The 144,179-nt window shown below is 37.0% G+C and overlaps 3 protein-coding genes and 1 pseudogene across 3 annotated transcripts; 2 read left to right on the top strand and 2 right to left on the bottom strand.

Moving 5' to 3' along the window:
* Nucleotides 1-26,202: 26,202 nt before the first annotated feature.
* Nucleotides 26,203-106,767, bottom strand: LOC120414289 (chondroadherin-like). The gene is made up of 4 exons (XM_039575420.2): nucleotides 105,649-106,767; nucleotides 35,153-35,365; nucleotides 29,744-30,229; nucleotides 26,203-27,264 (listed from the first exon to the last, which is right to left on the bottom strand). The coding sequence occupies exons 2-4, from the start codon at nucleotides 35,270-35,272 to the stop codon at nucleotides 26,578-26,580; spliced, it is 1,293 nt and encodes a 430-aa protein (XP_039431354.1). The 5' UTR covers nucleotides 35,273-35,365; nucleotides 105,649-106,767; the 3' UTR covers nucleotides 26,203-26,577.
* On the top strand, nucleotides 59,285-62,840 carry LOC120414279 (solute carrier family 52, riboflavin transporter, member 3-A-like; annotated as a pseudogene).
* Nucleotides 76,664-82,153, top strand: LOC120414280 (putative odorant receptor 83c). Its single transcript, XM_039575409.2, has 4 exons — nucleotides 76,664-77,445; nucleotides 80,449-80,548; nucleotides 80,604-80,693; nucleotides 80,969-82,153. Exons 1-4 carry the CDS (start codon nucleotides 76,664-76,666, stop codon nucleotides 81,176-81,178), a joined length of 1,182 nt encoding a protein of 393 aa, XP_039431343.1. The 3' UTR covers nucleotides 81,179-82,153.
* A 28,629-nt stretch (nucleotides 106,768-135,396) lies between the features above and the next one.
* Nucleotides 135,397-136,066, bottom strand: LOC120414261 (uncharacterized). The gene is made up of 2 exons (XM_039575371.2): nucleotides 135,931-136,066; nucleotides 135,397-135,849 (listed from the first exon to the last, which is right to left on the bottom strand). Exons 1-2 carry the CDS (start codon nucleotides 135,934-135,936, stop codon nucleotides 135,520-135,522), a joined length of 336 nt encoding a protein of 111 aa, XP_039431305.1. The 5' UTR covers nucleotides 135,937-136,066; the 3' UTR covers nucleotides 135,397-135,519.
* Nucleotides 136,067-144,179: the final 8,113 nt, after the last annotated feature.

Genomic DNA, 144,179 nt, shown 5'->3' with positions numbered 1-144,179 from the left:
TTTATTATTTGCTTTTAATGGACTTTTAGCTCGGGCTCGGTTCTGGACAAGAGAGTTATGGCACAGGAAGTGGTTTTGAAGTGGTGCGATTATCTTAAGGAAATTGATATTGATTGTTAATTACGGCTCACGTTTTGTTTGTCTTTGAAGGTTTTAAGATTTGTTTTTGCATAAAAATGGGCAATTTCGAAATTTTGTTTGAAAATTAATTTTAAATAATTTATTTGTTTCATTCCGAATGTTAAAGATTTGTTATCATAAAATGTAAACTCATGTATCGCTCTCAAACTTCCTTCAACCTGAGTTCTCTGCATAATGTCGAATTCCAAAGTAACGACCCATAAGCCGTTACTTTTCGCAACCCCTGAAAAAGTGCGCAAAAGTTTCCCAAAAGAAGCTCACAATCTGGCCATTTTCCCATCAAACCTTTGACGCACTTGGCTTGGGATTGAGCTTCTTAACGTGCGACACAAACTTTGGCGTGTGCACCCACTTCCAGCGGAGGGGTTCCGAGTTCCTGCGAAGTGGCGAATTTAAAATAATGTTGTGAAAATCCTCCGGTAATGTTGACTAAGGAGTGAAAATTTATTCGCCCCCAGGGGGAGCTTTTCGGGAGAATAAGAAAACATTGTGTGCCTCGTATTGTAAATCTGTGGCAACAACAGCACAGCAGTAGAGCGTCCAATTTCCCGGATTTACAAAATTCCCGGGAAACGGGAAATTTTCAACAAATTTCAAATTTTACCGAAAATTGTCCTGATCTTGGTTCTGATTGATATTCTTTAACAAAATTGTATAAAATAGCAACGTAAATGATCAAAATAAGTGCGAGGGTCAATTAATGCCTTGACAACCTGCATAAAAAAATCAAGAAAATATATAAATATTCTAAATTTATAGGCTGTCTTGCAATTCGTACACACGATTAAAAAATAATCATTAGTATTTTTTGTGCAGTATTATTTTTCTAATCACAGTATTTGGACAGCGAGTAAAATGAATCTATGCTTCAAAACCATAAAATTGCTATTAAATATGGCTCTGTGAACAGTTTGAGAGAATATGATAAAGAATAATATTGAGACGACGTTGAAATGAAAAAAAATCATGAAGAAAATATGGATTTGAAAGCTTTTTTCCAAAAAAATCTTACTTGTTTGAGCTCATGAATAAATAGATAAGCATTGAATTCATATTTAAAATCAGCCTTTTCACTAGAAATATTATTTTTATAAAACCACAACTCAAAGCTCAAAAATATTTGGAGCGATATTTTGAAATATGTTTGCATTTTTTGGACACCTTCTATATAATACGAAGTAGTTTTTTTTACTGATTCAGCTTAATAAATGACTTCGACTAAAAGAATTTTCATAGCAATAAAAGTAGTTTAGACACTATTTCATATTAAAACCTCTTACGCCCTTGTTAGCTCAAGTGCTATATAAATTTTTAACATTAAACTGTAAACACTTTTAAACAAATTAACGAAATTCTTCTTGCACAGCCCTCTTTGAGGATATTTTTTTATCAATTTTCATCCAATTTGGCCATAGTAAACAAAATCGTAAAAAAAATATTTTGACAGAAAGGGGTACCTTATTTTCAAATGATATAACAAAAATTTTTGTTTGAATAATTAACCAGAATTATAACAGTTAATTTTCATTCCAAAATATCTTATTTTTTGTTGCTTAACGAGTAAACAAGATCCCAGTTGTGAAAGCCTCAGAAACTAATACTATTTGAAATATACACTAATATGAATTTTTCATACGAACTGATAAGTTATAAGAACGGTAATTAGAATTGAATAAAATTAAATTGAGTTTTTTCATAATGATTTCTTGTAAATCTTAAAAATGTATACTTCCACTTGAATTTCGGGAATTCCCGGGAATTTTTTTCCCGGGACGGGAAATTGGACGCTCTACACAGCAGCGAATTCCTGGAAGACGGATGAAGCAGCTCTGCAAAAGTGGAAATGTATGTTTTCCAGCAATCCGATTGGGCAAGAGGTATCTGGGAACTTTTATGCAACAGATTAACTGCTGCTGGCAAGTGAATAATTCCTCGAACAGGTGTTTTAACCTTAGCTGATAACCACGTTATGGTTGATGAAGAGAAGAGAATGTGTTGTGATCAGGAATTCATTATTTTCTTTGTTGAAATAAGAACAAAGCTTTCCGATTCTACGAAATTCTTAAAACATGATTCACAATAATTCAAGGTAGACGAATTACATTAATTATACACTCAGATTTTTATATGTTCAAATTAAGTCCTTTGAAACAACGACCATTTAGTACTTTTCGAGAAAAATAATTTCTAAAGTTTGATGTTAAATATATTCAAAACTATGGAGGATGGAGTTAAACTTGAAGTCAAATTTGAAGTAACCGATTCGTGTAGGGGAGAGTGGGGAGACTTGATCCCCTTTTTTTGTATCGCATATAACTCTGTCAATTTCTCACAAAACTATAAATTTTTTGCATGAATTGAAAGCTTAAACATTCATCTATGTTTGGCTAATAAGGGTATTTCATCAGATAAACTCTTCGAATTATGCCAAGCGTTTTAAAAAAAAATATTTTAAACCGGGATTTTCAAAATGTTAGGGGTAACTTGATCCCCCTTTCAACATTTTGAAGAAATCTTAAGCAAAATGTTTCTTATTCATCCAAACTTTTAATTTTCTATAAGTTACAGCAATTTCACATAAAACCTGTACGTTTGTGTTCAAAACATAACAAGTTTAGTATGTAAAATATTTAAAAACTTAAAATATTATTTTTTAGACCAAAATTAAGCATGTTTACAAAAGCTGGAAATTTTTGTTTACAAAACTTTTGAAAAAAGGTTCAAACTGCAGTAAGTTATGTACAACTATACTAAAGGAAACTATGTATGAAAACCCAACCCAATTAATTAATCTTTAGGCTGATTCCAGTGACTGTAAAAATGCAGGGATCAAGTCTCCCTAAACGCACTTTTTTAAACAATTGATTGTAAAAATAGTATGACGGTAAATTTAACATCAAATGCGTAAGGGTTTTGGAGTTGATAAGTTTATCAAACAATTCATGTATAAAAAATATTTTTTTGAATAATTTTTTAGTGTTTTCTATGCATATCAAAAAAAGAAAAAAAGATCTCTTGGAAGTTTTTTGCAGCTCGTTTTAGAAAAATGTGTGTAACTCAATCTAAACATTTTTTAATTTTTTTCTTTGTTTTCTACAATGAGTTTTAGTTAATTTCGCACAACTTTCTAGAACAAAGCTAATTGTGCTAATTGTGCTGACGAGATACAGGCTTGGGATCAAGTGTCCCCGGGGACCAAGTCTCCTCACTCTCCCCTACTATCGCTCAACAAACGCTCCATGTTTCAACTATTTTTGCCTTCCTTAGTAAATTTATCCAACGAATTTCAAGCCAAATGCCCATGTGTTTAGTAAATTCAGCATTCAAATCAAAACAATATTGAAAAGTATCACTTTTCGAAACATGTGCCGAAAAGTTCAACTTTTCAGCACCCATTTCAGTGTTTTAATAATTAAATGGTTATAACTTGAAAATGGTTTTAAACGGAAATAAACCGTATCGACCCCCTCTCCGCACAGTGAAACCAAGATGTTTGCCAAAGAGGTGCAAGTGACGATCGGTTTGCCGGGAAATCAATTTATTCCACCGCGTTCGACCACCCTCTCCAGAAGTGCCGGAAACAGTCGAAGGATGATTGGTAGAGGAGTGTACATTTTTCTTGCATGGTTGGGACCCTTTCCTGGCAAACATCGTGCTCCGTATGACAGTCATCAGTGTAGAAGTTGATACTCTGGACTAAAGTTATCATGGGGATGCAAAATTTACAAAATAAATGGCAAGATTCTTTTTAATTTTTGAACAAGGGTAGAATTTAATTTAAAATTTAGTAACTTTGGTACAGTGATAAATTTTCGAAAGACAAAATAAGACATTCAACCCTTTCCTCAGGGTAGGATGATTGATTCCGGCAGGATGCACCGTGTACCAGGAAGAGTTTGGTTTGGCATTCAGGTCCTGGCCCCGGTCGCGTATTCGTATCCGATGCTCACATCAGAAAAGTGAGTGCGCTCAGCTCTTCAGCAGCTTCATTATGCCATTGCGAGTACTTGACCTCCCGTGGCGATACTTGGCTGATGATGGCACGAGGTTCATTTTGACGAGCTTCCGTCGATGGATTCGAGCGTTTACCGTAGTTGAAACATGATTAAAATTTAATGGCTTCGGCTAAGTGGAACCAATATGAAACATTTGGCGGTAATTAACAGGGAGGCGTCAGGTTAATGCATTTCCGTTTTAAATGGTGAAACAAAGGTCGGGCAAGTGAACGTATGTTGTATTAGGGTGTAGCATCAAAATCGATTTTCCAGCACAGCATTATTTTAGTTACTTTTGGGGTCCTAAACAACTCCACAAAGTTTGAGAACGATTGGTTCAGTCCTCACTTTGCGCAAAGCGATTTAATTTTCCATACAAATTTGTATGGGAAAAATATTTTTTTTAAATTTTGATATTGATTTCCAAGTTTCACGCTATACTCCTGAAAGAAGATACAGCGTCCTCAAAACTCGTCTAAAACGCACATTCCAGAGCATCCGAATATGAATCCGGTTTAGTACAGCGTAAAACGTGGATTTTTTAAATATCATAGCTCAAAAAAATGATTTTTCCCATACAAATTAGTATGGAAAATTGAATCGCTTTGCGCAAAGTGGGGACTTAACCAATCGATACCAAACTTTGGGGAGTTGTTAAAAGGACACTATAAGGAACCAAAAAGTTGCTGTGCTAGCTAAATTTGGACAACTTTATTTTTTTCCATACAACCATATTACACCCTAATGTTGTATAAGTTGTATAAGTTTAAGTAAAACATATGAAAAAAGCCCTTTATAAATTATGATTTCTATCCATAACATAACTTTAAATTCTTTAGAAAATGAATTTGAAAAAGAACTAATCAAAAATTACAAAGTTTTTTGGCAGAATATAGCCAATAGAGGAATCATAATTTCCCCTTATAAGCTTGATCTAATGAAAAGCAACAAACTTTCTGACTTATACCGGAGGATCATAAATAGCAGTCAATAAAACGAGAATAAACTCGAAAGTCCTCACTGGTGTCTCCTCCAGGTTCTCCGAATCTCCTACAGGGTACTGCTTCTTGTACCAGGAAAAAAAAAAGAAAACCCCACGACACGTTCCATAACGGAACGAAAAGTTTCATTTTCCCGTACATGGCAAAAAGGTGATCCAGTGGACAATGAGCGCGGAAAAAATAATTCGTCGTCCGTTCAAGTCCAACGTTGTACTTTTTGGAATCGAATATTGCAAAGTTTAACAGATGTATGGTTTAGGAGAGCTGGGCTAGGCATTGGGAAGTGAATAAGTTAGAGAACGTGAAATGGCTTTGAAACTACAGAACTGTTTCTAATTCTATTTCGTATCCACAGAATCCTCAGGAAAGATATCAAAAAATGTAGACGCTCAAACGTTTTAAGATAATATAGTGTAAAAAGAAAGGATTTGTTTTGAATTTAAGGTTAAATAATTAACTTTGTTTTGCCTCATCGGATCAGCGAAAAAGAACAATATTTTTTTAAATAGTTAAAATGCCTTAACACATAAAACCAAACCAACTTTTACGGTGGGCAATTGGGTACTAAAGCCCTATGTAAATTTTTATGTACAACGGTAAAAAACATGATCAAAAACCATTTCTGATCACTTTTTTTCATTTTAATGCAAAAAAAAAAAATAATGACAAGACAACATTTTTTCGATGGATTAACTATGGTCCCCTTGGAACAAGCTGTCAAGTAGGAACTTTTCTTTCAAGAAGGACCGCGAGGTTAATTTTTCAAAATTAATTTAAAAATCCACTTTAAACTCTTTTTGGTCGTACAAAGGGTCATTTTACTCAGAAAAATCAGCTTTATCGCTGTAAACAATAATATCAGGAATCTAAGCTTCATTTTAGGATCCAATTTTGGCACCTTACCAAAACAAAAAAACAGTATGGAAAGTATTACTATTTGATTCAAGTGCCGAAAAGAAACTTTACCGCTCTCAAATGAGCGCTAGAATGAACTTATCAGCACTGCAGCATTTCTTTTTGTAAACTTTTGATGTTTTGCTTAGAAAACCTTGTTCTGCTTTTTATATGATTAAATCAGCAACATGAACCTATGTTTTGAATGTCAAAAACTTGTTAAAACGTTCATAACTATAATTTAAGTCGGTTCACTGTACCTTATAGTCTCAGTTCTTGCTCTTTTCCCTTCTGGACGCAAAATTTCAACTAATTTCAACGAGCTTCCCCTATCCTGCAACGCCACGCCACACACTTGCAGGATGCAGGCCAAGCCTGCAAGTGCCCTCAGGACCTACACCACGATAACCTTGCCCACTATGACGCTGGTTTGGTCAAAAACTTTTCCAATCTCGGTCAAATTTAATGAATTTTCCCCAGATTCCGGGATGCTTGTGTTTTATCTGCAAGGTTTTTTTTTCTCTTTTTTTTTCCACACATGTCCCACCGAACTGGTGGTGGTGCGGGTGGTGAATGATGAACTACTTGAGACTTCACTGTTTGGGCACACAGACGATCCTAGAGAAGGAAGGACATCCTTGGCTTGGCTTGGAAGTCCATAATTCAGCTTATGGTATAACCTATGCTTTTATGGGGTTCTGATAAGCTGTTCATAGACCTTGGACATATTTTCACTTGTATCTTTGTAACATGATTATTTATTGGTCTTTTTGATGTTTAATTTTTTTTTACAAGGATTTGTTGAAATTGCATATTTTTATTGTATTCTTATTTTTATTGGTAGTTTAAAAAAATCATTATTCATTCATAAAATTGAGATTCATACAAAAAAGTTCCTTTTCTTATCCAAGTGTCACATCTGTTTGTCTGTGCTGGTGGCTAACCATACATTTATGATGGCAAAGATGGTGGTAGCAGCTTGAGACCTCCCTACCACCCCCTCCCCCCTTCGAGTTCCGGTGCAGGAAAAGCTTCTTATGGCATGGCATGTGAAAGAAGCTTCCGGTGGATCTCAGGAATGCGTATCTTCGTGCGCCTGTGTGTGAGCAGGTTATCGGATTTCGAATCACAGAGTCCGCAAGTTCAAAGGAAATGCGACAGCATTTGCATGCGAAATAATGTTGCATTTATTTGATATTAGATTAAAGACAGCAGAATGATGAGCTCTTGCAGGAAGATGAGAAGAGAAAAGTGATCAAATAATGTTGGAGTATGTGTTTTCTTCCGATTTCCGGTGTACAATCAGGTTTTGAGAATGGAGAACCATCTTCGGTAATGTTATTTATGTGCATTTGTGCTCCTTGAAACGCACTTTTTCATGATAGGATTCCTCAGTAGCTTTTATTGGTTTTGCGGAAGCTATGCAATTTAAATGCTCAGAAGGCACAGCAAATAGCTTTTGGAGCAGAATAAATTCATTAAATTTTAAATCTTTTGTAGAGTATAAGCAACCTTTGAATCTAGATTATGTATTTAACTGACTGCCAATGACATATGCAAATCAATCTTTACAAAAATTTTATCACTTTAATTTTTTTTGGTTTTTTTTCTTAAGATTGAGCGAGCTAATTTGATTTGGTTCGTAAACTCTTTTTGAATAGTGAAACAGTTTTTTTCTTCAATTTAAGCTTCAAATTTGTATATTTTTCGCAGAAATGTCCGTAATCCTAATTTAAGTGACCAGAAAAAACAACTTTTGCTCACTGAAACCCATGTTAGTTGAAGATTAGGCGCATCAGTCAATCCCTTGCTTGAATCTATGACATTTCCCCGAAACCCACATTCCCGAAAAGACAATTCCCCGAATGCCACATCTCCGAAAAGACACTTTCCCGAAATGTCATATACCCGAAAATCATTTCCCCGAACAATCCATTTCCCCGAATGGCCACATCCCCGAATGGCGACTTCCCCTAAAAACCATTTTCCCGAATGGCCACTTCCCCTAATTTTCCACATCCCCGAAAATCATTTTCCCGAACGCCACTTCCCCGAACCCGGTCAGGCGGGTATGCCCGTTGCCCAGAACCGCGCGCGCGGTTCTGGACAACGGGCATACCCGCCTGACCGTGTTCGGGGAAGTGGCGATCAATGAAGTATCATGTCCACAATTGAACGTTCAAAAAATTCCGAGCGTTTTATTCCAGCTTCACTTAAATTTTGAATATTTTCCAGGTATGTAGAGTTAAAGGATTCGAATTCCGGATTCTGAGATTTAGTTACTCCAACTGCCTTTCAAAAAGAACTGACTCCGCCGAATCCAACAAAAACTCCGACTATGACAAATGATGTAGAGAAGGAGAACATCTTGAGCCGAGTACATATTTCTAATGAACAAATCTAAATAGCTGCGTGATGCTTAATACATTTGCCTATTTTTCTCATTTCGTCGCAGTCGAGCTAACTTGTCGTACGTCGATTTTGGGCCAAATTGAATTAAGAAAGCCATTTTGTGCAGTTCACAATGCCTCATCTTTTGACCTACATAGATACCCAAAATTCGATTTCAATTCTGAGATATTCAATAAAAACCTAAAAATGTCGTCTCGTGCTAACTTGACACACTCTGAAAATTGCTGTAAGTGCGACAACAGGCCAAAGAGGTTTCAGATCAGAATGCGTTTGACACACGTACATGCCCGACTACCGTGAACGTTCGTAATTATAACTCGGGACCTCAGCAACCAAATTCAAACAAATTTCAGGACAATGCACAGAATGGTCAACCAAATAAAACGTGTTTGTTATTGTTTACATAGCGTGCTCTATTTTTCGTTTATTCAAGGTCAAACACTAACACGCGTTTTTCTCGGAACGTCAAAAAGCGACAAACGACAATATAGCACGACAGCGTCGATTTGATACATTGATCATTTCGCTTTTTTTTGCATTTAGTTGAAAATCGAAATACAGTCCAGACTCGGATATCCAAAGGCCTTGTCAAAAGTTCACTTCGGGTAATACCACTTTAAAGTGATTTAGTAATTTTAAACCCAAAATGGCGGTGATGAAATATTTAAAAAAAAGCATTTTGTAATTCAATAATCAACTATTTAGATTTAACTAAAAAGTTAAACTAAATCTAGAACAAACTGATTCCTGCGCTTCGAGTCGTCGCTTAAAAATATCGTTGCTGTGCAATCCTTACCACGTGGATACCGTTTTGGAAAATTGTGCTTTGTGAAAATTGCTCACACAAAAAAAAATCTTTTTTATTGAACGAGGATGATCTCAAAACCCCGCTTTCTTGAAGTTTCCGCGTGGTTAATGAATAGCCTTCTACGGTTATCTGTTTTTTTTTTCTTATTTAAACACACCTAGGAAAGTTTAATATTACGGTCATACTTTTGTAAAAATATCCCTAAAAAAACAATTTAGTTTATATCTAAGTTAATATCATTCGGGAAAATGGAACTTTCGGGGAAATATCCATTCGGGTATGTGTAAATTCGGGAAAACGACAGTTTGGTAAAATGGCCATTCAGGTAAATGACATTCGGGGATATGGAATTTTCGGGAAAATGATTTTCGGGGATGTGGAAATTTCGGGAAAATGATTTTCGGGGAAATGGCACTTTCGGGGAAATGATTTTCGGGGATATGGGATTCGGGAATAAGGGATGAAACCATTTCTCCTAAATTATACATATTGTTACTGTCCGATTCGACTATCTAGTAAATTTGACAAATAATCTCAGTAATGTGATCGACATCAAATCAGAGAGGGTAACTACAACATGTATATTAGAGTGTAACAAAAAACACTTTTTGGTGGGCATTCAAGGGTTTGTTCTGGTGGGCATACTAAGCCCAAATCCAAAATTTGAGCTTGATTGGACGTAACAGGAGCTGGCGCTTTGCATTTGAATTTTAAATAAGATTTAACCCGTAAAAACTGTTTTTTTTTCACAAATGTCACTTTTTGAGGCATTCTGGCCCCTGAAGCGTTTATTTTCAACTTCATTGGCGTGTAGGCCAGATCCTTGCGCATCTTTTGGTATATGGGTCATTCCATCTCAACTGTGCACGAAAAAGTGCAAATTTGAAAATTACCCTCTCCGATCCTGCTCAAATTTGGCAGGGCTGTTGATACTATCAAAATATGCAAGAATCCCGAATTTCATCCAAATCGGACCACCCCCTCCATTTTTGTACCTCCCCAAAAAATCGACTTTTTGGCGATTTTTGACCAAACCTCCTAGTTTCAAACGACGATAACTCAGGAACCACAAATCTTAGAGGGTCGGTCTTAGACTCAATTTTGAAGGAAATTGGACGTAGAATCCATTTCCGTGATCAAAATTTTGATTAATTTATTTTGTCTACCTGTATTGCGCAATTGAAAACTTTAAACGCCCGTATCTCAAAACACCCCAACTTATTTTTTTTATTTGACCTCACCATCGTGTTCCCCGGCCAATTTTACATAAGAATCACTTATCGACAGAAATGAATATGTTTCGTTCCAGAGATATCGAATTTTAAAGTTTTGTGTTTTCGAGATTACCTACATCAGCTTCATTCGCCGCATCTGCTAGAAGCACACAGGCGGGCTGATCAATAACTGCTACCTGGTGTTCTGGGAGATGATTAATTTAATTTATATTTTTATAATTTTACGCAAATATTTATTCAAATGGCTAATAGGGGAAATTCTGGTATGTTTGACAGGTTACGTCCTCGCTCCTAGTTTCGTCCAATTTGCTCATTTTCACTATTTAAACAACAAATTTTGCAAAACTTTTGATAGAAACTTGCTTGTTCACTTCTTATTGAGCTATTTATCATTCGATTTCAGTTGAAAACGCTTTTAATCAACTGTAATTGAATGCCAAAGCGCTGATATGGCAACATTAGAGGAACGCTGGAATTAGATGCTGTTCCCCTACCTTGATCAATCTATTTTTGTGAAAGGAATATTTATTGGGTTATTTTACGTGTTGCTAACCGTTTTAGAGTACCTCCGAGGCCATGACTAGGGCCTTCATCATGGGCGGTAGCAAAATAGTGCCATTCATCAATAACCCCAAAACCTGCTTTATTATTATTATTATTATAGTTTATTATTGACACTTTACCATCCGATTTATGGTTTAAAAGATTGATCATATTAAATCAATTTTTATATTGTGAGCCAGCTCCACTTGATTAAAAGAATCCAAGAATGATGTAAGAAAAAATACTGTTGTTCGGACGGTGTCGAAATCATCGCAACTAAATTTGGGGAATTAGCTGCTTTGCAGCAGATCAAACTTTGTGATTTTCTTACATTTTTCAGTTTTATACTTTCCAAAAATCCTTTTCCTACTCCTTGTGATCGTCCTTCACTAGAGTACAACGTATCAACAAATTTTATTAATTTTAGTTCATATTTTTTACTCAGTAATGTATCGTGCACTTATTGTTCAGTGTTACTAACAAGATTAATTGAATTTTCCTGCTCGCTCCGTCGGAATCCAATTCTGCCCTTTACTGTGTGTCGTTATTGCTCTGTCCTGTGGGTTAGCACAGAAATTCACTTCATTCATTTTTTTTAAGCAGATAAACATTCGCGATTAAACTCCAGTTTCCTACAGTGTTATACAGTCAATTTTCGCCCAATTTGATAAAGATTATTATTTCAATAAATAGCCAGGTAGCATATATTGATCAGCCCGCCTGTGTGCTTCTAGCAGATGCGGCGAATGAAGCTGATGTAGGTAATCTCGAAACCACAAAACTTTAAAATTCGATATCTCTGGAACGAAACATATTCATTTCTGTCGATAAGTGATTCTTATGTAAAATTGGCCGGGGAACACGATGGTGAGGTCAAATAAAAAAAATAAGTTGGGGTGTTTTGAGATACGGGCGTTTAATGTTTTCAATTGCGCAATACAGGTAGACAAAATAAATTAATCAAAATTTTGATCACGGAAATGGATTCTACGTCCAATTTCCTTCAAAATTGAGTCTAAGACCGACCCTCTAAGATTTGTGGTTCCTGAGTTATCGTCGTTTGAAACTAGGAGGTTTGGTCAAAAATCGCCAAAAAGTCTATTTTTTGGGGAGGTACAAAAATGGAGGGGGTGGTCCGATTTGGATGAAATTCGGGATTCTTGCATGTTTTGATAGTATCAACAGCCCTGCCAAATTTGAGCAGGATTGGAGAGGGTAATTTTCAAATGCTGTTCCGCTTCAGATGGAATGACCCATATATAACATTGAAATTTGGAGCACCCTGGATCTCGGTACAGACCTTCAAAGTTTGTCATTTTTTGGAAAAATTTACCCGAGAAAAATCAAATGGCGTCTAGGGCGTCGCTATGCGCGACGCATATTTTTTTTGTCGGGGCCGATTTTTAGTAAAAATGCCAAACTTTAAAGGTCTGTACCGAGCTCCAGGGTGCTCCAAATTTCAATGTTATTGTTATTAAAAATCTTTTTTTACGGGTTAAATCCCATTTAAAATTCAAATGCAAAGCGCCAGCTCCTCTTACGTCCAATCAAGCTCATATATTGGATTTGGGCTCAATATGCCCACCGGAACAAACCCTTGAATGCCCGCCGAAAAGTCATTTTTGTTACATCCTAATGTATATTTTTCTTTCTTTTGTTTATCCTCGTCCGTAGATCAAAATAGTAAAACATACTTTCAACACATTCTGGAAATGTTGTGTTCCATGAAACAAAAATCTGCATTGTATTTTGAATATTATCGCCAATATTGATTAACAAACATTGCAAAAAATAAAAATTTAACAGTATTTAAATAAGCTTTTAACATATATTGAATATTTTTGCAAGATTTAAAAACATTATTTTGAAAAAAAAATCATATTAATTTTTCACAGCAATTAGCTTAAAGCATCAGGTTAAACAGATTTAATTTCAACATTTCCATCAATCATAAATTCAATTTCATCCCATGTTCTGCGAGCACTCCCTCTTTTCCAAACAAACTCCCTCCAGAACGACCAAATTATCCCGTAAATAACATTATTTAGGTCCCCACCAGTTCCCGAAGGTATCAACTCTCCACCCACGCACACAGGTAAGCTCCGTCGCGAAAAGAGGCTGCTGTCAGCACAAAACTTTGACACTCAATTTTCCCCTTGATTCTCTCTCTCTCTCTCTCTCTCTCTCTCTCTCTCTCTCTCTCTCTCTCTCTCTCTCTCTCTCTCTATTAACCTTTTCATCCAACGACGAGTCGTTCGTATTAACGACCGTGAAAAGCTCCCGGTAATTCTCTAATTTGTCATTTTCCGAAAGTCTGCTCCGGTGACTTTGCCGTCGTTTCGTTCCTCGATGAATTGTCGCCCACAACCCCCCCCTTTTTGAGAGAAGCCCTAAAGTCGAGATAAGCAAGCAAGCCGATATCGTTTTGTTGTTTGGGCGCAACTCTTATACAAAGTTTCGTACAAGTCGCTACTGCTGGAGCAGGTTGGTTTGAGAACCCATACGTGACGTGATAAGATCCGAGATATCGCTATCAGTGATGGGAAATATTGTGAATCTTCACAAAATGTTACACAACCAATTCCCAAAAGTACCACTTTCCATAAAATCACAAAAAAAAAAAAAACAGGAAGAAATCGAGGAGCAGCCAGCACCGCTTTTCGGGCGTTACACGTGTAATGAAATTACCTTCCTAAGTCCGTATTATTATGTTGCGAAAAAGCTAATAGAAATGTCGTACGTGACTAGCATTCGATAGACAGCCAGCCAGCGCAGAGCAATAAGGAAGGCACCCACCACCAGCAGCGTCACTACTGCTACTTGCTTGCCGTGGCTCTGCACAGAATGATGCTGATGCGATATGTCGCAACGGAAAGCTTACTGTCTTTTGCGGGGTGCTGGAGTTAGGGGTGCCATTTTGACTCAAACTCTTTTTCTTTTGGAAACGAATTTAAAATCAATGACTATAGAATATTTTGTATGCAATTATCAAACGCCCTTTACATTTTACACCAATGGTATCTCCATATATGTCGTCATACAAATTTGTGGGCTGCTTAGTGGTCATCAGGGTGTAATATGGTTGTATGAAAAAAAAATAAAGCTGTCCAAATTTAGCTAGCACAGCACAGTTTGAGAACGATTGGTTAAGTCCCCACTTTGCGCAAAGCGATTCAATTTGGGTACAAATTTGTATGGGAAAAATCATTTTTTTTGAATTGTAATATATAAAAAAACTCACGTTTCACGCTATATCAAAATCGGTATATTCCGAAAAAAGTGTGCCATGGCATGACAGCCACATTTGTTTTCTAATGTTGGTGCTACTGCGCGATTTTGACATTTCGGATGTTCGCCATTCGAACGCCATCTTCGCTTAAAAACCTGGATAGAGTAGCACGGGGCCAAAGTGCACACGGGGCAAAGGTAAAACGCTCATACTTGGGGTTTTGACCTGTCTTAGGGTCAATTTTATGTATTCCCAAAAATGAAGTGAAAAAGTTGAAGTTTGTGAAATTTATTGGGTAATTCTCTACCAACTCACACGAAATCGGGAAAAGTTGCCCCGACCCCTTAAAATGACATGTTCCAAAAAATGTTACAGTCGAGTAACGGAAAATGGAAGAGTTTTTAAAACTTTTCTTTTTTTTTTTCGATGAAAAATACGTTTTTTTTTGGAATTCTGAGTACGCCATCAAATCGGGCGTCTAATTTTACATAAAAGTTCTTTTGACACCAAATTTCTGTCTCATCACCATTTTAGGCTGCAAATTGTTGAAAAACATCTCTTTTTTCGCAGGTTCAAAAATCAAAGGGGTCGTACCGCCCCTCCGTCACGAGATATCAAAAATTGGACCTCGGATTCATGATCAGGGACAAAAGTTATTTCTTAGGACAAAGTTTCACGCAAATCGAAGAGGGGTCGGCGCAACTGCTGTGTGAGTTGGCGGAGAATTACCCTATTGGGAAAAGTCACTTTTGTACTATTTTTATCTGATATTTTAATTTTACAAAATAAGGTTTACAAAACTTCAGATTCACGAAATCTTTGAAACCATTTAAGTAGTGTTTAGCCTAGCCAATTTAATTGGTAACCCTTAAAGAATTTTTGAAATTCCTCTTCTTCTTATTTTTTACCATAATTTTTCAAAAAAAGAAATTTGCGGGGCAAAGGTGCACACAAAAATTCCCATGCATTTTGGTATGAATAAAATTCAAACAAATTGGATAACTTTTATTTCTGATGGTATTGATTCGAAATCACAAAAAAAATGCATTTCTGCCAAAATAGGACAAAAAAATATAACTTAAGCGAAAATAGGAAGGTTTTTAACCCTAAAAATTAAACTTTAGTTATGTAAGTACTACATAGTTTAAATAAGTTTAAAATTAAAAATTAAAATACAAATTAAAAAATATAAAAATTGAAATAGCGAGCCATACTCTCAACATTTGACTGCAAAGTGTTTTTTTTGACTGCACAAAGTGTTTTAAAATGCATTTTACACTGATTCAGTTGTTTTGCAATCATTACTTTTCAAAAAATGTAAGATTTGACGAAAACAAACATTTTTGCGAAAAAAGCTTTTTGCGATACATCGAAAATTTCCTAAAATTAAAAAGATTTTTAAATCAACCTTAATATGCTAATAATGATTTTGAACGCAGGGGAATGCATTTTGAAAAAAACTTTTGTCTAAAAGTTGATAAAGTGCACCGACAAGACGTTGGCTCAGACGACATAAACTTTGAAAAATATTTGCAACGGCCTTATCTTGCAATTATATTTTTTTTTATGTTTTAAACTGCCCTTGTTTACATAAATGTCCCATTAGGGTGTAATATGGTTGTATGGAAAAAAATAAAGTTGTTCAAATTTAGTGAGCACAACAACTTTTCAGTTCCTTTTGGGGTCCATACAAATTTATATGGAAAATTGAATCGCTTTGCGCAATGTGAGGACTTAACCAATCTTTCTCAAACTTTGGAGAGTTGTTTAGGACCCCAAAAGGAACTGAAAAAATGCTGTGCTGGAAAATCGATTTTGTTATTACACCCTAATGTCCCATACGCATTGTCATCAATTTTGAATTAATGATGCAGGCAGGATTACTTTAGAAGTCGGATTTCAGTTTAACAACCCCATCATAGTTGAGTTCACTTCAAAATAAAATGTTACACGCAATCAGATCACTCTGGAGCATTCTTTTCATTGACAAAAAAATAAATGAAAATAGAAAATTTGGATTAAATAAAAACGGAATTTGGATGATCGTAATTTTAAAATGGATTGTGTCTAATATTTAATTTATGTTGTTTGTGAGTTGAAAGAAAGCATTACTTATTGCTGCAAGTTATTATTTTTTAAAATTATTTTTCATCTTCAACATTATTTAAAAAAACGGAACGATGTAATTTCATCTACTTGCCATCCCTAAACCTCAAGCCCTTCCCACACTCGAACATCAATGTGACGATGTCAGCTATTCCACGAGATTGTGCTTGTTTTTCCTCTCTTCATTTATCTTCAGTTTTCTCTAAGTGTTATCTTTTTATATCTGTCTCTTCGGTTCAGTTTTCCTTAGTTCTAGATGGGGGGAAGTGGGGGAGGCATTCAGGAAAAACAGTTTAGATTGTATGGCTTTTTCCTTTCGTCCTTATTTCCCACCTCGCCCGACCAGTTTGCAGCCCTTTGGTGTTGGCAACAAGCGAGACTCTGCAAAACAGTGCCGTTTAGCTATATGTCGGTCCTCTTTAATACATAATTGATACTATTATACCAATTCGATATATCTGCAACGGTGTGTGGAGGAAAAACACTCACACTTGGCCCCTTTGGGTAATGACATTTTCCAGCAAGCAAGCAGAGCAGAGCGAGACTTGGCTTAAGGACTTGGCGACGAGCGGCGACTCGGACGAGATCGCTGGGGGCTTATTAGGGCAACGACGAGGTCGGCCGGGGGTCCGCCGAGAACGGTTTGGAATCGGGAATTTGGGGAGGATTGAGGAAGGAAAGGGGTGGGGGGACAATATGCTTTAGTGAAACATTTTATGCTCATGTTTGACAAGGGCTTCGAATGGGTGCTTTCTTATGGGTCGTCTGGCACTCATACTACTGGAGTGTTTCCGGGTGTGCCGTAACATCGTTTGTACAATTCAATCGTAGGACGGAGGAATTCACAGCTGAATGGTTGATGCAATTTCGAGCAATGATGAAATGTCTGTTATTACATTGTTCGTGTGTAAACTTCAACAGCACACACTTTTATGAATTTGATTAATGATTGCAAAACAAGCGGACAGTTTTTTAATTCAAATATTGAAACCCTGGCTTATAATTTTGATTTTTATATTATTTTGCCCCTCCGTCGACTTTGGGCAGAGTCAAGGGACATAAACTTCAAAAAATATTTGCAACGGCCTTATTAATTTCTATTCAATTTCTAATCAAACAGGTACACCAATTTTTAAGTTCATAGATAAAAAGGCCATGAAATTGACTGATAAAATATGTGCATGAATTTGCGAATATTCTGGCAAAAGTATATAACTATAATAATTTGTCGTTATATGTTGTGATACTTTTTGCTTAAATTTTTGGATTTGTACCGCATTCCTCAAAACAAGAACATTAAACTTTTGAAAAATTCCACTGAACTTTTAAAAACTTATTTTAAATTTTAGAACAGAAAATTGTTACAAAAAGTTGTTGTTTCCTGTACGAAATGATTTCATTTCAATATTACATTTATGAAAATTCTATGTAATAGTTGTTATTCCTTTATGACATCCCGGAAAATAACGATAAAAATGCTGTTCTACAATCATGATCATGATAAAAAACTTCAGTTTCGAGAAATAAGAAGGGTGGAATAAAAAAGTTAAAAAAGGTTATTTCTGGAGCAAGAATCATAATATTCTTTTTGCGATTTCAAATCCACTTGACTTGTATGGCTATTTGAATATGAAAACTCACAGCAACATAAAATTATTTTTCCGTAAAGTTTTCACTATCCACCACAAATTTGTCTACTTGATGGTCAATCTTTTCATTTCATAAACCAGCACCAATTTGGTTGGCAATTCGTCAACACACCCTAACCATTATTAAACCATCACACAATCAAAACCTCGCTGTTTGTTCACGTATACTTACACACCCACAGTAGTGACTCGTGCTGATAACACTTTCCCCAGCCGTTTTGGGGAGGGTCGGGAAAATAATAATAATATCAGGTAGCATTTTGCGGTCACCGGGCAGTCACGTCCACGTCCCACCAAAAACGGCACACTTTTCAAGCAGAGGCAAATAGGCCAAACCAATCACGTGGCGGGAAAATTTGCCAGGACCAGATACCGGTAGTGGTGTGATATTGAAATTTAATTAACCACGCAATTGTGTTTACCTGCGATTTTTTTTTATTTTCGTACAAAACTGCGTCATAATTTATTTAACTACAACCACATGGTAAAATTACAATTAAATTAATTTGTAGCCTTTTTTCATCAACACTTTGCCATTGTTTTCCTTTGATACGGTGTGGCTGCGTTCCAGTATTTTTACAATATTTTTTCCTTCTCTTCATCTGAATTTTTAATTGTTTACCTTTTTTGTTATAATACACACCCCGTGTCGTTTTTTTTGTTGTTGCATCATTGATAGTTTTTTGCTCAATTTTTCCTTTCATTCTGTGGCGCATTTCGTTTAATTATACTTTTTGCGCTCTCTCGTTCATTTACTTACCAATGAGCTTTTTGCGAATAATTATGATATTTCCTACGGGAGCTATACAGAGTAAATGGGTTCGGGTCCTGGTTGAGCGTTTTTCGTCATCAGGTCAGGTCATTGTCGACATTTTCTTGATTGAAAAATATGCGTTTGTCAGGAGGAGAAGAGTTCATGAGCAAAAGAGTGGTGAATGACCTATTATAGCTTTTGGTGTTATATAGAAGATTCAAATGGTTTGCAATGGTGAAGCATTATCTTGATTTTGCTGTTGATAAATTGATTATGTTGCTTTATAAAGCAAAATAGGATGATATTCGACATTATTCGAATTTCCACTGTGGTGAAGATCACCAAATTATGGGAAAAATGGATTTTCCCAAAAAAGGTCTGCACCTTTTGGAGCCTTAGGCGAGTTTATGTTCAAGCAGTTCTGATTTTCATTATATTTTTTAAAGTTTGTTTTCTTTTCTATTTTTATAGACACTTTGTCGAAGAAACCAACTTTTTTGAAAATGTTAGTCTTGATTTCAGGAATATTTTTTCGAATGATCCGAAAATTTAAATTTTATTAGTTTCTGAGATTTGAAAATTTAGTACAGTTTTGGTGACACGAAAAAACTTTTATTTTTCTTTCTTTATATGTGGCTGTATCTCAGAATAGAAAAGCATAAAATCAATGGACAAATTTATAGAAATCAATAGACAAATTTATAGAAAATTTTCTCAGCTTTCTGAAAAAAATATTTGTCAGATGGGTATTCATGAGCATTATTTAGAAAATAGATTTTTTTATTGTAAAAAACTACAAACGAAATTAAATGAAATGAAATGTTCCCTATTCAAACCTCCTGCACGTCAATAGTGAATTGTCAACCGGCTAGAGGCTTTCGAGCAATGAACCAGCACAGATAATTAATTATAACCGGAAAGAAAAATATCGCCAACGAGTGCCGTCTAGTGCCTCTGGAGATGGCAGCACATTTGTTTTTTTGCGGGAACATATATTTTTTAAAATTTAATTACGCTCTGTACGCACCATCCGGAAGTGAATTGCTTTTTGTGCTTTTTGTGAGACTTTTGCACTCAACAAGCCCGGTGTTTGTTAATTTTCAATATAACCCAATTCAAGCGTAATTTGCTCTAATTGATTCACCTTCCAACTTTTGCTCATTTGCAACTCCCGAATTGTGCACACTTTCCAAAATCAATGCAGTGGCGTGTACGCAAGGTTTGGTTCAAAGTGGCGGTTTAATGGTGTTCACGAGTTGAATCGTATAGTTTTTCTCAAATCATCTTTTAATCGCTTTTGCAGTGTAACCAAGTTGCAAAATTTAGAATTTAATAAGCCTGACCTAGAGTTATAGTCACTGGTGGGGGAAAATGCGCTAATTTTGTGTCTTTTTCCGAATGCTTTTCTGTATATGTTTGGGAATATTTCTTGGTGTCGGATGTCGGATGAACGTGTGTGCGTCAATTTTCGTGTCTGTCTGTGCGTCGTCTCTTTGGGTATGAATATTTTAATTTGCGTACGAGCGGAATAATTGGTACATAACCTTGTTTGGGATTTATGTTCTATAAATATTATTTACAGCTTTTGCGATTCGCGTTCAGAACTTTTCGGTTTCCGTTTCCTTTCCCCCTTTTCGATACCTGTATATGTGTGCCTCTGTGTTTCTTTGTATGTATACATAGATAATTTTCGAATAAATCACCCGGCGAGCATAATTAATGTGGTCGAAAATAAGTGAAAATGGTTTCATTTTTCCAGCGGGAAAATAAACTTTTCATTCCGTCGATTGCTTCCACGCGGGTCGCATGATGTGTGAGCAAAAATTCGTAAACCAATCAGTACAGAAACAGTTGATTAATTATCGTGTTTTCGGTCGTTCTCGCTCTTTGCGATTTTATTTGCGGGAACTGGTTACATTTTGGCAGTGATTCTTATTGAGTCGTACAGCTTGCTGCACTCTTTCTTACCTTGCATACTACTTGTTTGTTCAGCTTTACGGCAATTTGATTTTGCCGACAGTAATGACGGTTTTATTTTACAGTAATTACATATTCATATATCACACTTATGTTTGTGTAGCAGTCAGTTTCAATAATTGCAGTACCGATCTTTTGTTGTAGCCTTTGTCATTTTATCGGTATGTTTACATAATTTTCTCACTTTAATTGAAACAATATTGCTTCCAACTCGATTTTTTTATTGAGCCAGCATTTCTCTTGGATATGTACATTGGAGTAGTTTTAATTCATATAAAGATATATCTTTTAGCATCGACTATCGATGTTGCGTGTAATTTTAAGTGATTTCCGTTGTAACAGTTTGTGAGCTGACGATGAATCGATATTCAATTTTAAAAACTTAACAATTACTCGAGTTGTGCCTTTTTGAGAGAGTATCTCTATGATATGTCCAATCTGCTATCTTTTAAAGATTTCCTTTTTATACTTTGAATTCTTGTGATTGGAATTCAATGTCATGTTTGTAAACATGATACAATGGATTGTTTAAGTCCAAATAGTAAAGTCGCCTAGTGAGAATCATCCTTGATGCGAGTTTGCTTCCCGTTTCTCCTCACAAGCTGTTGCAACGTACTCCAAACTCAAAATCAACCTTTAATCCCTCATTTTGCTAAGCTTCATTGCGCACAAACGAACCGTACGTTAGTGGGTTTCACCTAAATCTAACTTTAAATTCTGATCCCCGAACCACACACGCGCGGTAAAAGCACATTGCACGCTCACTCACAGTCTGCTGCACTTTCCATGCTCTCGATAGTTGTGTTTATTAGCTAGTTCAACAATCTATCCACGTTCTCAACTCGTATCAACAAAACTCTGAAATATAAAACAGATAAAAAAATAACAAAAAATCAACATTCCACGAGAGCCGACAAAAACATTGCGCAAAAGAGTTCACGTATTGTTTCTTCATCTATTTCCGTCATCCATCACTAATGAACTTTGTTGGAAACAAGCAAACTAACACTTTTTTTCATATATTCAATCCCGACGTCGTACTAAAAAAACATCACATGCAGCAGTAGCAGCAGCAGCAGCAGGGGCGAAGTAGTGGTGAGGGTGAATATCAACTTTTTACTTTCTCTGTCCAGCAAAGTGATAATTGATGTATCACTCATTTGCCTGTCAAATTACGCGATGACAGGTGATAAAGGAATTTTTCACGGGGTTCAGCTTCTGCATTCTGATTGCTATTTTTTTTAAATGCTAATTTACAATTAAAAGTGTCATGATAACAGTGTAGGGTAACAATGTTGAAGATGGGCACAAATCTGAGAATTTTGCAACTGATTCGATTTATTTTCCAAAATCTCAGATGTCTAAAATCGTCTTATTTTATTGTAAATTCAACTTTTGTTGATTTTTTGTCAAGACTGTGAACAAAATCAGAAATGTCGTATTCAAAAATTGTAAATGGTCCATGTCAAGTGAGTACACTTTTTGATTCGAACTTCACCGATTTGGACCAAACTTAAAAAGAGCTTTCATCTATCGGTTTTTAAAAACAAATCCTAACATTGGTGCCGATTGGACCATCCCTTTATTTTTGACGATTTACCAAAAAACTTTAAATTAAATATATTTTTAACACTTTTAGTTTTAAATGTGGTTTGGACCCATTATACATTTTTATTATTTTTTTATTTTATCACCATCGATAAAAACAAATTAAAATGAAAATTAAGCACACCAGTCAAATTTTGCAGGTGTAATTTTGGAAGGATGAATATTTCCTCTTCTATGATGTAATTTTAGTTTCATTACACCAAAAAAGTGGAAAAGTTACACATTTTCATTTTTTTCTGTTTTTTTTGTATTTTTTTAATTCGGCCGAAACTTTTTGGTGCCTTCGGTATGCCCAAATACGCCATTTTGCATCATTAGTTTGTCCATATAATTTTCCATACAAATTTGGCAGCTGTTCATACAAAAATAATATATGAAAATTCAAATATATATCTGTATCTTTTGAAGGAATTTTTTGATCGATTTTGTGTCTTCGGAAATATAAGGACTGTATGTATAAGGACTACACTGAAACAAAATAATACACGGTTAAAAAATCTTGGTGATTTTTAATTTCAATTTTTGGCACTAAAACTTGAACTTTGACCGAGTTTTGAATTTTTGAATCAAAACTGATTTAAAAAAAAAACATTGGTCGCAAAATTTTTGATAAAGAATACCGTTTTTTAGTTATAGCAATTTTTAGGTAACTTTTTTGAAAATAGTCGTCGTTATTCTTTTTTTTTCAATTTAAAACCCACTTTTGAAAACAATATTTTCAAAAAGTTAAGAGAATTCTCTATATTTTGCTTTTCTGAACTTTGTTGATACGACCCTTAGTTGCTGAGATATTACCATGCAAATATTTAAAAACTGGAAAATTGATGTTGTCTAAGTCTCACCCAAAGAACACACCATTTTTTAAAGTCGATATCTCAGCATCTAATCCAGTGGTTCTCAATCTTTTTGGTTGCATCCCCTACTTGGCTTATTAGAAAGACCTTTATTACCTTCTCCCTAATTTTTTACTATTTTTTGGTAAAATTGAATAAATAACATAATTTTGTATTTTTTTAATAATAAAAGTTTGATATTGTAAAATCATGAGTGAACGAATCATACAAAAATTTTAAATTTGTGATTGCGAAATAAACGGAACTACCTTTGTTCTTTTTAATTTGTTTGATTTAACCTCAAATAATTGAAAAAGTTTTGTTAAAAAAAATTTACAGACATAGGGATTAAAAAAAAAAGCTGAACGCAGAAACAGAAATTAATTCTTATATCTTTAGGAATAAAAAAGCCAAAAAAAGTAATGCTAGAAAGAGCTCAACAACAAAAAACATATAATTTTTTTTTAAGCCTGACAGAATTCAATCTTACATAAATTATTGCAAAAATATATTTTTTTTTATTTTCAACTGAAGAACTGTTTGTCAACAAACAAAAATTATTAAATTATTTTATGCTCACCAACATTCTAAAAGAAAATCAAATCAAACAGTCACAATCAATATTTCCAATGTAAAGAGCAGCTGAGATTGAAACGACAGAAAAAACACAAATTAATGAAAATGATCATAATGGACAAATTGCAAAAAAAATCCAGATTTTTAAAAATAAATCTATTTCAAATATTTTTAAAAACTGATCAAAACTTTCTGATTCATATTAAAACAGGAAGGATTACTAAGAAAGTATCAGAAAATGATTTAATTTTTGAAAACACGTTAAGGACATTGAATTTCTTTTGCATCCTCACGGAAAAAAATCAATTCTCGAAATCGTGAATTAAATTCACGAATGCGAGAACCACGAAGGAATATATGCACGTTTATAGTGCAAATCCAGAGTTTTTTTTTTGAAAAGGTCCAATAAACTATTGTGTTTCATATGTTTATGGGACCTATTCAAAAAAAAAAAAACTCTGGAAATGCACCATACTCATGAAAAAATTCCTTCGTGGTTCTCACATTCGTGAACTTAATTCACGATTACGAGAATTATTTTTTTTCTGTGCTCATTCCCCCCAAGAATGCCCAAATTCCTCCCCCCCCTCCCAGGGGGGAATTCCTTACCGGTTGAGAAACACTGATCTAATCGGTTGTAGTTAGACCGGTTCAGTCGATAGGGCGTCGAAAAGCAATGAAGTGTGATTTTTTTTCTGAGTGTTTCCAATGAAATTTTGTTGTTGAAATATTAAGTGTTTTCTGGCTAATTTTATGCCGAAAGGCAAATAAGTTCTGTGACAAAATTGCACGATAGAGATAATTTGCTCACATAGTTAAAGATGTTAATTGAATTCGTTTGTGTTGCCTTTTTGTAGCAAGTTGAGAGAAACTGTAGCTTGTCTGTGAAACTGAATGTTGCAATCTGAAATGATTGCAACAATATTCTTTCGTCGCATGATTGAACTTATTGATGTGGCCAAAGTGTACCAGGCACAAAAAATGCTGACACGAATACACTGTTTATTACAGTTTTTCCAAGTTCCAATTGAACTGTTGGTTTTAGGACTATTGGCTGGTGTGAGTGGTGTGACCATGTCCTTTTGAAGTCGGTCAGGAATGTTGGTGCGTGAGTGTATGTTTGCAAAAATGGAATTCGTGCCACTGGCACGCCGGAATTTATGCGCACAGAAAAAAAAACAGGATTGTACTGTGTATGAATTTAAGTTTCTGTTGGTTTTATCGATACTCCAACAACTCATAACTATGATCAACACAGCTAAAACTGTAGAATTAAAATGGATCAGTTACAGCAAATCGTATAATATGTTATAATGATAATGATTGAACAAATATGAAAAGAGAAAAGAGAAGTGAGAAATGATAAATAATAAATGAGAATTGAGAAATATGAAATGAAAGAGAAAAGATAACAGATTTTATATGAGCGATGAAAATTACAATAAGGCAAATCAACATTAAAGAATGTTTAGGGGTTGAAAAGTGCTACAAATTACATCAACTCAACTTAAAGAGCGGTTTACAACGATTCCCGCAACCAGTTCCAATAACACGTTTGGTCGGCCAGCCGCTTCCCGACTGCTCACTTGCAGCACATTGCTGGCTAGCTCACTTTGCATTGTTAATGCATAGTTTAAATTTAGTTTTTAATTAAAATGGATGCGGATTCAGGGCGGTTTTTGGATATTTTATTATGTGGTGTAGTGGTGCTGCCCTGCAATAGAACGCTGGTATCAGCAGCATCCGGGGTGGAGGAAAAAAAAGCTGAAATTTTCCTGGTCCCGGAGACCGCGGAAGGTTAAGGGAAGAAGGGCGGGGGAACAAACAATGATGGTGGTCCCAATCTGTTGCATAGTTTAATATTTACACTATGCTACAGCTTGGGATTTGCAGCCGTGGCTTTGGCGTCGGAAAACTGTGGAAAAATGGAAGGCGAGAAAAGTGTGGCTTTTGAGGTTTGCAACGAATTAATTAGAGAACGCTGAGCAGGGCACGTGATAGGGCTGGACTTTTTGTGGTTTTGATGTTTTGCTAGGTGGAAAGTCATGAATTTATTTTATTAGTTTGGTATTGATGATAAGCTTTTGTTGCGGATATATGTAGGTTGGCGTTGACACATGATGAGATTAGAAAAAGTTAATCTTCTTAGTCATTTGGAAATTGTTTAAAAGTTGGTTAAGGTCATTCAATTCAATATTGCTTGGTTCATTTTATATATTGTTTTTAAATTCAAGGTAAAAATTTCAAGTTTCAGTTTAATAAAACAAAACCGTCAGATAAATTTCTTCAATTTTCCCATTAATTTAAACAGATTTAGTGTTCCTGGAAACAATTTCCCAGTTATAATTATGCCCACTCAGCCCACAAAAAATCTCCAATTGTACTTCAAATAGTATCGTTTAATTTAGTTATGAAGCAGCTTCATAACAGCGCTCGCAATAGAATCACCTACAAAAGTGTTCATTAAGCTCACCCTTTGTGTAAAATAATTCATTTAGCAAAGTTTTCAGTGTAAAGCTTCCGCATTACAGTTTTCCACTTCTACTGCTACTGCTGTTTTTGCTGCGTCGTCATCATCGCTATAATTACTCGCGCTCACACTTCTATTCGCCACTATTAAATATTTTAAACAGAACTTGTTTGTACATTATTGAAAACAAACTACCCATTTTGTCCAGGTCCCCGCAGGACACACTTTCACGCAAACGCTTCCAACAAACACATTCACACGTACATAATTCTCTAAGCTGCTGTTGCTGTTTGCTGGAGGGGAGGGTTCACACTACAATCACGTGCTACAGGCAAACCCATTAAGTTCAACTGATTTTGAGCCTAAAATATTTAAAATAAGCTAACAGTACCAGTCCGTACGGATGCAGCAGTGCGACTGTGGCTGAATAATTTATCCAGCTGTGGTCACACCACCACGAGCTGGACCCCTGGCACCACCGGAAGTGAACCAGGGACGCGGCAAGGCTGGCCGCACCAGATGCTTCCAAATTTTCCCGGGTCACCTGCTCGTGGCACCTGCCGATGGCGAAGATGTCCAGCTGGGCCATCTGCAGTCCGTTGACCTCTAGCGGCGAAATGCAGTAGTTCTTGGACAGGAAGTCCTCCCCGGAAGCGTAACTACCGTTCGCCAGCGGACTATCGAGCAGGGTGTGAATGTGGCACCCGCAGGGGAAGTAGTTCCCTACGACGTGCAGCACGCCCAGCCCCTCCAGCGTGATGCTGCCCGGTTCCGGCGTCTCCAGCAGGTGGTTCCCCTGCAGCCGCAGCGTCCGGACGTGGTTCACGGCGGTGATGTTCAGCTCGTGGATGGCGTCGATTTTGTTGTTCAGGATGTTGAGCGTGTCGACGTGGTCCAGACCGTCGAACGCGTTGGCACTGATGACGCCCAGGTCGGACTCCTGCAGCGAGAGCAGCTTCACGTTCGTGAGCCCCCGGAAGGTGAACGCGCTTACCTCGGACAGGTCCATGAAGGAGAGCTTCAGGTAGCCGACCTGAGGGGAATGGGGAGAATTTTGGAAATTTGTTTTATTCACTTGGAGAAGCTATGACTATTTGAAACAAATATCTACACTGAAATAAAAAAGAAGTACCAAATTCCGTTGTACTAGGAATTTTGGCTCTTTTCCCAATTTAGTAATATTTTAGGAGTCAAAATTCCTAAAATATAGGAATTTCGTACAATTTTTTTCAGTGTATTATTAATAGTTTAACTTTGTTATTACAACAAAGTTAAACTATTTATACCATCAAATTGTTCAAGAATTGGGTCCACAAATGCAACCATTTTGGAAGAAGACGATAACAGCTTCAGGAGGTTTTTCTCGCTTGGTATTTTAGTGTTATTACGCATTATAAGTGCGACATTATAAATTAATAAAATAAACTTAACAGACATTTTTTCTTAGTTTTGCTTGGTTTGTTCTATAGGTCGTTCCGAGGTACAGGCATTGGAATTTAAGGTCCAAAAACATTTAAAATCTGAAAATTGCTCGTGTTTCACTGTTGCAAATTGATATTTTTAAAAACCCATTTACTTTTTGCATCAGCCTCCAGCATCTCCTGCATCTGTCGTATATTGTCTTATTATGTTTTATATTTAGGTAAATTAAAAGGATTTAAAGTACCATGCATCTCAAAGAAATGTATAATAGTTGTTACTTCAATGTCAATAATTAAATAAATTTAGAATTTTGTAATTGAAATATAAAAAAACAAAAAAAAATGAAAATAATCTCTTTAATGTTGTAATTTTATCTCATTTTAGACTGAAAAAGTGACATTACGTCAGAAAAGTGGTAAAATTACACATTTTCAGGGGTAAAATTACACATTTTTTCTGATATTAAAGATGTACTTTTTCCCAGATGTAATATTACCATTTTTTCATTGTGTTCTTCTGCGATCAGATTGATCGGAAACTTGCCACCATGAATCTTCATCAATTCTTTTCGAATACTTGTTGAACTTGATGTAGATATCAGTAAACATAGTAAACATAGTCACAACTTTCTTCTAATTCAAAGCAATCAAAATAATGAATTAGAATTCAAAACCTTTTTCGATTTAATCAATTAATGTTCCACTAAATTTTGTTAATAGGAACAGTTATTACAAAAAAAACTAATTTGATTTAAAAAATTTTCCCAAAAAATCAGGATGCAAAATTTTACTTAAATTACAGGATGCCTCGATCTGTACTGAGATGGACAAAAACTTTTATTTCGAAAACTGCCTCTGATTTTTATGATTTTTGTATAATGTAAAAGTGTGCAAAAAGTGCAAATGACACGGAATAAAGCGGAAGTGACCGTTATGCTTAACAACATCAAAATCCATGTCTGTTTAAAAAAATAAACAATAGATAAATTCAACTTCATTTTTGCCTTCCTCACCTCACTGAGGAAAGGCTATAAAATCACTCGAAAAATGAAATTCTTAATTTGACCCACCTTCACGTATACATATCGACTCAGATTCGACTCGAATCAAATTCTGAGCAAATGTCTGTGTGTGTGGTGGGATGTTGATAAAAAATTGCACTGGATTATCTCGGCACTGGCTCCACCGATTTTGTCTGTTTTGGTATTATTCGATTTGTCTTGGGGTCCCATAAGTCGCTATTGAAAACTATAAAGTTTAGTTGAGTACTTCAAAAGTTATGCTAAAAAAAGATTTTAACAAAAGTTCGGAAGATTGTAAAAAGGGTGGTTTTTGTAAGAAAACCCGGTATCAAAAGACCTTTCAAACGAGTCCAAAATATTGAAAATCTGACAACCCTATCAAAAGTTATAAGCACTTAAGTGTTATTTATACTATCATGCGACTTAGCGTTGAATATCCCGGATAAAAAATTACCATTTGATTACCATATTGGATCCAACAATGACACTTTGAGAAATGGTAACTATTTGTGAAATCGTTTTTCAATTTCCCTAAATTAAAATTTAACTATATTAAACTATTTGTGAACTGTTTGATTTAAGGTTACTTTTTGCCAAATAGTACTTAAACCATTTATTTACCATACAACAAACAGTTTTTTGACGAAAATAGTACTGAGTTTTTTAAGGTTACCATTGCTAACCACCCTTATGCCAGATGGTTAAACCATTTGTGAGATAGTAAAAATTCATGCCAACCATATCAATACCATTTTTAAAATAGTAGTCAAACATTTTTGGAAATGGTAGTAACAATATAGTTTAAAGTTCAATTACCATATGAAAAAAAGTTTTTATATGGTACTTTTTTATGCGGGATGTAATCAAAAGACCTTACAATAGATTGAAGATCTGACAACCCTATCATAAGTTGTAAGCACATAAGTGCTCTGAATTATGATGTTCTGAAATATGAGGCAGACGTTTTTTTAAATACTTTCAAAATGTTTTATTGTGCATATTTTGTTTAACAAATGTTGTTTCTAAATTGAGAAAATAAAAAAAATAAACAAAGGTTAAATTCACCTACCATATCAAGCGCGAAGAACGCGTCCTGCGAGATGTTCCGGATCCCCGAGGGCAGTATCAACCGGTCCACGGAGCTGAGGCTGGAGAACGCGTTCGTCTCGACCAGCACGGTCGGATTGTCCGCCAGATTGAGCAACCGGATGCCGGCGGAACCGGCGAACGCGTACGCTTCGATGCGAAGAATTTTGTTGTGGCACAGCGAAATCTGCGACACGTTCTGGAGGCCGGCGAAGGCAAACGACGCCACGACGGCCAGCGGGGTGTGCTGGATCGAGAGGTCCCGCAGCCGGGGAAGCCCACGGAACGCAAACGGTTTGATGGTGGTGATGTTGTTCCGATCGAGGGACAGCTTTCGGAGAGCTTTCAGGCCCAGGAAAGCGTCACTCTTGATCACCGGGAAGATGTTCTTCTGCAGGGCTAGAGTTTCTACTGTGAGGGGCATGTTTTTGAGGGGTATTTCTCGCAGTTCACCACTGTTGCACATCACCTGGGGGAGGAGAAGAAATACGATTTGTGTTTTAGCTATTTAAAGATTATTAAAATTTTCTTAATTGACATTTTTAGAAAAATCAGTTGCTTTTAATGTTTTTCACCATTAAAAAGATATAAAAAAAATAAAAAATTAAAACCATATTTTTAAGTTTCAAAACAGTTTAAACTAGGACAATGAAACACAATCACCCTACAAATAAATATTTTTATGATTCAAACAAAGACCTTCCCAAGGCACCCATTGAACTTCAACCAGGACTTGCGCCACTTACCCAAAATGGGCATCCAATTTTCAGGACTAGAATTTCACACAATTTCCAGTACCTTTCCAAAACCAATCCACGAAATGACGATATGCCACTTGCTTCATTACCCCCCGGAGCAGAAGATCATCCGATCAAATGCCACGCGACCGAGCACAACACGTGAAGGGAAGGCGTCGCGACGTCGATGTTAAGCACCCACAGGTGAAAAATCCCCACGAGGAAATGCCAAAAAAGAAGCCCCATCGCAAGTGGGTGGCAGTATCGTTATTTTGCCCTGAATAATAAATGAGCCGGAGCTAAATCGGATAGCCTTTTTATCGCCTTTATGAGGTGAATTTCTTCCTTCCTTCTCCATTCAGGCTGCGGGTGTCCCGGAAAAAGTGTGAGCTGCTGCTGCTGGTGGCTTCTATCCTGAGTTTTAGTACCAGCGTTACTCACTGTGGTCTGGGACGGGAAGAAAGTGGACACGATAAAATTTAACGTATTTTTTTTTGATAAATTACAATTTGGTTGGAAATTGCAATCATTTTCAATTCAGAACAAAAAATTCAGATGTAATTTTTTGCGGACCATGTTTGAAAAGTGCTAAATTTTAGCTTTATATATAAAGTTAAAAAATGCATAAACTTTGGCTTTAACAAACTTTAGGTAATAGTTTTTTGGAAGTTGTTCTTAAAAACATTCTTCTAAATTTATCTTAGCCAACTTTTTTCGTGCGCAACCAACTCAACTTTTCCCACCTTTTTCTCATTCCCCGGTGCCTCTCGACAGTGCGGTGCCTCTCGGTCTCGAGATGGATGAAGGCAAAACACATTTGGTATGCCACTTTGATGGGACTTACTGTGGGACCTTTGCCGGAATGGTTTCCCTGCTCGAGAGGGGGAGGCGCCCCCTAAAAAAGGGTTTAACCGTCTGCCTAATTCCGCTCGACCAGAGTAGGCTCTTTTTTGGGGAGTAAATTTTCCAGAATGGACCTCCCTTATCCCTTCCCTCTCCCATACCTTACTTCCGGTGTCCGTTCATTATGGGGTTTTGGTGGAGGGACCCAAGGTCCGACGCCCGAATCAACATTTCAAATTATGACATCTGTTGTTGTCCGGAGGATCAACAAACTTTGGGGGGAAGTGGGGCGGCCTAGAGTGAACGCCGAAGGGGCTTTGTGTGAAAAGTTTTCCAATTTCAGCAAATCGCTTCTTTTTAGGTTATGTATGAGGGCAAAAGAGGGAAAAAATTGCTGTGAAAAAATCTTCGGAAAAGGGTTGAGCTTGGTTGGACATACGTTATGAGACGACTCTCTTTCGGAAAGTGGAGAAATTGGTCCGGTCTGATGGACTGGAGTTTAGGATTAATCCGGCCCCAAATCTAGGACGGATTGACCTTGAGAGAGGGATTGGGGTAGCTTTTTTGGGACTTACTTAGATTTTATGGAGCTTGAACAGCTTTGCTGGACAGCTCGACGATGCACGGTCGGTGGTGTCCAATAAATGTAAATTTCTTCGCCCTGAAATCGATGCTGATTGGATGTGGCAGAATTAGAATACCGGCCAATCAAGCGTGACCGAAAGAGGTATTGGAATCGACTACCGGTTCGCTGGAAGAAAATGGTGCGATGAAATGGTTTGGGGTGGAATCAATCATGGTAAAATAGAGCCAATTATGAGGGGAAAAGAAGCAAAGCGTTTATTGATATCAATTTTTACTGGTTATAATGATGATATTTAAATTTTCCGGTTCAATAGGTATCACCTCTTTTGTTGAGTATTTTCATTTTACTTTTGTAAAATGCACCGTAACATTAAAATGCTTTTATAGATTTTCTTAACAACTTTGAGATTTGAGAAGCTTTGATTAAGGAACGTTTGTAAGATTTCTTGAATAGAACCTCCTTAAAGACTTTCTACTTTCCATGTTTTTACCCGAAACACTATGACAAAAACGAAGGTTTTTGCCCATCGTCCATCCGTTCGTCCATCAATATTTGATGTGCACAGGATACACTGATGTCCTGTCTTCATATTGGATCATTTTTAAAAGGAAGGTAAAATCTCATTCGGTGCAAGCTTACCGTTACGCAAAAAGAAAATCCCACAACCCTTTTACCGAGTGGAAAAAGTCGTCTCACTTTAGAACAATACACCAACGCAACCAAGAGGCTCTACTCTTTAGGAAAATTGCAAACGTATGATCCTGAAGAAAGTGAGCAAAAAATGTTTGGTTTTGGTCGTGTGTGATAGGGGAGGTTCACCAATATCTGTTGTTGACTCAGGAATTAAATATTCTTTTTTACGGGTAAATTCGATCGGATTTTGGGTCATGTAAATTTTGCTATCCTCACTGATCCTGCATTGAAAATTGAGTTTTTTTTATGAAAAGCAGAGACCCATCTACATGTATACCTGTCGGACTCGGAATTGAAACTGAACAAATTTCTCCGGTTCCGGATCTTACTTATGCATATATATATATATGAGATCCGGAACTTTGATGATCTGGCAACCCTGTCTCAAGTTTTGGCCACTTAAGTGATACTTATGTACTTTTTTGATGCCAAATCTCATAGTCTGAAATTGTAATGATCTATGAGGATCTTTAAGAAGGAGTGAGGAAGACACTAATCACAAAGGAGAATTGAGTTAGTTTTCTTCGTATAAAGTGATTGAAAATCTCTTCTCAAGACTGCACATGATGTATTTTTTTAGCTATCTTATTTCAATACAGTCAATTTAAAATTTTGTGCTTTTTTGAAAATTTACAAGGTTTTTGTTTTCTTGAGCATTTTAAAAATTAACGCTCTCCCCTAACCAGTACGCACACTCTCACATCATTTCCTCTGGTTTGTGCTCGGTGCCACCGGATCTGGTAAGTGGAAACACATCTTTTCCATAAAAACTGGCAGCACCGGGGCCGGGGAAAAAGTGGTCCCCAAAGAGATTCAAGCTCTGCTACAGCGTCACCTCACGTCGGGTTCCGAAGGTGTTCCGAGAGGCCTACCGCAGCGACGTAACCATCATAAGTTGGGAAAGCAGAAAAAAAAACAAAAATCCCAAAACGGCAAAGTCTACTGGGAAAGCGGCCTAAACTGGAGATTTTTGCTTGCATGATCTGCTAAAGGAGATAACTTTTCTTTCGAGAACACTTTGGAAATTGATGATTTTTGGTTCAAAGGATTCAGTTTGCACTGCTAGATGGTTTAACAAAAGCTAACTTTGTTTTTTTTTTTGCAAACCCTACAAAAGACTGAGATTTGTCGGATGATCTCCCTTTTTGCATCTATCCTCTCAATGGAGCAAGGGAAGTAAAAAAAAGGGCGGGAAAAATTGTCCCAGCCGCCGTGGTCATCTGGACCTGGTCAGCGTAGTCGCTAAAAATTGGTTGAGTCTCCACCCTGTCCACCGTAGAGGTGGTGTTTGGTACGTATTATGCCACCATCAGGGACGACGACGTCCGATGACTCAGTTGGGAATAAATGAGAAGGCCACGGTAAGGTGGTTCATGTTTCGGTTTTTGCAGTTACTTCATCGTTTGGACAAATAGACGGGAAAGATTATTTAGGTGACATCGAGCCTTAATCATTTGGGAATTTTGGTGGTGGTTGCATATTTTTGCAATAGTTGTTTGAATGCCACGAATTACAATAGCGATAAGTATATTTTTTGGATTAGTCATGTTTACTGTTTATAATAAAACAATTATACAAACTTGTAATATAATATGGTCGTCGCAAATTTTTGAAGTTTAAGTCCCTCGACTCTCACCGATGAAAAAAGGAATAAACCTTTTGCACAAACATTCAACATATTTTAAACTGGCTCAATCATGCTTAAAACTTCAAATATGTTCTAGCATGATCATGACTTCTTAGCTAAAAAGAGTAACTTGTGACGTTGAAATTTCACAATTCGACGCTATCGTGCTATCTTGTCACACGTCGATTTTTGACCTTCCGATTAAATCGCGTTTTAATGTTTGACCTTGAATAAACAAAAAATATATCGCGCAATGTAAACAATATCAAACACGTTTTGTTTGGCTCACCATTCTGTTAATGTTATGTTGAAATTGGTTGCCGGAGTCCCGAGTTATAATTACAAATGTTTACAGTAGTCGGGCATGTACGTGTGTCAAACGTTCTGACCTGAAATCCTTTAGGTCAGTTGACGCACTTACAGCAATTCTCTGGGTGTGTCAGGATATCACGATTTGATCGAAACTTCTTTCATTTGAATTGTAAAAACAATGCACGGAGTTTTTTTTTCGATTTTTGTGAATTATCTCAGGATTGAAATCTAGTTTTGGGAACTGTTAAGGACAACAGGTGAGGCATTGAAAGCTTCGCAAAATGGCGTCCTTAATTCAATGTGCAACAAGAAAGCACGATCACGACGAATTAAGGGGGGGAAGGGGACTGTCGGCTTAGTTATACGCCCTTTCTGCTACGTGACATTTGAAGGAACTCTTTCTCGAAAGAGGAAAAGTACGATTTTTGCGTCATTCGATACGAAATGAAATCAGCAACTTTGTTTTTAGGCTCAATAGATTCGTTATTGAGACTATAGAGAAAATCATGCTGAAATTCTTACTGTCTTAAATTGTAGTATTTCGACTTATCTCATCGAAAGTCTAATCAATAATAACAACTAAAAAGTTCTTACCTGAGCCGGCGACAGGCACAGACACCCTTTAGGGCAGGCCGCCTCGACGATAAAGTGCCGACAGCCGTAAAATCGCCACAGGACTCCGATGTAGAACAATATCCGCCAGACGACATTCATGGCTGCCCCTTTCGTCCAACCGAGGGAGATGATTCGTCTTTGAAGTTTTTGTACTATTTTTGTAGCATTTACTACGACGACTTGATGATGATACTGAAAGAGAATATCAAGAAAGATAGGAAAGGACGTTGTAAAATTGTCGATTCTGATTCTGCACTGAAAAGGATCTGGTAAGTCAAATTCACCAAAATGCAATCGGTGAAAATTCAAAACGACAGGAAAAAAAGTCTTTGCGAATGCAATGTCACCATTCACTGCACCATTATAATTTTGTCTCGTCAAATTTGAATAATACGCAAACTTTTGCCATTCTGAGTGCTTTCAAAAGCGAGCACAGACCAGATTTGTGCTGAACGAACGTTGTTCAATTGGTTGAGTTTTGCAACACGTTTCTTAGTATTCACAGTTTTGATTGTATTTAATCTGAAGAAAGTATGAATTAAAATTTGAATTCACACTATTTTTCTTCCAACTATTATCAAGTGAGATAAGATATTTTGCATTTTTCTCGAATTCTAATGATAACAAAATTTTAATATAGATAACAACAAAAAAAAACTAAAAAGCACCCACGAAACAAACCGGAAATAGTAGTTTATGCAACAAGTTGCAAAAATAGGATTTTTTCAGCACGAGTCGTATATTTATCCAACGAGGTTCACCGAGTTGGATAAATACGACGAGTGCTGAAAAAATCAAGTTTTGCAACGAGTACCATACAACATTTTTTGCAATTCCGAGAAACATCCATTGAGTGAAATTTTAAGTCAAATTTTCATGTATTTTGTCAATAAATCGTTTGAATCAAAAAAGTGTTGAAAAGTGTTACTTTTCGAAACAAGTACTGAAAAGTTCAACTTTTCAGCACCCATTTCAGTGCTGAAAAGTAGAACTTTTCAGCATTTATTTTGAAAAGTGTTGCTATTCGATTCTGTTATTTTTTGTACAGAAAAGTAGGCTATTTCGTCGCTCAAGAATGGCAGGAAAAGTAAGTAGTTTCACGACGGAATTGCAAAAAGGGTTTTTTGCAATTCCGTCGTGAAACTACTTACTTTTCCTGTCATTCTTGAACGACGAAATAGCCTACTTTTCTGTACCAAAAATAACAGAATCGAATAGCAACACTTTTCAAAACAAATGCTGAAAAGTTCTACTTTTCAGCACTGAAATGGGTGCTGAAAAGTTCAACTTTTCAGCACTTGTTTCGAAAAGTAACACTTTTCAACATTTTTTTTTTATTTAAACGATTTATTGACAAAATACATGAAAATTTGACCTCAAATTTCACTCAATGGGTGTTTTTTCGGAATTGCAAAAAATGTTGTATGGAACTCGTTGCAAAACTTGATTTTTTCAGCACTCTTCGTATTTATCCAACTCGGTGAACCTCGTTGGATAAATGTACGACTCGTGCTGAAAAAATCCTTTTTTTGCAACTTGTTGCATAAACTACTATGTCATAATTTCCGGTAGCATGTTCGAGCACTATATTTGTGGGCAGCGATCGTCTCGTTCCAGTTCTCGTTATGCCACTTTTACTCGAATTCAGTCTCTTGAGTCAGCAGAAAAAATAAGGAAAATTCGCATTCTCTCAATTTTTCCTTGTAGTAGGTACGTCGTCGTCGCGGGCCAGACACTGATGAAAATGTTGACAGAGTTCCAATTTAATTTAAACTTTTTCACTCCTTTCGGTTGGCGTACGTTTTAAGATCTGGAACCGTGCAGACGAAGGTGAAGGGGCGCGCTCGTCACTAACGAGGAACATGGCCCAGAATGAGCCCACGGAACCACGGAGACCCGCGGGGTGAATTTGAATAATTTGTGTCGCACGACGGGCTAGGAAACAGGGATGGTACTAAAAACGTTCATAAGTAAATTGAAAACGAAAAAAAAATCAATATCTTTTTAAAAGTATATTAGTATAATGAGCAATAAAATTGGAAAATGATCTTTCTTAACTATAGCGATTTTTTTTAAACTCAGCGAGGTGAATTACGATGCAAAATGTATTTTCTGAATTCTAAGAATTTCATAAATTCCCCAGTTATGTGCCCTAGCACTAGGCCAAAATATGTTTATATCACATTACATACTGTAAGCCTTATCGTATCGTAGAAATAAATATTGCTAAAGAAAAAAATCAGTCCTTTTTGATTCTCACACTGTGATTTATCAGTGAAACTCTTATGATGAAGATTTTCCAATCGCTGACAAATAGCAATCATCAAATTTATTAATAAAAACATTAACAGTTAAAGTTCAAAAATATTGAAGTTGAAATAAATGCAGAAATCAAGGAAATTGTGCAATGATGGATAAAAAACTTAATTAAAAAAAGCAAAAAAAAAATAAAATTGTTCACATCCCTGGCCAGAGAACTCACCAAAACAAAGTTAAGGGGTTAGGGGTGTTCCGGCTGGATTGCCAGCCGAGAGAAGTGTTGAAAATGGCCAAGAAAAGGAAGATCGGTGACACAAAGATGACGAGAAGCGACAACGAGTTGACAAGAGTTCGCCCCGTTGCGCTGGGTTCGGGAGGTGAAATTTTGATGCCCTCTCATGGCTCTGGAAAATCTGGACCCGGGTACCTTTGACTGCAAAGCTACGACGAAGGTACGACTTCTGAGTGGCTTTTCTTTGAATTAAGTCAGTGGAATGGCGGAAATGTTAATTTTGATGGAGCTTTGTTGTTTTTTGAATGGCGTTGACTTCTTTGAAAATGTTGCAGGTCTTTTTTTGTTCTCGCCAAGGTTTTACATTTACTTTTAATTTAGATGTAACATTTTCTGAAAACAGATTTCTAAAATCACAAAAAACGGGTTTCAAATCGATTTAATTTCTCTATTTTCTATATCTAGAATGATTCCATCAAATAGGAGTTTCCCTTTTTTCGTCGTTTAACCATCTGGTTGTAATTTCCGACCCGGTACTACTAAGAATCAATTTGCGGTGATTATGTTAAAGTGGAAAATTGCCCAGATTAAATTCACAACTTTCTTGGAAACCTTCACTGATCCAATTTCAGGTAAACTCACCATACCAAGCGTTAAATCCTTTGATTTAACGCTCTTCGTGCAAGTCCTGTAGAACACTACCACCCACACTCATATCAACCTTTCACTCCCTTTGACGGGTTCGTTTTCCTTGGAGAACATTCAATTACCGCTGGAAACGCCGACCTTCTCGTAGCAGCTACAACTTTGTTGACACAAACGGACTCAAATTGAAAGGAGTTGGACTTGTCACAGTCAGCAGCATTTTACCTCTGAAATCAATCTCGCTACTCTAATCCCACTCAAACTCGTATTTATTTTGGCACTGTTAAAAAAACTGCAGTATTTTTAATATAATATTTTATCAATAATATTCAGATTCGTTACTATGTTTGATTAAACATGTCGTTACAAGTGAATGGAAAACAATATTGGATTTTCAAATGTGTGTTTTCGAAATAAGGTCACTGTCGAATCATGTGAAAGTAATTTTACTTAGACAGCTTCAAACGACTGCGAGTGAGTGTGCTTGTTCGTCAATTGTATGTTCGTATGTTTGTATACGTGGGTGACTGTTTGTGTGCAAACAGCATTTGTAGCGGTAGTCCTAAAGCCAAAGAGTTCACCTTTTGCAATCTACCAAATTCTCTGTATAGACGGACCGAAAGGTTCATTTTTTTGCCTTAAGCAAACACAATTCCATCACAAAACCTGACTGAGGTGACTCGGCTATGGTTGTTACACACAAACTTGCACACACACACATATGCTTCCATTACACAATTCTTGATTCGAAGAGCTCTACCATATTGACAACAAGAGACGAGATGCAAACGAAAAGCCATAAGGATTTCGCAATGGTACCCCTTAATCCCAATTTGATTTGGCTAAAAGAAAAGCTTACAGAGTACACAAATTCACATCAAATGCAGCAAGTAGTACTGACGTTGTGTAAACAAGATTGTATGCAAAAAAGAACGAAGGGTGAGAAGCTGGCTGGGGGTCCAGATCAAGGAGGACTAACCGAAATGGATTGTTGACTGTTGGGAGTTTGGATTAAGTTACTTCTTTTTTATGAGATTTTGTATTCTGTAAAGTAAACCTCAGATGAGGTTACCATTTGTACCACATTATTTCAGTTTTCGTGACTATTATTATTACACCCAAACACACGGGCAGCTTGGTGCAAAATCTGTTATGAAAGGTAACATTTTTTAAAGCAAATCCACTATGACATATTTTGATACATTTTTACCTGTGGGTGTACGTATCATTTTTTCTCAATTCAATCAGCAGTTTGGAGTTCAACACTTTAACCCAACCCCATATTTCTTCTTTCCTCATAGATAAACGAGAGAGCGCATAGTTGCTTAAAATGATTCCATACAAAATACACCTGAATTTACAATTTAAAATATTTGCAAGGATTTCACTTCAATTCAATTCAGTCGATTGGAGTGTTTCCAGGGAGCTCAAATCTATCGTACGTTGATGAAAAATGCTGGCATCAAATAAAAAAAAATAGTTTTGTAATTTATTCGAAACAATAGATTACCAGTAAATTAACTATTTAAAAAAATATTTCCATCAACTTTATTTTTAATTTTGGTAATATTAGGAAAACTAATAAATGCTGATTATCATAAAGGGGTTTTTAAAAGATTTTTTTTCAAGATTTATAAATTGTTGGACAAACACACCACTAATCCTTCATCAATGCAGGAACCACCCGAGGACGACGTCGTCAATCCGGTTCCGCAATTCATCTTTCTCGCCCAAATAACTTTTCGTGTACTTGCTCTTTCTCTCTCTCTCAAGAACTGGGACTCACCAGAGTGCATTCGGAGCGTGTATTTGTTCATGATTGTGCCACCCAGAGCTTTCTTTTATTAAATTTTCCCCATTTTCCTGTTTGCAGTAGCATCTTCTCGTCTTCTTCCTCCACTTACAGTTTTCACAATACGTACTTTTGCTGCTTGTGTGTACGGGTAAGTACAACGCAGCATATTTTTCCGTTGTGAATTTGAGTGAGTGTGTATTTGTGTGTAGAAGTGCATTCATAGCATATTCCTGCTACTCCGCCTGCATTTAGTCTGCAGTGATGGCAGATACTTCGACCAAGGTTGGTGAACAAGTGATCTCGAGGTTGAAAAGTAAAGCATTCTCCTGCACTGGCCAAATCTCAAGACGACATCCGTTCGGTCCCCAGAACTTTCGTCAATATGCAAAGATACACAAGTACAAGTTCGTTTGAAGCTTTTCTGCAAAGTCAAACTTGGGTAAGCCAACTACTGCTGGAGATAATCCGAGAATCGAGCGAACATTATTTGGCCCGCTTTATTGCATTCGATACATACACACACATACACAATCGAAGGGGAAAAGTTTCTCCTGTTTCTCTTCGAATAGAGACGGCAGCACTGTTCTCCGAACCTCACCCCCATCATGAAATTGAATTCCTTTCTGAGAGGAACTTTTAATTTCCCAGCTGTCTCTATCGATTCCGGGTGAAAAATAATCATTAGAAAAGTTTTGCCGAGTGCACGGAACAGTTCTGCTAGGAAACGTAATTCGAAATCGTTGCTCTAAAGTCAAGAAACATTTCTTAAACTCTTCACTACTCACAACTCATCTGTCTGATTGTGGTAGAGTGATGATCACCGCACACACCATCATTGTAATTTTTTTTCACACTTGTGGAAAGGAAAGGTACGGAGTTTTCTTTTTCCTGACGATTATTCCCCAACAAAACCGAGCTATAAATATTAAACAAACGTTTCCCATTGGAGAATATTCTCCGAACAGCAGATGATGGGAGAAGCTGCTGCAAAAGTTTTCCGACGGACTATACCTTGGTGCGCAAGGGTAATTACTATTTGAACTTGTTAATGTATACTAAAATCATATTCATAAAGTTTAGCAACAATTTAAAATGTATTGTTCTTAAGCAACTGTGCACTTGGCATATTTTGAGTTATTCGAAATTAGAATGCATATTACTTCCTAGGGAAAATAAACATAACGCATCTGAATTTTGTCTATTTTGTTGATCAAATTTGTAAATTTCTATTTGGTTGATTGCCCACAATGCTTAGTGGGCAATCCTAGTTTAATTTTTTTTTTGCAATTCCGTCGTTAAACTACTTACTTTTCCTGTCATTCTTGAACGACGAAATAGCCTACTTTTCTGTACCAAAAATAACAGAATCGAATAGCAACACTTTTCAAAATAAATGCTGAAAAGTTCTACTTTTCAGCACTGAAATGGGTTGCTGAAAAGTTGAACTTTTCAGCACTTGTTTCGAAAAGTAACACATTTCAACATTGTTTTGATTTAAACGATTTATTGACAAAATACATGAAAATTTGACTTAAAATTTCACTCAATGGGTGTTTTTTGGAATTGCAAAAAATGTTGTATGGAACTCGTTGCAAAACTTGATTTTTTCAGCACTCGTCGTATTTATCCAACTCGGTGAACCTCGTTGGATAAATGTACGACTCGTGCTGAAAAAATCCTCTTTTTGCAACTTGTTGCATAAACTACTATTCAGTCATTATTTATTATAACGCATTTCTATCCCACCAGCCTAGCAAATAAAGTTGTTTGCAATGATACATTTTTTCGATTATTGTATCCATGTGGAGAGATTTGGCTTGATCTTCTATACATTTTGTTTCAGTATCCACAGATCAAATAGTTGATTCTGTTTTGTAAGCTAGAAAGATTCTAATAACTTAATAATTGGAATTCACATAAGGCAACGGAGGGCTATGAATAATTTAGTTTTTTGATAAAGAGATTTACCAGCCGACATTTTCCAGCCGTTTTTCTGTTAATTTGAAGGATGTTTTAAGATTTTCTGATAAATTGATAGTTTTTTTTTATTTGAAGCATTTTGAAAACAAAATTTAATGGTTTCATTTTTTTTATAGTTCCATACCTTAAATTTTTTCTACTAAGTTCAAATATTCATATTTTTTAATTTTTAAAACTTATCAACAATTCGAACACGTTTGAACATCAAGCGCTGAGGGGCTCACTACACCGGTAGTCATGCAGTCTGGAACGGTAGCCTATGGCCGTAAACAGACCTTGGTAGGGATCAGAGTTCGCACAAACCACCCTGTAGAGTAGGTTTCTATAAATAATGCGTTCTTTTGTTTTGTTATTCTCCAAGTTGGGCAATAATTCTTTCTTCAAGTTCATTTTGTAGAATGCAGGTAAGGTTACTTGCGAAGAGTTGGGATTCTGGGTGCAAGTCAGCGGATTTTCCACATTAAACTGGGGATTAAGGAGCAGACTGTTGCATGCTGTTGAATCTTTGTTAGCCAATTTTGCAATGTGCACTGAACAGTTCTACTCATTCAGTTGGTGGGTAAATTATAAAAGAATAGACTTCGTTTAATTTAGTTTTGAATTACCTTTCAAAGTCTTTAATCAATCAGACTTGAAATATCACATCAGGTTATTATTTTGCATAATACAGTCATATCAAAATTGATAACATCGCAAGGTTCAACTTAATCTCAATTAAATAATTCATTTCATGCACGGTTTTGGAACCCTAAATTTGCTTGAATAAATCTTTCCATTCCTGCTAGTTGTTTAGAAGATCTTTCCAGTCGTGCAATTTGCCTTCCTCTAAAGAGTGTCATAACAATCATCATTTTCCGCTCATTCCACGCGTGAGCCCTTCAAAAAAAAAACGAAGAAGACGAAGCAGAGAAAACGTCTTAATTTGAACAATCTTGTCATTTTCCACCCAGCCTACGACTCGACCTCCGCTTTTCCCCTTTATGTCAAGCCGAGAGATTCCACGAAGGACTTGAGTGTGGCATCGCAGAGAGTGTGTTGAAAAGCCATGGGGCCAAGTCGTGTCTGATTTGGAGAGCCTTGAGGTGGCACAATCATACCACTCTCCTCACTCCAGAGACACTCAATTTTGAGGCGAGCGTGCCAGGACAACGTCGTCGTTCTAGACTGGTGGTGATGGAGGTTTGAGAAAATGTGTAGTTTGAAAAGATATTTTTTGTAAATATTTATTTTAAACAAGCGTTTCCCGGCAAACTTCGTCCTGCCCTTTTTGCTTTCTTGACGTTTTTAGCTTGTTTGCTTATTCAGCCTCCTGTGATCAAAATTTGCTTTACGCAACTTTTCCCATACAATCTGCAGATTTTCCGGAATCGGTTCCAGAGTGGCCAAAGTTGTCACTTTTTTGCGTAAGAACCTTCCTTGGACTTATACGAACCCAACGCAACAAAGATCACCTCGATCCGACGCTCCGTACTGAACTGATTCGCGTTCGAACAAAACCGTCGAAATTTTTTATATATATAGATCATACCGTCCTCAGAATTGATGGGGTAAATTACTGTAGTAGTTATGTTTGTGAAAATTATTTTAATATTTTATTTGTTCAGAACAGACACAGGGCATCAAAATTTAAAATTGTCATCTCTATTAAAACTGTAGCCCTAATTCACCAAAGTAAACGTTATTTTTTGGAGAAACATGAGTTGAACTCCAACACTTAGTTTACACTTCAAGTAACTCGTACTGCTTTTACACCTACATCGTTATCCAGTGATAAAAACATTGTGATGTGAACAGGTTCTTATGTGAAAAGTACACTTTCCAAATAAATCAATGTAAAATTACAACAAAATAAGGTAACAAAAGAAAATAACTCTTTTTATTACTGTGTAACTTGAATGTTCCTCCTGTGCGATGTTTGTCACTTTCTCGGCAAATGTAGTCGTTTCATTGTCCGCCCAACCGTCAGTCGGTTCAACTCCAGCTTTTCTCCGCACGTGCCCGACATAATCACATTTTCACTTCAATTCCTTCCGGTATCGTAAATAAACGAAATGGATGGTGTATCTTGATATCAAATTAATTTACGTTTACGTCTTTTTGGCAGTGCTCCCAGCTTTGAGGTTAAGCTGTGCGGATGCGAGCCAAAAGTCAGTCAGTCAGTGTTGCTGATTCTGCGGTAGACGGAGAACAAGAACACGCTGCCGGGATCGGGAGCTTTGGGTGGAGATCCACTCTGGGCGAAGTAAGAAAGGAAGATGTTGTTGTTGACACTGTGGTGGCTGGGAGGTGGAATTGTTGCTGATGTTGCTAGGTGTGAAAGTGTACTCAGGACAAGCGTGAAAACACCAGAAATAATGGTCGACGTTTGTCTGCAACGCGAGGAGGATGAACATGCAGAAGTAAGGAATATCTACAACTTCGAGGGAGCGCACATTGCCGAACTGGTGATTTGGGAATACTAAACTGATGATGATGGCAACACTGTACTTGAAAAGAATCATTATAAACTCTCCAATCAAAGTTAAAAACCTGTAAAAATGTCGTAAATTGGATTGTAAGGTTGTAAGATTGGCCAAATAATTATTCAAGATTCCACTTAGTGTCTTAAAACATTCACACCGTACTGTCTCAAGCATTCTTCGCATAATAGCTTCAAATTTCCTCTAGTAAACAGTGCAGTAACACAGTCGTATCCGTATCGTCAAGAGACTACATCCAGGCAAGAAGCTGGCGGTGCTGCCGCATTAGGCACCTCTCATGCCTTCTGGAGACTTCTTGAACAACGACGCTTCCTTTTCGGGGCCACCTTTAAGACCGTCCGGGCTGAAAGTGTCAACAACAGGCAGGCTGGTCGCGCCTCGAGTTGCTCGTGTACCCCACAGGACCCGCAAAGCAGCTTGTATCATTTTCAGAGCAAGAGTCTACGGGCTTGAGAAGACGAAGCCGACGACGACGATGATGACTGCCGAAATGAGTTGGCGTAACCTCTTGGCAGGTTGGGAATGTTTGGGAATCAGTGATGGGATTTTTTTATTGGCGAAAATTTGCAGTTTTTTTTAATGAAAAATCAATGTCTAATTTTAAGTTAGGTGTTTTTTTGCAAAATGAACTGAAATAAAAGGTAGTTTCCTTTCCGTTATAAACAAAAAGAAAGTAATACTGAAATTGCTGACACAAAAAACAGTCTGTTCGGAATATTTGTCTGTTAAAAAACTTTACACTCAGTGTGAAATATACTTATTAAACATCGGATTTATTACTCGCTCAAATTTGCCATTTTAGTATTTCTCATCTCTGAGCAACTTTCTCATCGACCATAATTATTCTTGCCATGCCTTCTTGGTTGTTGGCGCCGGCAACATCTTTGCCAGCATAGTCAAATAATGTCCCAGAACAGCACGGTGGTTACCGGTGAAAAAACAACAACGTTACAAAAGTGGCAATCTCAGACTGTTGGCTGGTTCCTGTGGGGTCGTATAAATTTCTAAATAAACAAAAAACAGATAATTCATCTCCTTTGCGGGTGTTGTCTTGGTGAGAAGGTAAACAGAGGATTAAGGGTTCAGGGTATGTCGAATTAAGAATGTTTTGAGCACGTTTCGTTTTCTTTTTAAACAGTTTTTTTTCATGTGCGTTCTCAAAATGAGACAGATTGAACTTGGATTGAACTGTTCAATTTAAAAAGAAGGCAACGCAAAAAAAACAAATCTCGTCACATTCCGGCAGCATGCCATGAATAAATAACTGCATCGAAATGCAGCTTTTGCATCACCCCTTAGCACCGACAGAAGCAGGCTATGTCAGTTCTAACCAAACTAAGCAAAACCATGCAAAAAGGGACAAAAAGGACAAGAGTGTGGGACGTGTCAAAATTGTGACACGTGCCGCCCAAAGCCAGTGTCTGTGTGGTGTGTGCCATTGAGATCTTAATTGAAAATCGGTACCCTCCGGCCAGAGAGATGGCATGTGCGATTGATTTTTCGCGCAAAAAGGGAGATCCCTCTTTGGTGGTGGATTTGTTTTTGGTTTTGTTGGGGGAAGCGAACAGTACGGTAGGTATCAACTTCTGGTGGAGACAGTTTTGTGGAATGGTGTTACGGAGAGATGTTTGATTTTCTGGTTTTGTATGAAGTTTCTGACAGCTGTCACTGGGTTAGACATATTTCAATATACGATTTACCAAGTATATAAAAGTGTCTTGGCAGGGTCTATCAAGCTATCATTTCAAACAAAACATTGTAAACGGGTAAAGACGAACACTTGGGAGCTGATGAGAATCGAACCTTGGACCATCCGCTTACAACGCGTGCACGTAAACCAGTAAGCCAATGAAACTTTCTTATCTTTATTAACATAAGTTCATAAGATTAGGTTTCCGGTGAGATTGAATAAAAACCCCTTTACCTTCAACAATAACAGGATATGATTTATTTGAGACACAAGTATAAAAAACATATGTTTTTTTTGCTTTGTTATAAAACATATTTCAATTACAAATTGTTCCAATTGATTTGATATAATAGTAGTTTATGCAACGAGTTGCTTACAACATATTTTGCAATTTCGAAAAACGTTTCTTGAGTGGAATTTTATGTCAAACATTCATGTGTTTAGTAAATTCACCGTTCAAGACAAAAAATATTAAAAAGTGTTAATTTTCGATACTGGTGTTGAAAAGTTCAACTTTTCAGCACCAATTTCAGTGCTGAAAAGTAGAACTTTTCAGCACTGGTATTGAAAGGTATTAATTTTCCATTCTGTTATTTTTGGTAGGGAAAAGTAGGCCGTTTCGTTTCTCCAGAAGAACAGGAACAGTTGACAGTTTTACAGCGGAATTGCAAAAAGGATATTTTCTTTATTTTTTGTAGATATGTTACGTTTTGTCAATCTTGTCACACCTTTTTGAAAAATATTATCAAAGATTTTCGGATATGCATTCAGCAAAAAAAAAAAAAAAAACAAAAAAAAACAAAATAATGGAAATAGGTCAATGTGAGTTTGTTAACAAAGAGTATATCGTCTGTTGTGTGCTATCTTGTGACAACGACCATTTAGTACTTCTCGAGAAAATCGATTTTTAAAGTTTGATGGTGAATAATTTCAAAACAATGAATGATGGAGTCAAACTTATTGAAGCAATCGGTTCGTATACTATCGCTAAACAAACGCTCCAATTTCCAACTAATTTGGTTACACCAGTTAAAAGATACAGAAAATTATGTAAACAAAAATCTGAAAAGCACGTGTCAAAAGTGTGTTTCGAAAGTAAAATTGTACTACGTGTCAAAAGTGTGCACAGAAAACGAAGTTGACTTTATAGCTGTCGGCCACCATTGCTAGTACCAACCACTAGTGTCTTCCTTTTTATCTACAAGGACTTCGCCGCCCTGGGCTCCTAAGTGTTTGAGTACGGCACGGAGCGACGGCGCCGGATACCCATATTTACACAAAGAATTTTAGAGCGCCCGCCGTGGGATTCGAGCCGGCGACCTCTGGATTGTGAATCCAGTGCGCGGTCCGATTGATCCACACGGGCGAGACAAGTGTGCACAGAATTCCCATACAAACTAAAATAAGCTTTATCAATAGTTTAACCGACTTAATCAGTATATTTTCAAAAACAAAAGATTGCATTGCCTTTAAAAAATGTGTATTAACATAAATTTGTGAAAAACAAGAGAATTTTTTTACATTTTCCAACAAGTGTGAACATATTTTTTTCGGATTCCCCGAACAATTTTACATAACATATTTCAAAATGGTGAAGTTTCTTTCACAGAATTCCGAGATATTATTTTTTGAAGATAAAAACTGGAGTTTTCAACACGCCGCACTCGAAAACCGAAAAATGACAAAAACGGCAAAAAACAACTTTTCACTAAAACTGCAATAAATTTAAAATTTAAGTGATGACCTATACATTTTTGGGTACCATATGTTGCGTCTATCAATCACAAAAAATACAAAATATAAAATTGTCTAATAAATGGCCTTTCAAATCGATGAAGCAGACAGTACACTTCAAAAAAGTTTGCTTCAAAAACTTGAAAGTTCAACATTTTCTAAACGTTTTACCTGACAGCAACACCTTATTTCACTCAAAACGAGTGTTTCATCAAACCGTCCCCTTCTGGTTTCCTCTAATTAGCGCCACATAATGTATGCGACATGTCCAACTTTTTGTCGGATTTTCCCCCTGAAAGAACCCTTCCACACTTTTCCAGGCTGCGGAGCTCATCCCTGAAAGCTCTCTCTGTCCTTTCTCGACGCAGGAAGCTTTATAACTCGATGAGGGGGAGCGGCGGCAGGACCAAACCCCAATGACATTATCAGGCAGTTGATGCTGCGGCGCGGTGGCTGAAATAAATTTCGAGATTTCATCTGCAGTGTTTAAACAGTTGATTATGCTTGCTGCCTTTCCACCACATCAGGGAAAAGTGGGAGGGGGAGGGGTAGTATTTCCCTCTTTTATCTTGCACCGGGCAAAGTTTGTAGCAGCTTTTGACATAATGTTTGCATAAAGTGCACAAAAGTGGGGTCGGGTTCCGGTGAAGCTCCTTCAGCACCATTGCTAGGAAAAAGCTTAAGTGCTTAAGGGGCTTCTATAATGACGTTAATGATATGAACTATAGCAAGGGAGGGAATTTCGCTTTCTATTACGCATCGTTGCATCTGGGGGAAATGCTTTCCCACTTCTAATCGATTTAAATGAGTTACGCAACTTTAGCCTCTTATCGCATCTCGAGCTCGTTGGTGACTTATCTCGAGCAGTGGAGTTTTGCAATTCTCTGCGAATAGAATACGCAATTTGGTATACTGACAATTAAAAACTAAAACATGAATCATCTTATATTTTTGCCATTTTTTCGTATATTGTTGTATGAAATTTCAATTTCATCGGGCACCTTATGTTGACATATCAGCACATTGATGTCCAATTACAGCTGGGTAATTCTCCGCCACGGGTTTCGCCTCATAAGCGGAAAGTCATGGGTTCTTCTCTGGGTGGCAGCCTTAGGTTTAAGTTCAGAGGTAGCAGCAACCGTATGAGTATAAAACGGTTGCTTCACGTGCTCTTCAAGCATGTGATCGATCTTGGGATATTCCTTTGCGCCTCTTTCCCAAAATAAATTCCTCGTGCCTTCGCATGTAAATAATGCCCAGCCGATCGGTATTGCACTGCAGTCCAGTCGCATTGTCCAGATCAGAGCAAAGGGAACACCGCAAAAGTAGCGCTGCAAAAAGACAATTGTCTTTACAAGACCCCGCGCGGCAAATAATAGCTGCTGGGAAGAGCTTGAAAAATGACACGAAAAAATTGTCACCGCGGTTCTAGCGATACATAGCGCACAAGGCACAAGGAATGGAGTTTACAGCATCTGGATGGAACAGCACTTTCCCTCTCAATAGGGACTGTGTTATAGATCTGGAACTGCTTAATAACAGTAAAAATGGGTAACACGATACAATAGTCCTTGTAATCAGGATTCAGTGTCTTAATACTCAAACAGAAAAAAAAAAATTCTCCGCCAACTCACATAGCAGTTGCCCCGACCCTTCTTCGATGTGCGTGAAAATTTGTCCTAAGGGGTAACTTTTGTCCCTGATCACGAATCCGAGGTCCGTTTTTTGATATCTCGTGACGGAGGGGCGGTACGAGCCCTTCCATTTTTGAACATGCGAAAATAGTCATATTTTTCGATAATTTGCAGCCTGACTTGTAAAATTTGAAGTTACAGAAAATATCATGAAAAATGCATAACTCATTGATGTTATTTACAAAGTTCAGGAAATAATGTTTATTTGTGTTTCACTGTTGATTTTTGACATAAAAAACACATTTTTTTTCTTCATGAGAATCGACATCACGATCACCACCATCAGACAGGTTTGAAATTTAATCCTTGCCTACCAGCTCACCCTCTTCAATGCCGGCGCTCTTGCAAAGGAAACTTAATTTGCCACCAAAGCCATGTCAGGCTTGTCCGACCAGAGGGCATCGTTTGATAAGAAGAACCCGAGCCATCCTCCGGCAGGCTCAAGCTAAGACGCAAGAAGAAGGAATGCAATCATCTTCAATAGTGGATCTTCTCCGTGCGAGACAAGAAATGAACGAGATCCCGATTTGATTGCCATCCCCGCACAGCTTATGCCCGGGGAGTTGAGGAGAAGAAATGGGCCTTCTTATTGCACATCCCAGAAAACAAGCACGCCCACTCACAAACAAAGGCGAAGTGGGCCAATTATGTGGTACAATTGCACAGAGAACACGAGAGTCGGGGTTGGCCATAATTTGTCAATGTTTTATAATTACATTATGGCTAACCAGCGAGTTGAGCTAGAAACTGTTGTCGGAAAGTGGTTTTGAGATATTTGGCAGAAGATGTAGAAGGATTTATTCACAAACTTTTTAGTATTAGCAGTATTATTAGCATATAATTATGAGTTCATGCTCATTTTTGAATCTTTATTATGCAATATATCAACGATCAACCAACTACAAATCACCCCAAAATCCCAATATAATGAAGTCCAACCGGCCCAGACACGACTGGAATATGGAATGTGATAGGCGAGCGAGCTTGTGGTTCATCAGAGATTTGCAATCATCCCGGCTGTATCAGAGATCCAGCAATTTCAGTTCCGACTGAACCACTTCACCGATACAGGTCGTCCAGCCCGAGTCGCGACTGTCGTACGGTTTCATCAAGAAGACTTCTGGGTTATTCGTGGGGAATTCCGTATGATTTCCAAGAGATTACTGTAAAATATATGAAATCAATGGCGAAGTTGTTGAATCAATTTGCGCTGCACAATTCACAAAGGTGAAAATTGTTGTGGAAATTAGTCTTCCTGGCGGCAAGACCAGACATTACACTGTTCATCATGTCCCAAGTCATGGCTGCAATCAGCTTTCTCGACAAATTTCCTAACAAACTTAAGCTCCTGCATCTTCTGGCCGGTCCCTCGTGAGAATCGTATATGCAATTATTTCAATTCCACACACGAAATCCGAACGTCGTCTTCACTGCGCCGCAAAACCTGCTGAGCTAGGTCCCAAGTCCCGGGTAAAACCCACATAAATAGCATCTGCACAACAAAATTTCACTTCTGCCCCAGCAACCTCAAGACGTCTGACGTTGTCTCCGGCACAGAAGAACCAACCGTCTTGGCCAGAGGACCAAGGACTTCATAACAACAAATCTAATTGTGCGACCGACGAGGCAAAGGGAGGAGGTGTATTCCAGCAATTTCTTTACCTCGCCCCCCAACCACTCTCACAGACGACATCGACGCCGTCTTGGCATTCCACTTTCGAACTTTGGCCGGTGTCTTCTTGGAATGTTCAAACCCACCAGCGCACCACGAGAAGACAACGGCCTACATGACGTTGTCTTGGGCCTTGGAATGGTTGAGATTGGAAACGACGACGAGAAAATTGCTTGTTTCAAATACAAATCACGATCCAGCATGCGGTTGTTTTATCGGCATTGCATGATGCAACCTGAGGAAGCCACAATACCATGCACTTGCAGCGAAAGTTGGGCCAGGGTTGCCAGTACCGGTGTCATTGGGAGTTAGGTTTGTCTCAATCATTTAAGTTTCAGAGTGGAGTCAATGCAATAGGCTGATGAATTTTATAAGAAATGTCTGATTTTACCAAGAATTGAATGAGTCAATCTTTTTTTCTCTTATGACAAAGGGAGGCATTTTGACTCAAATGAAGTAGTTGATGAGATAACAGTAATGTTTGTATTGTCTCATTTTACTTTCTATCCTAATCGATACAGGACAGTTTTTATGATCTGAATGAATCAATCTTGATATTTGTTCTAAATTAAAATGGTTTATTTTTGACAGAGATATCTCATAAGATGAATTTGGTCTTCTGCCTCAATCGATTTAAAACAGTTGTCACCATTTTTTCTCAAATTCTTTTGTCCAACACACAAAAAAAAACGAATGTTACATCATTTATGATATAACACTTTTGCACGTCATTAAACATTTAAATTTAAATGCAAAAAATAATTTTACTTTTTTTTAATTTTAAATGCAAAAAATAATAAATGTAAAAAATAATTTTACGCGTGAGTTTACGTGAATCTTAAATTTACCTCAACTGAGTTTACATGTGGTTCATCTTTTCCGTGTGAAGTAAATTATTTTTTTTTTTGAGTTTTCTATATTCAGCAGGCAAAACGTTTGCTCAGCATGACTGAAATCACGGCCGGATTGTAATCCCTATGCCTGCTCCTTCCAGAAAGCTACCGATCCCGGAATCTAAAGCACGTGGCTCGCCAGGGCCTTTTCCGAGTGGTAGCTCTAAGTGGCTCGATGGCTGATTGTCTTGGTGTGCTGGCCACAGACACGTTGCACATTGCTGTGGGGAACTGGATTTTCGTTTTTTTTGCTTCGCTACAAGGACTCAAATCAGCCAGGTATCGGTTCCAAACCGTCGTCTATTGGTTCTTTTTTTTCTCCTGCAGGCTGATGCCATTGATGAAGGCGTTTCAGATTGAAGAAGTGAGAACGCGGTTCTCGTCCGATTGACCTGGCAGACGAAGTATCCTTTGAAGCCACTGAAATTGATGTTTGTTTATTGCATTTTTTGCTTATAGCTATTCTATGATTCCATGATTGCTTGGTTTTGAGTGCTTTTCATTGATTTTTGGTAGCATATTGCCTGCAGTTTTACAAGTTTGTTATGAATTATTCTGGATTGCAAAACATTTTCCCGGTGAGGACTTTCCTTTTTACTTATGTTTCGTTTAATTATATATTTTTTGCAATTATGTCGTGAAACTACTTACTTTTCCTGTCATTCTTGAACGACGAAATAGCCTACTTTTCTGTTCCAAAAATAACAGAATCGAATAGCAACACTTTTCAAAATAAATGCTGAAAAGTTGAACTTTTCAGCACTTGTTTCGAAAAGTAACACTTTTCAGCACTTGTTTTTGAAAAGTAACACTTTTCAACATTTTTTTGATTTAAACGATTTGTTGACAAAATACATGAAAATTCGACTTAAAATTTCACTCAATGGGTGTTTTTCGAAATTGCAAAAAATGTTGTATGGAACTCGTTGCAAAACTTGATTTTTTCAGCACTCGTCGTATTTATCCAACTCGGTGAACCTCGTTGGATAAATGTACGACTCGTGCTGAAAAAATCCTCTTTTTTCAACTTGTTGCATAAACTACTATTTTGATGCATGAGAAACGTTACGAAAAAATATATATTTACTGCTCATGCTATGTTTATTCATGGTAACGATTTAGTTTTTTCATGGCTGCCTTTTTTTTTTCTATCACGTTGAAACATATTCTGATTGATTAATGGTTCTTCTCAGTATTTTCAAAATTTTCCTGAAGTTAAATCCACAGTATCAACTATTCTGTTTATTTTTAAATAAATATTTATTATTGTGTCAAAAATGTGATTTTAAGAAAGACATTCAAAAATATCTTGTTCAATTACGAAACGCTTAAAAATGAACTTAATTATTTATCAAAATTTTTAAGTCTTGTTTTGTTTAAAGTATGTGTATGTGTTGAAAAAAATAATCGATCTAATTTCTTTTTAATTTCTAATCTTTGTTGAAGCTTTGTAATTTTGATTAAAATCTTATCATGCTCAAACTTTTCACTGTTTTGCGAAGTTATTAATTATTCTTTCAAAAAATGCAAATCAAATTAATTTAAGAAAAAAAATCTCATCTTTTTTTAAACAAAATTATATGTTTTGTAAAAACCTTTTTTATGAGTTTTTTTTTGTTTGATGCTGTGTTCTATCCATTTTAGCAACTCAAGAAAACAAATTTGCAAAAGTATTTTCGCTGCACTAAGTTTTAACAAGAACCACGCCAATCTTACTATATACGCGGTAGGGTGTTCCCTTGGTCGTTCGTTGTGAGTTGTGGATTGCCTTCTTCTCTTGTGATGGTTCGACTGAGGGGGAATTCTTACTAATTTCTCGTCGCTCCATACTTTTAGTGACGTGATGGGAGCAAGGGCGTCTATGCAAAGTGTCTCTCACCCGCTACAAATTTCTGGTGCTTTGGGGGAGGGGAGAGGGTAACCATTTTATTGTATGGACCGGTATTTGCAGCACTAAAATTCGTGCAAAAAAAACATATGCACGTGGGTGAACAGGTATGGAGATCATACATACATACATACATACATACATACATACATACATGCATACATACATACATACATACATACATACATACATACATACATACATATTGCCTTCAATTTTACAAGATTTGTTTTTGTGGTGCCTAACCTCTTGCATTCATATTTATTTAATCAAATTAGCTGAGACAAATTTAAATTAGTTTTTATGGTTTTGATTAAAACCTAGAACATAGTAAATATAAATTAATAAGTAGAATATTAAATACCATATTGATTAGTACAAAAACCATAATAACAAGATTATTCGAAGACAACAAATCATGAATTTTCTAGATCAATTTCACTTGATTTGGAGAATTTTGTGTATGATATCCAAATTATATAATTTTTGTTAACGAGGGCAATGGTTTTGATTAACGTTATTACTAAGTATTCAAATTTACCAAAAAAAATAATCTAATCATCATTTCGTCAGACTGTAACGAATCAAATAAACATAAACTCATAATTTGAGGTACTTTACATTTCCCTTCGTACATTCACGATGCCTTAGAAATGCACTTAAAGCCTCCCCAATAATAATAAGCTCCCCCAAAAAATTATCATAAAACCATAACTTTTATTTCTCTGCCTTCGTCGCTCACCTTCACGACGGCGTACGGTTCCTATCATCATATCGAAAATTTTAAATCAACCTTCAAAACGGTATCTGCTTGTGAGAAGCCGGCGAAGACTCGTCAGCTGCAGGCACACTTTTCTCCTCCCGAGTTTAAGAGTAAGGTTGGGAGAAATTTGCGTTTATTCTACTTTAAATTGAGTATCGGGAAGTGTTTGGACGAGATGGAAAATATCAATCTTAGATTTTTTTTTATTTTATATAGTTCTCAAGTTGAATCCAACTCTTCTTTGAAAACATTTAAAAAAATATATTTAAGGAATACAGTGAATTTCCATCACTGTCAGCGTAGGTGCACCGTGCGCTCGTTATACTAACCGAGGCACGAATTTTATATTGCCTGAATATTTCACCAGCAATAACCATGATTTTAGAAACCGTTGATTATGCTCATCAGCCCATTGCGCTGTCTTCCCAGAACCAGAGCCGTGTAAAGTTTTGCCCTCCCCCTTTCCATCATCAAGGTGCTCCGTTTCGTACCTTGTAATCAAGCAAGTCAAAAATTAGAGACCTTCCCGGCGACGACGGCCATCCTCTCTGCCCTAGACTTCCACGAAATGAACCACCCAAGAAAATGTGGGAGGGTGGTTCATCATTTGGAAGGTTTCCCTTCTACCTGGGCGGAAGGTTCCTAGTTTTTGCTTCTGCTCTGCCCCGAGGATAATTTAAAAGTAATATGCAAAGTAAATTGCGGAAACAATTGTCGGATGCTCCGGTGCTTGCCCGGCGGCGCGTAGTCTTCTGGAACCACCCTCTTTCCTTTCCGACCTGATTAACCCTGCTGGAAGGTTCCGTCTGGGCGGTTATCCCTTGCATGTTTCAATACTTCCCGATTTCAAATATTTTTTACAATGAAATAAGTGTAAATTTGGAAGAACTAAATTGAAAAGTTTAAATTCAAATTATGAACAATTTTAAATATATAAATTTACATACTTTTTGAGGTAAAAGTGGAATGTGTAATACAATATTTGTTTATTAAAACCAAAGCAGAAGCCAAAAGGCTTCTTACACATATTGAAAACCAAGCACTTGCAGGGATAATCTCAATGTGACCCTGCCGAGAGTTTCCACTATAGAACACATTTTTTATTCACGAATCGTGCAGATTTTATTTTGCATTTTGTGATTTTTGGTTGCCGTTTCGTCAACGGCACTGGACTAGATCCATCATAATCAGCAGCAGCGACCTTTCGTTGATGCGTTCAGCTGAAACGAATTTTGTTAGCTGTTTTTTTTTGTTAGCCGAATTCTAAAATCTGTTTTCGCCTAACAGAACCATCAACTTTTTAAGGTGACTGATGAATTATAATGAATTATAAAAAAATGATGGTCGATCGTCGATAGTGTTACAACACTTTCAAATTTTATTTCAGAAGAAAAGTAAGCTGTAAGAACACTTTGATTCTTTTATAAAGAATTTGTCAACTCAAATCTTAGATTTAACATTATCTCACTCTTTAATTTTTTTTCTTGACTATCATCGAGTCACCGAGAGTGAATTTATTGTTTAGACCCGTATTTTTTTGTTTGGCGATCAGGGTGGTCCAATCCGAAATAGGGTGATCCATAAAATTGCGTTTTGTCGATTTTCGCAAAAACCAAATATTTCCGGAACGGTTGAACCAATTTTGGAGCGCCACAATCCAAAAGAAAGGTTATTAGTTGGACTATGTTGAGGTCCAAAAAAACTAGCTAAATATTTTAAAAAGGTCCTATGAAAATTTCATTTGCTGATTTCAAAGTCTCGGGACCAAAGAGCCCTTTATGCCTGAAAATATTTTTCCCTGATTCCTTGTAATATTTTACATAACATATAAAAAAATTGCGAATATCCATTAACACATTTCGGAGAAATGATTTTTTACCATAAAAATTGGGTTTTTCGAAGCGCCGCGCGCAAAAACGGGAAAATTACGAAAATGGGTAAAAATCAATTTTTTTCACTAAAACTGCTAAAACTGATGACCTACCGTAAAACGGGGTGACTTTGATAGCCGGGGTGACTTTGATAGGTTTGCGATTTTTCCGCAAAATGAAGAGTACAATTAAAATACGTAAGGAATGGTTTAGAAACATACTGACCGTGGTAGAGAAGTGTTCAAAGTACCTCAAGAAGAACTTTTCAAAAAAATTTGACAGGTTTAAAAAGTTAGTTAACTATAGTTAAGAAAATGTTGATGAAAGTCATTATTTTAAACTTCTCAAAGTGTCATGATTTTCTCAATGAACATGATTTTTAATCGGAAAACGGAACGAATTTTCGGATTCTTTGGACAATTTTCCACTAAAAAAAAAGATTGTAAAAAATAAATAATATGTGTTTTTGAAACACAATTATAAAAACTCTCTAAATTTATAGGCAATTTCAGTTGAACAAATTTCATGTAAAATGTGAAAACTTGTGATTCGTGCTTCGAATTCAGTATAAATTGCAATATCAATCAATAATTTTATAAACAAAACTAGTTTTAACAAATTTCAGGCAAAATTCCGACTTTTTAACAATTTTACCTAAAATTTATATGTGTTTTGCTTAAAAGCTTATACACTTAGTTAACTAAATATAAACATTGTTTTTTTTTTTTCTTAAAAACTATATCAGCTACTTTAGTGATGGTACATTTAGCGTACAAATGAAGTTTGAACATCTTAAATGTGATTTTAACAAGAAAAACTATGACTATCAAAGTCACCCCGGAATTTAAACTAAGAATTTTTAACGTAACTATTTTTCTAAACATTATTGAAAAAACTTTTTTTCCGAAATAGTGCATGGACTTTGTGTGGTCTACCCCAGTACATGTTTTAAAAATAATAATCTTGAGAAAAACCTTACCTGGTGGAAAATATTCCAAAAACAAATTGAAATCCTATCAAAGTCACCCCGGTTTACGGTATACATGTTGGGTACCGAAATTTTCGTAATTGAAAGACGCAACTTAACCTTCCAACCTTAAATCTTAAAATAGCATGTGCAATTTTTTGGACAGTTAATTAAAGAAAAAAGGCAGAGTTTTAAAAATGTTAATGTATTTTTCGATGAAAAATACGTTTTTTTTTTTTGGAATTTGGAGTACACCATCAATCGGGCGTCAATTTTACATAGAAGTCCCTTTGACACCAAATTTCCATCTCATCACCGTTTCAGGTCGCAAATTATCGAAAAATATGGGGAAAATGTATCATTATATGTAGTAAATTTATACATTATTTGATGTAAGTTTTAACCTTTTATGTGGTAATTTTACTCATTTTCTGAGGTAATATTAAACATTTTTTCTGACATAAAAGATGTACAGTGAAACCTGTTTTAACGCGGTGGTGTTACGCTTTATATTTCGTTAATTTCTCTAAAACCATACAATATTTTTGCATGCTTCAAAAAATGTTTTGTAGATATGAACAAAACCTACAAATTGCTTTTAAAAGATTGCAAAAAAGTTTTGTCATTCCAGAGAAATCGTCGAAATAAAAAGCGTAACGCCACCGCGTAAAAAGAGGTTTCACTGTACCCCTTCCCAGATGTAATATTACCATTAATTTTTTTTCTGTGTAGCGTGACACACTAACACCAACTTATTATATTTATATACCCTAAATTCAAGACTCATAATGTAAAAGCGTCGACGAGAAATGTGCTCCACTTTTATCTTAAAGTATTCATTGTAACAATGACATCAAATATACAAATAGCAGGTTCAGTAATCTCGAAACCACATTCCCCAAACATGAGGCGCGTCACCACACCGTATATAACCTACATCAAACGCTTCATGATCCATTCACAATCTGTGCTTAACGTCTAAGGTTAACCGGAGGCCTCATCGTCAATTCGATTGAATAATTGTATAATTGAGTTACGTAACCCCCTTTGCCTTGGCCATCGAGCCTTCAATCCACCCCTTTTGATTTGGTTCAGGTTGTCAACGAAGGAGCGTACAGTTCGACCCAGCTAGTTTGGCACCTTATAATACAACCATTTTCAATCGGTGATCCGTTAGGTTGACAAAGACGAATTGAAAAGTGACAGAGTGTTACTTTTTAAAATGCGCTAATCCACACTTTCGGAAAACCGATTAAACAATGGGGATCAACCGTAGCTGCATTCCTTCAACGCCACGGCGGTGTGGCCAGTGATGCATACAAGGACTGGTTGACGATTCGACTCGATTGTCTGCCATACCGTGAAATTCCTGGCGAAAGGACTGTTTCCAGTCCGGTGCGACAGGTGCCAAGTAACCCGCGGGGTCCGCTAAGCCCTGGCATCACGTCACGGTCGTGGAATTATTGGCAGGTTTTGAAGTGGCACTAATTAGCTGGCAACCAGGACCTTGGGGCTTGACCCGTTCTGGGTCGATGCTGTGGAAATGCAATGGAGGAACAAGGGTAGGTGGACCTTTCTGCATAGAAACCCCACAGTCAAAAACTTGCTTCTAATTGGTCAAACTGGGGTAAATGTGGATCGTGAATTTTTTCAAGTATACCACACTAAAAATCTTTCTGCTAAACTTTTTCAGTTCAAAATGCCGTTGAAAACTGTAATCGAACGTCAAAGTGTTGTTGAGTCAACAATAGGTGTCTTCTAGAAAAAACATGCGTTTTGGCAAGTTTTAAAACAAGGTTTATTGAAGTGTGATAATACTTAATTTAGGACAACAACAACGAATCAGTCTTCTTGTCACTGACGACTGCCAATGCCCACTATTTATCACTATAGTACTTTCACGCCCACATTTCCCAGGTGTTCCCAGTAACTGTCCGGGAAAATAGCAAATCACGGCGGGTTAAGTAACTTTCCTGGGAGGACCCTCGGCTGATTCTCGCGAATAAGAAGGCAACGTTGCGCGAAATCGAGCTCCAAGTTGGCGTCACAGTTACCATTGGAAAATTAAGTTTACATCATGGGAGACCGTTTTCTACGGTTGCTTGGATATTGCAATCTTGTCAAGATACACTCAAAGTGTTTTTGGAAATTATGGTATAACATATGTTTTTCTTTTTTTTTAAACTAGAAATTTGATCTAACAAATCCGTTGGATTTGGCCAGTTTTGCAATGACCTTTGAATGAAATCCCAATTTGGGTGTACATTACCTTTTCACGTGTTCTAGCTGCACGTACCACCAGAGCAGATTCGATCCTGACACGAGAGCACGTCGGAAGGACGACGACGTGTGCCCAACAAAGTGTGAAAATAGTTTGTGTCAGCTGCGATGGGTAATGGGACGATATAGGCTAAAGAACGATATGAGTTTACCTGGTGACGGGAGGCTGTGCCTTCTTTGTACTATATCTTTAAAAACATAGGGGCAGGTGACGATTTTTTATTTTTTACTTGATTCCAGCAATAGACGACTTTTTGAAAAAATCACTGAGCACTCACTAAAAGGAAATATGAAAGTGAACGAACCTTTAACGTGGAATTTCGATCATATTTGTAAACTTTGCGAAAAGTTAGGAGAAATAACAGTAGAATCCACGAACAAATCATTCGCTCATCGATGTTTTTGGTGGTGATGTTTTATTGCCCAGAAGAGATTCTGTAGATTTCCAACCTTGGTCGATGAGATGTGTTCATATGATTCAATATCATCTTAAAAAAATTATGGCAATCTCTAAAATCAGGAAAAAGTAACAACACAAAATAAAGTGAGAAAGAGCTCCCTCTTTGGCACACGTATAAAGTGTGCACAGCCACACCAACACATCTTTGTTCACACCAGAACTGGTGCAGACATAATAACGCTCCGGCTTCCAGCATGCTAATGTATAATTAACAGCTCGGAAATTTTCCCTCGATTTACGTCAGGTACGCTCAGTACACTGCAACCGAGCCGCAATAATGCCAGTATAGTGCTACCCAGGGTGTGAGCAATATGCTACCTGCCGCGCCCACCTTGTCGCACACATATGTTCTGCAAGTTCAGGTAGATTGCTATCGGTGTGGGGCACAAAAACGGTGGGGGGGGGGGGGGGGTGGTTCTCTGACAGTACTGATTATAGCTATTGCTGTCAGGATTCCGGGCTTCGGTAATCGAATGCGATTTGTGCACTTTAGACATTCATTGGCATTTTCATTCGGTGACACACACAAACAGGTGGAATAGATGGCAATGCTGGTTCGGATGTTGCAGTAATTAGATTTGCTAAGCGGCGTGTGTTGTTTCAAGTTTCCTAATCGATAGATAGTTTGATTTCCGCTTGAACTATTAAAATTTTGGATCGCAAAATATGGTGACAATGGCATAATTGGTAATTGAGTTTGTGGTAATGTGATGCAGTTATCACATTATTATTTGCAAAAGCACAAAAAATCCTAATTAGTGGATGTCATATCAGGTTAAATTCAGTGTTTGAATAAAACTGTCACTCAAATTGATAAGCTATCTTTTCTGCAGTAGATTTGTTAGGAAGACACATTTCAAAATTTTGTTGAGGTAGGTTTCAATGTGTAATGTATTGTTGTTTGGGATTCCCTATAACCAGCATTCGTCTACCGATTTAAACACTATCTTATCAATTTGCAAGCAATTGAATTTTTCTTCAGAACTCAGTTCGTCTCCAGCCGTGCAATGAAACTCACCTTGACCACAATCCGGGACGTTCTGCGGAACCGCAGCACGCTGGTTGATCTGCTAGCGATTCTCTTCGGGATCAGTGCCGTGCTCGGACAAAATGCTAACTTCGTGCAGCTTCCTCTGCTAGTTCTGAACGCTCCCGAAGGATTGCTTCTTCCGTCGCACCTGGTAGTCGTCAGCCAGTTTGGCAACCTGGGACCGTTACTGTACCTGGCCCTTCAGAAGCTGACCGCTTGCAAGGACTCCTACCTAATCTATGGCCTGCTCGTGCTCAACATGGTAAGCACAGTGTGCATGGCCTTCTGGTACGACCAGACGGCTTACCTTTTCGGAGAGAACCGTTCCGTGGTCATGCTGGTGTGCTTCCTAACGGCATCGCTTGTCAGCTGCACCAGTCCGGTTCTGTTCATGCCGTACATGGGACGCTTCCGCGATGTCTACATGGTGTCGTACCTGATTGGAGAAGGATTCAGCGGGTTCATTCCGAGTGTGGTGGCACTCGGGCAAGGTGTCGGAGGGAACGAAGAGTGCATTTGGAACAACTCGAGTGATTCGGGTGCTCCGGAGTTTATCAGCTAAACGCCACCGCCGAGATTCAGTTCTACGGTGTACTTCCTGCTCGTGTTTATCTTCTTGGGCGTTTGTACGGTAGCTTTTGGTATTCTTGATAAGCACCCACGCAGCCGCGCTGAGTACGCTCAAGTGACTGTCAATGACGGCAATGATTACACTTACGAGCAACCGAAGCAGCAACCAAACGCAGAATTGAATGAACCGTCTAAAAAGGTACTGTCTCAACGCAGTTACCACTATCTGTTGGTTTTTTTGGGCATAATCTTCATGATTGGTGGGGGATTCGCTCCAAGTGTGATGCCCTTCTCGTGCCTCCCATACGGTAATGAAGTGTACCACCTTTCAACCGCCCTGGTGCTGATAGCCAACCCGGTAGTAGCCTTTCTGGCCATGTTCCTCCAGACCAGATCCGTCCGGATGATGCAGGTCCTGGCAGTAATTTCGTTAATATTTTCGACGTACACGATGATCACGGCATTGATGCGTCCACAACCTCCTCTGGTAGGAACCACCATTGGAAATGTCCTCGTGGTAAGTCTCTCAAATGCTTTTTCAAGAAGGATTCTCAATGCTTACTCCTCAGATTGTCAGCTGGGTTGGTTCGGTAGCATTGCTGAGCTACGTTCGCGTTGTAGCCGTTACCGTGCTGCGCGATCAAGGCGGCAAAGCTCTGGTCTGGGCTGGAGCTTTTACTCAGTTTGGAACGCTGATCGGCTCTATCGTGTCTTTTTCGATGGTGAACTTTACCGGGCTTTTCCAGGCAGGTGAGGCATGCTGAAGTTGGTTTTAACTTGTTTTTAAGCGTTTCAATTGTAATAACAGCACCGAATACAAGCTACTTCCTAGCAGCTTAAAACATTCTGTAAATTACAACGAAACACACAGACACACGCAGACACAAAGCTAACCACAGCTCTCATTTATCACCGCCCGAGGAATAATAAAGCTGGCCGTGTCGACTTGCACTTGTTTTGTTTACAGGATTTAATTTGCATTATGCACCGTAGCGCGAAATGAGTTTTATGAGCGAAAGAGTGAGCATTTCGTTATGGTAAACCACCTGGATAACGAGCAGGAAGGAGCAAAGCCAGCTTAAGCTTCCTGGAAGTAGTCGTCAGCATTTAAATGTATAATTGTTTCTGAAATGTTTAAACTGACTTGACAACCTAATTTCGTGAAATTTGCTTCCGCTATTAATAATCAATCAAAACTTACATCAACCTATCATGCCCTCCTGTCCAACAAATAAAAAAAAACTAATTCCTTGTCAAGTCTAATCCTGGTGCGATGCTCGCTTTTCCCTCCAGAAAAAAAATCCACCAAAGAAATCGTTAATCCAGCGATCACAAGCCTTGTCAGTTTCAGAGATCCTGTGCTTTTGCTCCCATTTTTTTTAAAGCACAAGACGTTCCTCCAGCAGGGTAGTAAAATTGATGATGTTGGCCAAAAAGTAGGGGGTGAAAACATAAAAAATGAGCAACTCTTTTGCCAGCGTTTCAAAGTACATCCCCGAAGGTGGCAGCAGCTCGTTTTGCATTCATTGCTTCCGGTTGCCGCCGTCAGTTTGGCGGATGTTGTTTAAACAAATTCGCAACTTTATTGCACTTCCCGCGTGCCACTTGCCCCGCCAACTGCACAGTGGTTCAGGTCGTAGAACAGGTTGGACATTTTAATTTCTGGAAGTGTTCAGTTTGTTTGTACCAAGTATTTTAAGAATTTTAAGTTAAATTCCATGTGTTTAGTCAATTCACCTTTTAATCAAAACAATATAGAAAAGTATTACTTTTAATACATATGCTGAAAGGTTTAAAATTACGTCATGTCAGTGCTGAAAAGTCTAACTTTTCAGCCCGTTTATTCTGTTACTTCTGGTAGAGGAAAATAGGACGTTTCGTTGAGACTGACAGTAAAAAAGAAGATTTTTTTTTGTTTTTGAGTTTCACATCGAAGTTACAAAAACTTCTGAGTTTCACAACGAAATTGCAAAAAACTACTTTCTTATACTCAAATATCTCAATCAGTGTTGTGTTTTTTTTTCGTATGTAAACCCTCGATGGAACATTGAACAAAACTTAGTCCACTGTGCACTGGCTGGTAGAGGGAATTTCTCCATGAAACCATCCCCTTGCGTGATGACATTAGCGGTTAATATAGCTGTTAATATTGCATGTGGTGAAGGGGGCCTTCATAAATTTGATGCATAAATTAGACTAGAAGCCTTGTTAGAAATCGAATTGATTGCATTAAAAAGAATCACTACTTTTTTTTTAATGTTGGAAAGTTTACAAATATTCCAGTTTGTTATCTCTTCTTAAGCCGAATTCCAAATTTCACTTCTATCTAAGTACCAAACTTAGTCTCCAAATGCTCCAAAGTCTTCCAGATAATCGAATCTCATCGACCCAACGAGACCGACGTCCTCCCCAGTTTGTGGCCCTGATGTATTCGAACCAATTTACCTGGCAAGAGTCTTTTTTTTTATTTGCAATCATCCAACAAACTTCCCAACCTCATTCCAATCAACCCGAACCTAACCTTATCCCATCACGGCAGACTAGTTAGTTAATTCACGTTGTTCGACGTCACCGTCACCGTCGTCGGTTCAATTCCAGCTTTCAACGAATCCCGACGGGAGGTTTCTGGGACGCGAGGAATGAGAGCTTTTCTTTCTTCCAGAGCGCCAATATTGGGGATCCATTATTCAGTCTGGCACGTACTTTGGTGGGATTTCGGCTCCACCGTCGTCGTCGTCTCCGTTGGAGTTCGACAAAGTTCGACGAGTTTCAAACGTTGAGCTGGAACGAAAAATACTACGTGTAACACGTGCACTCATCGCCTGGGCTCAGCCAGTGCTGCCAGAAGATATGGTAATATTGTTTATTCATGGAATAAATAATAATGTCGAAATGTAAAATTCAAACGCCACGCCGCCCCATGCGGTGGGTTAGATTAGCTGCTACACGTTAGCGAAGTTGTGAAAGCGATGGAAGTTATTTCAACAGGTGGAGCAAATTTTGGGAAAAGTTTTCCGGTTGATTGAGCATGGGAAAAGGTTCCGTCAACAGAGTTTGTTAAAATATTGATTGAAGTTGATTAATCCGAATCAGTTAATAAATTTGTGTGGGAATAATAATAAAGTTACTAATCAAACATATAAAAAACTATTGAAATGATTGAGTTCAAGATTTACTTTAAAGGAAAAGTTAACTATTGAAAAAAAACCGGATATTTGGCACTGGTTGGTCAAAAGTTATGGTTATATAAGGTATTCTCAAGAATCATTAAAAACGTTCAAATCAAACTTTTTGTTCCAAGTAGCATTCGAAGGAGGAATCTTGCAACTGGAATGCTAGAAAAATTCCTAGTGGGCTTGGTACCACCCTAATGAATTATTGGCTTGAGCCTGGTGTTCTTATCTGTTTTTCGATTGATCGTTAACTGTGTTAATTTTTTAGCGAGAATGCCTCTCACCAAGTTGGCGAGAATTACCTCTCACCAAGTTGGCCTGGGTTCGATTCCAGTCTCCAACACCAACCGCATTTCTTGAGACGAGGAATGTGTTGTTTTATATATATTTTTGTCTAAAAAATCCGGAAGTTCAGTCGGTTTTCCAAATCGATCTCATTTCCATTGAGATTGTTTTAGTTAACAAACTTTTAAAATATTTCAAATTAAGTTGAAAATTACTGCTCTAGGTACTTCGAACACTTTCTGACCAAGCTCTTTATGAAGCCATACTATTTCATTTGTATTTAATTCTTATTTCTCATTTTGCAGTTAAATTCCATCCAGCAAATTGCGTGCAGATTTATTGGAACTGATTTAAAAGATTCTGTAAAATAAAAAATATATTAAAGGTGAAATTGCAAACCATGGTATTAATATTTGAATGAAAAAAGTGTTTTGAAATGCATTTTAAACTTTCCCAGTTGTTTTGCAATCATTAGTTTTAAAAATATCATAGTTTTGAAGATTTGTTTCGTGAAAAAAAAAACTTACATTAACTTTGAAACTTATTTGTAACGGCCTTTAAAAAAGAATTGAAAATCGAATAAAAACAAAAGCAGGGCTTGCGAAATTTCGATATTCTTTGTGATAGCTGACAAAACACTCCAATAGAGGAGAAAAGCAACTCGCGACAAAATTTTGAGGCTAGGAATTTTGACAGGTATGATTTTCATAAAGTATTCGCCTCCTTTTCTCTCCCACAGAAAAACTGGGGACAATGTAGCTGTCAAACTAGGCCAAAATGATAAAGTCACTCACAAAATGAACTTTGAGTGATTTGAGTTCATTTCTGACGTCACGATTTTCTCCTCTATCGCGTTCACCACGACAACCTGATTTTTACATTCTACTTTCGTTCGTTTCACACACAAAGGAATGAGTGCTACGCAAAGTCACTCACACAATCATTGACTTTCCTCCAGGAGAAAAATCGCTAAGAGAGCAGTCGTTTAACATTCTACCGAGATTCCGATCATCTCTCCAATGATAGCAATCATATGATTTCTGTCACCACGCAGCATACACTACACAGCAAAAAAAAGTTGAATTTTGGAATGTTGAAAATTTGGTAGGTTGAATATTACTCATTTTTTGAGTAATATTAATCAAAAAATGTGTAAAAATGTGAACCTGATGAATATTCATCAGAAACTGATGAAAATTCACCAATTCCTGATGTAATATTACACATTTTTTTGCCACAAGATCTGTCACCATTTCCTGTTGAATATTACCATCCTTTTTTTTCTGTGTAGGAAGAGAGAGACAAAAACGGGAGAAAGAGAAAGAGCACGTTGTCTCGTTCGGGCGGCTGCTTGAGTGATGCTCATTTTTCGTTCGTTTCGTCTTCGTGCTTACGTTCATCGAGCGTCACCAAGCAATGACGGTCATGATAGGCGTTGTGTGCGAACAAATATCGTTTTGAGAAATGATCGCTGACAGAAAGTTCTATCGAATATCGAGCAGTCCCGTTCAGTGATACACCCAAAGTTAAAGACCGAGGGGAAGTCCTCCCGAAAAAAAACGTGAGGAAAGTACTATTTTGCGTGAGTAAAGACCTCTCACGTGTTCATTCGTTCATTGAAACAGTTCATCCTATTGAGTGGCTTATATGGACAAATGACCGCCACTTAGTCACTGAACCATGGTGGCCCATACGGCAAAAGCACGGTTCAATAAGCCGAAGGTCTTGGGTTCGAGTCTCGGTACCGGTTCTTTTTTTTTGATAGATGAACTTTTTTGGAAAATGAACCCATGAGTAAAATACTCTCGGTAATTTCGGGAATTATCCTCTCCGTCCGCACACAGTACCATTTTACTACCGAACCGTGCTCTTTATCCTCTCGTATGCCGATCCCCAGTTCTGAGTGTAGATCCCTTTTCAAGTAATGAACAAAAGTTGAAAATGAACAAAATGATCCATCGATTGCTCTCAAATAAATGAAGAAATTTCCCGAAAAGTATAAATAAAACCAAGGTAATTGAAACTCACTTTTTTAGGAAGGTAACTCGTTTCACAAGAAAATAAAGTCAAGATTGGTTAAATTTTCCGCAGAAAAATATTGAAAAAAGCATAACGAAGAGAAATGACAGCACGATACTTCCAAAGAAGCGCGCTCCCCTTAAGACTTCTCCACGACACCGCAATTCAACGGTGTGGCATAAATCACAAACTTTTAATGTGAAACCTAATACCGCGGGTCGTGGAAAGTTATGGAATTCGATACTTTTCATTGAGATTTGTTTTTTTGGCAGTGCGACCCTTCTTTTTTTGCGCGGTGTGAAATTGAGAGCAGCACCGTTTTGCGAAAACAATTCTTGACTTCATTAAAAAGAAATAAAGATAATGGTTTTATGAACGGGGGGCCGGAAATATTAGCATAAAGTTATGGCAATGAATAATGCTTTTCAATGAGGGGAATTGGCTTCTACGAATGATATTTCAAGCACTTTATTATATCGTAAATGTATGCAGTGAAAATGTTCCGAGAGTTCTAGAAGTGGAGCACCATAAAGTTTAGACAACTGATTAGAATCGAAGGCTTTTAATGCAATACAATATGATAAATAAGTAAGAAAGTGATTTTGACTGAGCAACGAACATGTAATTTACAAAAATAAAAATGCTTTTAATATTAAAGCTTTACAAATAACCTGCCAATAACGAGTTTGAACCAATTTTATTCAGTTCAAATGATTTCTCTTTGTACTCTTTGTTGCCGAGGTATTAATTATGATCGATTGCACTGAAGTCAATTTATATTTCATCATGTTCATGCGGCATCAATTCTGCTCAATCAAACCATAAAAACGTCACCAGCCACGCGAGCCGTTTACTGTCATATTGCGCCCCCAACCTTTTTGGCCCTCTGAATCCACTTTGAATGACAGCTTTTTTCATTGTAAATCCCACCAATGAATCCCACTGGATTAAGCACTAATCCAGCCATGTATGAAGTGTACACACACTCGTGTGTGTGTTCGCGCCATTTAAATGCCACCTCCGTGGGCTGACTAATCAAAAGGCTCGACAGTTTGCCACCAGGGGATGATCCGAAAGCTTTACTAACAAACCAGCAACTGCTGCGTGCAGATCCTTACCGGCGTGGGAAGCGGGAGAAACATTTCAATTGGGTACATTATAAATAAGCATAAGCATAAGCATAAGCATAAGCATAGGTGCCCACCCGCAGTTGCTACTCCGTTATTGACCAGGACCTCCAGAAGTTACATCCACGAGCCGTGGAAGATGAGTGGGTGCTATCTTTCCTCGCTTCGCAACTTCTCAAAGGCCCCTATCATGCTGACCAATACCGGCGCCGGCCACGACCAGTGGTAGAGTCACGGGGAAGTGGATGGGAATGTTAGTCCGATACTTGAGTGATAGAGACCGCCCAATCGACTGCTTCTCCGACAAAGTATCACATGAGTTTTGAGGGGGTTAGTAGATGGGTATGAGGTCAGGATTCACGAGTGGCAGTGATGTGACCATGAGCATTTTGTTTATCGGTTGAAAATTTTAAATCTTAGGCAGCCGGCTGCGGAAAGATAAATTATTGATTATTTAGAAAGGTTTTTTAATCGAACGCGTGCCAACCGAGCAGTAGTGCTATGGGCTGGACTTATCAGTATATTTTTACTGTTTGTACAATTTAGATCACGCGAGCAAATTTCAAAAATACTAAATAAAAAACGCTTTACTCTTAAAAAAATCGATAGTTTGCCGAGTTAATACTAATACTGCCTGTTGGAATAAATTATTACGATCAACGAATATAAACGAAAAGAAAACAGGCCACCACGTAACCAATTGTAATAAAATTAAAACAATAACTCAAACGAACTAAACTAACGAAAGCAAAATGATCAAGACGCGTATACTTAATTATTAAATAATGACCATATAACGATTATTTTCGATGAAGTTTGATTTGGATTTATCGACCGATTCTGTAGATTTTACGCGTTTTTTTATATTTATTGGGCTAAATAATAAAAAAGAACAAATAAACTCATTCACACTCTCATACACACATAAACTAATTTACATTTTTAGACTTCAACATTACAGCGAGTAAGATTTTTAAATTAGGCTTGAAATTATTTTTGAAAGGCATCAATATAATGAAAACAGCCTGTAATGCAAAAATTAAAAATAACAAAGTACCCTAAATTGGGTAGAATTTCCAGCAATAGTAGATTATCTATAATTCCAGATAAGTGGCTGTCAAAGCTCAGTGAGTGGCACTCACATGCTCAAACAAACTACTTTAAGCTGAAAAACTAATACCGAAAGATTTTATGGCATACCAATCCTTCAATGAGCCGGAACAAGGAGAACTATTGAAAAAGTATATATTGAGAACAGTTAAAAAATAAAATAACTAATTTTGAATTAGTTAACCTTTTTACAAATGTTGAAATTCATGTTACTTGTTAGCATACTTATTAAGAGAGATGTTTTTATAGAAAAAAAAACGCAAAAAGAAATTAATATAAAAGTTTCTTGTTTGAAACATCCAAGTCTTTGGCAACACTGTCCAAATGAGATCAACAACAAAGTTGTCTAGATAAGTTTTGCTGGCTCAATCCCTTTCTCGCATACACTCACGCATCTCCATACACGCTTTCACATTCTCATTCATCAGAATAATTCCTATTGGAACTGGCTCACCCGGTTCTGCTGCCCGCAACTCCTTCAACGGCCTAGGAAATACGCCGCCAAGTCAACCTGTTGTTGTTAGCCGACCCCATAGAGATCTCCACGGATTCTCTCACGCACACCATGTTTACCAACACTGCCACACATTGTTCCGTGGAGAGCGACGCTGACAAAATTGTCGTTACTGATTTAAAATCACCACCCCATGTTACACCACCCACTCTATGAACACTGGCAAAGAAGCCTCTCAAATTTCTTTTCGCTTCTATTTCATGCTCTCGCTCACTCTCCGAAGAAAAAAAAAAACCCTCTTTCACTCTCCCCGCTCTCATCAGTGTTTCGACTTTCACAGCAAACACCACTTAGAAATATCTTGGTGTGCGTGCTAAAAGTTTCCTTTCCACTAACACCAACAAGGCACACCAAGCAAGCCACAACGCGTTGAAAAAATGACGGCAAAATCGCTCATTTAAACCGATTGAAAAAATCTAAATCCGCGTCCCAGAACCGGCCACTAGCACATCCAAAACAATCGCGACGTTCCCGGGACATTCCAGAACCGATTTACACACTTCAGCAGGCGATCCGACCGAATCAAATCACAAAAAACACATTTCAAAGACAAGAAAGCGCGACGACGATCCGAACTCGACCAGCTCCTCCTTTTCTCATTTCAATTGGGTACATTATAAATAGTGGTTAAAGTTGCAGAAAGATGATTTTTTTCAGCACGAGTCGTACATTTATCCAACGAGGCTCACCGAGCTCTGAAATGGTGAAAAGTTCAACTTTTCAGCGCTCCTATCAAAATAGTAGTTTATGCAACAAGTTGCAAAAAGAGGATTTTTTCAGCACGAGTCGTACATTTATCCAACGAGGTTCACCGAGTTGGATAAATACGACGAGTGCTGAAAAAATCAAGTTTTGCAACGAGTTTCATACAACATTTTTTGCAATTTCGAAAAACACCCATTGAGTGAAATTTTAAGTCGAATTTTCATGTATTTTGTCAATAAATCGTTTAAATCAAAAAAATGTTGAAAAGTGTTACTTTTCGAAATAAGTGCTGAAAAGTTCAACTTTTCAGCACCCATTTCAGTGCTGAAAAGTAGAACTTTTCAGCATTTATTTTGAAAAGTGTTGCTATTCGATTCTGTTATTTTTGGTACAGAAAAGTAGGCTATTTCGTCGTTCAAGAATGACAGGAAAAGTAAGTAGTTTCAAGACGGAATTGCAAAAAGTAATTTATATGCGGTAAATTAGGAGTAGTTTTCTACGATTTCCTATTTTATCGCGATTTATAACTTTTTATTTTTTTTTCTGATTTACATAAAACTTTGAAAATAGACTTTCTGGTCGATTTTGTGTCTTCAATTAGGAAAATACAGGTACACATTTTTTTTTTGTTTTAGTGGACTAAAAGGACTAAAATAATTTTTTGAAGCAAAATCAAATTTGCAATCGAGAAGTACTTTACAATTTTGTTAATAAAATGTACCGTTTTCAAATAATAGCTAATTTTAGGAATGCATTTTTATTTTATTTTCCTTTCTTTGCATTTTAAACATACTTCTTGGAAGAATAGCAACCCTGAAAAACATATTTTTAAAAAGCCGAGAAAATTTCCTACCTCTCTTAACTTACGAATCGGGCAATTAGTTTCTGTGATGCAGCCTCTCAAAGAAATCGATAATAAAATAAAAATAATTAAAAAATAAACATTAAGCAAAAAATATACAAAAATATTCAAAATATTCAAAAAATATTCCTTAAGAAAATAACAAAATGATAAAAAGATTAAAATAAAATTTAGCAAAAGGCCGCTTTTACTGCAAAATAAAAAAAAATGAATATCGGTGCCCTTCAAGCAAAATAAAAAAAGATAAAAATATTTTGAAAATAACATTTTGCTAGAGGCGCTCTCATGATGAAATAAAAATATTAAATAAAAAAGTTTGATTATATTTTATAAATAAAAAAAAATCATAAAATTACAAAATAAAATTCTGTTTGGCATTCTAGCAGCAACAATTTATTTGGTGTAACAAGGGTAAAAAAATCAGGCCGAGAGGCGCATGGGGTATTACTTTGCATTTACCAGGGGGGGGGGGTTAAACCCCCAAAACCCCCCTCCCCTCGTTCTCGTACTGAAAAAATCATATTTTGCATTTCCATTGAGAAGCTATTTACTTTTTTCTGTTATTCTCGAATGACGAAACAAACTTCTTTTCAATGTTAAATATAACAGTTCGGGAATCAAAAGCTGATTTTTTAGCACGAGTCGTACATTTATATTATCCAACGAGGTTTACCGAGTTGGATAAATATGACGAGTGCTGAAAAAATCATGTTTTTCATCAAGTTGCTTACAACATTTTTTGCAATTCCGAAAAACGCTTCTTTAATGGAATTTTATGTCAAACATTCATGTGTTTAGTAAATTAATCGTTCAAAACAAAAAAATATTGAAAAATGTTACTTTTCGATACTAGTGTTGAAAACTTCAACTTTTTAGCATCCATTTCAGTGCTGAAAAGTTTTTGAAAGGTATTAATTTTCCATTCTGTTATTTTTGGTAGGGAAAAGTAGGCCGTTTCGTTTCTCCAGAAGGACAGGAAAAGTTGACAGTTTCACAGTGGAATCGCAAATAGTACAATTCGGCATTCATTTGAGTGCTAAAATGTTAAACTTTTCAGCACATTTATCGAAAAGTAATACTTTTGGATACTAGGTAAACCTCGTTGGATAAATGTACGAAAATGCTGAAAAATTCTTCTTTTTGCATCGTCAGGCTGAATTTTATTCAATGAAAATGAACAGGAACTTCGGAAGACTTAGGCCATTTTACATAGTTTCCCCCCTTAAAAAAAAAAACTCGCGAGGCATTCAGCGAGGATGGAGCAGCAAAAATGTACCCAAACACCCCCAAACAATCTCGTCCCGTAAACCCCAACCCCCCCTCTGCAAAAAAGCCAAGAATTCCATCACAGAAGCGGCACGCCAAAAAAAAAGTTGAGTAAATATGCCCGCGGCAACAGTGTGAGCAAATCCCTTTGGTGCCGTTTTTCCCTCCATTTTCCCAGCCCCACTTTCATATTTGCTTGTGAACCTTTCACATTTTTTGTTTCTTCCCAAAACCGCCCATTGACAAGGAACTCGGAATGCGATATGTTTGGTGGGGGCGGCGGCGGCGGTTGGCTGCTCCGGTGGCAATCCGTAATAAATTGTCTTTATAAGCCCGGAATGATTTATGATTATTTAAATTTGTGCAATTTCACCTCTCGTCGCGTTTTCTTTGTGGTTGGGCGGTAGTGGGAGTTTTCATGGGGCGGTTCGAGGTGAAGTGCAAAAGTGAAAGGTTTCGGCTGGGGAAAAAATGTGATAAAACTGAACTTTTTTGAGGGTGGATTTGCAGGAGGATTTTTTGACGTAATTGACATGTTTGTAAGGGGAGAAGATTTTGGCACGAAAATTGTGAGTATTTTGTAACTGAATTTTATTTGCTCCTAACAAATTATGGGAAGCGATATACTGGGCAATTTATTTATAACAGGGAAATTTGAATTATTTAATAAGTCGTTAAGCATTCTGAATGCGGTCGCATAACGTGGAAACTTTCTTTTATGTTTTTTTTTAATTGGGAATTTGGCAGCCAGTTATTTTCAGTAATTATAAAATATTAAGATATTTTTTTGACATCTCCATTATAAACCTAAAGCAAACACATTATATTTACAGTTTTTTAACATGTTCGTTCAAAATTCAAGTTTAAGGTGATAATCAGGATATGACACATTCTCCGGGCTGGTGGGAAAATTTCAAAACCTCATTTAATTGTAAAATGAATGTTGTGATTGGATTAAATATAGAATAAGGCTTCTAAACCAACTTTCACTAACATTTAAAAAGTATTAACTCCGCATTTGACGCTAGTGAAATATTAACTTCAATAAACCGAAATATCATGTATTTAAGAACGAGTTTTCGTCAATGTGAAACACTGAAACAGGTAATATCGATGTGCTCCGATTTGGATGAAACTTTCAGCGTTTGTTTGTCTATACATGAGATGAACTCATGCCAAATATGAGTCCTCTACGACAAAGGGAAGTGGGGTAGAATGGGCTTTGAAGTTTGGGTTCCAAAAAACATAAAAAAGGTCTTAAAATTGCTCGCATTTTCGTAAAACTTCATCAATTCCAACTCTCTTAAATGCATTCGAAAGTCTAATTTTTTACATATTCGGAATCTTTTGAATCCGAGGATTCCGAATATGTCAAAATTGAGCCCAAAAAGTGCCGTATTGTTGACCTACGGGGCAAAAATTAACGGTGTAAAAAGTTTGTTTAAGAAAAATCGAAACCCTATGAGAAAATCTGCGATTGGCCAAAAAGTTAATATTTTAGGCTTATAGTCCATGAAATGCCCTAATTTTTGACCTTATTTTGAAGTGCTTCAAAAGGCCTTTCGAATGCATTTAAGAGAGTTGGAATTGATGAAGTTTTACGAAAATGCGAGCAATTTTAAGACTTTTTTTATGTTGTTTGGACCCCAAACATCAAAGCTCGTTCTATCCCACTTCCCTTTCCCTCATATTTGGCATGAGTTCATTTCATGTATAGACAAACAAATGCTGAAAGTTTCATCCAAATCGGAGCACCTCAATACGACCTCTATAACAAACTGAGTAAAATCTACAAAAACTGCCTCTTAAGCACCTTAATCAGCCGAAAAGCCGAAAACCTCCGGAAAACCCGAAATGTCGTTGATGGTCTGGAACCATTTTTCCAAACCGGATCACATCCTGAAAAAAGGATTAATTTTCCGTCGAATGCACCTGGGTAAACCGGAATTGCTTTTTTTTCAGGAACACGATGGTGATGTCAAAACTCTCAGGTTAAAGATTTTATCGACGTTATCATTTGAAGTCGGTCTCTAAACTTTTGAAATGAAATCAAGAATAGATTGCAAAACTCTTTTCAAATCGGTCTAATTTCAAGTGTCTGGCTAACCAATCGACACGGTCCCCACCTGGATTGAAAAATTGACAGAACATTGCTTCCTTTTACACGAAACAAAGAAAGAAATAGCTGACGTGGACAGAGGAACAAGCCTTACATTTTTCATTTTCTTGACCCTTGGTCCCCGGTTGATCGGGGAGAGAGCAATCCTTGCTGACCCATTGTGCTTTCAAGGAAAGGAAAAGAAAGAAAAATTCACAAGGCGACAAAAATCCACACCCATTTCACCTTGGCAGTCCAAAGACCCGTGCGAAAATGTTGATCTGCGTGAGCGATAAATAACGCTGGAAAAAGGGTTTGGTGGACGCCACCGAATGTCCTCCTTGAAAGTTCGGTTCGTTTTACTATAAGCCTTGTAAAGCTGTGCGTTTGTCGCAGTTGGATGCGAACCCGATTTTTGTTCAGTGTTGGGAAAGACTTTTTTGTTTTTGTCTTTAGCTGAGCCAGTGATGGAAAATTCATTGTACTATCGATTTTTTTTTAAATTATAGGTAAATACAATCGTTATGAAAACTAGATTACATTTTCTAGGTATTTTTTTCTAAACTCTGCTAAAAAACTTTCCTGTGAAAAGCGCCAGCAATTGTTCGCAAAAGGAAAAATCCTCCTGTCTTTGTCCCCATTGTGAGCGAGTGTCTTTCGGGTCAACGGCAAAGACTTGAAATCGAGCGTGCTTGCGTTTCACTTTGCACCGTTGTCTTCCACATTTCTTTAGGAGAATTTCCTATGATTTACAGTCTGGGCTAGGGCCGACATTCGTCGGGGTGGGAGGGGAAATAAGGATCAGGAAATGGACGTGAAAGTTTAATTCGCCTAGCCGGCAGAAAGGACCGTTGTTCGTTTGAGTTTGGTGGTGTTTTTCGGGTGACCGGGAAAAAAGGATGGCCTAGTGGTACTTACAGGGGTGGAGGGAACAAACGGTGCCATCAACCAGAAAACATCAGGATTTAGTAGTGTAGACACTGTGAGCTTACCTGTGGGAGAGAAAAAGTAAAAACATACATTTTGAGATAAGGATATTTTTCTGAAATTTTGCAGAAATAGATCAACAGAGAGAAAGTTGTAATGAATTTCCAGCAAAAAAAAAAATTGATACAATAATGTCTCGAGTCAGTTCGAAATAATTTCCTTTGTTGTAAACATGACCTTCGAAACACATGTTTTTGCTCAAGATAAAGGAGCCTATTTATCGCGTAATTGTTTTATTATAATAAGCTCATCAAATATTGATTCGATTACAGGCAACGGTACGTTAGCGCACACATTTGATTTTCCCACCGATACAATGTGGTTAACATACTTTCAAAATGTTTAATGTTAATGCATGTATTATATTATAGTAGCAGCTTATAAGCAGTAGCGATTTAACTCACAATTTCATTCTGAGTTTTCTCTTAAAGTGATTCAGTCATGGCAATCATGGAGTACATCCAACGGCTGGAACGATTCAAGTTTTTCCAGCACTCTTTCAAGAATCCTTCGGAGTTTTACACAAGTTTGGTCGAGATTCCTAACAAAGTAGCCAGAGTGGCGGGCTTGAATATTTTCAGCAAAGATTACAAAGTGTTTTCCTGGAATTTGGCTTGTTTGCTGACGGTTTTTGTGGTTTACGGAATCGTGACGCCGTTCACAATTTACGAAGTGCGTCACAATGTGGATGATCTGATCTATTGTCTTGTGACGGTTGGAATCGGCATCCAGGGGGTCATGAAAATGATAACATTTCTGGTTTATCGCAAGGAATTGATTTGGACCCAGGAGTACACCCAGAGGATCTACCAAGAAGAAAGCCACACACACAAGCAAGTTCTAATGGGTCAAGTTTCACTGTTGAATGTTATGACGAAGATTATTATTGCAAGTTATATTTATTTGGGCTTTCTACTAGCGATGGGACCATTTTTGTACTCGTTGATGGCTGGGAAGAAGGCCCTCTCATTTGGATTTTGGATCCCATACCTTGATCGTTTTTCGTGGCCTGGATATCTGTGTAACGTCGTGATGCAAGTCATAATGACACTGTTCATATGTTCGGAAAACTTGGGAGCAGATGTTTTACATTTTATGACAATGATGAGCTCGCGGACCCAAGTTGATATGCTGATGATCAAACTACGGAGCATCAAAAGTAGTGACTTGGACATGCGAGATAAGCTTAAGGAAATTATAATTCGTCATCAGGAACATCTTGAGTAAGTTACCTTGAAAAGAAAAGCAGTTGTGCCTCATTTTAACGATTTATCGATCTGCACACAAAAAAGATCTTTCTAACGAGTCCAAAACATTAATGATCTGACAACCCTATCAAAAGTTATGAGCACTTAAGTGTTCATTATCCGCTTTTTTTAAGCCGAATCTCAGAAATTTTGATGAAAATGATGTCCTTATCAATCATGCGACCCATCGTTGGATGTGTAATCAAAAGACCTTTCCAATGAGTACAATAGGATGAAAATCTGACAAAAAAATAATAGTTTATTAATGTGCGGAAGGCAACAACCACCTTAAGGTGGATTAAGCAAGGTTTCAGCAAACCTCAGGATAAATTGATATTTTATTAGATATATCTTTTTTAAGTGCTAAAGTCTTGTATTTCTCAGCAAATGTTTTACTTATCCATCTATTTTCTACAATATATTGCGTTAGATTGCAGTAGACCTCGAAATTTAGAGAAATAATTTTTAAAATTTCGTCACGAAAATAAGTGATTGTCTCGTATTGAATTTCAGAACAATAAAAAGGGTTTCTAAGCAACAACAAAATCAATAGATTTTTTTTTAAAGGAACTGATTTTTATGATCTAAAAACTGTGATTGTATGATTTGTTTTTGCATAAATTTGCATAATTCTCTATCAACTCACACCAAACCGCGAAAAGTTGCCTAGACCCTTCTTCGATTTGCGTTAAACTTTGTTCAAAAGGGTAACTTTTGTCCCTGATCACGAATCCGATGTCCATTTTTTGATATCTTGTGACGGAGGGGCGGTACGACCCGTTAAATTTTTGAACATTCGGAAAAAGACATGTTTTTCAATAATTTGCAGCCTGAAAAGGTGATGAGATGGAAATTTGGTGTCAAAGGGACTTTATGTAAATTTGGACGCCCGATTTGACAGCGTACTCTAATTTCCGAAAAAACCTATTTTTCTTCGAAAAAAAACCACTAAACAATTTTTTAAAAACTCTGCAATTTTTCGTTACTTGAAGTAAAATGTCATTTTAAGGGAAATATAATGTGCTTTTCGAATCTACATTAACCCAGAATGGTATTTTTTTTATTTAGAATAACATTTTTCATTTGAAAATTTCGTGTTTTTTCTACCTTTGCAGGGTTATTTTTTAAGAGTATTACATTGTGCTAGTTAAAGTTGTATAGCAGACAATTATAAAATTATACTGGTTATCGTGATTTTACGAAAAAAAAGTTTGGTTTGTGTCGTTCATGGCCGTTCATCATCACCCGCGACAAACACGAACGACGAAACAAAGAAAAAACGCAAAAAATACCTTTTTCAAAACTATTTTTTTCGTAAAATCGTCATAACTTATGATGATTACATGCAAACCCCTTATGTTTATATATCAACATTTTTGAAATTGTCTGTTCTAAATCTTTGTAGAACATTGTTGCACTCTAAAAAAACTACCCTGCAAAGTGATGAAAAATAAAAAAAATTTAAAATTAAAAAAGCTTTTCTCAATGAAAAAAATATCCTTCTGGAGGTTATTAATGATTCGAAAAAAAATTGATTTTCCTTAAAATGACATGTCCCAAAAAATTGAGTATCGGAAAATGGCACAATTTTTGATTTTTTTTCTGTAATGCTTTTTATATGAAAAATACGTTTTTATTCGGAATTCCGAGTACGCCATAAAATCAGGCGTCCAAATTTCCATAAAAGTCCTGGTGGCTAAGACACCATATTTCCAAACGATCACCATTTCAGACTGCAAATTTTTGAAAAACACGCATTTTTCGAATGTTCAAAAATGGAAGGATTCGTACCGCGTACTGCTCCGTCACGAGATATCGAAAAATAGAGCTCGGATTTGTGTTCAGGGACAAAAGTTACCCCTCAGGACAAAGTTTCATGCAAATCGAAGAGGGGTCAGAGCAACTTTTTCCGATTTCGTGTGAGTTGGCGAAGAAACACCCAAATAGGATCAATTGGTTTCTGAAGCAATTTGAGACATTTACTTATTTACATTTGCTGAACAATACCGGACTATCCAACCAATGCTTGAAAAGGGATCTATCACTGAATGGGACAGCTCGATATTCAATTGAACTTTCTGTCAGCGATCATTTCCCAAAACGATATTTGATCGCTGACACACAACGCCTATCATGACCGTCATTGCTTGGCGACGGTCGATGAACGTAAACATGAAGACGAAACGAACGAAAAATGAGCACCACTCAAGCAGCCACCCGAACGAGACAACGTGCTCTTTCTCTTTCTCTCGTTTTTGTCTCTCTCTTCCTAGTGTATGCTGCGTGGTGACAGAAATCATATGATTGCTATCATTGGAGAGATGATCGGAATCTCGGTAGAATGTCAAACGACCGCTCTCTAGGCGATTTTTCTCCTGGAGGGAAGTCAATGATTGTGTGAGTGACTTTGCGTAGCACTCATTCCTTTGTGTGTGAAACGAACGAAAGCAGAATGTAAAAATCAGGTTGTCGTGGTGAAGACGATTGGAGTGTTCTGTCAGCTATCACAAAGTCGAAATTTCACAAGCCCTGTATCCAACTTAAAAACGCGATATCCCAAGAAATATTCAATTTACCCTGAGGTTTTGAGTAAAGTGCATTTTAAAACGTCAAGTGCAAAATTTTGTTTCCTTATAATATTTGGAAAGGATTAAATAAGGCTTAGGGTTCGTTTTAAGGCTCATTTTATCAAATTGCGATTTTTTGTAGATCAGCAGCGTCCCTACCAATGATTTGCACCTATTTTAAAGTATGTTTTAGTTTTTCGTTGTTTTTGTTGAAAGCATTTTAAAAAACCTTATTTAAGTGGGGCAAGTGTGCCATATGGATTAAAAGTATGGAAATAAATACAAATTGCTGCAACAACATATTTTATTCGAAAATAAAATAAAAGGGCGCTGGGGTGGGCCCAATGTCACCAAAGTTCGGAAAGAATGACCGTAATACATTTTTTCAAATAAACTATAACCGACATTTCAGATTTGTGGCCACAGTAGAAATGATCTACAGAAGTTTCTTTTTCGTGATTTTTTCAACTCTTGGAGCAACTCTTTGCTTATCCCTCTACGCAGTTGCAACGGTGAGTAGTTGAACTATCGAATGTTTGAAAAATTTATTGATTTTTTTTTTGTCAGCTTGGTTGGGTTGCAGGTTGCATTCCGTGCATGTTCATCATTTATGAGATGTTCGTCTATTGCTTTCTAGCAACCATTCTGGAAACGAAGGTAATATAGATGATGCTTTATGATTAATGATATTAATGGCATAATGAGTAATACAGGGCTGTGGAGTTGAAGTTGGATTCGGCTGATTTTCAACAACTTTGTGTGGGAGTCGGTTCCGATTAACCTCCAGAATCGGGAATAACGATCACTTAATTTTCAGAATCCAGAGTCGAAGTCGAATTCTACTCGTCTTCGCAGCCCTGGAACAAAATTATTTAATTGTTTTTGATAGGTTATAGTAAGGTCACTTATAAGGAATCATTTTCATCTTGCAGGAGGACGAATTACAACAAGAAATTTACAAGGTTCCATGGTATCAGCTGTCTATTTCCGACCAAAAATCACTTCGTATCGTTCTTGGAGCAACACAACAACCCGTCTGCTTAACCCTAATTTTCTACCCTCTGAGTATGCCAACCTTCGTAGATGTAATGAAAACAATTTACAGCTACCTTACATTGTTGCTAACCTTTAGCAAAGCTTAGTTATAGAAACATGCTCTCTTCTTGGTTTATATTTGCACTCAAAAAATTTAATGAAAAGTCATCGATCATCCCACAATTAGGATACATTATTCCTAACATGAATTTAATTGTTAAGATCAACTATAACAAAGATTTATACGGTACTACCGCTTACAAGGCGAAAGCGTTGCCACTACATGGCGTGGTTTTTATTTAATCAATTTAGAAGATCTGTACATTATTGTTTCCCAATCATTGAAATTGTTTCCCAAGAAAAATCTCGCATAGCAGTGCTTTATCTAAAATAATTCTCTCCCTTATAAAGAGAAAGAGTCTTATCACAAAACATCTGTTTTCCCCATCAAGAACTAGAGCAATCAAAATGTCGTCTCGTAACCGAAGAAAAGAAAAGGGAAGCCGCACTTCATTTTGAGTATAGGTAGTACCAAAACTTATTCAGACATGGCATTTGTTTCACATTCACCGCTATCGCGCAGCCCTTGAAGAAACGAAGAAAAAACAAAACCAAAGGAAAAGCCCTCAATTGGCTTTCCAGCAGACTGGGCCAGAAATAGCGAGCAATTTACAGGGAAAGAGCTTTTCACACCCCCACAAACTTATCCTTTACGGCACCCCACAAACAACAATAAATCTAATCCAATAAATCCAATCGTCACTTCAGGTTCATTATTGTTCAATAACTCGAAGCCAGTTTCGCCCACCCTCGGCAAAGTGTTTATGAAGTGGAGTCTATTATGCGAACGACTTTTATACTTTACCTACCTCCCTTCGGTGTGTTGAGAAACTTTGCATAAAAGGAAAACGAGGGAAAGTGTGTGTGTGAGTCTTCGTCGTCACCTTTTTTCTTCTTTTTGTTCCACTTCCTGTTTCAGCTTCCGGCGACGACGACGACGCCACCACTTGCGACAGCAACGCTGCGGCTGGTAACCCTCGAATAGCTTGACTAGTTAAATATTTGTTTATTCTGAAAATCAATAAAACAAACTTTGTAGTGAGCAATTTACTCCACTTCCTTCATTCAATTTAAATTCTGATTTTTTTAATTGGATTTAAATGTTTAAGGCCAATGACCGAAGAAGCCGTTTTGAGGCATACAATAAGGTTCTTATTCAGTTTAGCCTAAAATGCAGGCCTACAGTAAAGCACGTTAACGACGAATTATCAAAAACATTTTTTTAATTTTGGATACATTTGAAACGACAACACATACATCAATTGGCATAGTTTATGATTTTTTGGTATAAGTTTACATTACTGGTATTTTTTTTACAGATTTGGCTTTTTCATAAATTAGTCTGAATTTCTAAAATTCCAAATTTCAATTCAATTCGATTATTCAGTAGATAATCAATTCACAACGTAGGGTAGGGTAGTCATCAATGAGACACTTTTGTTTTTTAACTTTCAACGATTTTTGTATTTTTTTTCATCAGCATGTTTTAATGAGCTTTTTGTTGCATTTTCTTTCTTTTAATGTGTTCTAACATTGGCCAAAATATGAGATCAATCCGAACTCTACAGCCAGAGTTATTCAACTGTCTCATTGTAGACGCACTTGGCAGGAACAATGAGACAGGTGGGGAACAATGAGACACACTACGAAAATCAAGATTTTTCTAATAAAACATCATGTTTTGTATTGTTCCATTGCAGCTAACTTGCCTTGAACATTTTAGAGCAATTTTGCCAACATGAAACTTTAATTAACAAAAGTTATACTAAAAAGTATTTAAATTTTGTAAAATTCGTATATTTATACCAAATAACTTTATATTGTTGGTTAAATGAAGTTAAAACTCAATAAATATGCCAAAAATCACTTCCAATTCATGTTTTGAAGGATTTCCCTAGATTTTGAAAAGTTTTATGAAGAAAAATCAAAGTGTCTCATTGTTACCCATGGGCTGAAAAGAGTGGGGAACAATGAGACAGCCCTGGATTCTGGGTATATTCTTAATGTTGGTCAAATCTAATGAAAGGCAATTGTTGCCCAACTCATGCCCTGTGAAATGGCGAAAGAAATTTGGAGAAATATTAGTTTTTGTATTAATGGCAGCATATGAGCGAAAATGTAATTTTCAGGCATAATTTACTTTTACACTCAAAAATCAAACAATATAAAGTTTTGGAAAAAATCTAAATATTTTTATCAGAATGAACAGAAAAATTCCAAAGAGATTTGTTCTTTTTTCAAGTTTCGAAGAAACCAAAAATCTCAATGGATTTCATGATTCTTATAATAAATCCCCTTTCTTTTGGTAAAACAACAATAAAAACACTTCTGGATTCATTCGGGACAAAAGAACTCTGGGGAAAAAGTCATTCTTGCGAATGGATTTCTGAGGAATGGTATTCTGAGGTCATTCTGAGGAGTAAAATTCTGCGGAATGGAATCATGCGGAATATTTTTTTACTTATTTTAATCAATTGCTTGTATTCGGAAAAAAAAACAACTTGAAAGACTGTAGACACAAATAGCAAAATAACTTTGCACTGATCTGGTTTTATGCGTCTTTTCTCTATCCTCTGTCACTTCCTTCTTTTTTGAAGTTGACGTCAGTGAACGCTTCAGTTTTGGGCTCCCTAAACACGCTCCAATCAATAGAATTGAATTTCAGTTTTTTTTATTCTTGTAAAAGAATAAAGTTGTAAATTTCGGGTACAAGTGACATGATTCCATGCTAGGAAGCCAGGCGCCTCCATGATTTCATTCAGGGAAAGTGAAATTCAATGGAGGTGCTTGATTTCCTAGAATGATTTCGTAGTATTTATACCTGAAATTTACAACTTTGTTTTTTCGCAGTGAATTCACTAAAATTCAATTCGAGCCCAAATCTACATTTACCATATTTGTAACATTTAACTCTTCTTAATATATTTAATAAGTATATAGTACACCATTTGAGCTACAAAGAAAAGTCCAAGTTAAACTAAAACACAGTTTAGCATAGGAATTCATTTGAAAAAAATGTTGCAAATCTTAGCAATTAAATCACAACAAATTTTGTCCCATTGAAGGTTTACGAGGAAAAGTCAGCAGAGCTTTCCTCTTTGCTCGCTTCAGCCGCGCAGTATTTTGCATGATAAAAGTTCATAACAGTAAATTTAACTTTCTTCACCTCGTTTTTCATCGTGGCTCAAACACACACCCACCCCACCTAACACGATGGCATGCCCCATCAGGGATGGTTATATATACTATTATTTTCCCTTTTTTTCTTATTTCGATCCCACGATCCCCACAACGCTGCAGACCTCCCAAACCCGATTTCGGGGTGGTACTAGGAACGGAAGTTTGGCGGAAATGAAAGCCGAAGGAGAGGACTCATTCCGACGTGCCTTGTCGTGGCTCGTGCTGCCGGCAACGCTGAAAATTGGAAGGAAGGGGGAAAGGTTGCAGCCAGCTGGAAGCAATTTTTCCATCAACATTCTTTGCGCTCGTTTTCCACACAAAACAGCAGTTTTTACCTTGGTTCGTGGGCCGAGAAGGGAGGAAAGGAAAATCTCAGCCAAGGAACGTAAGGAATTGTGGCCATAGCTATTGGAGAAGGTTTCGTAGAACGGTCTTTTGGCAATCGGGATAATTGTTTGATGCCGGATTTTTGGTTAGTAGAGATGACCATTTTTTGGACAGCTTATCTTAAGTGCAACAAAATTTTGGGGTGGAGAAGTTTATAAAAAAAATCAAAAAGAAAATCAAGCTTACTTCAATCTGTCCACTACACCAGTTTCAATTTGCTTGAAACATTCATTTCTCCCCATTTAACTTTATTTTACGACCAACTACCCCAAAACGATCACCCCTTGGCGAGTAATTTCGCTCATTGATATGACCTCTGGAATGGTCGGTTGGTGGCTTGTTGCTTCTATTTTCGGCATCCAAAACTCAGAATACCCCAACCCACCCCGCGGTTGACATTGAAAAGAAAGTTCCACTTCAGTCCTCCAGTCCAAGTCCGTGGTGTAAAAAGTCGAGAAGGAGCCAAAAATCTATTTGCATGTGTATTACCGCCGGCACCACCCAAAACCGTCTGGCGAAATGTTTTCTTTTTTTTTCTACTTCTCAGAAGGATTTGGCACGAGCCAAGCTGAAAGTCCTTCGGATAAGTTTAGCGCTTTACAGACAATAACATTTTGGAGGGGCGTTTTGTTGGAATGGTTTGTAGACGTCTGGGGGGGAAGAAAAACAGCTGGAATTTTGGAAGCATTCGCTGGCGAATGTTATCGCCCCTGCAATTAAATAATTTCACTACATTTATTTGATGATGAAAAATTTTAAGATACAACAACGATGACATGTGGAAATTTAAATGAATGTGTACAGAAAAATAATTCTATTGCTATCTATTCTCAAACGTAACTTATATTATATTTTCTAGAATCTTTGCAATATATTAAATAAACACCAGTGAACGAGTTTCTCTGCTTTTGATTACTATGTTTAACGTTTATTCACTAGCTTTAAGACCAAGAAAAAAAAACATCAGAGATGAACTAAAATCGCTCAAAGTTAATTTTGTGAGTGACTTTAACAGTTTGACAGCTATCGTGACCAACTTTTTCTGTGTGAAAGAAGATACCAAAACTGTCAAAATGTGTAGCCTCCAAATTTTGTCGCAAGTTTCTTTTCTCTATTAGGGGAACAGCATCTAATTCCAGCGTGCCTCTAATGTTGGCAGGTCAGAACTTTGACATTCAATTAAAGCTAATTAAAAGCGTTTTCAACTGAAATCGAGTGATAAATAGCCCAATAAGCAGTAAGCAAGCAAGTTTCTATCAAAAGATTAGCAAAATTAGTTGTTAAAAAGTGAAAATCAGCAAATTGGATGGAGTTAGGAGACAAATGGCTTAATTATCATCACCAAAAATGGCAGTGCTGAAAACATTCATAGTAGCACTCAAATGATGCATGCATCTCGTTGCGAAACTAGTTTTTTTTGGAATCGGCTCAATTTATCCAACTAAGCCTTGTTGCATAAATGCATGACAAGTGCTGAAAAAATCTTCATTTTGCAACTTGTTGCATCAACTTCTATTACACGGATAGTAATCCTGTAAGCTAATCCGGTAACTCTATTTGGTCGAATTCGCAAACATTTAAATGTTTTCAAATTCGTCAACACTCTTTCCGATTTTGAACAACAATGTTGTCGTTTTTGAGTACATTTAAAGCGAAATTTGAATCAATGTTGACCATTTTAGAAATAGTGAGCAGAAATAGAATTGCAAAAATAAGTTGTTAAATTTGAATAATGAAGAGTTTGCTTTAATTATTTATTTGCTTTTTCTTTCAATTAATATTTTGTTGTGTTTTTTAAACTGAACCTAATATTTTTTGTTTATTTTTCAAAGTAGGAATATTTTCGATTAAGTTAGAACCAACCCAAAGTCCTACAAGATTTGTCTTGATGACCAAAGTTTGTTTCCAAAGATCATTTTTCTAACAGAATAGAAATTTAGTCTAGATTTGATCCAAGTAAGAAAGAGAAAGAAAACTTTAAAGTAGTAGTTTATGCAACAAGTGGCAAAAAGATTACAACAATTTGCAACACCGATCATTTAAATAACAAAAAAAAAATTAAAAAAGTATTACTTTTCAAAACAAGTACTGAAAAGTAGAACTTTCCAGCATATATTTTGAAAAGTGTTGCTATTTGATTCTGTTACGTTTCACGACGGAATTGCAAAAAAATGTTTATTTGATTTATTTCAATTTTAAATTCTTTAAAAATGTATTGTATTTATTTTTTTCGATTAGGGGAAATATACCATTTCTCAGCCTATTTCTATTATCGGCCTATCAGCACTTTGATCATGAAATACAGCTTTCATAAAGTGTGTTTGACTGTTCCAAAGAAACAAATAGCTCAAATAAAAGTGAGCAAGCAACTATCCATTGTTGTTGTATCTTAAAATGTTGATTAAACAGTAGAAAACTGCAAAAGTGATGAGAATTGGTCGAATGGCATAGAGTGATTAAAATGGGTATATTTCCCCTACTATAAAACCCCGGTAACCTAGAAAAATAATTGAAAATCGTTTTTTGATTAAGTTCTTGACACACAGCAATATTACAAAAACGTAATTTTTAATTTTTTTCAAGAATTATTTACTTATTTTTTAAGTCACGATAATTTTTTTACTAAAAACACTTTCAGCGGGGTTGTGCATCTTTTTTCTTATATTTTAACAAAATATTTAGCAATAATTTGAAATGTATTATATATTTGTACAATGGAGGAAAACAGTTTCAAATTCATTGTTCTTTAAATTTCCTCAAAGTTTTAAGATGAAAAAATATATGTTTGCTCACTGATTGCATGAGACATTTTAGAAAATTTTAAAAATGTTGGGAATGATCTTTATTTTTAGCAACAAAATTTTGTCGCTGAAAAGTTATGGCATCCTTGCTTACTCATTTAAAATATCATGTTCATGTTATTCATGTTCCTTAAATTTCCAAAAAAATGTCCAATAGGGTGACAAGAAAAATGGAATGGAATATGCTAGACATTTTTATTTACCAAAAAAAAAGCTGTATTAATGTAAGGAAGGCAATAACCACCTAACGGTGGATTGTGTTACGTTTTTTCATATTTGTCTTATTCATACGGAATGGAAATTTTGTGATTTTTGAACTAAATAATTGATTCTGCAAAATATTAATTTAAAACAGAACAAGAAAAGAAAAATCAATATCAAACAAAAATAGTTTTATGAAAAACACAAAAGCAAAAACCAAATAAAACGTTGAATTAGCATAAAAAATAATGAAAATCAAAATAAATATTACCAAAATTAAAATTTCATTGAAAAAAACTTGTAAACTTGAGTTTTAATTGATCACAATACATGGTCTAAGGATTAGCTATGCATATTTAATCAAATAAAGGCTTTTTAATCTTTACTCAACTCATTCATGAAATATTATGAACGGCGTTAAGGGCCAGTCTTTGCACAATTCAAAATATAAAAGCAGATCTGGCCCGTGGGTTGGGGGTTGGACAGCCCTGTCCTAATGTTTTATTTGTTAAGTTATACTTTCAAATATCATAAAAACATTATTAATTAAATATAATATAGAAGTAATTTGAAAAACAAGTAAAGGAGATGCAATTGAAGTCAAAAGTTTGTAGATACAAAGAATTGCTCAAATTAAACCGTGCATGTTATCTGGTTTCTAACTTATCAACCAAACAGAACTCAACTCAACTCAAATTCACAAACAACCTGCGAGCGTTTCAATTTCCATCTCTAGTTCATCGCAACCAGGTTGTTCAGTTCCAACGTGTAACGAACTCGACACCGAAAATCCGATTACTCGAACATTTCCCGTCCCAAATCCATTCTCGATTTAACTCCAATCAAACAGCTGCGGTTAAAACCTTAGTTGATGGGGAGAGGTTATTTTGGGAGGAAAAAAAGAACCATTTTCCAACACTATAGCTGTTTTCCCTCCTACTCACAGGAAATCACAGGAAGGAAGGGACAAAATGGTTAAAACACTTTAGTATAACGCGGCAACGCTTGGACCAGGGAAAAAGTTTCATTCGTTTTCATTTCCTTTCGTGTGGGCGCCTCTCTTTCTAAAGTTAGAGGAAGAGGGGGGGGGGGGGAGGTCCTAACCTCTATAACCATGCTAGGTGAGAGGAGCTCGTTGCAGTGTTGGCAACTTCCACTTGAAAATAGGGGGGAAAAGTTCTCAAGTGATTTTTTTTTCGTGATGAAATTTCCATCGCGGGAACAAAAACGCAACAACTCTCTCCTGGAAGGTACTACTACTTTTCATATTTATGACGATATAGATTGAACTATAAAACGGTAAAGGCATTGCATTAATATTAATGAGAAAGCACGCTCTGGCGCAACTTTTCAGCTGGCGACGGTGGTGAAAGTTTTTCCCGTGAAAATCCCACCATCTCTCCTCCATACAATCATCATTTCAAGGAGGAAAAAAATAGAAACACCAGACGAGCAGCGACGAAAGGAAGCACTTTTTGGTTTTGCTGACTCTTCCTGCTGCCCTGCCATAATTCAATTTTGTTTCGATTACTCAGTCACTATCGGTTTGATTTGCCAAAGCCAACCGTGTTTCAAATTGACGGGAACTTTTTTTTTCCTTCCTTTTTTTGATGCAGTGGGAGAGAGAGGGTGGTAAAAATCATTTGAATCGTTGAGTGGAATTTGATAAGTTTTTTTTTTAGTTGCTGAGCAATCGCAACGTAGGTGAAAGTTTGTTTGAAATAGTTTGGCCACTGCCGGACAACTTTTTAGCAGAGGGAAATGGAAATTGGTTGACAGATTTGGCATGTTGGTGGAAATTCGCTGGAGCGTGAAAATGTTTTCAAGTGGGAGGAGAGTAAATGTTTGTTGAACTTTTCGATTGATTGGATTGGAAACTGTTTCATCAGTGTTTGTTTAAGTGTGCACAACTACCATGGAAGTTGTTGTCTTTTTATTCCAAAATTAGCAAACTCACGGACCCAATCCTGCACCAATTTGATTGTAAAAATATTAAAATTTTGTTGTAAACTGTATTTTAGACCGTATTTCAGGGGATAAATAAAACATGATATCGATAGTTCCCATAGTTTTGAAGATACTCAAATATATGTAACACAAATCTTGGTGCAAAAGTTCTGGTTGATGTGCACCGTTAAGTTACTTGTTTACCATTTTTGTTGAAAAAGTTAAATGAGCATTTTGTTTAGGCTTTTGTAAACCAAATGAATACTATGGTAAAGAAAAAAATTAACATATTTTGACTGTTAGTTTTTATCACAATAACTTCATTATTCCGGAGGTTGTATGAGCAGTAAAAGTAAAAAAGTAAAGTAAGTTATGTAATAAAATTTTTAATTATTTTAATTAATTTAAGTACTTGGTTACGAATGATCAAATTTCAGGTATCGTCACCAATATTCCATAAACAACAACATTGAAGGGACCATCCATAAACCACGTGGACACATTTTTGTAAATCTCATTTGTATGGATCGTGGATTATTTTTAGAGCAAAAAACACGGTTTAGACTACTTTTGAACACGCTGTATTTTTTTAGGGGCAAGCTAGCACCATACTCTCTTTAGGAAAGTTGTAGAGCTCCTTCCGAATATGAATCCGGTTTTAGCACAGCGTTAAACGTTAATTTTATAAAAATAAAAATCCAAAAAAAAGTTTTTTCCGTAGAAAATTGAATCGCTTTGCGAGGAATTAAACAAATCGTTTCCAAACTTAAAAACAGGCTAAACATAACATAAGCAATGAAAACAAAAAAATCTCCAAATTTGGGTTGACTTTTTCCTAGCCACACTTTCCTACTCGATTAACCTTTCAAACCTCCGTCATCCTTCCAAGAAAAAAAATCCTTAAAATTCCAACCTTCGCTTCCTCACCAAAAAACATCCCTTTTCACGCGTGAAACTTTTCCAAATAAAAGAGAACCCAACAGATCCTGAACCGAGCCACCCACTTCAAATAATCGACTTAAGCTAATGAATAATTCTTCAAAAATAAAGAGGATCATTCTTGATACTTTGATCAAACACAACTCTGGGCCGGAGGAGAATATGCCGACTCGGGCTAAAAACTCAAAACCCAGGTCGAAGGAAAAAGGAAAAACCCCTTTTATCTATCAACCCATTTTCCCCGTGGATGAACCGAGAAAGGCAGTAATTGAAATCAAGATGCCAACCCCCCTCCTAAATGGCTTAAAATTTTCCATCTTGGGGCATCCTTTTTGGCGGGGGAGAGATTTGCTAAATTTTTTGCTCAACCACAATTTGCTGCACGCAAAAAACCAATTCCCGCAATTTAATTAAATATTTAAGATTCTTACTGACCTTTTCAGCCCCGGGTTTTTAGTTTGGGAAAAGCCTAATCAGGGGGGCGGTTTCTTGGTGAATCCGGTGGAAATTGTAATTGGTGGTATGGCGAGCTTTTGGGTAACTTCATTTTTGAGCTTTCATTTCGAATTAATTTTGTTTCGAAAGTTCCTTCATAGTGTTTCTTTAAAAAATGTAAATGCTGGAGAAATAAAAGAATTGAAATAAAAGGATTGAGAACCAACCTAAGAAAAAAGCTATTGAAGTCAATTTTCATGTAATTTGATATGTAATTTGATGTATTTAGGTGCTAAACTTGAAAGTTATAAAATTTTCTCCAATTCCTATCAAACCAGTCAACCTGTCTGAGTTGAAGAAAAATAAACTCCTCAATCGAAAAGACATGCTCCAATTCTCACGATTCCTCCACCCCCTCGTTGTGGTCCGAGCAAATAACATCAATTTCTGATAACAATCCCCCTCCATAATAGCACCCACTTTATCACCGGCTGGTTTTGCTGCTGCCTCTTCTTGTAACCGAAAATTGTGATATTTGTCATGGCGGGTGTCATTTTCTTTATCGCCGAGAAATTGGGCTGCTTTCCGTGAAACCGGAAAATACCCGGTCGCAGATAAAGACTTCTTTCGGAACAAGTGAATCGTAACTTCAAAGGCTTTGGAAACCTCCTCTCGGACGGTCTTGGCTTTCGATCTTGAAGCTTTTCCCGGAAAGGAAGTCTTTTGAAAGATTTGCTTTTGATATCACAACTGGAGGAAAGTTTAGCCCACGTGGCACGTGTTTTCGGTTGATTTGACGAGGTGTTCCGAGGTGAAACGATAAAGATGGATTTCCCCTGCACATCATCAGGAAATGTGTGCGGGAAATATATTTCCTCCGTGCTGCTTCCGAGCAACCTGTGCTTTGAGGTCTCTAAGCCAGAGAGGCCTATTTGGTAAATCTTCGGAGGAGAAAATACCGCTTCTCCGTCGACGAGAGGGTGGTGGCAAATGTGGAAGCTAATGTGATTTGTGAGTTGGCTAGTTAGTTAGTTAGCGGTTTGATGACGCAAGAAGCACCAGAGTTTAAATGTTTTGTTTTTGGTGGTAAAAATGTTGTTTGTTTTTAAACATTTTCTTTGTATAATTAGAACAAACAAAATATTACAAATATGTGAAATACAATATCAGAGCAAATTTTTAAAAATAACCTTTTTTTAAAATAAATATTTTTTAATTTTTTTAACAGTCTAATAAATTTCCTAAAGTTTTCCGAATTCTTACACAGCAAAAAGATCGATTGTAAAATGGCATAGAAAAGCGTGTTATTTTATATCAAGTTTCATAAAATACTGCAACCCGATATAATACAAGGCCGGGAGTATAACTCAACCAAAATTAAATGAGAATAGAGCTTTATGACGTTTCGCGTACGCACACTAGCGCACCATTTGATTTTGCTGGCTGACAAAATTTAACTTCACTTTTTTTCGTGTACGTACACGCAATACATACGCAAGAAGATTACTCTAATGTGCCTCTCGTACGCACACCAACACAATATTGCATTTATTCGTTCATTGGAACATAGTCATAGATGCTATAACAGTAACCTACAAAAAATACAAAAATGACTACGCAGTAGGGTGCCCAGAAAAAATGACCCCCTGCTCCACAAGCGGAAAACGTTTTTTGCGTTATTTTTAGCATCTGTGCAAATTTTGAGCGAAATTGGTTGAGATTAACCCATTAATACCCGAGCCTTAAGCTAGTAGAAAAAATCATACAAAAATGACTTTTTTAAATCGCTAATAACTTCTCAGGATCGAGTTTTACAGCTTTGGTATGTTCTACAAAGTTTTAGAGCATTAAATTTCCGATAAGAATCACACTTTTGGGAATATTTGGATGGAAGTAGCGCACCCTGCAGACCTAACCGTAAGAAAATTGGGTTTTTCATACATTTTTTCGATTTTTCCCATACAAACTTCACCTTCGAGTATCAATGGGTAAATGTTGACCGATTTTGCTCATATTTGGCCCAGAGTCCTCAAATAAACACGTGTATCGAGAATTAGTGCTGTTCGCTACTCCCACTTATTGCATGCAATTTTTGGTTGTATGCAAGAGCGACGAACCACCCTTATTCCTCATACAAACTTTGGAGAAAAACAATTTGGCTCAGTCTAAATATTTCTGAAAAAATCAAAGTGCACCTGTTTCTGGGGACCCAAAACTGCATGCTTCCCCTCGGGTTGAGCCTGCGCAGAAATTTTGTTGGTCGGTGTAATTCAATGGTCTCTGAATCAATCTTCGGGACTGACATTTTTTTACAGTTGATTTTTATTAACTGGCTCAGCCCATTTACTTAGCTTCTTATTGTAATCCCGTGTTATTCTCTGATGGATATCGCGCTACTCTTGGTGTACTTATGAATAAAGTTTATCAAAGCAGTTTTGAATGAAAATATCAAATTTACTTTGGTTGTTATGGAATCTTGATGACTGAACGTGAAATATTAGTCAAACGTCGGTCATAGGTCTGTCAATCTTGTTTTAACTCAGAAACTGGATAAATAAATGTTAGCTTATTTGTTGACTGTTGACAATATTGGCTTTAATTTGGTACATTGTCATAAAATGAGTGAAAAAGGTTTGTCATGTGGTTTTTTTTTCTGAGCACCCTAGCATGATGATATTCTTTGATTGCTGACGAGAAGTCATGATTTCACGTAGGCACGCCACTGCACTGTCCGGAAGCGGTCTGAATCTTCCCGGACAAACTCTAGCCCGACGTGCTGCACGTGCACGTACCTCAGGAAAACGGAGATTGCACCCGGGGCCAAACCGGGGATTCCGCGGAAAGATGATAATAGACACTACCACCACACCGCCACCAGCCATCATCAACAACACCAGCAATATACATATAAATAATCGCAACTCGGAATGCTATATAATACGGGCTAGTTTATTTGATGGTGATGGCGAAACGTGACATCCGGAGCCCAGGAACGTGTTGTTGTGGCAGTTTGAGGCGAAATCTGAGTCTTCGCCGGTCCAATTGTTGTCGTCGTGATGAAGCCATCCACCGACGGCTTGGAGGTATTTAGTCCGTATTGGCCGTGGATTTATCTCGATTCCGTTACGGATGACCGGTCCGGGTGTCGATAAGGATATACCAGAGATTAATTTAAGCTGATAGGCTCTTCTCGACCGTGAACTTAATTATATCACGTAAACACTATCGGATTGGATCGCAACGGAACACCAAACAACGTGGCTAGTTGAGTACAGTAAAACCCTGATGGTTTGGCCAACTACCTTTTATTCACAGAACTGTTGAACCAGCAGGGTTACACTGTACTCTGCTAGTGGAGTGACGGATTGGTGGTTCAAAGGGATACGCTTCAATCGGACCAGGAATAGGTGGTGGCGATAATGGTTGAGTTTAGATTGCGGTAGACGATTAATCTAGCCAACAATGTGAAGTGGAACTGACGACCCCTCCCTATCCCTACAACTGATGAACTTGGGAAGTGTTGGGAGCGGGAAACGCAAATTCCTTGATTGAATTGCTTTTCCGGGAATTAACGGCGGGATCGATGTTGAGCTCGGTGCTGCGGGGCGGATAATGTGTGGGATGTGGGGTACGATTGGCCCAGATTTAGACGTTTGAAGCTTACTGAAAGCACCAATAATCTTTGACGTCATTGTAATGAACTTGTTTTTAGTAATCAGTTAACTATCCGAGCAAGATAAATAACAAAATTGGAATGGAATGAATTGTTCATTCATTTATTTCTGGCAGCTTTAACCTTCGTTGCCCAAACATCGTGGTATAAAGGATAAAAATCAGGATGTCATCAAACCTCAATAAAACCACATTTTGGAAATCGAATATTTTGAAACCATATTGAGATGAGACATTTTTCAAATGGCTTTCATTCACTACAGGCTTCTTCAAACTTCACCATATTTTGGTAAAGTGTTGATGAACTATCTAAAACATTTCGACGCTAAGAATTTTTTTTTCTGTCACGCATAAAATCAATAGCGAAATGAACTTTTAGATCCACCTTTAAACTTATTATCGTGATTGATTTATAAGAACTTTTCGGTTGCATTTATTGAATTGTGATAACTTAAATCGCTAAAAAAAAGATGACTTTAATGCTGCGTTCTTTTTTTTAAACAGATAGCAATATTTTCAAGATAACTCGTTTGTTTCGATAAATACATCCGATTAATTTCCGAAAATCTTGTCAGGACACGTGTTTGGAGGTGAAAAAGTCCCCAATTTGCAACCTGTCAAACTCAGCAGCAAACCTGGATCGTCTACAGGGGCATGTGGCACAAGGGGCTGAGGTCTTCCGCAGTCTCATGTTTAAATGCAGTCAGCATAATAAATATCACACACACATACACTGCAGTTCATCTGAGCATACATACAGGTGAGAGGAACTAAGTGTCTATCCTTTTTCGACTAGTTGTAGCAGTAGGTAGTGAGTGGTGCACGAGAAAGGGCGAAAGGGGTGTGCGAAAAGCGTTGCACCGATATGAATAATTGATGAACAAAGTGTTTGCATACACAGTGAACATAAAGCACACACGTACGTACGCACACATACAAAGAACACTGTCGCACTACTTTTGCACAAATGTGAAGCCACGAACAATTGTTGACTGTGAATTGTCGTCCTTTCGGTCGTCCTAACCAAATAATCCTCTCTTGGTACCCCAAACCGATGAATGGTTTGTGTCAAGCCTTTTGGGCTTACGAGCACCTCTGTCTGTCACTATGTATGTGTGTCCAAAAAAGGTTTCATCCATGTGTATGTGTGCCCTAGCGGCGACGTAGCTAAACTCGTGATTAGATGAATAATTGTGGCTCGACAAATTGCTGTTGAAACAGACAACCCAAACCTTATACTGCAGCAGCAGCATCTGGAATCTGCATCGCATCAATTTGGGCTCCGAATGGAACGAACATTGTTGCATTATTTACACTGTTGTGAATGTGTGACGTCATTAAATGCACACCAGCACTACGGCGAACAGCAAGCTGGGCTGTTTGATTGGATTATTCCTGGCAATATGTAGAACAAAATTTTGGGACGTTTACAACTTTGTCCTTCCAAGCTGATTTAGAATCGGCTGTAATTGATTGTTTTTTCAATCATTGACTTGGTTGCTCAAAATCAATGTTTGAAAATAAGTTGCCTTTATTTGTCAACACAGAAAATTTTCAATTTGTCGTGTTTGAGCGAGCGAGTGATCTGTGATCTTTGAACCAGGACACTTCAATCGATTTTATGTTGGCGCGGTAAGGTTTTTCAAAGGCACACTCGGAGTGTAGTTTTTGTGCATTTTAAGAGGCAGTTTTTGTAGATACGGGCATTGAAGTTTGAGGACCAAAAAACATAAAATATCTTAAAATTGCTCGCATTTTCTTAAAACTTCATCAATTCCAAGGCCTTTTGAAGCACATCAAAATGTGCTTTAAACATCCAAGATTGGTTTGACTTTTCTCATAAATTTTGCAAATTACAATCAAAATGGATTTTTTTAAACCTTAATATCTTTTTGCAACAGCCTCTAACACCCATACTCCTATACTGCCCATGTTCGCATAAATGTCCCATATGCAAAAACAGCAAGCTGAGAAAAACGCATTTGAAGTTTGTCCCATACATAAGGCTACGTGTTAAGTTTTCGCGAAAAAACTGGATTTCCTCCTGATTTCTAGAACAATGTACTGGATGTTATAGGCTCTTTTGAAAGAGCACACAATTTTGAATCAAACTGCATCAATAACTCGAAATCGATGAAAATGCATATGGGACATTTATGCGATCAGGGGCAGTATAGGTCAAAGTTAGGGAATTTAATAGACTTTTAGCCTACGGTATTATCTTTTTGGCCAATCGCAGTTTTTCAACGTTAACTTTTCCCTCTTTTTTTGCGGCACTTTTTGGTCTTAATTTTGACATATTCGGAATCCTCGAGAATTTCCACGTTAGTTTGAGTTGTTGGAGTTATAAATTTGATTGGAAAAAATACCCTGAATTGAAATAATTTTTAACATTTTGTCGGATTAGGAATACTGGTATTCAAAAAGTTAGGTATTGTTGGCTGCACAAAATGGCGTTCTTAACTCAATTAGGCCCAAAATGCACGTGCGACAAGTTTGCACGACGGATTTGATGTTATTGATCAAAATCTAAACAAACTCTAACTTTTTTTTCAAAAATGTTTATTAAATTATTTTCTAAATCAAACTCCAACACCTCAAACTAACGTGAAATTCAGACCAAAAAGTGCCATCTTGTTGGCCTACAGGGCAAAAGTTAACTTTGTAAAATGTTTGTTTTAGAAAAATCGTAAAAGTATGAAAAAACTGCGTTTGGCCAAAAAGTTAATACCATAGGCTTATAGTCCATGAAATTCCTTAACTTTTGACCTATATGAGTATGGGTGTTGAAGGCTGTTGCAAAAAGATATTGAGGTTTAAAAAATCCATTTTTAACAGTAATTTGCAAAAGCTATGAGAAAATTCAAACCAACCCTGGATATTTTTAGCACATTTGAAGTGCTTCAAAAGACCTTTCGAATGTATCTAAAAGAGCTGAAATTGATGAAGTTTTACGGAAATGCGAGTAATTTTAAGATATTTTATGTTTTTTGGACCTCAAACTTCAAAGCCCGTTCTACCCCACTTCCCTTTGTCGGGGCTTAGGGCTCATACTTGGCATTAGTTCATCTCAGGTATAGGCGAAAAACTCGCTCTTAAGTTATTTGCTAGGTAGATTTTCTATCATCACTGCACGCCACTTTCACGACAAGTCCCGTGTACTTTTTTCATCGCCTGCTGTTTTTTTATTGAACAAATTTATCCCTTTATCAGCACGGTTTTGATAGTCACACTTTTGCTCCTATCGCTGCCGTAGCCGGACTATGGAGGAAATAATAATGAGCCTTCTGCATGTCTGTCCTCTCACAACATTTTCCCAATGGGGCAAAGTTTCCAAACGAGTTTAGTATGTTTTATCACTGTCTCTCTCTCTCACCGTCTCCATGTGTCGTCCTGGTTTCGAAAAGGCCTGGTCCTCTACGGTGTAATTGGTCGTCCTGTGGTACAGCTGGAAAGTACTTGATTCCAAATGTAAATTTTACCTTTTGTTACCTTATATGTGTAACATGCACTTCCTATTTGAATGAAACCATTGTGTAGTTAAAACTCAAGCCAAGGTTAGTAAATTCATCACATCTTTAAGTGAATTACTCCTGGTTTTAGCCAAACACTTCTTCCGATGCCGTCTCTCAGATATTTTTAACCCAAGTGTAACCTTCGGTACACGATAATCTCTATACCACCTAAAGGTTAAAGGAGCAAACAGCGACAACTACCACTTTCCACAGCGTCCCTTTTCACCCCACGTGGTGTTGCTGCTGCCGGGAGACACGTGAAGATGAAAACGTTGTTGGGTGCCATTCATAGCAGCAGCGGGTGATTCATGAATAACTTTGCTCGCTTCTCGTGCTTCATCCTTTCATTTACAGAGAATTCGGACCCCACTCAAGTAAAACTAGGTGAAAAGGGATTCTGGTCTCACACTGTGGGGCAGCCAGATTGAGCCGGCTAATGGTTGATGAACGGTGAGGGGTTAACTCGTTGGCAAGTGCTTCGTATCAAGATATTTATTCAATTAAATGGTGGATTTTAGCTTTTTAAAAGGCTTTTCGAGCTCACTTTTCATTCGTTACGGGATATAAATATGTCGCTGTAATATTTATTTTTATTGATAACAAAATCAATTCTTTGTTCGTATTAAGGCAATACATTCCAATATGACAAGAATGGAATCTAATGGTAACCGTTTGGTTTTTGGTATCCAATCCAAAACGGCAGCAAGCTTGGCCGAATTACTTGAATATCACGAAAACGAAACTATTGGCACTACGCCCCCCGGGGCATGGCCTTCCTCTAACGTGGGATTTCTGCTCCAGCGCCTCTGACGAGACAGGAGAAACCGGGACCGACGTTTTACTTCACCATCCGATAGAAGCTCAGTGGATAAGGCGGGAATCGAACCCGCGTCTCATAGCATCATCGGGATCGGCGGCCGAAGCCGCTACCCCTGCGCCACGAGACCCACGAGAATATCACTTGTAGGGCAAATCACGATTTGCAAAAAAGGGGATAAATAAAAGCAAAAAAAAAAAAAACTCAGCTTTTAGGTTGCTTTGGATGTAAAAGAGTTGGTTTAGAGAACGCTGTTGCATATCAACAATTTACAAAAGTAAGTTTTGAACGTATTTTCAGATTCAAAGATATAAACTCCATGTTATTTAAAAATTATATCTCCACTGAATTCTGCCCCGCTTCAGATTAAAACCACCGTGATTAATCAAAACCCAGCTGGTTCTGCTTCAATTCCCATGGACCCCGTCCTGTCCAAACAAGGCTGCTTTCGGACCAACTTGTTCAACATTACCTGAGGAGAGGGCGGTCGTCACACATACACGGGCAAATAATTAGGAGGATAACTTTGGCGTCCCAGGGCATGCCAGATTTCTCACCCTCAAACTCCCTCTTGGAAATTTGCACAGAGTTGGATAAAGTTATCAAGTCAAAAGGGCACTTCATTGGGGGACTCACCTTTAAAGGTATGCCGCCCTGCTAACCTCACCCTTCTGGGGAAGGGAGAAGGGTCTAACCACACGTGGTTGACTTTTGGACTACATCAATTAAAGATCCTTCCGGAAGATTGGAAAGCGGTGATTTTGAAGTGGTTTGGAGCACATTTTGGGTTGGAATTCAAGTGCCCTCTTGTCCCGAGACCGATCGAGATAAATTCAGAAGTGATTACGTGACAAATTCGAGCCAAATTGATTCAACTTTAATCATGGGGAAATGGCTGGAAACAGTCGTTCGGGGAACGTGCTGCACTCTTGACAGCTGGGATAAAATTTCAAATCCATACATATTATGTCCCCGATCCGGAAAATCCAGAGTGCGCTTCGGATCAGACCCAACCCAGTGACAAGTATTTATTTTGTGCAGTAGAAAATCCGATTTTCCACACAGTCGTCATCCTCGATAGGAGAGAGTGACAGAGATTTCGTGCTCCTTTATTTTTTGAATGAAAGTTTTTTCATGTTCCGCATTTTATGAAGCTTTTGTTTTTTGACAATATCCCATAAAGTTGTCAATCTAAAGATGGATTACAAATTTATATGAAGGCCAAACTAACTTTTATGCTGTATTTTAAAAATGTTAGAAAATCTGAAGATGTCCTGAAATTGACCCGCACCCTCGCCTGAAAACTAAAACAACAAACCGACTAGGAAAAGGGGCGAAAAAGCGCAAAATCGCTTACTCAACTGTTATTTTTCTCACTGCATTTTAGATTTATTCTGCAACTTTTGCGACCCACCCCCGTCGAAGTCGTTCCAGCATCCAGTGTTGCCAGACGAGAGATACCGAATCCATCCATATCACATTCTGGGCTTCCCGGATCAGAAGCAGCAGACTTTTCAGCTTAAGTCATAGTTCCGGGTGAAAACCGTTGGTGCTCGCTCTCCGCGAACTGTTCCATATTTATTTGTGCATTTTATTTCGCATACTGCCAGAAGTGCGGGGAGTTGTTCACCAAATGCCTGCATCATCATCGCCAGCACCAGAACGAAGGTTGGCCAGTTTAAAGTTAGTTTACGATTCAGTTAGTTATACTTGAATGTTTTGATGAATGTAGTTGCGGTCTATTTTGATTATTCCAACTAAAAGTAAGATTCTATCACAACCATAGAATTCTGTTAAAAAAGTTTGGTTTTAAATTGTGTTGTCTTTTAAAAAACTAAGTACTATTTGAAACACACAGATGTAATACAGTTTTCGAACGTGCAATTTTCTGATCAATCATCAAAGACACCAAGTCTTAGAAAAAAGGCAAGCCTACTTTTGAATCGACTTTATCTTTCACATAAAATGAATTTCTTAATCCGTATTTTCTGATTTTAGGTTTAAGGTGACAAATACCCGCAACTTTCGAGCCATGGAGAAATACGGGCGCAAAATATGCCGCCGAGTTAAATTTAAAATTTAAGCTGAAAATTTGCAGTTTTTCTTTTTATTTTTCAATAATGCCCATTAGTGATCATTTCTAAAAATATTTTTTTCAATAAGTTTAGAAAATTTCCAAAAAATCGTCTAAGAAACATTGATGGTTGGACCTTTTATTGCTGAGATAAAATGGATAGAAAAAAATAAACAGGAAAATTTATGTTTTCATAGTCTTACACAAGTTTCACCCAATTTTCTATTGCCAATATCTCACTGTTGATCCAATTTTCATTGCTAAAAAAATAGTGAAATATTCTGATCTTTCCAAAAAATAATTTGAAATTTTGGAATCAAGACTTACATTTCAAAATAGCCAAATAGTCAAACTCCCCTTTGCAACGATTCAAAAAAATTCAGAATATTTTTTTTTCGAAAGGATCAGAAATTTTTTCACGAAGGCTATAAAATCACTCGAAAAATAAATTTCTTAAATGTTAACATGATTTCGGCTCAAGTTCGGAAGATTTAATAAAGGATGGTTCTTATCATATTATTCACGAAATTATGGATAGCTATATATATGTCACCCCACATATTCGGTTTAAAGTTCGGCCAATGTTCAACAAATCTTAGAAATTCGCAACCGAACATAATGATTTGCTTTTACCTTTGTGTGACAGCTTTTCGTGTGATCTTTTGATTATGTATCAAACCAACTGATTTTTTATAGGTTTGACTCAGCATTGACTCTTGAAATTTACAAATTCGAAACACTTTTTTCTTTTGGATGTAAACAAACTTTTGATTCTCTTCAGGAATACTTATTTTTTACAAAATAATGACTTCACACGCTGAAATCAACGAATCTCAAGTTTAACCCTCTACTGCCCAATTTTTTTATTCAATTTTTTTTTGTTTTTTCCCCTGTTCAGGAGGTCATTTTGAGCAAATTTTGGTCTACGAAAAACTTTTTCTTGTTTTATGTTTTTATTGTTTCATTTTTAGTATTTTAATTTGCATTTATCTTGTTTAGTTTATGTTTGTTTTTGGTAGTAATTGTCCTATTCTACCACCTCCTATCATTAAATTTTGCCTATCTTTTTTTTTCGTGTTTTTACAGTCACTTTTTAAATTTTTTGCTAGTTTTTCAAATTTTCTGCTATAGAATGGCACCATCATCATTTAAATTGCAAAAAAAAATGCACAGAGGCATAGTCTGGGACACTACAAAAATTACTGCATACTTCTTTTTACTTAAAATGTAGGAAATATTAGTATGAAACACAGCCAAAGTTGACCCCTAAAAAATGTCATTTTTAAAAACATTGGCAAAGTCACATAAAACAAGTAAAACTTCAAACCCATAAATTTTCAAAAATTTTAAGAGTTCTTCTTTTCAATGCTTTTTAAAGATCAAAAATTGGTTGAAAATGTTTTTTTGGCGATTTTTTAATCGAAGCCCGTCTTAAGGCGGGGTTGGGTTGTAGAGGGTTATGAATGGCCTAAAATAACAGTAAAATTCAGTTGTTCCCACAATTGTCGGAGGCACAATAATATCTTACAATCATGGAACAGGCAATTTGGAGGCAGTGTGTTGCTGTTCGAGATAAAATAGTCTCGGAAAGTATTTTTTTACTTAAAAAGTTTCACTTTTAATAATTAAATAGTAAGAGAATGTCCTTATAAGGGTCCTAAAAATAGTAGGGTCGACCAAAAAGAAGCATTTGGCATGCTATTGACAAATTATTACAAAAGTGTTCCGAATTTGTGGGTGTTCCGAATATGTGGGATGACTGTAGCTATTGCTATAGCCTGTATAGAGCCCTAAGACGTAGTTTTTTGGTTAATTTATTTATTGATAAAAGGTTGAAAAAAGATTTAAAAATAACTATTTGACAAAAACATGTTAAAAGTTTTTAGGTCAATTGTAGATATCAGACATAATTTTGTAATTTCACGTACCTAATTGAAACATTGAATCTGTTCTTGGTTTAATGTTTCAATTACCAAAACCTTTCTTTACACCTGCGCTAGTAGCTCAAAATATGCAACGAAATAATTGAAAAAATTTCAGAGATTGATCAAAAACACTGTACAATTCTGCATCATTGCTCACTCTCTGTTTACGCATTAAACAATGCATCAAGCATTTCTGTTTCAGTGCGAAAAAATAACGTTCCATAAATATATTTTTCATCTCTACCAACCGCACAAAAATAACAATTCATCATGCACAAAACGAATCGATATCGGGTGGCCTTCCCTGTTCATATGATAATTACCCGACGAATTCTGCCAATAATTTGCCATTTTATTTTATTTTTTTCGCGCGGATTGCGATTGAATTTCCCGCACCACGAATGTATGAATAAAGCTCATACAGAGGGTTGAAAAATCACCCCCGTAATTTCCACCCACAGGAGCAGATTTTGCAAAAGTTATTTCAATTTATCGCATCCGGTCGCTGCTGATCAACGTTTCCCGATAAGAGTGCGCACACACCCCCCTCCCTCGTAAATCACTTCACAAACACAGCGAACTGCACTGATTTTACCCGGGTTTTGGATTGTCCCGGGCGTTTTTCCGACGTTGCTGCTGCTGCTGCACTTTTCGATGCTGCTTTTTCCGGCAGGCAGGCAACTGCAGTGAGAGCAATAACGACCTTCGACCCCCCTTAGTTGGACCGAATTGAAAAGCGTAATCAAAACAGATTTTCATTAATTTAAATTCTATTATAATGGTGCACTTAATTTTTATGAGCTCCAAATGAAACGGGAAGGAGTGAGGTTTTAGCGGATGCACTTTAGATAGTGCAGATTTCAGTCAGGGGACACACCGTCGTTTGGACACAGTTTCATGCGAAATATAATATAATCAAACGTTTCTTCTTTTATTTTATTCGCTATTTTCTTTTAAAGTGTCAGATTAATTTTGAGTTTAAATGAAAGAAGAAAATTCCGTCATCATCAAAATGTCCAATTGCGTATAATTTACCCTAACATCAAATCTAAGTTTGATCTGCACTGAAAAAAACAAACAGATAATCAGCAACTGGCGCTGAAGCCAAGCTGACACAGTCGGCAAAAACTTCTCCTCATCATAATCGACACCGACGGAAACGGCAAAGAGGTAGAGCATCCTATATAGAAATAGTCCACATCGAGTCAGTAAGCTGCATCCCACGACGAAGCTCTACTGCTCTCAGGGTGTATCCGGGTGATATTTTGGAGCAGAATTTTCGGGGAAAAGTTCACCAAGCAGTAATCAACCTCTGCACGAACCTGGGGAGTAGACTTCCAATCAAATCGGTGGTGATTATAGCTTATGTAAATTGGGATAATTGAACATGGAGTCGCCGTGATTTGAAACTAGTTGCTTCCGGTTACGGCGAAGAGCTTTGAGCTAATCCAAACGGTGCAAGTTGAGTTGAGAGCTGGGTGTAAATTACTTCACCGGTAATTGATGTTTGGACATGGTAATGATTGACTTCTCGTTAAGAAGGTGAAGTTTGCATAAACATTTTCTCAAGAAATCTGCTTTTTGACCATTTTACCACTATGAGGTAAAACCAAATCATGTCAGGAAGTAGGTACATAACTTTTAATCAAACTATATAATATTATGTTCACTTTTCAAGTTTTTATGAAAATATAAGAAAAAGGTTCAACACTTTAACATTTGAAACTTAAAACACTAACATTGCAACTGTTAATTTGGTACAATCAGCAACATAATATTTTGTAGTCTGGTCTCGACTCCCGGGTATTTAGACAATGCGAGAATCGATATCTTCACAATGAATAACAAGTACAGTTGACTCTCTCGTTGTCGATATTGAAGGGACCGTCGAGAGTGAGAGTTATCAAACTATAGAACGAAAATTCAAAGCAATCTATTTGAAGGGCCTGAAAATTTATTGACAGCTGGAGCAATATTAATATCGAGAAGATCGACTGCCAGAGAGTTGACTGTATTTTTAATCTAGCAAAGCTTTGCAAAGCTAAGTCTTCCTTTAAATCTACCGGGTTATAAAAATATAGATTCAATCAATAATTTTGCTTTTAATATAATCGTGAAACATTAACATTAAAAAAAATATTGTATAGCTTTTAAACGGACATTGACATTGAAATTTAAAATTTTAAAGATTTTTTTCGTTAGAGCATAATGGTTCTTTGATCCGAAAAAAAACAATAATCAAAGTTTTACCATTGCTCTGATGTACAAACAAGTTTCAATAGAATTAGAATCACAAAATAAGGCTGTTACAAATGCTTTTGTTCTGGAAGTTGAACATCCTCCCAGAACAAAGTCGCCCATAATTTTCCGGTAATTTCCCGAAATGACACCAACAATCGCGCGATACACCCTAACCTGTACCATCATCATTCCCGTTGATGCCGTGGTCGTCGTCGGCGTCATCAAACCGGCATGTGGCAGCCCTTACTGCTAGCCACAAACTGCATTACACCGTGCAATTTTGTCCTCTTCTTCAACGAGCTGCCTAGGCCATGGTTCCGCTACTCGGGCCGGCAAAAAAGGCGAAAAATATGAAAAACATCGTAAAAACTCAGTCGACCAACCTTTCGCTTTTGCAGTCCAGTTCTGGTCAGTCCGTTGAGTCTCGCTTCCTGTGGATGAGCGATCCCACCTCGGTGCAGTATCCGATGTCCTCGGTTGAGGGAGGGCTACCAAATGGACACTCGCAAACGGGCCGCACTGGCACAGGTTCAGATCCTCTGGATAGTATCTTCAATCTACACGCAAAAACACACACACACTTTTGCCCTCTACTCACACTAGACAAGCGCACTTGGCCCAGCTATCGCTGGGTCACTGTAATCTACCCTCGACCCCGGAAGTACGCTCACCCCCCCAGGAATCCCTCGGAACGGTCGTCAGTTAATAAATAATCAACAGATAACTCGGTCTGGCGTGGCGTGCATCTTCTCTTCCGGGCAGCGCACGTGGTGGTGCTGGCCAACACGTTCCACAATCACTGCTGGGACGGCCAACACACACCAGCGCCATTCATCATCGTAGCAGGCGGCAGCATCGCGGGACCAGTTCCGGCCAGGTCTTCTATGGTGCGCTAGCGATTCACGCAAAACTCTTGCGGTAAACAAAAGAGAGAGTGCGCGCCTACTCGTAGGCAGCCCGCGCGACACCACGCGTTCTGTCCGTTTTTATTGCTCTCGACGGTATCGCGAACGGGTCGTGTGGCCAATTCCGCGCGGCAATCTGACCAGACACAATGGGAAAACCCGCGTCCGACGCGTAAGAATTACCTTAGATAACTAACCTGCGATCCACCGTTGACGGACTGTCAACTCTGTTGGTGGTGGCCCCAGTTCGGAGGTTCGGATTGCCGATTCCGGAAGCGCATGCGCCCTGGGTGGGCCTTCCAGTCGGCGAAAACATCTGGCAAGTGTGACCGAGTGACCGATTCGGCGAAAAGGCCTTTTCTATCCGCGGGGACCATGTGGCACGGTGATTAATTGCCGAGGCCTCGGAGGTCGGACGGGACGGGAGCGGGTTGATGCTGGCTGGTTTATTTATGTGTGCTGTCCTGTCGCTGTCCTGGTACCGACCTCGGTTCCGCTGGGGCCCCGGCGGCGACCAACGGGTGCCAACTTGCCACGAAGACAGCTCAATTAATTGTGGTGGATGATGGGAGGTGGGTGTTTGTGAGTTCAACAGATGGCGCGGCGGTTGGCGGAGATGAGGCGCGAACTTTGACAATTCGTAATTTGTGGCGCGGAAGACGATGGGAAAGGGGGACAGATGGGTTTAATTAGATTAATTTAATAGGAATGCAAACTGTTTTGTGGTTAAAATATTGTGAACGATTTACGGATGGTTTCAAAGCGAGTTGGACACAAGGGGATTCAGACGAGAGCAAGGAATAATATCTAGCCATTGATGCGATTTGTTCACCAGCATGAAGTTTTCACATGATAAAAGCATTTATAACTTACGATCAGTCGCATGCGTGAAATTAGCACACATTTTCTACACCCAAAATTCCGAATCGAGGGAATCGTTCCCTCAAAATTTATTCAAGGCTCTGCGCCAAAATCGAGAGAATAATGCTACCAACTAACACTATCAAAACAAATGTGATCATTCGTTAGTTGATACAATAAATCTCCAACAAGTGTCATATATCGTGTCATTGGGTTAGTATGTCAAAGGTCTCTGGTTCGATTCCCGTAGTCGACACTTTTGGTTTTTTAACTTTTTTTTTTGCAAATTAACCTCGTGAGAATAATTATCTCGTCCATCTTGAGCTGTGATCTCTGTTTCCGTAAATGGTACCACTATTCTCTCGTCTCGAGGCCATTATTCTCTCGGACTAGCACTGCTCAGTTTTGGTTGTAAGGACCCTTGTAAGAGAAGCCAAAACACGTATTGTGGTTTAAGAAATACACGTCTTCTCTTTATTTTAAGCCTGTAAGTATGCAGTATTTTGTATTTTGTATTCCGGGAGAATCATGACCTCGAGTCGAGAGAATAAATGTACCGTTTACGGACACAGACAATAAAGCTCGAGATGGCCGAGAGAATTATGCGCTCGAGTTCATTTCCGTAAAAAAAGTTCACCTTTCGGTTGACTACGGGAATCTAACAAGGGATTTTAACAGGCTAACTCAATATCTTAACTGTTATTGATTCTCTCAAGTTCAGCATTATGCCTTCCATACAATTTGAGAAAATTATTCCTTCGATAATATCAGAAAAAAACACTAAGATTAAAAAACCAAATATGAAAAAATAATGAAAATTTAGTTTGATCGCAGGACATTTTTTTTCAAAAATTTCAGTAGAGGAATTTGTAAATCCTTAAACAGGTTTACATGCTGTTTCTCGATTTTTTTATATAAAGGCTATCGTTTTCATATTAAAAAATAAATTTCAATTAATTTCTTTCCTGTTGATGATAAGTAATCAATTTCAATATGTTTCGACACCTTACACTACAAATTGAAGAAAGCGCATAGGCAACGCAGTCAACAACTAATCAGGTTCAAGGTAAAACATATGTAGCTAGTTGCAAACATTCGATAAATTAATTGAAACAAATTAGTTATCGTGTCTCGCCGTCATTTAGCACACTCTAAAGTAAATGAAAGAGGAAAAGCTAACTTCACATCATATTTTTTCCACTCCACTTGGCACGCCTTTTGGAGGCCTAAGCGTTCACGTCAAGCCGTCATCACCTCCTGCAACTGTTATCGATGGTGAGCCGCACACCCCTCCCCCTCTAACTGAAAGCAATATAATGTTTTAATTTGCTGCAATTTGCGGTGCATATGCTAGCACGTGTGAGTGATGCACTCGGCAGTGCAGGTGGCAACGGGCAACACGTGTCCGATGAATTAACAAGAGTATGAAGCGGTTGTTCAACGATGGTTTATGCGTTTGGAGTGTTTTTTTTTCTTTCATGATGAATGGATTTTGATACTTGCTGATTGTGTAACATTATACAATACGGTTATTTTAAATATAAATTTTAATAAAAATCAATCATGTTTGGCAGGTTAATCTCTTGGTTCTAATTCCATCCAATTTGATTATTTTTACTATTTAAGCTGTATTCACATTATACCGCATCCGCCGCCGCAGCCGCATCCGTATAAAATTTGACAGTACGGACGCACATTGCGGACGCGATTTCTCCAATGCATTTCATATGCAGCCATTCACACTGTTCCGCATCCGTATACGGATCCGTACTGCGGATACGGATGCGGAACAGTGTGAATGGTTGCATATGAAATGCATTGTAGAAATCGCGTCCGCACTGTGCGTCCGTACTGTCAAATTTTATACGGATGCGGCTGCGGCTGCGGATGCGGTATAATGTGAATACAGCTTTAAACAACACTTCCTACTAAGCTTTTTACCACTCGAGTTCAGTTAAAAACTCTGGATAGTTTGCTATACGTCGTAACAGCCAGCGCGACCTCTAACACTTATTTGATATTTTATCCGAAACAAATCAAATTTTCATTGTTGTTCTGTAAGTAGCAGTTAAGGACGTGCAGATGAACAATTCAAAGCATTTTTAAATTTAATAATTCGTCTTTTAATTACGAAAATTTAGGTAACCATCGCTTAAATTTTACAATTATCGCAGTTTTAGTGGAAAAAGTTGTTTTTTTTTCTCTTTTTCGTCATATTCCCGTTTTTAAGCGTGGCGCGTTGGCGCGTCGAAAAAATACAGTTTTCATTTTCAAAAAATCATATCTCGGAAACGTACGGGTCGACATCGCCAATTTTTTTATATGCTTGAATCCGATAAAAATATTTTCATGACATAGGGCTCTTTGGTCCAGACACGGTCAAAACGCCATTTTATGTTTTAAAACACCTTTTTCAATAGTTTGGCTGTTTTTTTCGAATCTCAAATTATTTTTCCTTGAAAGGCAAACTAATCACTTTTCATTTGCGTCCAAGACAACTAAAGTCGGTTGAAATGGCACGGAGTCATGATTTTTTTTAGAAGTCAATATTTTTTAAATGTCTTAAAGTAACTCTCTTACTTTGTCCTACATTTTCAAACAATTTTTGTATGATCAGTTTAAAAAAACTTATCTAATTAAAAAACTACACAACTTTTAAGTTTTAAAGTGATTAGTAGATGTTTGCAAAATATGCTTATATTTTGAATAAATGATACATTTAGTTATGCTCTATTTCGATTAATTTCGATGTAACTTGCAAATTTTTTTCTTTTGATGAGTCAAACTATTTTTTTTACATATCTGTGTAAAAATTTTACACAAATCTTATTGGATCTTATTATTTCTGTTGAACAGTATCAAAACAAAATTTAAACAAAAAACTGGAAAGAGAAAATTCAACTTGTTTCAATGCTTTGAATTTATCAACGATCATTGAAGTCCCAATTTAAATTTAAATTAAATTCATGCCCAAGTAGCAAGACAAATGCCTGTGATTCTTAAGCATTTTTATAATAGTTTTATTAAATGCAATAAAGATTTGTTACATCTTTCACCAAATCCGACAGGTTTTACCATTCCACAAACTTAAACATATTTTAAAGAATTTTTCAAGATATCATGAAGAATTTTGTTTAGAAGTTTTGATTAAGCTTTCAACTTTACACTTTAAGTACGCCTGAAGAATTCTTGATATAGCTTGATTAACTTAACAAATGCTGCTTTAAATCTGTTAAGTCTTCCGTAAGCATTTTATCAATCTTGTTAGATTTGTACTTTCACTTTGACATATTCAGTTGTACGTGAACAGCGTAGTGAAATACATTGAGAGGCGAGCTGATTTTTTGAAAAACGCTTCTGGGCATAATTGCTAGTGAATTTTCGGTTAAAGTTTTAAAATTACATATGACTTAATAACTATGTGTTGATAATAATAAAATATTTTTTGATTGGTGGTTTTTTATCGTGTTTGAATTGTGATAGAATTGTGAGAAATCGGAACATTTCACTGAACCAGAAATTCTTTTGCTTTGCAATTGTTGCATGTACTGGTGCTGTGCATTATCATTATTGTGTCAAAGTGGATGTACATCATGTTATTTTGCAATTTAGCGTTACTAAACGAGGCATTTTATCAAATTGTTTTCGTTTTAGTGTTCTTTGTCCTGCCCCTTTTATCAAAGCCTTTCAGCCTTGATTAGAACTTCTTTAAATACATATGGTTTTCGAAAAGTAGTTGATAAAACTTTTCATCCTTAGAGTTACCTTGTTCAAAACTATCAAGATTTTATTATCTGTATTGCTACGCGCTGTCATTTACAGTTTTGCTTGTGCTGGTTGCAGCGGTTTTTTGTTCACTAATATGTTTGATTTGAAAAGAGAGTGATAATCGTTTTAAAATATCATTGTTTGTGGTGCGCAGTCTATATTGTGGTGGAGTTAAAGATTGTAATAGCAACAGAAGATAAAAATAGTGAAAGTAGCTGCTTTTTAAGGCAATGTCCAACCCACCTTCGCTGTTTAAAGTTTGGTCATTGAACTGTGTTGAGTGACCGAGTTTGTGCTTTTTTAGTTCTTATATAATAAATAAACCCCATGCAAACTAACAAAAATGTGTTTTTTATTGAATTATTGCCAAATTCAAATCCGTTGTCCAAGTCGATCTATTTGCAGTTGATGAAGCCCGCATGCGCTACGTTCCCAGCCGTGTGCAATTTAATCTTGGTTAAGACCACGATAAAGCATTGTGAGCCTGTTTTAAACCCTAATAAATCCTTTTTAAATCAAGTTATTCCTAGCGAGTTTTGGAAAAGAGTCTTTGAAGAAGCATTGAATTTGAAATAGACTTACACCTTTTTGTACAGGCTTTTGGTTCTCTTTGAGAGAACATTCATAAATGCTTCGTGCTTTGTTATAACCTTTAGGAGTTCCTACAGGTTGCCACAAAAATCTTTTCTAAACTAGAAAGTTTTATTCGAGCATTGAAGAGCTTTATAAAGTATTTATTAGGTACACAATAATAATGTCACACAATAATGTCTTATGATACTCTTAATTTTTACTCTGACTAACCTCCTAAAGTAGTCCATTTTAGCTTTATTGCTGATTTAACACTTATTTAACACAGCATGTGGGACTAAAAGGCATCTCGCATACATTTTCTCAGGAATTCTACATAACTTCTCCAAAACTACAGTAAAACTAAAATTGTTACTTGGGATGGTAACCAAGCTTTTACCAAATTTTTATTCAAGAAGCAAATTAAGATTTAAGAATTCAAATTTAAGAATTCAGATTTTAGATAAGATTAGATGTACACTGTGCCTGAAAATTGTTCATATTGTAAAACGGTTTTAATACGTTCCAACTCTTATACGTTAACTGTAGAGTTCTTTCAAATCGATCTCATAGTTTTCTGAATAAGTTTCAAACAATATAAAAAACACATTTCTGATGGAAACGGTCCAAAACGCGATGCCAGTGCACCGTGAAATTGAGAAATCCTTAAAATCTACAAAAAGCATAACCCACCCCACCGTTGCGTTTCGAATCGACTCAGAAACAATAAAAACCCCCCAGAAGATATAATCTACAGCGTTTCGCACTAAAACTCGCAAACCAAACCGCAAAGATTCCCGCTTTCGTTCGTTAGCAGCTCTTTTGGAGTTGAGGAAAAGAAACGGCAACCACCCACCCTTCATCAAGCAGCAGTAGTGGTGTTATGCTGTTATGTTGTTATGCTGCACTCGCCTTCCCCCCCCCCCCTCCCCTCCTCTAGCGGTTGCAGCAGCACGTGAAGATGCGGGTTGTTCAAGTTATTTTTCCCGAGACCCCGGCATCGTTATATTTTATGACGTGTTTATTTTAAACACCCCTTCAATGGGTTTCCCCTTAACCTTCTCTCTGGCTCTGTTGTGTGGTGGGGGTGGGTTCTCGTGTCTTGTTTTCGTCCCATTTTGCACTTCTCAAGATGTTCTGCGTTTGCACTTGCAACCAAATACAGCCGAGGCGGTTGGTGCAGTTGCTAGAAGCCATGGTTGCCAACCTGCCGGATAAATCTGAAAATATCAACAACAGAAAACAATTTTCTGTTTAAAGATAAAACTTCCTGAGTTAAGCAGTCAACTGGACGACCAATCAAATAAAGTAATTTTTCAAATTTAATAACAAATTGTTCAAATTTAACATATTTTTCTTATTACAAATTTTCATCAACAATTTTTACAAAATCTTCTTCGTATATTCCTCTATTTTCAACAATTTCGGATGCTGCTATAGAACCATCACATTCTTCAGAACTACTAAACGTCTCTATTTAGCACTGAACTTTCATTCCGTGGTGCCTCTTCACGGGATAAAAACCGCCTCCTCCGCAGTTCGTATTCGTTATATTTTGTGAATGGGGAAAAATCTTCGTCTATTCTACATTCTACATTTCCACAAGAGCGCTGCCACCACACCATTCAGGCTTGCTTTTTCTTTCAGAGCAAAACGACCGACCAGAAACCGGGAAAGAGATATTTGAAGTGCAGCAGCATAATGAAAATGTGCAAATGAAATAAAAACCACCGCGGCGAGTTTCCTCTTCCAGCTGCAGGACTTCCGGCCGTTTCGTCGGGGGTGGCAACCGGTAAACTACCGTCAATAATGAAGCATGATGGAGCAGCAGTAGTGCCACCTGGTGGGAAAACGGGCGGAATGCGCCTACATCTATGCTGCCTCGGTACTTGAGCGCAATGGCGCTTGCAAAATGAATGCTATCATCGTGGAATTGATAATTGCTAGAAATGTGTGCTTGTTAGACGCGCAATGGACACCGTTGCTTCTCGAGGATGTAAACGGTACGAGAATTAATACCAACACTGGCTCGTTTTTTTTTTACTGGCTCGTTGAAAAAAATGACTGCTGTTGAGAATTGAAATCTCTAATTATTTACTTTTTAAAATTCTAGATATTTGATGATTCTATTATAAATTTTATATCAAAATAGATATGATGCAGGAGCATCAAATGCAAACATGTAATCAAAAAACATTGCTGATCATTGCAATATTTTTATTACCCATTAAATGGTTGTGATGTAATTATACATCATAACTTTTGCTTACGAGATAAACACAGCAAAATTAAATTTGTTACAATCTACGAAACAATCCCACAATATCATGTTCAAGCACTTGCACCTCTATAACTAATAACTCGGAAGCTCTGAATAACGTTTGAATCTGATTGATGCAAACGTTGTTTAGGGCGGGGCTTGTCGATAAAAGCTGAGTTACTTCGTGCACGGCTAGCCTGCGTAGAAATGGGTCACCGAAGCTCGGCAGAGCTATCACGATCAAAATGCCTATGCGAGTATAGATTGTAAAAATCTAAAAAAATAAATACATGGAAACAACTCAATTTGTAAGAAGCGGCCGTGTGGTCCCGTTTGGTCGGTTGCACAAACACAAACAAATGACATGAGTTATGCCACAGGTTCTTCAAAAAGCCGTAGGAAAGAATTGGAATAGAAAAACATATTTTTTTTATTTATTTTTTTTCTATTACACCTCCTTTAAAAATTGCAAAATCAAGCAGAAATAAAGATCATGGACAAATTATATGCAATCGATTATAAGTTATTTGGTATAAATGTCAAATGTTCTCTTTTGAGCTCTTAAATCAAATGGGGTACACAGAGAGACGAGTTGTTCCTTTTAATTCCGCTATATATTTTTAATATCTTGACAGATACGTATTTCGTCTACTACTTGCAGACTTCAACAGTGTTCTGTTCTCTCGTCTCTTTGTATTCATAGCGATGTATTCTGCTAAAACGCTCAACCAAACCAAAATTACACAGATTAATTCTTTAACCTTTAAGAAAATGTTTTTTTTTTATTTATTCATTGAAATTTCAACATGAATTTTCAACTGAAATTTTTTTTTTATTGCTTTCTAGTCACAATGGCTGCAGAAGCTTTACTCATGATTAGAGGTTACTTTTGCCCCGTAGGCGAACCAAACTCCATTTTTGGACTCACATATTCAAAATTATCGGGAAATTACACATAAGCAGACGTGTATCCGCTCTAACTCCTCTTCTAGAAGAACTTGTTTGGCATATGGCGTAGATGATTCCCAGCATGTCGTGCCAGTGTTTAGAGTAAACTAATTACGCTAATCTTGAAGACTCCCGAAGACCCTGAGAGGCTATATTATAAACCATGTGAGATATAGGGTAAGAACCGTTAAGTGCACTCAAAGAGCTTTTAAGACGTTCTGCTCGAGAGCTTATGAGAACAGTCACATGAAAATGTACCTGAAGTCGGTTTTTCCAATGAACCAATGTTTTCTACACATTATTCATGCTAAAAACAAGACGTTTTTAACTGGCAACAAGCATAACGTTAATTTAAACTTAAATGCCAACCAGAACAAGCTGAGTGCCGTTAAGAAGAGCTCTTAGTGCCTATGCATGTCTGCACATAAGTGCGAGTTATTGCACAAAAAATTAACCAATATTTACTGAAATAAAGAGATGTTGACTGTAAAGCCATTTGACATAAAAACATATGTATTGTCGCACAGCATGATTCATTTTCTTTGTATTTATTTACAATTGCTCATCCACAAACGAATTACCTCATTTTGGTTAAAGTTATCATACTTCAATAAACAAAACCATCCACATTAGCCCATCTATAATATTTGCTTGAATTATACTTTTGTTCAAAATTTTCAATCAAATTATCTTATCACAACTGAACACTTAACTCATGCTCGTATGCAGCATCCTGCTGATTCTCTAATTATACTTACCGTGTTTTCCCGCACAATTCACACAATTTCCCATTAGCTAAATTGAATCTCCACGCCACGTCATCCTGTGTCCTGAGTTTGGCCGTTATTTCAGCCCGGTTCCGCACACAAAACTTTTCAGGTAAAAAGCACCGAAAAATGTTCTCCCGCACGTGAAAACTCGCGCTGCTGGCTGTACTAATGTTTGCTCGAATAACGTTCCGTTTGTCTTCCGGAACCCGGTCCCAGGATGTGGAGTGGCAACCTGGTCATTTCCATAGCACAGGGAGGTGCAGATCTCTCAGACGACGACGTCGCAAATCTCGGCGCTTTCTGTGGCTTTTATTTGAGAACAAACAGACACATAAAAATTTGATATGTTTTCCGTAGTCCGTCCCCCGGGTGCAGGTCCTGCCTAGGGTCCGCCACTTTGGCCATCGGGACCGTGTGCCAAGCCGTTTGTGTCAACGGCAGGAACCCACGGATTGGGGAACGGAAGTAGAGAGCGGAGTCCTAATCGCAACTCTACGCCGACGTTTTAGGACACAAAAGCAGCCACAGACGGCCGGCCGGCTCGTGTCCGTTTAGTTTCGCGGCTAGTGTGGCTGGAGACGAGCAGTGGTCGCATGGTGGGACAGAGGACCCACTTTTTATCATCCGCAAATGTATTATTCTAGCCGTTTAGTGCACACGTGGACGGCCACACACAGACAAACGGGCGCGCACAAAGACATTTGGACAAGGCAGATGAGATTGTTTATTCAATGCTGGTGAGTTAGGGTAGGATAGTTCACTCGCAAGAAATGGTGCGCAAATATTAAGTCAACAATAATTGTACAAGATCTACCCAATTTCATTCAAAACATCTCCAATAAATCAAAAGAGCTTTTCTAATCGCTGGTTCAGTTTGTTTCTTATTTTGTTTTAGAAATCATTGCAGTGCGCGGTGCATTTTTTCGAGAACATTAAGATAAAAAAAAATCGGCAAGTCTGATATTTGGCCCCATGCAAGAAGGGCTCTTTCCCGACATTTTGCCGGTTTCTCCGAAATACTTCGTCGGGGGGTCCACAGCAACTTTTTCAAAGTTTTTTTTTTCGATTTTATAGGATTAGTTTTTTTTGAAAAAGTCGCTGAAAGTATATCAATCCATAACTGCTACCTGGTTATTTATTGAAATAAGATTTCATCCCAATCAATCATTAGAAAATTAGGCAAAAATGTAGGAAACTGCTGTATTAATCTTAAGTTTAAAAAAATAGTATACGGTGAATTTGTGTGCTAGCCCACAAGACAGAGCAAGAACGACGCGCAATACAGGGCATAATGGAATCCCCGCAGAGCTAGCAGGAAATTGCAATTGATCTTGTAAGTAACACTTAAGAAAAAGTGTGAAAAAGTGAATTAACATGAATCTCGTGAAGCATGATTAAGCAAGAGGATTTCTGGAAAGTATAAAACTGAAAAATGTAAGAAAAGCAGAAAGATTAATCGGATTTATTATCTGATTAAGATCAAATTAAGTGGTTTTGATTTCGACACCGTCCGAACAATTATCTTTTTTTTGTCAATTATTTCGAAATTTTGGAAGACGATACAGCTGCTGTCCACATGTATCAGAAGTATATGGTTTCGTTTTTGAAATTAAATGTACCAGAATTGAAAAAAAAAATCATCAATTATTCAGATGAAACTGGATCAAAATATAAAAATCGGTTTATTATGATCATGCTCAATCATGGCAGATTTTGGGGTTTATTGCTGAATGGCACTATTTTGCTACCGCACATGGCAAAAGCTCTAGAACCCATGAGAATTATTTCATCTACTACATCCAGCTCAACATTTGTTCTTGCTTCAAATAAAAGACATAATTTGATAAAGTGGGAAGAAATGAGGAATTAGGAAAAATATGAAAACAATAGAAAAATGTTATTTTTTTAATTGTGTTGTAAAAACGTTCTAGCATTTGCAAATAAATATTAAAAGTTCAAATTTTACCTAATATGGTTCAATGACACTGAGATCAGGAAAAACAGTGCATTCAAAATTACCCAATAAATATTCCTTAAAAAAATAGATTGTTCAAGGTATTGATTATCTAAAAATCGTATAAAATTATGAAAATAATTCATATTACAGAACACCAGGTAGTAATTTTTGATCAGCACGACTGAGTGCTTCTAGCAGATGCGGCGAGTGTAGCTGATGTAGGTAATCTCAAATACTTAAAACTTTAAAATTCGATATCTCTGGAACGAAACATATTCCTTTCTGTCGATAAGTGATTCTTATGTAAAATTGGACGGGGAATACGATGGTGAGGTCAAATTTAAAAAATAAATAGGGCTGTTTTGAGATACGGCCATTTAAAGTTTTCAATTGCGCAATACAGGTAGAAAACATATTTTAATCCAAATTTAGATCACGGAAATGGATTCTACGTCCAATTTCCTTCAAAATTGAGTTTAAGACCGATTCTCTAAGATTTGAAATTCCTGAGCAATCGCCGTTTTAAGATAGGGGCTTCGCTCAAAAAACGCCGAAAAGTCGATTTTTGCATGTTTTGATAGTCTCAACAGCTCTGCCAAATTTGAGCAGAATCGGAGATGGTAATTTTCAAATGCCGTTCCGCTTCAGATGGAATGACCCTTATGTAACTTGGAATAATTTCTGTGTTTTTATGCAATCTTTGTTTTTCATGTTAGTTGCATAATTTCTGTTAGTTTTTGCATTCTTTCGAACACGAGCAGTTCTTTAAATTTTAAATTTTCAGTTTGTGCATTCTTTAAAACAAGAGTATTTCTTTTATTTTTCATCATATAATTTTTAATAAATTCTGTGAATTTATGCATTCTTAGTTTTCTAAAGCGAATAATCTTTATTATTTATCTTTATTATACATTATTAAGGAAAAGTCAAAAAAAAATATTTTTTTTTGAATTTTTGGTTATTAAAGGTAAATAATTTATATTATTTTTGTGAGTTTTTGCAATCTCTAAAATATGAGCAGTTCTTTTTAAATAATGCATATAATCCTGAATAATTTCTGTTCGTTCATGCATTCTTCTATTATTTTTTTATGCAAATCATTTTAATTATTTCTGTAAGTTTCTGTAAGTTTAATTTTTATGAAAGATATAATTTTATTATGTTATTATCTTGCTTCTCCTTCATAGGTATGAAATTGATTTTTTACCTCCTACTCCTTCGTAACAACATTTTCATAGTTTTTTGTAATGGAGTGTAACACAGACTTTGACCCCCCCCCTTGCCTCCTCCCAACTGCGTTACTTAAGAAAATAATGCCCATACACGTTTGTATGAACGAGTGATACATAAATCATACATAAAAATAAATTTTATGCAATTCGGCGAAACGTCCTTTCAGCGAAATGACTTTCGGCGAAACGTACCATCCAGCGAAACGACATTCGGCGAAATGACCGTCGGCGAAATGTACCAGATCCTATTTGAGTATAACACGCTGCAAAACTTTGAGTATTTCATTAAAAAGCTAATTATTATCCAAAATGTTAACTGTATTAATGTATAACACCATTACATTTTAAACTTTTTCTAATCAATCACATTGTAGTACACAGTTTCCTGAGCAATTTCTCACAAAAAAGTTTCAATTTTGGTTCAACGCAAGCAGAGATGTTCTGTAAAATAAAAAGTGACTTTCTCCAAATTTTCTGGATTTAGTTCCCATTCAATAGATGAACACCGCATTGAACACAAATTTGGAAAATAAAGCATATTCTTCGAATTCAACTTCTTCAAATGACCGTCAAGGTTCTGCGTGTTAGAGACCATCCATAAACCACGTGGATGGCCCCTTAGATTTGTATTACTGATCATCATGAGTTCTTTCCTTCTGCCGGGGAATATTAGATAATGCTCAAATTTCCCCGTAAATTTAATTTCATCACCAACAAAACAGCACGCTCTCCGCCCAAAAAGCTCTGCACAATTTCAATAATGTAGCTCGAGATACCTTCCACAGTCCTGACAACAGTAGGCACACCAACTCAATGTGACGATGCAATAGAATAAATTGAATTCTGGCGTTTCTGGCGTTCCTGGCGTTGACGTTGTGTCAACGATGCCCTCTAACTGGATGTGGAAGCGGCTTGCAAATTGAAAGTGAGCCTTTCGAACTACGAGCACAAGACAATTTTCCGCACATTCCTACCTTTTGCTGGTGGTGGAAGCAGTTTCGTGCCATCAGATGCAATCACGTCAGTCACGGCACGACAGCATTCTCGGCAGCCAGCAGTGCAGCCAGCGGAAAACTAAACCAAAACCAACACGGGGCTTGGACACGGTGGGAAAAGTTGGAATGTGAATTTGGAAATAATTGAGTTTTAAAATAAATTCAAATGCAAGTCAAAATTTATAACTTGATTTGCAACAATAAATTTAAAAAGAGTATTCCAACAGTGTCCTTCCAAGCTGGGAAGATACACATCTCTCTTTCACTCTCTAGTTGATTCTGTGCTGGAATCCAATGAAACGTGCTGCTTCTGGTGCTCAATGTGAAGTTCATTCTGGCCCAAATAATCAAGTTTGAGAAATGCAAACTTCATTAGGCGAGTATTGGAATTGATTGAAAAGTACCAGAGGAGGTAGAGAATTTTCCGAGGAAAAACACCGGCATTTCAACAACAATGGCCATCGGGACAGCGCACAGAGGTGTATGTAGTGAAGGTATTTCGATTTGATTTGTAGTACTGCAGCTGAAGCCGGCTTGATAGTACAGGTGTTTATACGAGCTCGGGATGAAATGGGACAGCAGCGCGCAGTTATTGCAGTTTATCACGAAAGCAATATCAGGCTCTGTATTGCTGATGCTTTAATGAGAAAGGACGTGTCTTATTATCCCCATGGTCGTCATACAACGGAACGGAGGAATAGGAAATTGCTATCTAGGATTTGATAGTGATTGATTTTTTTAAAGGCATGACTCGCATCTTTTCATTTAAGTTCAAATATTTTCCTGTACTAAACAAAAACTCAAGAGAAGGTATTTAGACATTCGTAACTGTTATCGCTCTAAGTTTAGACGATGAATTTCCAATGTCATGAAAGCTTTGTAGCTTCACTAGTTTTTCTACTTCATTATTTTGTCCGCCAAGTTTAACAGCATAATTTGAAGAAAAACAAATTGTTTGCTACACGAATGAAACAAAACAGAAAAGATGTGTAACTCAGCAAGATTTTTTAATTTTTTATTTGAGTTTGAATCAATAATACACCACTTTCTTGAACATAGCTTTTGTATTAACAAGCTGACGAGATCACGGTGGGCAAGAAGGAGATTATTATGCATCTTGCTTGCACCTCGGAAATTTCACCTGGAAGTTGTTGGGGGGACTATTCTGAGTCAGAAAAAAACGATTTCCAAAATATTCTATCGGTGAAAACTGATTTTATCTCGATTTTAAGTTAAAAAACCTAATATATCATATGTATATCAATATATATATTTTAAGTTAAAAAACCTAATATATCACATAAAACGTTAAAAATACTCCCAAAATCTTGATCTAACTCAGGTCAAAAATGTTAATTTTAATCAAGATATCAATTTTTAGTTCCCAATATATATTTCTGACACAACAAACCTTAAATAGGTCCATAATTTGTGTACCAGAGTCATCAGGAGGCGTAAAATAGTGTTATTTATCAAAAAATATTTTGTATTTGCTCTGGTTATACAACTATCATGCCTGAATTCAAAAACTGATGTTGTAGCATTGTTGCAAACAATATGAAGAACAATTTTGCAGAAAATAGTATGATATTTTATCAATTTTCAGTAAAGTTATGTCTATTTTAGTAAAAAAAATGTTGCCTATTTCCAAAATTCTTTGATATTTAACTCATTCTTGTTATAAACAGCTACTACGATCATACTCAGTACTCAAATAAAGTACTGTTTAACGGTTTCCGATAGAAAAAAAATATGAGAAGAACACAAATTTCACACATTTCTTGAATTTTTGTGCTAAGCGACGAATGCGACATTCTTGTTTTATAAATTATTGATTAGTTTTCTTTAATTTAATTCACAGCTTGTTAAGTTTGTTACAGATATGTCAGGTTCAAACCAGCGAACTCTGAATTAAAAGTCTCGTTAGTTTGAAGCCAGTGTTCAAAATGTTTTATAACTTTATTTCAGAGTATAAAATAAACAAGCTGTAAATTAAAATTTAAAAAAAACTTATAAAATTTAGTATTTAATACTTTAATTTATTTACAATATTGTCGCATTCGTCACTTAGCACAAAAGTTCAAGAAATGTGTGAAATTCGTGTTCTTCTTATTTTTTTCATTCGGAAAACGTTAAACAGTACTTAATTTGAGAACTGAGTATGATCGTAGTAGCTGTTTATAACAGGAATGAGATAAATTTTAAAGAAGTATGAAAATAGGCAACATTTTTTTCCTAAAATAGACATAACTTTACTGAAAATTGATAAAATATCATACTATTTTCTGCAAAATTGTTCTTCATATTGTTTGCAACAATGCTTCAACATCAGTTTTTGCATTCAGGCATGATAGTTGTAAAACCAGAGCAAATAGAAAATATTTTTTGATAAATAACACTATTTTACGCCTCCTGATGACTCTGGGACTCAAATTATGGACCGATTTAAGGATTGCTGTGTCAGAAATATATTTTGGGAACTAAAAATTGATATCTTTATTAAAATTAACATCTTTGACCTGAGTTAGATCAAGATTTTAGGCGTATTTTTTACGTTTTATGTAATATATTAGGCTTTTTAACTTCAAATCGAGATAAAATCCGTTTTCACCGACAGAATATTTTGGAAATAGTTTTTTCTGACTCAGAATAGTCCCCCCAACAACTTCCAGGCGGAATTTCCGAGGTGCATGCAAGTTGCATAATAATCTCCTTTCTACCCACCGTGGAGATACACACTGGTGACCAGGTTTCCTCGATGTCCCCTACTACAGTAAAATTTTGATAAAATTCACTGTTTTCGAGTTTCAATTTTTTTTAGTAAAAACAATAATTTAATTTAAATTTCAATGGTTTAAAATTCGTATTGACAAGAGGGTTGTAAAAGGCATTACATATGAAAACAGTTACATTGCAATCATATGTTTTGTAAAACAAAACTATGTCTTGAAGAAAAAATATACTTGCATATTTTTTTCGAAAATATGTATTAAAAGTATTTTCACCATTTTGGCACCATGCACATTTTGTGATGAAACATACAAACAATTAGAAACTCATGCCGAACATTTCTCTACAAAAAGCTCATGAAAAGATGGTTTCTATAAAAAGTTCTATAACAAATACTATTTAAATCAAAAAACGCGCAAAAAAAATTGTACATCTTTTGAAATATTATTATAAATAAAGCCATTGGTTGATACATTGCCATAACTCCAGTGTCCCAACTCCCAACTGGTTGTTTAGGTATCAACTGATTGGATGTCCTTTCCGATGGTACATAGGATGACTTGAGAAACGTGGACCGGTTCGGATGCCGGCGGATTTTCCGACGACGTAATTCCTGGTTGGTACAAATTTCAAGGAAAAATCAATTCTATCGATACAAAAAAAAACCCAAAACGGTGTTACATCCACTACAAATTTTTAATTTAGTAACTCTTTGGTAATATATTGTTTTTTTTTTAGTTTGCAAAATTAAGTTTAGATAAGTTTTATATTTTATATAGAACTTCCAGAGTTATATAAAATTTTATACTAAGTAATTAGTTAACTTTATATTCAATCCAAATTATTTTTTTATCAGCCGAGGATGCCTATTTGGAGTTGGGACACGGTGATTTATCAACAAATGGCTTTATTTATGATAATAATATTATTTGTAATCGAACTTTTTTAGAAATCATCTTTTCATGAGCATTTTGTAGCACAATGTTTGGCATGAGTTTCTGAACAAAACCTAGTACTAGGTTTCTGTCAAACTTTTAATTATTTGCACGCATAGTTCCCAAGGGGCCAAGGGGTGTAAATACTTTTTTTAACATACTGTATATATTTATTTATTTATATGTTTTTAAATATACTTTTCTAAATTTGCGTGCAGAAAAAAAATGTTGCTTAAATAAACAAATTTTAACGAAACACAACTTACACATTTGGTTGTAAACTACTTTGAGTTGGTTGCTTAATGTTTATTTTTTTGCATTTTGAATAAAAATTGGACACATCAGAGATCATTTCAAATTTTGGGACCAAAGGTCGGAAATAGACGTAATGCCCCACTCTGACAACAACCTATTGTAACGTGATTATTTGCAAATAAAACCAAATTGAGTTGAATTCCTGTCTCGTAACTAGAACTCATCCTACAAGAACTCCAGTAACATTTGCCATTCCAAACCAATTCATCGAGTACCGGGCATGACTCCGTGATTTGAACTTCTCCTGATGGTAACCCAGCTCAAACGCTCAAATGGGACTCACTGCGCCCTGGAGGGGTAGATCATTGCAGCGATAAAAATCCGTGACAATTGGACCAAAAAGCTCTCTTCTTTTGTCCGCGAGGACGTGACCGAACTAGCGTCTGAAGCTAAACTTCCACTTTCCCAGTGGGTGGAGCGAAAAACGAACTGACAAACGACTCCCCGAACGAGCTTTGAGCATCGAGTTTAATTAAATTAGGATCTAATTAAAAGAAAGATTCCTGGCGGGAAACTGGCGGGACTGAGCTGCAGAACGACGACGACGAGAGATTGCATTTTCACCTTTTGCAAATAATTTGAATAATTAGGAGCGAAATGCTGGAGGGGCAAGTAAAAGGTGCAAAGGTGGCAACAATTGAACCCCGGGTGCAATTAGATGGATTGCGTGAAACGGAAACTAAGGAGTGGCATAATTAAGCAGGACAAATTGGCGAAGATAGTTTGTACAAGGGAAAAGTGCGCCACCATTTTTTTGACTAGGTGAAATTTAGGAATTTTAGGAATTCCTTGATTGTCACGGCTGTCCCAATTGACTTCTTCTAAAACATTATCAAAATGATCCTTTTTATGTAAAAGCACTATAACTAACCAATAAATCACAAACAATAAAAATCAACATAAATACATTTATGCCCGTCAACTTCCCCTCCCAAACGCATTTTAACTTTTTAATTTTCTTCCTCAAACTGCAGGTCGTTAATGCATTAACTATGGTGAGCTGTTTTGTTCAGCGTCAAATTTCTGGGCCCACGTTCAAGCCCTACAAAGTGCAACAAAAAATGAAGCATAAAAGGCACATTCACACACACATCTTTTAAATGCACATAAGGCCAGCGTAATCAATGTGCAGTTAAGGGTAAAGTGGGTTCTCAGTCTCCACTAAGGGTTTTGTAAATGAAAACATTAAAAAAAATATTGAAAAAAGGTAAATTCCCCTCCTCTCTTAATCTTAATTTTTTCAGAAATCAGGGGTTGTTCAAACTATTCAAAACACATGTTGTATCGTTAATTTTTCCATTATCAAACAATCGGGAAATTTAGTAGCTTACAAAAAAAGTTTTTTTTTTATAACTACCAGATGTATTTAATTTTTTAATTAAAAATGAGGGTTGATTCTTTATTTTTGTCTTTTCTTCGACTTCGACCGCCTTTCATCGCAATCAGTATTGCATTTACTTGTCTAATAGTCATTACTTGTAAAAAATGGACGAATAACTAGGTACCAAAAACATTTCTGAAAAAAATTAAATTCAAAGTATGAAAAAAAAAATCTTTATGATGTAACTGTTCCCAATCAACCCCACATGCCCTCTCCGCTGGTTATCGGTAATCGCTGGAAAGTGAGGCTCACTTATAACAAGGCGATAATTACTCAGCTGTCGGTTGCATGTATGGATCCCAATTTGGGCTGGTGCGGGCAATGAAAACTGAATGAATGAAAAAAAAAAACTCGCTGTCCTGACAACAGCGAGAGTAGACCATGGAAATTACGGTTATTGAAATCACCTATCAGTGACATTGTCCTGAAAATTAGAGGATTACAGCCCAGACTCGATTATCCGAAGGCCTCGGAAAGATTTCACTTCGGATAATCGAAGCTTTGGATAATCGAAACACGAAAAATATATTTTTGTTGTTGCCATATTTTTGATTGTCGAGCTTAAGTATGACCCTACGCTACGCTAAAGTGATTAAGAATTTTTAAATCCAAGATGGCGTCCAATATGGCGGAGACGACATATTGAAAAAATGCATTTTGTTATTTAATGTTTTTCTGTAAGTTTTTTGAAAACTTTTTCTTACTCTTGTCTATTTCATAGTTATAAGTAATAATTTTTCGATTGAATTACGATGTAAAACACAGCTGAAAGGAACACCAAAACTCTGTTGCGTACCTAAATGAACTCATTGTAACTTGATTATTCACAAATAAAACCGAATTGAATTGAATTGAATTATTTAATGTTATTAAGAGCGAGTCCACGAACAGGGCATACCCCCTTGTATGGGACGTCGTTTGGACCTCACCAAAAAATTTCAGGGGTTGTTTGTACATATGAAATAAAAATGTTTATTTTCGTCCATTTTAACCCTTTAAAAAATGAAAGTTAAAAAAAATTAAGAAGCTATTTTTTTCTGGTGTCATCTAGTATCCTTGGAAACGAACTTGATTTTCAATAAATGTGAATCGATGATTTTTTTTAACTTTCATTTTTTAAAGGGTTTTTTTTTTCTTCACAACTTATTTTTATTAGGTCCTTTTAGGTGCTACGACCAGGTTAGGACCGAGGATCAAAAATACAACAAATAATAAATAATAAAAATAAAACGTAACTGAATCAGATGATCATTTTCTCGTGCCATGTGTCAGCAAGTGTGCGATCACGTCAATCTGTTCCTCGGGTGTCTTGCACTGCCTCAAGCGAACTCTGTATTCTCGGTAAATGGCCCACAGCTCCGACTCGCTGTACAGCATCCGTTCACCTTGTTGCTCCTTCGGGGTTGCACCGGCGTCGGCGCCAGTATTTCCTTGACTTCTTCCTGCGGGACGAGGATGTTTATCTTCCGGTACCGCTCCAGGTAGCGGAGGAAAATCCGCCGCGGTAAACACGGCTCCTGCAGGAGTCTGTTTGTCTTTCTTCCATGCTGGCAGCTTCGGCTTGGACGCCTGCTGCCTCGACTGGATGAACTGCGCACGTTTGGGACAGCTGCGGTCCAGACCCTCGTGGGATCCAGAACAGTTGACACATTTCTTGGCTTGCGTTTCTTCTGCTTTGCACTTTTCTGTGTTGTGGGCACCCCCACAGCTGCTGCACCTGGGCTTGAGATGGCAGTTACTGGTTCCGTGACCGAACTGCAAGCAGTTCTTGCATTGGGTCACGTGCGGTTCTTTGTTCCGGTAGGCCACCCACCGGACGACGACTGGTCCCACTTTCTTTACCTTGCTACTCAACTCCTTCAGACTGGTGTGCCCCTTGGGGAAGAGCACGATGAAAGGCGTCTCATCGATGGCGGGAAGCTGCTGCTTCCGCCTGATGGCGTGTACTGCCAAGACGTCCAGCTGATGTTCCGTCTTGAGCAGCTCCTTGATGTAATCCGGTTCCACGTTCGGGAGACCTCGCATTACTACCCGGTGCGGTCTCGCACTGCGCTTTCCGTGCGTGTAGAACTGCACCTTGTTCTTCGTCAGGTGGGCTTGCACCGTGTCGAAGTCGTCGCTCGAGAAGCACGTAATTTTTGTGCCGTACCGCGTCAGTTTGTGTTCCGGCTGGACATCACACGACGACATCACCTTCGCAAGGCGGGCGAAGCTCATTTCTTTCACCACCAGCGGCGGCTGCTTCTTCTCCCCGGCCGACTTGCCGGTTGCTGGAACCACGGGGATGGTTTTTTCTGCTGCTGGGTTCGCATTGTTGTTGTTGTTGCTCTCCTCCGCTAGCGGGCTGAACTTGTTGTTGCTGAGCAGTTTCTCCACATCGCCGTCGTTACCGCCATCGCCGACGTTGATCTCCTCCTTAGCCTTCCTGCGGCGAACCTTGACCACGGGACGAAATTCGCCCCCGTCCTCTCCTCCTCCTTCGGAGTCTTCCACCTCCATGCCCGTCGCCGCCTGCGTCTTGGGTTGAAACCCGTCCGGTTTCTCCCACACACTTTTCCTCAAGGCCGCGTTCCAGTAGAACGTCCTTCCATTCTCAGCCCTGTGCTCCGTCCACTCACTCTCCACCGTCGCGGCCGCCGCCATGGCCGTCGGCGAAAGTTAACAAAACACCGTCAAAAACGCGCTAAGCTAGCTCGAAAGACGACCAAACCCAACGAAAGTTGAACAGGGAGTGTGTAAATTAAGCTATATTAATAGTTTACTGCCCTTCTCTGCGCGCTCCATATTAGAACACCCGACCACGACACCATTTTTTTTTTGTTTTTTTTTTTTTTAAAGGGTTAAAATGGACGAAAATAAACATTTTTATGCATGTTTCTAATGTGAAATTGTCTCAGGAACACGAATATGACAAAATTATCACCAGAAATTTGGATCTAAGGGGTCTCCCGAGCAAAAATTTACAACCAAAAAATTCACTAAAAGTGTCTATTTAATATGTTAAACTGCCTTACCCAAAGCGTTCTCAGTCTCAGATGGAAGTCCCAGATGTCCCCTACAAGCTGCAGGTCGAACCGAGTTGATATCTGGATGGAACACTTTTTTATTTGAGTTTGAAAATTATGCAATTTTTTCACTAAAATGCTAATAACTCCCTTTAGATTTAACCAATTGAGATGTTTTTTCGTGCATTTTGTTGCATTTTTTAAGCCCTTTTAGATGCATTTTGAATTTTGAAATTAAATCGAATTTTGCCTAAGTTATAGCATTTTTAAGATTTTTGACGTTTTTGAACCTTTAAACTTTGTGTCCCGATTTGCCCCACTTCCCGTTGACCTAGAGTGCTCATATGTTGGCCAGATGCTAGTTTCATATGTACAAACAACCCCTGAAATTTTCAGGCAGATTGGTGAGGTCGATGCGAGATGGGTATGCTTTGCTCGTGGACTCGCTCTTAAATCTTAATCTTAATCTTAATCTTAATCAAATGTTTTTAAATCTTAAATAAAATATATTGTTTTACGATTAAACATTTGTTCTTCAAACATAATTTTAAAGCACATTTTTATAATTAAGAATGATATGGTTAAAGAGAAAACTAAATTTAATTTTGAAAATAAATATTCAAAGCTAGCTCAAAGCATTTTATGCAACAAAACTTTTCAACAAATAAAAAAGTACCACCAAACTCAATTATTCCACCTGAACGCTGCAGTTAACGACGAGTGACAAACAAAAAGTTTCATCAATTATTGAAAGAATCGTTTTGCAGCAGCGTCGCGTGGTGCGAAATAATTTTCGCCCAACAGATTAATTGTCACCGACCAGGTTTTTTTTTCTGTTCCACCACTCGATGAATCACTTTTCGGTAGATCGTCCTGGCATGGTTTTTTTTTTGTCCCAAAACTCGATGAGATGAGCCATTCATGTTAGCAATTTTGCGAAACCTATTTTATCCCACTTCGATGAGCGTGACGGAAAAAAAAGACTGGTGAGGGTTCCATTTCGAAGCAATTGAGTTCTTTTTTTTTGCTCTTGGTGGGTGGTTTGTAGTGATGAGTTTACCCTCCTCTACCCACACACAAGTAGCACCTTCACAGCACATTCTCTTAAGCCCTAATTTTTGGCTGGATGGCAGTCATGCAAGTTTATTTTATGTTTAAACGAAAACGCTACATCAATTTTGACATAGTCTTAACATTTCATATAATTAAATTCAAAATTATTTTTTTCAAGAAACTTTTGAAAACGAAACTGAACAAAAATTAAACTCATATGTGAAAAATAAGTAGATTCAAGAATACAATTTAAAACAATTTTAACTTGTGCCGAATTCAGTAGATCAAGCTGAATTTAGTTTCATAGAATTTATTATTTTAGGCGTAGATTATAGTATACTGTCGACTTTTAGCTTTTCAATGTCGAAATTACCTTTAACCCTCTACAACCCAACCCCGCCTTTAGACGGGCTTTGATTCAAAAAATCGCCAATAATCAATTTTTCAACCAATTTTTGATCTTTAAAAGCATTGGAAAGAAGAACACTCAAAAAATGAGTTCGCGTAAACGTGAACAGGGTTCATGCCACCGGGAACCAGGAAGAAAACTGTTCAACTTTTATAGTGCATTGCACCATGAAAGTGAACAGTTTTCTTCCTGGTTCCCGTTGGCATGAACTCTGTTCACGTTTACGCGAACTCATTTTTTTGAGTGAACTCTATAAATTTTTGAAAATTTATGGGTTGGAAGTTTTACTTGTTTTATGTGACTTTACCAATGTTTTTAAAAATGTCATTTTTTAAGGAGTCAACTTTGATTGTGTTTTTTACTAACATTACGTAAAAAGAATTATGCAGTAATTTGTCTAGTGTCCCAGACTGCCTCTACGCATTTTTTTTACAATTTATATGATAATGGTGCCATTTTATAGCAGAAAATGTGAAAAACAAGCAAACATTTGAAAAAGTGAATGCAAATACATGAAAAAATTATATAGGCAAAATGTAATGATAGGAGGTGGTAGAATAGGCCAAATACTATCCAAAAACAAACATAAACTGAACAAGATAATTGCAAATTATAATACTAAAAATAAAACAAGAAAAACATAAAACAAGAAAAGTAAAGTTTTTCGTAGAACAAAAGTTGCTCAAAATGGCCTCCTGAACACAAGAAAAAAAAATGTGGGCACTAGAGGGTTAAAAACTCCTGATGAGAGAGAAAAGCAAATTAATGTTAAACTCCCTTCAAAGCACCGTTTCGCAATACAAAATGTCTTTAAAAGCTACGAGAAAGAGAAAATATTGACAAATGGAAAATATTTCTGAAGCAATAAAACATTTTGAGGAGGGAGGGTACAAAAACTAAAATTAAAATTTGCAATAGCCTTAGGTAGTACACTGCAAAAAAATCAAATCATCAATTCAAAACATAAACATTCACAACCCTGACCGTGTGTCACTAAACGGACCAAAAAAAAAAAAGGAGAAAACCTGCAGAACTACACGAGCCAGAAGTGATTATCCTCGCGCTGTGTGTTTCGCTTAATTTGATTGGTTTTAAGCTCCGCAAAGCACACAAAGCTTTTCATTATTCAGTGGAGTTGGCGAGGGGTTTTCCACCCACCAAGCAGCAACATCGGCAGCGGGAACAGCATTTTCGGGATACACGAGAGTGAGTGTGTGGAAAATCGTTTTTCATTTTTTTTCCTCGAGTATTTTGTGACACGTGGTGGGGGCTGGGTGGCAAGCTTTTTGTTTGAACTCTCGAATCGAGGTGTGGTTTGTTTTGTTTGATTTTTTTCTTCTTCTTTTTCCCTGGTTTATTAGAGTATTTGTAGCGAAAAACTGTGAATGACAATCGTCGATTTGCGTTTTCCAAATGTGGTGGGCCTCAGCGAATGGAAAACTATTGTTTTCCAGTGCCTTTTTTTTTGGCACATTCGACTGATAATGGAAATAAAAGCTATGTGTTTGTGGGATTGGTAGATTTTGAAATTGAGCAATAATGAGATTTTCGTAGAATTGATTGCAACCACCATACAGAGATTGCTACTGCATGCTGTATGGTGCAGCCTTATTTAAAATCGGGAAAGTAATTACAGCTTTTAAATTGGTTACCAACCCCTGTGGTGGCGAAATAACAGACTTTACAAATGCAATGAATTCTAGGAAAGTTTTTTTTTTATTAATCTGATGTTAACGTTACAAACCCGCTCATAATTGAATATTCGGCTGTTATGCCAAATCAAGTATTCCGAGAAAAACGCGTTTTTGTGTTCGTCATCAAATCTTCGCCAAAGCAATTTCAAAGGTGAATGGGGTATTAGCCTCAATTTTGCCAAATGGTTATAATTACATTTTTTCGATGATAAGGCTGCATACATATTTACAATCGAACAATCAATTTCAATTGAAATATAATTTACACAATAATTTACGAACAAACGTTTTGTTTTTTACCAGCGAAAGGGAGGGGAGATAAAATACGATGAAGATATTTTTACAAACTCTTTAAAGAATAACAATATAACACGATTATTTTCATAAATTCACAAATTGCCATAATTTAGCTGCATGACACTTTCTGAAACCTTTTTTTAAATGAAAATAATAATATTAAATTAAGCAAAACCTCTTTACGCAAATCTTCGATTTCTTCGATTTCAACACAATAATTTACAAGCTTCTTAAAGATCTCCAAAATATATTGTGTTAGGTTGAAGAAATGGCCCCTTTGCATAAAAAGACGATTTTTGTTTCACTAATTTTAAATTAAAATTTTGTGCTTTAAATCAGTGGTTCTCAACCTTTTTCATTGCATTCCCCCCTTGGCTCATTTGAAAGACCCTCATTCCCCCCTCCATAATTTTTAACTATTTTTTTTGTTAAGATTGAATAAATAAGATAATTTTGTATTGAATAATTAATAATTAAAGATTGATGTTTCAAAATCATGAGTAAACGAATCATACAAAAATGTTGAAATAATCTGAACTACTTTTGTTCTTTTCAATGTGTTTGATTTAATCAAAAATAATTGAAAAAGTTTAGTTTAACAAAAATACAGATATAGGGATTTAAAAAAAAAGCTGAACAAAAAAAAAAATTCTTATATCTTTAAGAATAAAAAAAAGTAAAAAAAAGTAATGATAGAAAGAGCACAACAACAAAAAACATATAAAAATGTATTTTAATCCTGCCAAATTCAGTCTTACATAAATTATTGTGAAGATATAATTTATTTAATTTTTATTTTCAAACGACAAAAATTTAAACTTTCAGTTTTATTATTACAAGAAATTTTGTTTTATTATTCAGCATAAACCTCACCAAAATGCTAAAAGAAAATCAAATCAAACAGTCACAAACAATATTTCCAATGTATTTTAAAGAGCAGCTGAGATTGAAACGACAGCAAAAACACAAATTAATGAAAATGATCATGATGGACAAACTGCAAAAATAATCCAGATTGTTTTAAATAAATCTATTTCAAATATTTTAAGAACTGATCAAAATTTTCCCGCCCGTCCGATCAATCGGACCGCGCACTGGACTCACAATCCAGAGGTCGCCGGTTCGAATCCCGCGGCGGGCGCTCTAAAATTCTTTGTGTAAATATGGGTATTCGGCGCCGTCGCTCCGTGCCATACTTTCATACACTTAGGAGCCCAGGGCGGCGAAGTCCTTGTAGATAAAAAGGAAGACACTAGTGGTTGGTACTAGTAATGGTGGCCGACAGCTATAAAGTCAACTTCTTTTTCGATCAAAATTTTCTGATTCATATGAAAACATGAAGGATTACTAAGAAAGTATCAGAAAATGATTTAATTTTTGAAAACACATTAAAGACATTGAATTTCTTTTGCATCCTCATTCCCCCCCAAGAATGCCCAAATTCCCCCCCAGGGGGGAATTCCTCACCGGTTGAGAAACACTGCTTTAAATTATTTCTTGTTCCAAATTTCGACACTTCTCATAGTATTAGTAAAATTTTCAATTATGATATAAAGTAATGTTGAGTGTCAAGTTCATCGGAAAACAACTTCTCATGAAAACCCCAATGCCTTCAGGTTCACAACGAAGCATAAAACACAAACAGCCCACCACCAATCATAAATTTATTGCCCAATAATTGACCCCCAGATTACGGCAGTTATCCGGGATTGCAGCCATACTAGTCCTACGTGAAAACTGAGCTTTTACCAGCATTTATTACATACTCTACAGCATTCGTAACATCCATTTTGCCACGTGTTCCGGTTCATGGTTTAGCATCATATCAATTAGAACTAATGTTTGAAAACGGCTCAAAATATCGCCAGCTTTAATTTAATTGGAAAAAAGTGTTGAAAATATTTTTCAAGCATTTGCTTTATTTTTAATTTTAGTCCAATTTTTTTTCTCTAAATGTTCATCCAAAAACTTTCCCGGACATTTCCGCCAATACCAACGAGCCTGGGCACGCTCTCCAAACGGCGCGTGCCTGCCAACAACCGGAAGGGCCGCGCCATCGTTGGTCGCACTCCATTTACATTATGATAGAGTCTGGCACAAATTTATGCTGTTGTGCCCAAAATTGGGTTCGATTGTCAATTGTTGGTCTGATTTTAACGATACAGTGAAATGTCCTAATAATGTTGTTTTCTCTTGGCAGTACTCCCACCGAAGGACGTGGAACGAAGTGTGGGGGTGGGGAGCTCAAATTTGCACCGTTCACGATATGCAATTTATTTTAATTAACACATTAAGGGTAAATATTTATCCAACGCTTCACGAATTTGCCTCATCGATGATTTTACAGGTAGAGAAGCCACACAGTACAGGCTTTTGGCTTTGGCAGAATGCGCATGGAGTTGACCAGAATTTAAGTAAAGTTTTTGCCTTCCTCGCCTTACTGAGGGAAGGCCATAAAATCACTCGAAAATTGATCTTCTGAATTTGACGTCCTAGACCCACCTTTACGAATACATATCGATTCAGAATCAAATTTTGAGAAAATGTCTGTGCACTCGATTATTTCAGGACTGGCTGAACGGATTTTGACCGTTGTGGCCTCATTCGAAGGCTAAAGCAATACACCTGGCGCTTTGACTTTGACGTTTAAATGGGATTTAATCCGTGAATTCTGTGCGTTTTGTTTTTTGTCAGTTTTGATCCCCTTAACGATTTTTGCATTTTTCTAAAATCCCACGATAGGGCGAAAAGACCACCGCTGAAAACTTCAACTTTTTCTTCATTCTCTTCTGACAGCACTTGCTGCCACTGCAGAAAAAATTGAGGAAGGCGTCACGACCCTCGTTAAACTCAATCTCAAATAAATCTAAACAAGATATGAACTTATCAAAGTACACAAAAATATAATAGATAAACATGAAACAAGAAAAGTATTTTTTTTAGTTTAAGGGTGCACAGCAACCAAGGAAGTTGTTGTATTCTTATTCCAAAATTGTTGAACTTACGGACCCAATCCTGAAATATTTATAAAATTTGACCAATTTTGTTGTAAATCATTTTGGAAATAGTAGGTTAGGGGATGAATCACATTTAAACACATTTTTTATGTAATATTACTCAAAAAAAGAGGTAATATTCAACCTACAACCTACAACCTGTAGAAAGGCAAGCTATTGTTTTACACCCTGAGTTTTGTGTAAGTTACCGGTTGTCTCAGAACTTGCAAAAAAATCCCAGCTGTCAAAACGCTTGTCCGCCATTTTCTCGAGTTGCTTTAGATTTGTTCTCAACATGTTGCAATTTATACAACTTTTTATTTTGTAATTAATTGTTAAGAACGTGTACAAACTTTTCCTTAAAAAACACAACATAAAGAAAGAAAGGTAGGGTAGGGTTTTTTTCATCGGCATGTTTTAAAGAAATTTTTGTTGCATTTCCTTTCTTTCAATATGTTCTATCATTGACCAATATGTACCATATGAGATCGATCCGACCTCTACAGCCAGAGATATTCAACTGTCTTATTGTAGACGTAACAATAATCTGGGTGCTACAGCTCTGGTTGATGTGCACCGTTAAGATAAAAAGCACAAGATTTTTTTTATAGGAGTTTGTGTAGAGAGAAATGCGCTGCAAATTGAATCAAAGATGCAAATACTTTTTTTTATTAGTTGACGTTGAGGTCGAACACATTCTTACGACCAGAAGTAATTTTGCTGTGATTAAATCGATTTTTCATGCTGACGAATGACAAAAGATCCGGTTAAAGTCATCTTAAAAACCAACTTAAGTTTGATAGAATTGCTTGCGAGAGGTAACAAACTCCAATCCTGAACTCCTGAAAATGTTTAAAAGAGCAAATCATATATATGTTTTACTTTAAATTATCCACGAAAATTTATCGATATTGAGTCACCAACGTCAGGTTTGAGATTGATTTTTGTTTCATATAGTTTTTCGCCAGATAGTGTTGCCTAAAAATTAGCTGAACTATATTCACAAATGCTGATTTTCTCAATAAGTTCTTCCATGGAAAACACCGAATCTTCTTATTTGTAAACAGACTATTTTATTTCTACAACTACACAGTCACTCTGCAGATCTTCACAACTCCTCAATCACTCTTTCACTTTCACCTTAAAACTGTCTTCCTCTCTAATCTATAAACCTTAGCCCGAGTGCGAGTGCTTGGTGCGCTTGATCTTGATCTTGATCGGTTTGGGCTTCTCCTTGATGTACACCGGGACCTTCTTCTCCACGATCACCGGGACCTTCTTCTCAACGGGATAGGGCACGTGGACTGTCTTCGTAACGTGGACCTCCTTAACGTGCTCCTCATGGTGATGGTGGTCGTGCTCCCCGCCCCACCCCACGCTGCGTCTGCTGCGCACCAGTTCCCGGTCCAGGCCCTGGTTTGCCCTGCCGTCGTCGACGACTGATTCCGGAATCACGGCACTGGCCACCAGGGCCACGGCTAGCGACAGCAGTACGATGAACGCCTTAACAAACGGAAGCGTGATGCGGAAAGTTAACTTTGGATGATTTGGAAAGGGAAATTTGCTGATTTCACTATCTCTTACCTTCATAATTGGGCTCGTTCGGCAAGGTTGCGTGGGAGGGTTGAACACACGTGGAAAGTTGTTGACGCGAGTTGAGCTGCAGCTGAACTGATGGTTTAGCCCACGGTTATCGGTGGTTTTATACACCACGTGGCCAACTCCGTCCATTTCTCACATGTGCCCATGGCAGTAAACAATCGCCCAATCGCTGCAACGTACAAATTATATCATTCCGTTCTACATATCTTCAATTAATGAGTGGCCAGGCCCCTGCACACCATCTTACCGGTGGCTTAAGGTGCGTGTGGCCACGAAACAAAACACCCATTTCCAAATGCTCAACGGCCAACAACTACCTCCGAGTGCCTTTCGCTCTTCATGACCGAAGAAATGCTAGGAAACCACTTTTTGCTTTCCTCCTCAAATCGCACCACATTTTACCAACCAACAGCATTCTAGACCACGTGCGATTGCTGCCAGAGTTCTCTAATTATACAGCAGAACCAAAGCAGGCGATTCCAAGCTCACGCGCAAAAGAGAGCACGTGTCCGGCAGATTGCAGATTGCAAGTTCTACAAGATCTGCACTCGTGCGTTTGCGCGCGTTCCAATTATCTCGAGCAACCCACCTTACTGTACAATGTTGATGTTCTGTAAACGACCGGTGCAACATAAGTTACTTGTCTCAACAAAGCAGGCATTAAAGCATAAAAAGTTAATGGGATGTAAAAGAAATTGCAAACGCACTGTGAAGAACGGACGATGGACGTAAAAAAGTCAACCAAATGAGTTCACTTACCATGACAAAATTATATAACCTTATTTAACATTACTAGTTATCATATCAATATCAGATCATTAATTCGTTTATTCCATTTGAAAAGGGCGCATAAGCATTTTGACAGCTTGGACTATTTTGCAAATTCCTAGACAACAGGTAACTATTAAACAAAACCTGGTGTGTCAAAAGGTAGCTGGGAAGGCAAGCTATTGTTTTACACTTTGAGTTTTGTGTAAGTTACCGGTTGTCTCAGAACTTGCAAAAAATTCCCAGCTGTCAAAACGCTTGTCCGCCCTTTTCTCGAGTTGCTTTAGATTTGTTCTCAACATGTTGCAATTCACTTTTCTTTTTGAAATTAATTGTTAACAACGTGTACAAAGTTTTCCCTAAAAAAGACAACATATAGAAAGAAATGTAGGGTAGGGTAGTAATCAATGAGACACTTTTTCTTTTAAACTTTCAACGATTTTTCAATTTTTTTCATCAGCGTGTTTTAATGAGCTTTTTGTTACATTTTCTTTCTATTAATGTGTTCTATCATTGACCAACATATGAGATCGATCTGATGTCTACAGCCAGAGTTATTCAACTGTCTCATTGTAGACGCACTTGGCAGGAACAATGAGACAGCTGGGGAACAATGAGACTCTCTACGAAAATCAATACTTTTTTTTAGTAAAACATCATGTTTTTGTTTTGTTCCATTGGAGGTGACTTGCCTTGAACTTTTTAAAGCAGTTTTGCCAACTTGTAACTTTAATTAAATAAAGTTGTACTAAAAAGAATTTTTTTAACTATACCAAATAACATTTTATTTTTAGTTAAAAAGAGTTTAAACTCAATAAATATGCCAAAAATAACTATCAATTCATGTTTTGAAAGATCTCCATAGATTTTGAAAAGTTTACTGAAGAAAAACCAAAGTGTCTCATTGTTACCAATGGGCTGCAAGGAGTGTGGAACAATGAGACAGCCCTGGATTTTGGGTATATCCTAAATTTTGGTCAAACTCTTCCCTAAGTAACGTCGAAATAAATCTGAAGAAATGTTAGTTTTGTGTTAATGGCAGCCTACGAGCGAAAATGTTATTTTTGTCCATAATTTACGGCCATTCACATGTTACAGTCTTTCTCGTATATTACGGGTTTTTTGTTTGGCTATGCAACAAATCTTTAATAATGTTAATAATAACCTCATAAATGAATGATTAAATGATGCCCATGCTACTTATGCACGTAATGCACGTGAAATCAACCACTCTAATGTTGATTTATGGCTTAAAACATCACAATGATTAAGCATGCTTATCGACAAATTTGTGCGGCTGTACTGTACGAGCTGGGGATGAACCGTGCGTCAAAAAAGTTCGCCACGTGCTTCGAGATTTCAACCAATCAGAAGGTAGGCCGAAAATATGCACAAAGAAGGTCGTATGCTAGGTGCAATATCCCCAAAATAGGGACAAAAAATATTTTAGTTTCTCGGGCTTATACAGCGATATAAAGTATTTTTATCAAAAATGTTATTGAGTACGAGCATTAGCATTAAAAAACCAACTTATTCATGTAATATAAGCAAGGCTGCCTAAAGCAGCCTTTGAGAATACATCAAATCTAAAGTGCGCTCGGCTTAGTAAGCCCAAAATAGGGTCAAATACCCTAGTTGAAATTAAAACATTTGATCCGCTGTTTTATTCTCTGTTCAATTTCAATAAATCAAAGTGCAATTAAACTGAAACGATTAGTTTTGAGTTTTTTTTCCTTTCAGATACTTAACCTATTAGGTTTTTTATTTTAAAAATATTTTTTAAAATCGAAAATTTTAGGCTCCCTCAAAGAACCACCAAGGCTGCAATTACTCATCACAGACGTTGTTTCCCCGAGGCCTCGGAAATTGTAGTGCTTCGCCGGGGCTGTCATCCGATAACCTAGATGAGACATTGAATCTCCGTACATTCCGTGCCTTATATCGCAACGCGGTCAGTCAGAGTGGACACAGATCGCGCAGTGAAATAATTTATTTACCATTTATATGTATGCAAAACCTCGGCAACTGTTTCACAACCCTCCCGTCCTCCTCCCAGAGGAGCATGACACAAATACGGATTTCATAGCCATCGTCAGGAGGACAAAACACATATGCCAGAATACACAACAGTTGCCTGCGGGCCACTCTATCATCCCCGACACACGCTCCGGGACCCCGGAACTCGGGACTCGCCGTGACGGATGGCGACCGGTGACAAATTTGCTCCTTGAATGCTGATTTATTTCGGCGAATATCCTTCGCGGATCGTTTGTACGATGATTTGTTGGCGGGTGGACTGTGGAGAGAGCTTTTGGAATACAATCTTGCAACTGCAATTGCATATCTATAGGCGTATGTGCCGTATTGTTGCTGCCTTGTGAATCCCGCTTTCAAACGCTTCAACTTTTTTTTGTGTAAAAATTAAAATTAATAGTCGAAATTGGTATTCGGCCAAGACTCATAATTATAGGTTGTAATTGCTGTAATTATTGGTTTGAAATCACCAAGAACAAAAGAGATTATTTGGGAAATCGCACGCAGGCATGAAAAATAATTGAAATTTCATTCGCGAGAAAACATCCGTTTTATCACAACGATTGCCAACAGTTCGTTGCTGTTATGGTGCATTGACGTTATTAACATGTGGATATATCGTCGTGAGTGTGCTATTTTTTCACTCGCTTACGAAAATTGTTAAATTGATAGAAAGATATATTTTTTAACACTGGAACGCCCAACGCATGTCCAACTTACACGGACGCCCAAGCCTCCCAAAAAAGGTGGAACGGTAACTTCAACTCGCTGGTTCTCGGGCATTACTCAACCAATCGGGACAATTCTTGTTTCCAGGGATTTGTAAGAATGTCTAGATGATCCTAAAATTTTGCAGAACTTGATTTGAACAAATCTGTAATTTCTGCGACCGAAAACAATGTTCCACCTTTTTTAAAACGACTGTCTCCGTGGAATTTTTGGCGATTTTTTTTTACATGCGAAAAAAAAAAGTTGGAACGATGTTTTTGATCGCAAAATATACAGATTTGATCAAATTAAGTTCTGCAAAGTTCTAGAATCATCTAGACATCCTAACAAATCACTGGAAAGAAGAATCATCTTGATTGGTTGAGTTATGCCCGAGAACCATTGAGTTGAAGTTACCGTTCCAACTTTTTTGAAGCCTTGGGCGTTGGAATGTTAAGAAGACCACAAGACGAATCGAATGAGGCCAATAAGGTTAAAATCGGTTCAGCCAGTGACGAGATATTCCAGTGCCAGTGACATTGATTCGGTACACATGTCCACATACAGCCAAACAGACAGAAATTTGCTCAGCTGGTGATTCTGTGTCGATATGTACAAATGAGGGTAGGTCTAGGAGGTCTAATTAAAAAGTTCAATTTTCGAGTGATTTTATAGCCTTCCCTGAGTAAGGTGAGGTAGGCAAAAATATAATTCATTTCTTCGATAAATCGCGAAACTGAAGAAAGGTTATCTCTTTAAATCGAATCTATGACATTTCCCCGAAATTCATGTGGTCATTCGGGTATATGAGCCCCTCTAAATTAACAATCTTGTAGGTTAGAAAATCTGTTCATAGAAATACGATTTTAACGAAATATGTTAATTTTAAATACTGGCAGGTAGAGGGTGACGAGCGGGATTTCCCGGGAAATCATGCATTTTTGGACCTTTCGATTCCCGGGAAATTTGGTCGAGACTCCCGGGAAATTTTAATTTTATTAATATCGATGCTAAATTATATAAACTAATCAAAAAAACATTTGAAGATCTGAAATTGTTTAGAACATTGCATGTTCAATGTAAGATGTTCAAGTTCGAATGAACGAATGCTTCTTTTATCTTCTTATTCAGAAAGTGTAAATTTTAACTTATCAAAAATTCCAATAACTATAATTGAGAGAACTTAAAATAATGTGGACCCCAAAATTTACCTTAAAGCATACTTAGCAGACCCACGGAAGGAAGTCTAATGATTTTTATATTTTTTATTTATTTATTATTTCTAAGAGGGAAAAGCCTTTTCAAGATGAGTATAATTTCCATATCCTCTTTCAAGCATAGCAAACCTTATAATCTAGTTTTTTTTATTCTTATTAATTAAGATTCGCTGTATCAAGGTAATTTCCTTTTTTTATGTCAATAAGTCATTTTGTGTTTCGCTTCATTAAATTATAATTTGAAGAAAAAAACTCTGGCAATCTATGTAAAGTTAAGGTCCGCTAAATGTGAACATTCGGGTTTTCCTGATTACTATTTCTTCAATGAATATTTACAGTTGACTTTAAAAAAGAAAAAAAAATAACTTTAAATTGTTGTTTAAGTCGCTATTTATCATATTGCAAAAATCTCGATACTGGGAAATTATATATTAGCTATTTTATTAAACATTAAACAAGTTTTATTTGAAGATTCAGAAAAAAAATCAAAAGGGAGATCATAGTTCCCAAAAATAATGAGGCTTTTAATTATCGTTTCATTGAATAAGTATGAATAAATCATAATTGAATTCATTGAAAAGAAACATATTTATAACTTTTCTTTATACATTATTGGCACTATTGGCATAGTAAAAAACACTCCCGGAAAATTTCCAAATTCAACTCTCGATTCCCAGGAAATTGAAAATCTCGAGAATCGTCACCCTCTACTGGCAGGGAACTTGCCAAAACCTCTACCAATATTTAAATATTTTTTTTAACCAACATGGCATTTGCAACAATTGAGCATAACGGCGAAAAATTATGCTGGTGCAGCGCCCGGAATTTGACCTTCCCGGCAATGCGAGAAAAACCGGAAACAATGGAAAACATATTTCCAGTGAGTATTATTGGCAGGCAGCCTGTTTATACAGGATAATTTACACGCAGGCGTGATATTTCACGTTTCCTGAAAGGATCGAAATTGTTTTTAAGTATGAATTCAGTACAGGTGAAATAAAAGCAGTTCATTAGTTGTTATTTTTCTCAATTTGAGATATAAAGTAAGTTGAATTAAGGGAAATTTAACGTTCTACTTTCATTCCCGAGATTGATTTAAAAAAATTAAGAATACGGGAACAATAGATATATTTTTTGTTCATCCCCTCCATCCCCATAATTTTTATCCAAGAAATCGCAATAAAATTTGCTTATTTTTATAGTATAATTACTACAAAATTCAGTCCGTAGATGCGGATGTAATTTGGAAGAAGAAGACAGCAACTTCCACGGTTGATTTGAACCCTTACATGCATAACAAACTGTGTCTCTCTCGAGGTGACACAAAACCATAAAGTGGTCACCCCGGGGTGTCCTCCCGAATAGTATGCATCCTTCCGGTAAACAACTCTTGTTCGAACTTTTTTTTTCCACCGTCCAACCTCCTTTCCCATCGTTGTTTGCAGAGGCTTGTAAAAACACTTGAACAACCTAGGAAAACGATATAAAAAAGAAGTCCAGGAAGCTGTCTAGCAAAAACCAGCCCAGCATCCATTTAGCATACCGCAGAGTCCTTACCTGCCAGCAGCAGTAAGTAGCAAGCGCAAAACACAGAAACTAATTAGAAACACCTTGAGCATTTTACCTTCACTCTCTCCAAACAGGACAAGACTGCCAGGAAAACCAACCAACTTGTCTACTTTCCTATCGCGGAGATCGCATCCCCACCCACCAAGCTTACCTCCTGCTGTACAAAACTTTAATAATTTAAGTGGAAAACTTGACTTTTAACCCTTTCACCTCTCCTTTTTGCCGCTGAAAATCTCGCCTAGCGTTGTGGTGTGGTTCGTAATTTCCCGAAAGCCGACATCATTCGCCATCAAGTTACTGCCTCTGTCTCTCTGCTGCTCTTCTATTATGCTAATTTTGACCTCGTCGTGAGCAATTTTCCCGCAAGTTTTCCACCCGCTGCCATGCTGGGGACCAAAGTCATTAATGTGCGAGCAACTCTTTAAAATTGGGTTGACTGTTTTTTAGAGGGGGCGGAGGAGGGAAGGGTATTACTTTTTGCAGGTGGGTTTTGGGAACTTTTAGTCACCGTTAACCCGAGCATGGGTAAATAACAAGGGAAATGCGTAATAATACCTTTCTCTGGTATCAATACCAAATTTTTGCATTCCTGGACCCTTTAAAATTTGTCTTAAGGATTATGCAAGAGCAAAATGTGCTATCATACCAATTAAAGGTATTGTTTTGATATTGCAAAATTGCAAAATTGCAGAATTTGTCAATGGTCGAACACCACATATTGGTATTCTTTTGGTATTAAAGTGTTTTATCAAATTCCTCTGAAACTATGGGAAAATTTTGACCAATTTTGACAAAATAATTAATTTTGCGCTAAAATGATGTCTCAAAGCGAATGCTTTCATTGATAACCGGAAATTTCAAACTTGATTTTAAACATTTTTGATATACCCCCTGAAGAAATGACTTGAAATTGTGGAAAATTTTCTAAGTCAGGATGCCACATTTTGGTATTATTTTGGTATTAAAGTGTTTTATCAAATTCCTCTGAAACTATGGGAAAATTTTGACCAATTTTGACAAAATAATTAATTTTGCGTTAAAATGATGTCTCAAAGCGAATGCTCTCATTGAAAACCGGAAATTTCAAACTTGATTTTAAACATTTTTGATATACCCCTTAAAGAAATGACTTGACATTGTGGAAAAAATTCTAAGTCAGGATGCCACATTTTGGTATTGAAAGGTTTCATCAAATTCCTCTTAAACTTTGGGATTTTTTTATATCAATTTTGATGAGATAATTAATTTTGCGCTAAAATGACTTGAATCCCAAAAATGTTAAAGCTGATTTTCAATTTTTTTATAGACCCACTAAGATTTTTTTTTAAAACGTTGGAATTTCTCTAAGTTGGGATAACCAAATACTTTGAAAAACGAGTTAATCGACAGATTATGGAATTTTGGTGAATTTCAAGCCAGTTTCATTTTAATAACACTTATTTTTCAATCTTGTTATTTTTTAGAATCTTCAAGAACTTCAAGCACAAGCCGTTCATCAATGACAAATGCATTCAATGTGGTGAAGAATATCACTAAGAACAACATGGAATCATCAGGTGAGTAGATTTGACTGTTGCATATCTGCCCACCATTGAAAAAACGGCTAATATCAACTTTTGTCAAAAACGAGATATTAGCACCAGGTGATAGAGGATGTTCCAACGCATCTTCTGAAACTTGAATTTCACTTAAATAGTGTTTAGATTTGGCTGCCGATGCGAAAAACCAAACGGCTAATAAACCACTCTTATGGGAAATTGCATTGACGAAGATTTGGTGACACACACTAAACGCGTTTTTCACGGAATACTTGATTTGGCGTAATAGCCGAATTTTCAATTATGGGCAGATATGGATCATTTCCGTTTTTTCACTAACTGCAACTGTTGCACTAAAAATGGTATGAAAATACCAAATTTAGGTATTTCTTGTGCA

This window comes from Culex pipiens, chromosome 1 (genome assembly GCF_016801865.2).
Source record: "Culex pipiens pallens isolate TS chromosome 1, TS_CPP_V2, whole genome shotgun sequence".
In the NCBI taxonomy this organism is placed as follows: Eukaryota; Metazoa; Arthropoda; class Insecta; order Diptera; family Culicidae; genus Culex; species Culex pipiens.
The sequence above is the reverse complement of the archived record's forward strand: the minus strand, read 5'-3'. Positions and strand labels throughout refer to the sequence as shown.

Excerpts from the sequence above, each read along its gene's own strand:
- LOC120414289 (XM_039575420.2), bottom strand. The coding sequence starts at position 35,272 with ATGAATGTCGTCTGGCGGATATTGTTCTACATCGGAGTCCTGTGGCGA. Across the intron at positions 30,230-35,152 it reads TGTGCCTGTCGCCGGCTCAG|GTGATGTGCAACAGTGGTGA; the intron begins GTAAGAACTTTT and ends CTCCTCCCCCAG. Across the intron at positions 27,265-29,743 it reads CGTTCTTCGCGCTTGATATG|GTCGGCTACCTGAAGCTCTC; the intron begins GTAGGTGAATTT and ends CATTCCCCTCAG.
- LOC120414280 (XM_039575409.2), top strand. The coding sequence starts at position 76,664 with ATGGCAATCATGGAGTACATCCAACGGCTGGAACGATTCAAGTTTTTC. Across the intron at positions 80,549-80,603 it reads CCCTCTACGCAGTTGCAACG|CTTGGTTGGGTTGCAGGTTG; the intron begins GTGAGTAGTTGA and ends TTTTTTTGTCAG. Across the intron at positions 80,694-80,968 it reads CAACCATTCTGGAAACGAAG|GAGGACGAATTACAACAAGA; the intron begins GTAATATAGATG and ends TTCATCTTGCAG.